Here is a 141,214-nt window from a genome sequence, read left to right as displayed (position 1 = left end):
CTGGATTGGAGACTGCGTCTCCTCACTGCTTCCTGAAAACATTTAAACTCCATTTTTTTTTTTTTTCAGGTCTGGGGATGGAACCCAGGGAATTCTACCTCTGAGCTATACCCCCCAGCCCTATTTTTTATTCTTTATTTTGAAACAGGGTCTCACTGAGTTGCAAAGGGTCTAAGTAGCTGAGGCTGTCCACAAACCATGATCCTCTTGTCTCAGCCTCCCGAATGCTGGGATTACAACCGTGTGCCATCACACCCAGCTTCAAACTCCACTTCTTTTCCTCCCTCCCTCCCTCCCTTCCTTCCTTCCTTCTCTCTCTCTCTTTCTTTTCTTTCCTTCTTTTCTTTTTTTGCAGTACTGGGGGTAGGAACCCAGGGGCATTCTACCTCTGAGCTCCACCTCCAACCCTATTTTATTCTTTATTTTGTTTGTTTGTTTGTTTTGTGGTACTGGGGATGGAACCCAGGAGTCTTCTACCTCCAAGCTATACCTCCAGATCTATTTTATATTCTATTTGGAAACAGGGTCTCACTAAGTTGCAGAAGGCCTCACCAAGTAGCTGAGGCTGCCTGCAAACCTGCGATCCCCTGTCTCGGCCTCCCAAGGACTGGGATTACAAACCTGCACCACCACGCCTGGCTCTTGAACCCAGTTTCGCATGACAGAAACATTGCTTTACTGCTTACCTTAAAAGCTTTAGGTGAGGATGGACTGAGATGGTGGTGCCCAGAGCATCCCCTCGCTGTTGCCCTGAGGTGAACTCAGACGCAAAGCCCCACATCATGTGATGCTAAGCGGGACCACTCAGGCACTCAGGAAAGCCAAGGCTGGGGTGTGACCTGGACCACTGTGCAGGAAGTCCAGGCCACACCCAGGCCCCTGGGAGATGCTTCCAGGAGGCATTCCTTTGCCTGTGAAGATAACCATGAAGCCCACAGGCCATTTGAAACCCACACTGTACAACCCACCATCCCTCTTTTTTTTTTTTTTTTGGTGGTACTGGGGTTCCTGGAAGCCCTTCTACCTCCGGGCTACACTCCCAGACCTATTTTATTTTTGGAAACAGGGTCTCATAAGCCAGCGTGGCTGGCTTCGAACCTGTTACTGTTTCCACCTCCCAAGCACGAGGATTATAAGCATGTGCCACCACGCCTGGCCCTCACCATCCCTCTTTTGAAGGCAGCCGCTGGAATTGAGAAGGCACTCACTGACAGGAAAAGGGATGGCAAGCCAGCTGGGCGTGGTGGCACACACCTGTAATCCCAGTACTTGGGAGGCTGAGACAGGTGGATCCTGGTTCAAGGACAGCGTCAGCTACTTAGTGAGGCCTTCTGTAATTTACTGAGAACTTGTTTCAAAATAAAAAATAAAAAATAAAAAATAGGGATGAGGATGTAGCTCAGAGGTAGAATGCTCCTGGGTTTCATTCCTAGTACCGAAAAAAAAAAAATCTATCTATTATCCATCCATCCATCCATCCCAGAGGAATCCTCCTCTTCTGCCTTAGTGCCTTGAGAGGAAAGGTAACTATTCTCCAGTAGAGGATAGATGGGTAGATAGATAGAGTGTAGCTTGAAGGTAAAATGTCCCTAGGTTCAATCCCCAGTATCACACACACACACACACACACACACACACACACACACACACACAGCAGGCCCGGTGGCCTTGAAGCACACAGCCAAAGATAAGGGAGACCCTTTCACCCCGCAGAATGTGCCCCGACCTCTGCTGCCTGCTCCCTGGGGACTGTGATCATTCTCTGGACATCCAGAGAAAAATGTGGTCAAGGATTTCAGTGCAGAACAGCTCGTGGCCTTCCAGAGACAGTGCGCCATGTTCCTGACTGCTCAGAAAGAGGCGTGTTTGACAGCCCAAGAAGACGCTTTCAAGAAGTGACCCATGCCCTGCACACTCTATGATTTTGAAGGAGAGGGCTCAGAAGGTTCCAGATGGACGGCCATGCTGTGGGAAATTATGAGAGGCCACACCAAGATGATTATCAATTTCCTGATTTTAAACTATGTTTTACATATATTGTTACGGATTGGGAGACTATGGTTTGGGGAAGCCATTCCCTGGGAACCCCTGCTAGGGTCCCGGACACACTTACCCCCAACCCATAACAAAACCCAAAACGACCCCAAACAGAAGAAAAACCACGAGTTCTTGTCCTAAGCTAAGAATAAATATGCATAGCTTGGACAGTTGCTGAAGATTTAAAGAAGTTTATTAGAAAGATAGAAATACAGAAAGTAGAAATACAGCCCCATACCAAAATGGCATGCGGGGGGGGGGTGACTCGAAATGAATACACCAAAGGGCTTACATGTGGACTCGGCCTTTTATACCCATGACCTCCATCTTGTTTGCGTGACTCTGACTAGTGAACGTCCCTGTAAGGTACCTCCCCCAGCAAGGTGTGGTGAGGTGTCTCCTTTCACGAAGGTCGACCCCTCCTACCATTTTAGCTAGCTTATCCAATCATGTAGATCTGTCTTTAGATAAAGGCCTAGTTCTCCTCTCCTATTGACTGGTTAATTGCTTTGAGCTAGGTTAATTTACATGGGAATAGCTGCCTGTTTTAGGCAGAAATCAAGTCATTTCTTTACCCATGTCTGCCGCCATTTTGACACAACTATTTTGAAATATATCAATTATTTTCTTTTTTGAAATATATTAATAATCAGAGCTTTCCCAAATCTTCCTGGGCCGTTCCCAATACTGGTACAGATATGGCTATATCAAGAGGTCAAGCCTGAATAAGTATCCTTTGTCAGGTATAATAAATTAATTCACAAGTAATTAAGACCTGTGAGTTCACTTGGCTCCCCAATAACCCTGGAAGCAGGGATGGGGGCCCATTTTGGAGACAGAAAATCAGCCCCAGGAGCCTCTGTTTCTTATAACATTAAGAACCAAGGAATGATCATCTTGCTGGGAGCAACAACAACAAAAAAACTGGGATTGAAAAATATCTTAAATGCATTCATTAAGCTGACAAGACCACGGAGGCCAGGAATGAGAGAAGACGGAGGCTGGGAAGGGTCTGTGGAAGACTGGAGCTGGCTTTTGCCTTGAACCAGTGAACCTGATCATTGCCTTTATGTATGAATGTACGTATTTATTTATTTTTAAATTTTTTGTGGTGCTGGGGATTGAACCCAGGGCATTCTACTTCCAAACCACACCTTCAGCCCGATTTTTTATTATTTATTTTGAAACAGGGTCTCACTGAGTTGCAAAGGGCCTCACTAAGTAGCTGAGGCTGTCCTTGAACCACCCTGCCACCACACCCAGTGATCATTGACTTTAAATGTTCTATGGCTAGGAGGAGTAAGAAGACAGGATTCAGGACCTGAGCTGCAGGTGGGAGTTCAGCTGGAAGAGAAAAGTAGACAGGCATACACCCTTACTGATAGAACTGGAACTCTACGCTCCTTCAGGAGGCCACAAGTAAAGCTACCCGTCTTGAGGCTCTGTGCAGGACGGCAAAGTAAAAACCTCTAGGAATCTGTAGCCAGTATGGACAGATTCACACCACCTGTGAGCCCAGGGACTTCAGGCCAAAGTGATTGCACACTCGCGATGATCTCAGTACCCTTAAAAGAGATCCCAAGAGATCCCAGATTCTCTACAGAGGAAGTCACTGCCATCCAGTCTTAACATACGCAGTCAAATTCCATAGAAAATAATTTCTATGCAAAAATCACTACATAAACAAGGAAAAGAGGAGCATGGGAGAGGGAGAAGTACAGGGGGAGAGAACAGAATGAGATACTAGATAATCAGATATTAGGATCATTATACCACTAATAAACAAAATTCTGTTGGACATACTTTAAAAATAAGAGATTTGAGCCGGGCGTGGTGGCGCACACTTGTAATCCCAGCATTGGGGAGGCTGAGACCAGAGGATTGCAGTTCGCGGATAGCCTCGGCTACTTAGTGAGGCCCTCTGCAACTTAGTGAGACCCTGTTTCAAAAATCAAGAATAAAAACTAGGGCAGGGGTGGAGCTCAGAGGTCAAATACCCCTGGGTTCTATCCCCAGACCTGCAAAAGAAAAAAAAGAGAGATTTTATTTATTCATTTATTTATTTATTTATTTGCAGTACTGGGGATAGAACCCAGAGGCATTCTACCTCTGAGCTGTACCTTCAGCCCTATTTTTTAATCTTTATTTATTTATTTGTTTGTTTGTTTATTGGTGGTACTGGGGATGGAGCCCTTCTACCGCTGGGCTACACCCCCAGACCTATTTTATATTTTATTTGGAAACAGAGTCTCTTAAGCCAGTGAGGCTGGCTTCTGATAAGTTGGGTCCCTCTCCCGCTTGATCTCGCAGCGAACCCCAGAAGCCAAAAGCGGAGATATCGCGAGACTCCAGGTGCCTCGAGAATCCAAACATCGCGATGCTACAGATGTCGCGAGAATCGGCATGCCTATAGGACAGCGGTGCCTCCATCCCCCATGTGACTCAGCCGGCCGATCAGGACTATGCGCAACTCTCCAGACGCGTGGCCCATCGGTCCCTTCTCCCCGGCCGGCTCACTCTCCAGAGAATACTAGGGTTTGGGCCTGATAAAACAGCGGTCTCTGATAACCTGGTTGGTGTTTTTACCTCCCTCCTAAACCCCCTAACTTATTTTCAACTATTCAGCTTCGAACCCGTGCAATCCTCCTGTCTCTGCCTCCTAAGCGCTGGGATTACAAGCGTGCGCCACCACGCCTAGCTTTATTCTTTATTTTTGAAACAGGGTCTCACTAAGTTGCAGAGGGCCTCACTAAGTAGCTGAGGCTGTCTGCGAACCATGTCTTCCGGTCTCAGCCTCTGGAATGCTGGGATTACAAGTGTGCGCCACCACGCCCGGCCTAAGAGGAGTTTTAAATGGGTAAAAAGCAAGTCTGCTAGAAAGTGAACTCCTAAAAATGAAAAAAATGCAGTTAAAAAATTCAGAATTAGTCAGGCGTGGTGGCGCACCCTTGTAATCCCAGCATTCGGGAGGCTGAGACCAGAGGATCATGGTTAGCAGACAGCCTCAGCTACCTAGTGAGGCCGTTTGCAACTCAGTGAGACCCTGTTTCAGGGGGGTGCAGTTCAGAGGTAGAATGCCCCTGGGTTCCATCCTCAGTATCACACACACACAAAAATTAATAGTCATTTAGCTGAAGCTGAGAAGAAATTAGTGAATTTGAAGAAATACTAAGATTTATTGAAAACCACTCCAGAGAAATGTATGTGGATAACATAGAGAAAAGGCTAAGAAGCCGGACGTGGTGGCACACGCTTGTAATCCCAGCATTCGCTTGTCATCCCAGCATTTGGGATGTTGAGACCGGAGGATCATCGCGGTTCAAGGTCAACCTCAGCTACTTAGTGAGGCCCTCTGCAACTCAGTGAGACCCTGTTTCAAAATAAAGACTAAAAAAATAGGGCTGGGGTATAGCTCTGACGTAGAATGCCCCTGGGTTCCATCCCCAGACTCGCAAAAAAGAAAAGAAAAGAAAAGAAAGAAAAGGCTGAGAGACCTAGAGTGAGAAGTTCAAATGTTTTAAGATCAGAGCACCAAAAGGAGAGGAGAGTTAGAGTAAGAATAAAAAGGGACGTGGAAGGAAGGGAGACAGATGGCGGAGGTAATATAATGGAGTAAAAACAACACTATAAAGAGCTAATGGAGAGAACTTTCCAGAACTGAGAAAAGAACACCTTCAGAATAACCTCCAATGAATTCCAAGCAAGCACAGTTTAAAGAAAAACTTAGCATCATGAAATTTCGGGACACCCAAAACAAAGAAATTCTATAAGTAGGAGAGAAAGGATAGGTAATAACACGAGAGCTAGACGGGCAGCCGACTTCTGCACAGAGACGGCAGGTGTCAGGAAGCAGTGGACGGCATCTTACTTGTGCTGAAGACGGCTGTCCACCCCATACCCAGAGAAAATATCTTTCAACAATGAGGATTAAATGGAGTCATTTTTAGATGGACCAAACCAGAAAAGTTGCCCTCAGTAGACCCTCACTAAAGGGTTTCTAAAGAATAGACGGTGTTAGCAGATGGAAAATCGTCCCAGATGAGAGCTGAGTATAAGAACAAACGAAGAACTAAAGAAGTGTCAAATATGTGAATAAAACTCAGGATGACTCTGTAAGACAGCGTGGGAGTCCTTGTCGTGCGCACACCCAGTAGCCTTAGGGTTGGTAGGGATGACGACAGACCAGGGCTCTCGCAACAATTTTCAGGATGGTTCTCTAGGAAGAGTGCAGGCTTACTATCAAAGTTAGGCGTGATCCTGACGCTTCTAGGTATTAACTGAACGGATCTGAGAAGGTCAATTCAACTCCCTGAGTGTAATTTTATAACATATTAAGTGGGGATAAAGATAGTAGTTTTTAGAGTTTTTTTGCAAAACTCATAATTAGATAATACACACGAGAGCGGGGTGTGGTGGCGCACGCTTTAATCCCAGCATTTGGGAGGCTGAGACAGAAGGATCACAGTTCGCGGACAGCCTCAGCTACTTAGTGAGGCCCTCTGCAACTCAGTGAGACCCTGTTTCAAAAAATAAAGAATTAAAAGCAGGGCTTGGGGTGTAGCTCGGAGGTAGAATGTCCCTGGGTTCAATTCCCAATACCATCCACACAAAAAAAGATAATATACATAAAAGACTAAGCATTAGGTGTGGCACATAGTTGGCGCTTGGGATCACCATGTGAATTCCAACTTGTCAGATCAAGTCTGAAAATAGAGAGACAAATGTTAAGAAGGTGGGAAGGGGAGCTTAGAAAGGTACTTATGAATGATACTCAGAACAAAGCTACCCTGTGTTGAGCACCTACTATACACGAGGCGGTGAACTTTATATAACTTTCTTTTTGTGTGTGTGGTATTGGGGATGAAACCCAGGGGCATTCTACATCAGAGCTACACCCCGGCCCTATTTTTTATTCCTTTTTAATTTTTGAAAGAGGGTCTCACTGAGTTGCAGAGGGCCTCACTAAGTAGTTGAGGCTGTCCATGAACCATGATCCTTCTGTCTCAGCCTCCCAAATGCTGGGATCACAAGCGTGCGCCACCGCGCCTGGGTTATAACTTTCTTTTTTTGTTGTTATTTTTGTAGGGCTGGGAATGGAACCCAGGGGCATTTGACCTCTGAGCTACACCCCCTACCCTTTTTTTTATTCTTTATTTGGAAACAGGGTCTCAGTGAGTTACAAAGGGCCTCACTAAGTAGCTGAGGCTGTCTGCGAACCACGATCCTCCAGTCTCAGCCTCCCCCCAAATGCTGGGATTACAACCGTGCGCCACCGCACCTGGGATAACTTTCTTATTTAATCTTCATAGTAACTGTGTGAGTTAGACAGTAGCCTGCTTAGCGTATGGAGCACCTAAAACAGATCCTTTTTAACACTTCTCCTCCTGAATATGACAGAATTATTTCCATAACAATCATGCAGTAATGATCATTTTCTTAATTATTTGGTTTTAAAACAATTAAGTACGTAAAATCTGAAGATATTTATGTTCAGTAAAATATCTTAACTTATGAACTAAAATTTGCACTGGTCAGAAATGGTGTACCTCTCAGTTTGCAAGCTCGAACAATTCCTAACCTGGGTGAACTTGTTTTCCAGATGAATACGTGCGACTGAGTTCCCGCGTGTTGGCAGCACTCCGCTTAACTGGAAGTTCTTCAAGTTATCTTTCACCTGTGACACACTGCTTGACAAAGGATGAGTAATAAAAATGTGCTAATGGGAACCGTACACACATATTATTAAAACTCAACCATAATGGCAGCAATTATTTCAAGTTAGACCAACAAACGGGAGGAGTATTTTATCACTGGTATTATTTAAAGTTGTCAGTACATCATGTTAATAAAAAGCAAGACAGCTTTTTGTTGCTTTTAAAATTATCCGCAGACAGTTGCCTGCATACTGGTCCTTTTTTGTGCGCGTGGTACTAGAGATGGAACCCAGGGGCATTCTACCTCCGAGCTCCACCCCCAGCCCTATGTTTTATTCTTTGTTTGGAAACCGGGTCTCACTGAGTTGCAGAGGGCCTCACTAAGTAGCTGAGGCTGTCCGCGAACCGCGATCCTCCTGTCTCGGCCTCCCGAGTGCTGGGATGACAAGCGTGCGCCACCGTGCCTGGCTCATACCGGTCCTTCTTACAAGCCCACCCTTGATGTGTCATGAAATGCTACTGGCTTAGATGCTTTCTTGAACATTTTCATCCTGGTCAAAACTCTTAGGTTTGAACATCGATTTTGTTTAATTTTGCTTCATTCAATGCTATCAACTTACCTGGGCACAGTGGTACTTGAGAGGCTGAGACAGGAAGATGGCAGGTTTGTGGCCGGCCTCAGCAGACTTGTGAGGCCTTCTGCAAGTTAGTGAGACTGTTTTCAAATAAAAACTAGTGGTGAGGGTGAGGTCAGAAGTAGAATACCAATGGAGGATCGCATCCCCATTCCCTCCCTCTCTCTCTCTCTCTCTCTCTCTCTCTCTCTCCTCTCTCTCTCTCTCTCTCTCTCTCTCTCTCTCTCTCTCTCTCTCTCTCTCTCACACACACACACACACACACAGCTATCAACTTAATATCTATTTGCAATGTATATGTATATTATATTCTTTCTTTTAATGTATAATAAAGTTGGGCATGGTGGCACACGCTTGTAACTCCAATATTTGGGAGGCTGAGATGGGAGGATTGTGATTTGCGGACAGCCTCAGCTACTACTTAGTGAGGCCCTTTGCAACTCGGGAGACCCTGTTTCAAAATAAAGAACAAAAAATAGGGCTGGGGGTGTCGCTCAGAGGTAGAATGTCCCTGGGTTCCATCGCAGTACCACAAAAAACAAAACCCAAACAAAACAAAACAGAAATAAATATATATAAATATGTAATTTTAAAACTTAATGTTAAGCCGGGCGTGGTGGCGCACGCTTGTAATCCCCGCGCTTGGGAGGCTGAGACAGGAGGATCACACAGGTTCGAAGCCAGCCTCAGCTACTTAGTGAGGCTCTCGGCAACTTAGTGAGACCCTGTTTCCAAATAAAATAGAAAATGGGTCTGGGAGTATAGCCCGGAGGTAGAAAGCCTCTGGGTTCCACCAAAAAAAGTACCAGTACCCAGTACCACACACAAAAAAAGACTTTAAAATTTAATATTATCCTAATCTTTTGCTGCTCTCCCTTAAAGTGACGAGAGAGAGAGAGAGAGAGAGAGAGGGAGAGAGTTATAGCATTAAAAAATAGTTACGTGGCATTTCATAAAATACAGGCACTATAATTTTAGAGGTACACTCATGCGTTGCTTAATGATGGGGGTTTGTTCTGAGAAATGCGCTCAGAGGCGACTTTACCCTTCCTTGTGCAATCACCCTGGATTGTACTTGCATAAACTAAGACAGCTGGAAGTCTCTGGGTGATAAAATCTAGAGGACCATTGTTCAACACGTGACCCATCGGGACCAAAATGTGATGCAATGCATGGCCGTAATTTTTCAAATTGAAGTGTAACATACATGTAAAGCCACACACAATCCATTCCACGTAACTTAATTTCTCATTAGCCAGTCCCCTTGTACGGATACCCTATATATCAATACATAGAAAATTGTCAGATTGGGCGTGGTGGCGCACGCTGGTGATCCCAGCATTTGGGAGGCTGAGACAGGAAGATGGCGGTTCGGGGACAGCCTCGGCTACTTAGTGAGGTCCTTTGCAACTCAGTGAGATCCTGTTTCAAAATGAAGACTAAAAAATAGGACTAGAGTGTAGCTAGGAGGTAGAATGCCCCTGGGTTCCATCCTCAGTACTGCAAAAAAAAAAAAAAAAAAAAAAAAGGAAAGAAAGAAAGAAAAAGAAAACAAAATTGCCAGCACCCCAAAAGCTCTCAGTGGCTCCACAGAAAAACACTATAAATCAGATTGTTCCCCCTTGCTCTAGACCCTGGGTTAGCAGCTCAGATCTGCTTGTTTGTGTACTCCTGTGTCACTGGGGATTGGGCTCAGGGACGTTCTACACCTAAGCTATGCTCCCAGGCTATTTTTTACACTTTGTGAAACAGGGTCTCCCTAAGTTATGGAGGGCCTCACTAAGCAGCAGAGGCTGGACACAAACTTGCGACCCTCCTGTCTCAGCCTCCCCAGTACTAGGATGGCAGGCCAGCACGCCCAGCTTTGGTCGGTCTTTTAGTGTCCGCAGTGTCCGTGCTGGGCTCCTCTTTCACCCTTGAAACTGTGATTCTTTTTCTTGATTACTCTAGCGAGAGGTTAATCGATTTTATTTATTTTTCAAAGAATCAGCTCTTAATTTCACTTTTTCCTCTTTGTGTGTAATTTCACTGAATTATATTCTTTATTATTTCTTTGCTTCTACGTGTGTGTGTGTGTGTGTGCGCGCGCGCGTGCGTGTGGTGCTGGGGGTGGAACCCAGGGGCTTTCTACCTCCGGGCTATGCTCCCAGACCTATTTTATACTTTATTTGGAAACAGGGTCTCACTAGGTTGCTGAGAGCCTCACTAAGTAGCTGAGGCTGGCTTTGAACCTGCACGATCCTCCTGTCTCAGCCTCCCAAGCGCGGGGATTACAAGTGTGCGCCACCACGCCCGGCTCTACTTACTTTAGATTTTTTTAGTTTATTAATATAGCAGCGTATTTAATACCTTTCTTCTTTTCTAACATATCAATATATATCTATAGTATTGAGAAATTAGGAATTCGTTTTTTTTTTTTTTTTTTTTTTTTTTTTTTGCGGTACTAGGGATGGAACCCAGGGGCATTCTACCTCCAAGCAACACTCCCAGCCCTATTCTTTATTCTTTATTTGGAAACAGGGTCTCACTAAGTTGCAAAGGGCTTCACTAAGTAGCTAAGGCTGTCCATGAACCGCGATCCTCTGGTCTCAGCCTCCCAAATGCTGGGATTATAAGAGTGCGCCACCACGCCCAGCTCTGAGAAACTAAGGTTTGGATACAGGGATGTTCTACCTTTGAGCTACACCTCCAGTCCTATTTTTTTTTTTTAAACAAAGTCTCACTAAATTGCAGAGGTCCTTGCTAAGTTGTTGAAGCTGGCCTTGAACTTGTGATCCTCCTGTCTCAGTCTCCCAGTACTAGAATTATAAATGTGTGCTGCCATGCCTGGCTTCTACTACGCCTTTTAAAACTACAACTTTTCCTCTTAACTTTTTACCTCACTAATTTTTATATGTTTTGTGTTTTTATCTCACTAATTTTTATATGTTTTGTGTTTCTGCTATCATTCAGTTAAGAATATTTTCTATTTTGATTGCAATTATTTGGGGTCTATGGGTTAGTTTGAAGTATATTGTTTAACTTCCAAATACTTGGGCTTTTCTAGGTATCATCTCGAGTGGCACCCCTCGGTAGAGTTGGGGTGACACCACAAATTAGCAACACCACTGCCTCTTTATTTTTCAGTACTGGGGATGGAACCCAGGGCCATTCTACCTCTGAGCTGCACCCGCAGCCCTGTTTTTTATTCTTTATTTTGAAACAGGGTCTCACTAAATTGCGAAGGGCCTCACTAAGTAGCTGAGGCTGCCTGCAAATCTGGCGTGGTGGCGCAGGCTTGTAATCCCCGCGCTTGGGAGGCTGAGACAGGAGGATCGCACGGGTTCGAAGCCAGCCTCAGCTACTTAGTGAGGCTCTCAGCAACTCAGCGAGACCCTGTTTCCAAATAAAACATAAAATAGGTCTGGGAGTGTAGCCCGGAGGTAGAAAAGCCCCTGGGTTCCACCCCCAGTACCACAAAAAATAACAAATAAATAAATAATTCTGTTGGCTTGGTAGCATTGTCTATCAGCATATTTTTAATAGTTGTTACGGAGATTATAGTAGACATCTTTAACTTACAGTCTACTTAGAATTTTTTTTTTTTTTTTTTTTTTGGTGGTACTGGGGTTCCTGGAAGCCCTCCTTCCTCCGGGCTACACTCCCAGACCTATTTTATATTTTTGAAACAGGGTCTCTTACGCCAGCGCGGCTGGCTTCGAACCTGCGCGATCCTCCTGTCTCCGCCTCCCAAGCGCGGGGATTACAAGCATGCGCCACCACGCCCGGCCTACTTAGAATTTATATTGAAATACTTCACAATAAACGTAGGAACCCTGCCACAGTTGTTTCATGCTGTATTTATTGTATTTATTATAAACTCACAGTACAGTGTTGTTTTTCTTTAAATAACAATATGCCTTTAAAAAACATTTAGAAAAGAAAAATATTTCTATGATATTTACCCAACCCAGAGTTTCCACTTCTTGTATACTTTCTTTTTTCTTTTTTTTGGTACTGAAAAATGAACCCAGGGGCATTCTATCCTTGAATCCTTTACCCATAACCCTTTTTATTTGTTATTTTAAAACAGGGTCTCACTAAGTTGCTGAGGCTGGCCTCAAACTTGTGATCCTCTTGTCTCAGCCTCCCAAGTACTGGGATTACAGGCACCTACCACCGTGGCCAGTTACAGGCCCTTTATTCTTTCTCTATAGACCCCGGTGTCATCTCCCTTCAGCCAGCCCTTTAGCATTTTTAGTAAAGCATAATTGAGTTTATCAGTTGGGTGTGGTGCTACATACCTATAATCCTGTACTGGGGAGACTGAGCCAGGAGGATCACAGGCTCAAGGACAGACTCCAAAAGTTGTGAGACTCTCAACAACCTAGAAAGACCTTGTTTTAAAAACAAAAACAAAAAATAAGCCGGACGTAGTGTCAGAAGCTTGTAATCCCAGCATTTGGGAGACTAAGACAGGAGGATCGTGATCCGTGGACATCCTCACCTACTCAGTGAGGTCCTCTGCAACTCAGTGAGACCCCGATTCAAAACAAAAGGGCTGTGGGTATAGCTTGGACCCTGGGTTCCATCCCCAGTACTGCAAAATAAATAAATAAATAAATAAATAAATAAATAAATAAATAAATAAATAAATGCCGGGCGTGGTGGCGCACGCTTGTAATCCCCGCGCTTGGGAGGCAGAGACAGGAGGATCGCGCAGGTTCGAAGCCAGCCACGCGCGCTGGCTTAGGAGACCCTGTTTCCAAATAAAAATGCAAAAATAGGTCTGGGAGTGTAGCCCGGAGGTAGAAGGGCTTCCAGGAACCCCAGTACCACCAAAAAAAAATAAATAAAAAAATAAATAAATAATAAATAAATAAATAAAAAGGGGGCAGGGAGCGGGGTAGGGTAGCTTGGAGGTAGAATGCTCCTGGGTTCAATTCCTAGCATGCTTATAATCCTAGTACTTGAGAGGCTGAGGCAGGAGAATTGTAGATTTGAGACCAGCCTCAGCAACTCAGTGAGGCCTTCTGCAACTTAGCAACAACCTGTTTCAAACTAAAAAATAAAATAGGGCTGGGGGTCTGTCTCTCTCTCTCTCACTCACACACACACACACACACACACACACACACACACAAGTATAGCTTTTTTGGGTCTGTTTAATTTTCATTTTTGAAAGACCATCTTTGCTGGGTATGAGACTCTCACTGGCAGCTTGTTCCTGGATACTTTGCCAGTGTAGTCCCAGTCCATGCTGGTCCTCACTCTTCCAACCAGAAGTGGCTGCTTCAATTTGTTCTGCATGCTTCCATTTTTCTTGGCTACTTTTAAAGACTTTTCTCTTGCTTGCTTTTCATCTTTTGACTATGTGGTACCTATGTATTATTTTCTTTGCCTTTTTAAAAAATCTTGCTTAAGGGGTTTCAGCTCCTTGGCCTGTAACTTGAAATTCATCATCAGAACGGGAGCAGTCCTTCCCATCGGCTGTGAGTTGGGCTCCAATTGCACCTATGTTGGATCCCTCAGCTTGTCGCCGTAGTTCTCTGAGCTTCATTTTCCTCCAGCCTTTTTGGTTCCTGCTTTGGATTAGGTTGTACCCATCCGCTGATCTTCAAGGCCGCTAAAGATTCACTTGCCTTCAGGTCTGTTCCTTCAGCCACCTCCAACTCATTTTTAGGTACATCGAGTACGTTTTCTACTTCCCATTTCAAATGAAAACAGAATCGGGTCTTCCTTTAGCTTTTTAAAAACTTTCATTTTCTCTGTTAGACATGCCTGTTTGCTTGTTCATTATGATTACATTTTTATTTAATATTTTTATTTTTTATTTTGCAGGTCTGGAGAGGGAACCCAGGGGCATTTGACCTCCAAGCTACACCCCCTGCCCTATTTTTTATTCTTTATTTTGAAACCGGGTCTCACCGAGTTGCAGAGGGCCTCACTAAGTAGCTGAGGCTGTCCGCGAACCGCGATCCTCCGGTCTCAGCCTCCCGAATGCTGGGATTACAAGCGTGCGCCACCGCGCCCGGCTTATTTAATATTTTTTAAATGCCACATTCCTATTGTATGTATGTATGTATGTATTTATTTGTTTTGCGGGTCTGGGAATGGGACCCAGGGGCACTCTACCTCCGAGCTTCATCCCCTGCCCTATTTTTTATTTTTATCTTTTGAACAGAGTCTCACTGAGTTGCAGAGGGCCTCACTAAGTAGCTGAGGCTGTCCGCGAACCACGATCCTCCAGTCTCAGCCTCCCGAGTGCTGGGATGACAAGCATGCGCCACCACGCCCGGCTTCCCCCTGTATTTATTTTAAATCTTTATAATAGCTGCTTCGGCGGCTTTGTTGGCTGAACTAACGTGTGCCAGTTGGAGCCGGTTTCTATGGACTGCCCTTTTTCTTGAGTACCCGTTACATTTTCCCATTCATTGAACTGTCTAGTATTTTATTGTTGTTGTTGTTGAAAACTAGACTCTGTGAACAAGATATCATAATGACTCTAGAATCCGTTACGTTTTTCTAAGGATTGTGTTTGTTCCTTTTTGTTCTAGCAGGCAGTTCATTTGCCAGGACTCAATCTTCACATACGTCTTTTATGAGCTCATTTTTTTTTTTTTTTTTTTTAATTTTGAGCTGCTGTATTTTCATCTTGACTTCCTGGGGTTCCCTGCAAAAGCAAAGCTGGTGGTTGGCCAAGGATTTGGACAGAATCAAGACCTTCATTTTGGTGTTCACCCTTCATGTGATTTCCCTGCACCCATGGTTTCTGTCTGAAGTTTCTAGCTGCTCTGCTGATCCTGAGCTCTGACCTCTTACATCTCAAGCCAGAGGATTCGACTTCCTGCTGCCCACAGTCTGCAGGTTAGGGAATGTCCTTAATAACAAATGCAGCAAACTCAATACATTTTTCCCGTGATGCTCTGTCCTTGCAGTGTAGGCTCTGATTTCTGCCTGACTTTCCCTGGGTTTCCTGGATTTTCTGCTATTTGGATGCACATCAGCTAAGTAGCTGAGGCTGGCTGCGAACCTGAGATCCTCCTGTCTCAGCCTCCCAAGTACCGGGATGACAAGCGTGTATCTTCAGGCCTGGAGCTTCCTTCTTTTGCCTGCTTCACCACATCTTCAAATAATTTCTCCTCTCATCAATTTTGTCCGTATTTCACAATTGTTACAGTTGAGAGTATTGACCTGACCAATCCTGCCAGTACAGCTATCCAGGCATCTAAATGGTATCACTTTTAAAATTTCATTTTCTGTTAGCTGCTGTTATATAAAAATAAGGATGACATTTCTGTATCGATTCCCTCTCTAGCAAGCCTGGTGACTTCACTTATTAATTCGAACAGTTTGTTGATTATTTTGGATTATTTTACATATGTTATTATGTTGTCTGAGAAAGATGACGGCTTCATTGAATCTTTTTCAATTCTTATGCTCTTTATTTTTTTATTTCTCTTTATTGCGCTGTCGAGGATCTTCAGAACGATGTTTAGATAAATGATAGTCGTGGGAACCGTTGTTTTTTATGTCACAGGCAAAGCAAAGGGCCGGCGATCAGTTCCCTGGTGATCAAGGTTTTTTTTCTCTTTTCAAATAGATGCTCTTTATAAGACGATGGAATTTCAGTTCTAGGCTTCAACTTGTTTTGCCTCCAGCTTTTTCATTGTAATTAGCAAGTGATGTCGAATCTCATCATATTTTTCTTCTGTATCTGTTCTGCTGCTCCTGTCTCCAGCGTGGATTTTCTGAGAACGTTGGGAGTTGAATCGGTTGGTTTTCAAATATGCAGAGAGACTTGCATTCATGAAATCAATCAATTGTGGCCATTGGTAGATCGCTCTGTTAATAATCAATATACTCAATTTGTGCATATTTTGCTTAGGATTTTAACATCTGTGGGACTGGCCTGGAATTGATATACTTTTACATTTTTGTAGTGCCTTTATGAAATTAATTAATTTGTTTGTACTGGGGACTGAACCCAGGAGTATTGTACCTCTGAGATACACCCCCAGCCCTACTTTAAAAAATTTTTAAATTTTGAAACAGAAGCCGGGCGTGGTGGCGCACGCTTGTAATCCCCGCGCTTGGGAGGCGGAGACAGGAAGATCGCGCTGGTTTGGAGCCAGCCGTGCTGGCTTAAGAGACCCTGTTTCCAAATAAAAAAGTATAAAAATGGGTCTGGGAGTGTAGCCCAGAGGTAGAAGGGTTTCCAGGAACCCCAGTACCACCAAAAAAAAAAAAAAAAAAAATATATATATATATATATATATATATATATATATATTTTTTTTTTTTTTTTTTTTAACAGGTCTTCATTAAGCTGTGAAGGGCCTCACTAGGTTGCTGAGGCTGGCTGTTAATCTGCGACTCTCCCCTTTCACCCTCCTAAATACTGGGATTATAGGCATGTGCTACCATGCCAGTTTTTTGTTTGTTTGTTTGTTTGTTTGTTTGTTTTGGTGGTACTGGGGTTCCTGGAAACCCTTCTATCTCCGGGCTACACTCCCAGACCTATTTTACATTTTTATTTGGAAACAGGGTCTCTTAAAGCCAGCGAGGCTGGCTCCAGACCAGCGCGATCCTCCTGTCTCCGCCTCCCAAGCGCGGGCATTACAGGCGTGCGCCACCACGCCCGGCTACCATGCCAGTTCTTTTCAGAATTTTATATCAGAGTTGGATTGATTTCCTAAAATTAGTAGAAAACAATGTCATCTTTTTGTAATCTCTGGAAGTTTGTTTAATATTGGTATTACTTCTTTCTTAAATGTTTGAACACTTGCACTAGGGATCCTGGGTAGCCTGGATATTTCTTTGGAGGAAGATGTTAAATCACAAAGGAATTCAAAAGTAATTGCATTTAGAGCGGGGGGGGGGGGGGTGGCGCACGCTTGCAATCCCCGCGCTTGGGAGGCTGAGACAGGAGGATCGCAGGTTCGAAGCCAGCCTCAGCTACTTAGCGAGGGTCTCAGCAACTCAGTGAGACCCTGTTTCCAAATAAAATATAAAATAGGTCTGGGAGTATAGCCCAGAGGTAGAAAGCCCCTGGGTTCCATCCCAGTAACACACACACACACACACAAGAATTTAAAAAAGTAATTGTATTTATATGCTAGCTAGGTGATCTTCTTCTTCTCCTCCTCCTCCCCCTCCCCCTCCCCCTCTTCTTCCTCCTCCTTCTTTTTCTTTCTTCGTGGTACTGGGGACTGAACCCAGGGACATTCTGCCTCCAACTTACAGCCCTTACACCCCCAGCCCTATGTTTTATTCTTTATTTTGAAACAGGGTCTCTCTAAGTTGCAGGGAGTCTCACTAAGTAGCCGAGGCTGGCCGCAAACCTCCAATCCTCCTGTCTCAGCCTCCCAAGTACTGGGATTTCAAGGATGCACCACCACCGCAGTTTATATACTAGTCAGGTTTTCTAGATCTTCTTTTGTCCATTCTGAAAGTGGTTTCTAGGACCTTGAACACATCGTCTAGATTTCTGAATGTTTTGGAAAACAATTGTTCATACTGTGTACAGTGTAGGGTCTGTAGTGATGTCAACCTCTTTTCTTTCTTTGGTGGATGAGGGATTGAACCCAGAGGAACTCAACCCCAGCCCTACTTTATTTTTTATTTTGAAACAGTGTCTCACGATGTTGCAGATGGTCTCACTAAGATGCTGAGGCTCGAGGTGAAACTGCAATCTTCCCAGGTACTGGGATTACAAATGTGCACCACCATGCCTGGCTCACCCTTCCTTCCTTCAAAGAAAGATTTCTTTCTTTCACTGGGAATTGAAAGCAGGGGCATTCTGCCTCTGAGTTACTACACTCCCAGCCCTTTCTTTACTTTTTAAAATTTTAAATAGGTTCTCACTAAGTTGCTGAGGCTGGCCTCAAACCTGCAACCCTCCTGTCTCAGCCTCCTACCTTCTGGGATTACAGGCATGTGCCACCATACCTGGCTCCCCATTTTACTTCTAATATTGACAATTCTTTCTCCTTTTTTGTCTTGATTAGTTTTTCTGAATGTTTATCAACTGAATCATCTTTTTCAAAAAATAATTTTTACCTCCCTAATTTTCTATATTATTTATTTGTTTTCTGCTTACTTCATGCATTTCTGTTCTCTTCTTTATTATTTCCTATTTCTGTCTTTGTGTCTAGTTCGCTTTTTTCCTCTAGCTTGGCATGGACACCTATCTTGTTAAATTTCACACTTTCTTTTGTAGCATCTGCTTTTAAAGCTGTATATTTACTTCTTATCATAGATATAGCTATACCATGTTGTCATGTTATTTATTTATTTTTGGTACTAGGGATTGAACCCAGGCCAGGGGCATTATACTGAGCTACACTTCTAGTCCTTTTCATTTTTTAAAAATTTATTTTGGAACAGGATCTTGCTAAACTGCTTAGAGTCTCATTAACCGACTGAAGCTGGCCTCAAACCTGTGATCCTCCTGTCTCGCCTCCCAGGGAGTGGGATCCAGTGTGCGCCACCACTCTCCACTGGGACAGAAGCTTTTTTAAGTTTACTGCAATCTCATTGGTCAGTTCTGGCTTTTACTTCCTGAGCGTCACAATCCCACTCAGGGAACTGCTTCCGGTGCCATGACCTACAGTGTTTCCCCTCCAGTGGTTTCAAAGGTTCATGTCTTGCATAAAGGCCTTTGATACATTCTGAGTTGATTTTTTTTTTACAAGGTGAGAGACAGCAATCTAGTTTCAATTTTCTTACTGGTTATCCAGTTTCCCCAGCACCACTTTCTCTAGTGTATGTTTTTGGCACCTTTGTTGAGAATCAGGTGCATGATTTTAATTCTGGGTCTTCAGCCCGGTTTACTGGAGCACATCTATAATCCCAGTACTTGGGAGGCTGAGACAGGAGGATCACAGGTTCAAGAACAGCTTCAGCAAGTGGTGAGACTGTCATCAACCTAGTGAGACCCTATGTCAAAATAAAAACAACAACAAAAAAAAGGGCTGGGAGTGTAGCTTGGAGGTAGGATGCCCCTGGGCTCAATCCCCAGTAACACACACACACACACACACACACACACACGAAAGGCTGGGATCTAGCTCAGTGGTAGAGTACCCAGGGTTTCAAACCCCAGTACCCCCCCAAATACCAAAACTTTACCTGGATCCCTGCCTCATTGAAGCTATTTCTTTGAAATTCAGCTCTGTGTGTGTGTGTGTGTGTGTGTGTGTGTGTGTAAATTGAACACAGAGATATCTACCTCCGAGCTACACCCCTAGCCCTACTTTACTTTTTATTTTGAAACAGGGTCTCACTAAGTTGCACGGGGCCTCACTAAATTGCCAAGGCCGGCCTCAAACCGCGATCCTCCTGTCTCAGCCTCCCGAGTACTGGGATTACAGGCGTGTGCCACCATACCCAGCTCATGTTTTTATGTTAACTTAGGGCCTCCCTTCTTGTTGATTTTCTTTGGTTCATTTTTGGCTATGTGACGTATGAGCATGGTCAGGATGACACAGACCACAGGTCAGATGACAACACCATTCTGCTTAAAACTCAAGAACTCAGAGTAAAACATGGAGATTGCCGGGCGTGGTGGCGCACGCTTGTAATCCCAACATTCAGGAGGCTGAGACAGGAGGATCATGGTTCACGGACAGCCTCAGCTACTTAGTGAGGCCCTTTGTAACTCAGGGAGACCCTGTTTCAAAATAAAGAATAAAAAATAGGGCTGGGGGTGTCGCTTGGTGGTAGAATGCCCCTGGGTTCCATCCCCAGTACTGCAAAAATAAATAAATAAATAAATAAATAAATAAATAAATAAATACAAAATAAAAAGCAGAGACCGAGCCAGTGTCTACATGGACCAGGGTGGTCTGGCCCGCTCTCCTTTGCAGAAAAGTCAACAGGCTGCAGAGAACAGAAAGCCAGTTAGGCGAGTCTTGGTCCAGAGGCATGCCAGTGGTGAAGGTCTACAGATGGGCCGTGCTCTGGGAAGACTTTAGAGGGAGGGCCCCAGGCTGCGGCGATGAGCTGGGTGTAGGGGGGAGAGAGAGAGAGCGAGTCAGGCAGGGCGCTCATCTACTCTACTGCTTCAGAGAATGTCGGGAAGGAGCCTGGGGCCCAGTCTCAGAGGAGAGGAGAGGAGAGGAGAGGAGAGGAGAGGAGAGGAGAGGAGAGGAGAGGAGAGGAGAGGAGAGGAGAGGAGAGAGGAATGCGTGCGGAAGTGGTCCCTGGGCTGAAGATACAGACATGGCGTTGGGCTGGGCTATAAACTGGGCATCCTTGGCATGCAGGCAGCATTAAAGTCTTGCCAGGAGCTGATGTGGCCAGGGGGGGTGAGGGTAATTAAATCAAAGAGGGCTGACTGACGGGCCCTGGGGCAGCCCCACCTTCAGACAGCTTTGCTCTGAGACAGCTCAAACCTACCCAAGTATGCCCCGAGGTCACCAGCGACCTCCGCATGGCTGAACCCATTGGTCCTGAACCCATTGGTCCGTGCCTGGTCCTCATTTTGCCAGCCCCATCAGCAGCTGTGGCACTGCCGAACCCCTCGCTACCACTGCGATTCAAGGCGGCCACGCGCCCCGGGTTACTTCTCCCATCTTGCTGGCAAGCAGCCTTTTACAATGGCCTGTGTCTCTAAGTCATGGAAGGGATGGGCCACCAGGAGTGTCCGCACAGTGAGCGATGCGCTGGCCACCTGGCCGGCTGACTGTGTTCATTCCCGTCTGTCACCTGGTGGGGAAATGTCCATCCTCCAGCTCTCAGTTGCACGGCAGGATGGCGCCTTCCTCACTGGCTTGGCCACGAGCACCCTCCGCCTCCTTCCCAAGACCCTGGCACTGTGGCGGGCAGCGCCTGGTTCCCACGCTCAGCACCCGGGGAACCTTCAGGAGCAGAGCAGAGCGGAGCAGCCGCAACTCCTCAGTTGTGTTTGTGAGGGCGGGCGCAGCGGAGAAGCCCCTCTCTTGCCCAGGGTCAACATGCATCGATGCGGTGTCCGTGTGTAGAATTGCACCTGCTTTTTATTGCCTGGCTGCTTTGTGAGTCTCTGGGCTCTTTACTTATTATTATTATTATTATTATTATTATTATTATTATTATTATATCTGCAGTACTGGGGATTGAACCAGGGGCATTCTACCTCTAAGTTACACCCCCAGCCCTATTTTCTTATTCTTTTTTTTGAAGATTTAAATGAGTTTATTAATACAAAGAGAAATAAAGAAGATAGTTCCAGCCCCATACCACTGCAGGATGGTATGGGGGGTGGCCCGAAACGAAGTCACCTTATTCTTTATTCTTTGTTTGTTTGTTTATTTATTTGCAGGTCTGGGGATGGAACCCAGAGGCATTTGACCTCCGAGCTATAACCCCTGCCCTATTTTTATTCTTTATTTTGAAAAAGGGTCTCACTAAGTTGTGGAGGGCCTCATTAAGTGGTTGAGGCTGTCTGTGAACCATGATCCTCCGATCTCAGCCTCCCAAATGCTGGGATTTAAAACAGGGTCTTAAAGTGTGCGCCACCACGCCCGGCTCTGTTGTCTCCCTGTCTGGGATGAGGGACCACCTCTCAGGCTTGACCCGTACCTTGGGAACTCTGTGGCTGTGATGAGGAGGACCAGCGGGGAGGGCTGGAAGATGTTATGAGTGAATGTGCCCCCCATTCATATGTTGACGCCCAGCCCCAATGTGATGGTGTCAAGTAAGAGCTGGGCCCAGGAGGCTGAGACAGGAAGGTCACATGTTAAAGGCCAGCCTCAGCAACTTAGGCCCTGAGCAACTTAGCAAGACCCTGTTTTAAAACAAAAGAAAAGCTGGGCGTGGTGCACGGTTGTCATCCCAGCATGTGGGAGGCTGAGACAGAAGGACCGCAGTTCAAGGACAGCCTCAGCTAGTTAGTGAGGCCCTTGGCAACTCAGTGAGACCTTGTTTCAAAATAAAAATAATAAAAAATAGAATAGAGCTGGGGATGTAGCTCAGAGGTAGAGTGCCCCTGGGCAATCCTAAGTACTACAAAATAAATAAATAAATAAATAAAAAGGACTGGGGTATAGCTCAGAGATAGAATTCCTCTGGGTACAATCTCTAGTACTATAATATGTACATACGCACAGACATATATGTATATTCAAGGGGGCAGGTGATGGCGTAGAGAAAAAAAGAGAAAAAGAAAAGGAAGCTGGGCTCCTGGGTCAATCCCCAGTATTAATAATAATAATAATAATAATAATAATAACAACAACAACAATAATAAATATCAATAAATAAAATATAAAGGGCGTGGTGACGCACGCTTGTAATCCCAGCATTCGGGAGGCTGAGACAGGAGGATCCTGTCTGTTCGTGGCCAGCCTCAGCTACTTAGGCCCTTTGCAACTCAGTGAGACCCTATTTCAAAATAAAGAATAAAAAAATTAGGGCTGGGGGTGTAGCTCAGAGCCCTATTTGTAGCTTGCCCCTGGGTTCCATCTCCAGTATCACAACAAACAAACAAACAAACAAACAAACAAACAAACAAACAAAATATAAAGAGTGCTGGGGTGTAGTTCAGAGGTACACTGCTCCTGGGTTCAATCCTCAGCACCAAGAAAAAGTAAGAGCTGGCCTTGGTAGGCGACTGGGTCACCGGGCGGGAGCCCTCTGGACGGATTAGTGCCCTTACAAGAGAGAGGGCCTTTCCCCACACGAGCACACAGCAAGCGGGTGTGCACCGGAGTCTGGATCCACTGGCACTGGCCAGAAACGAGGGATGAATGAATGTCTGTATAAATGTCTGTCATCTGAAGCACCCGGCTTGCAATATTCTGTTAGCAGCCTGAGCTAAGGCTGGGGGAAGGAGGCTGGGGAGGGAGGTTGAGGGAGGAGGCTGGGAGAGGGAGGCTGGAGGGGGAGGCCCCAGAGCGCTGCTTCCCTTCTCTGGTGACTGAATCCCCCCAAGCCGGCCATTCTCACCCAGTTTCTCCAGGGGTGGCTTGGATCCATCAGCCCTTTAGGGCCTTCGTGGGGCTGGTTGGAGACGAAGTTCTCTGGTTTCCCAAGCGCAGGCTTCTCTTCTGTTGCTTGGCAGAGTGAGGAGGTGTGGGGCGGTGGTCGTGGCCCAGAGGTCAGGGCACGAGGTCCCCTAGCCTCCGCGCTGCCCCTGGCGGGCGCCGCCTGCCTCCGCGCGGCCTCTGCCTCCCTCCCAGGTAGGTGGACTGCATTATCTCCGGTTCCTTCCAGCTTAGAATTTCTATGTTCTCAATCCGTCCATCAAACACTATTTTGAGGCCTCTGCAGAGAGCCCGGGGTGTTTTTACATTATCCCACACACCTGCCTCACATCTTCGGAAGTTCTCAAGTCTCCTGATTGGCGAGGCAAAGGGACACGGCTCTGGCCGGGAGTGGGCGCCTCCCTGAGCCTCCTTCCCCAGGGAGCCGTGTCACCCCTGACCCCACAGGCTCCTTGGCTCCTGCCGCTGGAGGAGAAGCGGAGCCTCTGGCTTAAGGTCCCTGCTGCCAGGTGGCAGCCTTTGCCTGGGATGGGAGCAAGACAGGAGCGATAGCAAGAATTTGTGTGGCTGGTCAAGAGCAGAGGGCGGAGAATGAAAAATAAATAAAAATAAATAAATACAAGATAAAGAGTTATGGGGTTGTTGCTCAGAGGTACCCTGCTCCCGGGTTCAATCCTCAGCACCTAAAAAGAAGTAAGGGCTGGGCGAGGCGACGCATGCCTGAATCCCAGGACTTGGGAGGCTGAGATGGGAAGGTCATGAGTTTGAGGCCAGATCCGGAGCTCAGCATCCTGTGCCAAAAGAAAGAAAAGAATCCTAAGTAGTTAGGTGACGAAGCTGGGCTGGCTCTGCTCCCAGGTGACCGGCGAAGGCTGGCTGGGCCCTTCAGTCACTACCAGGAAACTGAGCACCTGAGTCTCACATGGCGGCAGGTAGGCACCTCCCCCCGTGCTCAGGGACTGCCTACATTTCCCAGCTTGCCTTGCAGTTTGGCTGGGTCATGTGACTATCTCTGGCCAATAGGCTGTGAGTAGACGGCAAAATGTCACTTCTGGACTGAGCCAACGAGACTCCCCTCTCTCCTTCCACACCTGGAGGCCATCGGGAGTGGCTAGCAGGGCAGGAGTTTTGCCAATAAGCATAAAGTGGGAACAAAAATGTACACTCGCCTTGCGTAGATCTGCTAGATGAAGAGCTCACACTGTGATGGCCGCCGGCCCTGCCTCCGCCTGCGTCAGCCCGGTAAGTCGCGTGCCTTGGATTCCCTCCTGGACAGTAGGATGCCAATGTCTGGGTGACAGGGAGGGCGACTTGGGAGAGCCGATGGCAAGGCCCACCTGTGTCGAGGGGCACAGCCATGTCAGCTCTTCTCTGTGCCCCAGCCCTAGGACCCGGTCCCCCTGAGGGCTCAGGGCCTGACGGCCAGGCCGTGTTGAGTCAGAGGTGCAGAGGGCTGAGCCTGGGTGTGAGCCCAGAGCCTCTCAGGAGCCTGAGTCCTTCTTTTGCCTTCCCCGGGGCTGTTCACAGAAGCCAGTCCGGGCCCAGGTGCCAGCTCTCAGCAGAGGGTTCTGGGGTGGAAACACAGAGGGACTTCTTTCTGACCTTCCACGTGCCTGAGCAGGGTTGGGGGTCAGGTGTTCACCTGAATGACGTCAGAGGCGCGGGGGAGAGGGAAGAGGCTTCTCCCTTAGTACATCCAAAATGCTTCTCAGAGAAACCAGAGGCCCGGGTTCCATGCTCCTTGGTACTTTGAGGAACTTCACTCCTGCTGCGGAGAAGTAGTTGGGGCCTCCTTGCTGCCTGCCTGCTTCTTAGTCTGTGTTTCTGAGATTCAATGAGGAAACGAAGCTGGGCGTGCTGGCCCATGCTTATGATACCAGCAAGGCTGAGATGGGATGATCCTGGTTCAAGGACAGCCTCAGCTACTTAGTGAGGCCCTTTGCAACTCAGTGAGACCCTATTTCAAAATAAAAAGCATAGCGTGGGGCGTGGTGGCTCACTCTTGTAATTCCCGCCCTTGGGAGGTGGAGACAGGAGGATCACGCTGGTTCGATATAATAGGTCTGGGAGTGTAGCCCGGAGGTAGAATGGTTTCCAGGAACCCCAGTACCACCAAATAAATAAATAATTCATTTATTTATTTTTGGTGGTACTGGGGAAGGAACCCAGAGGCCTTCTACCTCCAGGCTATACTCCCAGACCTATTTTATATTTTATTTGGAAACAGGGTCTCACTAAGTTGCTGAGAGCCCCACTAAGTAGCTGAGGCTGGCTTCGAACCTGCATGATCCTCCAGTCTCAGTCTCCCAAGCGCGGGGATTACAAGCGTGAGCCACCACGCCCGGCCATAAATAAATAATTTGAAAAATAAAAATAATGCAAAAGAAACCTCGCCACACACCAAGCCCCGAGTGGCTACAGAGGTCCCGAGCAGTGCCGTCTTATCTTAGGGCCAGCCTTGTGCGGGTGCTGAGTATGTGGTTACTGACAGGGTGGGATTCGAGGCCACTACGAAGGTCCTGCAGTCCCCAGATTGTTTCCTCCGTGGAAGTTTTATCATAATTGAGTCCTGCAGTTATAACTGGAGCTGGAACTAGGTACAAAGTGCTGAACAGGACAAGAGGTGGTCATGGGATGTGGAGGGGCGTCGGGAGGTCCGTCTAGGGTCTAGCCTTCCTCCTCCTTTGCGGTTGACAGGAGGGCCAGCGGTTCTCATCAACATTCTCTCTGCAAATGCACAGTGTGTGCTCACAGGTGAGCGGTCCCTGAGCCCCCGAAGGTTGGGTCCTTGTCTCTGCTCTTCAGCTCAGCTTCCCTGGGCCTTGCTCACTGTCCTTCATGTGGCAGGCACGTCCATTTCCCAGGACCACCACGACAAAGTCCTGCAACCAGATGCCTTACGACAGACAGAGCTGGGCGTGGGGATGCACGCCTGTAATCCCAGTCCTTGGGAGGCTAAGGCAGGAGGATCATGGGGTTGAGTCCAGCCTCAGCAATTTAGCAAGGCCCTCTTTCACAATGTAAAATAAAATAGGGCTGGGGGTATAGCTCAGAGGTTGAACACTCCTGGGTCAATCCCCAGTATTAATAATAGTAATAATAATAATATCAATCAATAAAATAAAAAGGGCGTGGTGGCACACACTTGTAATCCCAGCATTTGGGAGGCTGAGACAGGAGGATCATGGTTCGCAGACAGCCTCAGCTACTTAGTGAGGCTCTTTGCAACTCAGTGAGACCCTGTTTCAAAATAAAGAATAAAAAAATAGGGCTGGGGGTGTGGCTCAGAGGTAGAATGCCCCTGGGTTCCATCCCTAGTATCGCAAAAATAAATAAATAAATAAATAAGAATGAAAAGGTTGGGGTTAGAGGCAGAATGGCCCTGAGTTCAATCCGCAGTCAGAAAACAAAACAAAGACCCAAACGGCACACATTTATCCCCTCACCGTCCTGGAGGGTCAGCCCGGCCTCACCTCTCCAAGGGCTGGAGGGGAGCTCCTGCGTCCTCTCCTCCTAATTCCCGGGGTGCTGGCCTTCCATGCCGCTCCTGGTGACTCTGTGGGTCTCGTCTCCATCCGCCTGCATCGTCCTGTGACGTCCTTCCCGCGTGTCTCTGTGTTCACGTGGCTGTCTTCTTACAAGGTCACCAGTCACTGATGGAACCCCCCCACTACCACCCATCATAACTAATTAAAGCCTCAGAGGCCTCATTTCCGTATAAAGTCACGTTCACAGGAATAGCCGTTTAGGACCTCAACATACCTTTTCTTTTTTGGGGGGGGCAATTCAACCTGTAATAGAGTACGATTTGTAGTTATCACGCAGACGATGAGGTGCCGGGGAAGCAGGGCAGGAAGAAATGAGGAGGCCGGCCGCAGGCAGGAGGGCGGTGCATTCGACATGTGTTTATTCAGCCAAACATGGGGTGCCCTGGGATATGTGGGGAAGCACGGGTGTACCCATTCACTGCTCGGCTGAAGCCCGAGGTCTTTTTCTTCCTAGGGCCGTTGTGCACCCTTGCTAGCCATTCATTAATTCCCTCCATGGCAGTTTATTCCTTCCTTCATTCATTATCTACACACACGTGCGCGCGCGCACACACACACACACACACACACACACACACACACATACACACACACACACACACAGGCTTGTTTTGGTTCTCAGGGGCATTCAACCTCTGAGCTACACCTCCATCCCTTTTTATTTATTTATTTATTTTGATGGTACTGAAGATAGAACCCAGGGGCCCTCTACCTCTGGGCTACACTCCCAGACCTATTTTATATTTTATTTGGAAACAGGGTCTCTTAAGCCAGCTGAGGCTGGCTTCGAACCTGCGCGATCCTCCCAAGCACAGGGATTACAAGCGTGCGCCACCACGCCCGGATTACCTCCATCCCTTTTTACTTTTTATTTTGAAACAGGGTCTTGCTAAATCGCTGAGGGCCTCCCTAAACTGCTGCCTCTGTCAGCATTCTTGCAGCCATCCAAATATCTGGCCACATAAACACATGAATCTCCTTCTTATGGTTTTGAGCTCCATCCATGTGAGGCCGGGGACCGCAGATCGTAGGGTATGGCGGCGGGAGGCCAGGGAGAACGCGTGTGAGGCGCTCTTTACATCATGGAGACCACAATCAAAGCGCAAGAGATCAGGGAGAGGAGGAAGCCTTTATATAATCCCTGAGGCTGCACCCTAGGGACCACCTCCAGTCACACTCTACCCGCCTACCAGGTACCACCAAGGTCAGTCCATAAACCGGGCGTGGTGGCGCACGCTTGTAATCCCTGCGCTTGGGAGGCTGAGACAGAATTGCACAGGTTCGAAGCCAGCCTCAGCTACTTAGTGAGGCTCTCAGCAACTTAGTGAGACCCTGTTTTCAAATATAAAATAGGTCTGGGAGTATAGTCCAGAGGTAGAAAGCCTCTGAGTTCCACCCCCAGTACCACCAAAAAAAAAAAAAAAAGTCTGTTTCAATGGATTTACCTATTTCTGGGATTACAACCCTCAGGACTCAATCACATCAGCTCCAAACATTAACTGACCTCCTTAGGGGACATTTTATATCTAATTCTAACAGTTGCTGAGGCTGTCCTCGAACCTGCAATGACTCAGCCTCCCAAGTCCTCAGACGACAGGCCTGCCCTACCAGGCCCAGCTTCAGCAACTATACTGAGGCCGGCTCCGTTGCCCACTTCTGATGAGACAGAGAAGTAAAAGACAGCTCCTGCCTCTCAGGAGCTCCCGGCCGAGCAGAGAACGCGTGCGGATGGGTTGCTTCCATGGTCTAGGCCGGCACGTGTAGCTCAGAATTCTAGGAGGGATTCGGGGAAAAAAAAAAGTCAGAGATTTAAAACCCTGTCTTACATTTCTGGCTTTTAACCAGGCCAGGACCCTGAGCCCAAGGACACTCAACCTCGCTGGGGTAGACGAGGGCTCCCCGAGCAGGGTCAGCCTTTGCTCCGCACCGGCTGCGAGTGCGGGGGTGCTGAAGACAGGCGCGCTCCCCAAGCCGGCTGGAGGCTGGAGGCAGGAGCGTCTCAGAGACGACTTGTGAAGGTTCCAGGAGATTCTAGGGGGAACATCCTCTGCAGGAAGGACGCAAGCCATCCTGTAGCCTTCCCTGCTCCTGAAGGCTCCGTGGTGAATGCATAATTAAGCCCTCTGTAATTACCAGTTTGAATCTGCCTAGGACACTAGGACTCCCACCCCCTAATTTACCTTATAAATTTATTCTGCTAAAAAAGTCGAAAATGTCAGTCTTCTGTGAGAGCTGCATACATGAATTATCTCCCCGGATGACAGAAGGTGGGAAGGAGGAGGCAGCTTCCAAGGGGACATTCTTCATTGTGTCTGCAAGTACCCCACACTTAGCAGCACCCAGCAGAGCCCAGGGGGCTGCTTCTGGGCCGGGGGAGAGCCCGGGAACCCCCAGGATCTGTCCCGTGTCCCCCCGCAGGGTGAGGAGGGGTGGCACTTAAGTCCAGCCTACCGGACTCTGTTAAGGAGCCTCAGAGACCCCCGCAGCTGCAGGCGATGAAGGCCCCCGAACAGGAGACAGCGCCTTAAAAAGGTCCTATCCCGTCTCATCGGCCTGTCCTCTCTGCAGCCAGGATGGCCTCACCCCAGGACGGTGACCTCCCCGATCCCCAGCAGAACTCTGCCTCATAGCCCAGCCGCCACGCCCCTGCTTCTTCTACAAAGAATAGTTCTGCAAAACTATTTATAAAAATGTGCGGCAAGTCCTTAATGACAGGTTAGGAGGTTTGGGAAATAAAGTCTTTTTAAAAGCCCCGCTAATCCCGTAATCCTAGCACAATAGCAGTCCACATTTCTGAATCTTCTTTCAGTGTCCCCCCCCCCCCCCCCCCGCCATAGGTAGTCTGCTCCCCCCCCCCATGAATAATTAACCAAATGGCTCATCTGCTGCACGTTTTCATGATTTTGGAGGGGGATGGCTGATTAGGAAAATCTTAAATGTGGACTTTAGGAAATTGGGGGGCCAATAGAAGAAAAGGAACGGGGAAGATCCCACCCACTCCCCATCTCAGAGAGAGGAGGAGTACCACAGGGCCTGTGCCGCGCGGACGGCGCTTCCAGTTTGCAGACGTGTTGCGTTTTTTTGTTTTTTTTTTTTTTTTTTTTGTACTGGGGATCGAATCCAGGGACATATTACCTCTGGACTATACCCTCAACCCCATTTTTTATTCTTTATTTGGAAACAGGGTCTCACTGAGTTGCAAAGGGCCTTACTAAGTAGCTGAGGCTGGCTGTGAACCTGGGATCCTCCTGTCTCAGCCTCCCAAGTGCCGGGATTACAACTGTGCGCCTCCACACCCGGCTCTACATCTTCTCATTAGCATCCAAACTGGGTGTAGGGCAGCATGCTTATAATCCCAGTGTATGGGAGGCAGAGACAGGAGGCTCCTAGGCTTGAGGCCAGCCTCGGCAACTTAGCAAGACCTGCAGCAGCAGTGAGACCCTGCTTCTAAGTAAGTGACGTGGGTATGTATACCTCTACCATCTTGTACCCCATTAAGATGTATGATTACTAGCCGGGCGCGGTGGCGCACGCTTGTAATCCCAGCATTTGGGAGGCTGAGATAGGAGGATTGTGGTTCGAGGACAGGCTCAGCTACTTAGTGAGGCCCTTGGCAACTTAGTGAGACCCTGTTTCAAAATAAAGAATAAAGCCGGGCGTGGTGGCGCACCCTTATAATCCCCGCGCTTGGGAGGCGGAGACAGGAAGATCACGCAGGTTCAAAGCCAGCCCTGGCTTAACAGACCCTGTTTCCAATTAAAAATATAAAATGGGTCTGGGAGTGTAGCCTGGAGATAGAAGGGTTTCCAGGAACCCCAGTACCACAAAATAATAAAATAAAAAGTAGGACAAGGGGTGTAGTAGCTTGGAGGTCGAATGCCCCTGGGTTCCATTCCCAGATCCGCAAATAAATAAATAAATTAATTAAATTAAATAAAAATAATGAGAAATAGGGCTGGGGGTGTATCTCAGAGGTAGAATGCCCCTGGGTTCTATCCCCAGTACCACACACAAAAAAATGATGTATGATTACAATGCACACAAAAATTTTTTTTTAATGGAATAAGTAAAATGGCTAGGGTGCTGCCCAGAGGTAGAATGCCCCTGGGTTCAATTTCTAGTACCAAAAAAAAAAAATCTAGCTGGCTCCAACAGCGAGTTCCCACGAAGTGCCTGTCATGGGCAGAGAAGACAAAGCAGGGCCCGAGATGTCTGCTTGGAGAAGCTCAAAGCCCAGGGCAGACACAGCCTTGCAGGTGAAACCTTAGAGGCTGCCCTCTGGGCCGCCCCAAAGGTCAGCCTGCTGGCTGACATGCTAGATTGCACGAGCTCCCTCCGAAATCCACGGAGTCACAGGGAAACCGGATCCTTATTACGGTGGTGGGAAGGGGTGGGGCCTTTGGGAAGTGATTGATCCGGGGAGTGCCAGTCTCTAATGGATTAGAGCCTTATAAAAGGGCCTTTTGGCCCCTCTGCCTTCTACCCTGTAAGGATGCAGTGTTCGTGTCTTCTGGAGGACTCAGCAACAAGGCGCTTTCTTGGAAGCCGAGCCAGAAGCTGACATAGCCGGCCATTTCTTCACAGTGGACTTCCTGCTCCCCAGAACTGGGAGAGTGAATTTCCTTCCTTCCTTCCTTCCTTCCTTCCTTCCTTCCTTCCTTCCTTCCTTCCTTCCTTCCTTCCTTTTTTTCCTTCCTTCCCTCCCTCTCTTTCTTTCTTTCTTTCTTTCGCAGTACTGGGGATGAAACCCAGGGGCATTCTACCTCCAAGCTACACACCCTGCCCAATTTTGAAACAGTCTGACTAAGTTGCAGAGTGCCTCACTAAATAGCTGAGGCTGTCCGCGAACTGGGATCATCCTGTCTCAGCCTCCTCCAGGCGTGCATCACCATGCCTGGCTGGAGAGTAAAATTTCTGTTTTTCATAAATTACCCAGGTCTGGTCAGGCTGGTGTACACGGATCACAGGTCAGCCTTAGCAATTTAATAAGACCCTCAGCAACTTAGTGAGACATCATTTCAAATAAAATAAAATAGGCTGGAGTGTATCTTGAGGTAAAATGCCCCTGAGTTCAATCTCCAGTACTACACACACACACACACACACACACACACACACACACACACGTACACCCATACACACTACCCAGTTTTAGGTATTTTCGTTAAAGCAGTACAAATGAGCCTGACAGGTGCTTCCTTAGTTGAATACGTTCACAAATAAAATCTGGGAGATCTCTCTTTCTGAAATAAAATGTTGACGTGTGTACTGTGGTTTGAGTCGAGTGTGAATCTCTTTCTGAGTCCAGTAATAACAACACCCGTAATGTATCAAATGCCCACTGGGAGCCAGGGCCTCGCGGGTAGATTTCCCGAGGCCTGGGTGGCAATGTAGAAGTCTAGGGATGCTTCGAAGGCGGGCAGCTTGCCTGAGGGCTTCCGGGGATGCAGAAACAGTCGGGACTGGAACCCAGTGCCTTTGGGAGGTGGACATCAAGCTGCTGGTTGCTGGCGTGACCCGCTCACAGAGTCACGGGAAAGACAAAGTCCAGATAGGAAGACAAAAGAGCTTTGTACTCTTACGACTCTCTACCAAGATCTGTTTCTGTTTCCAAACTTCTCCAGCAGAACCTTCGACCTCACTCTCCTCTCTGCGCTCAGAGCCCATTTCCTCCTCTCTGCGCTCAGAGCCCATTTCCTCGGCCTCACTTCTTTTTCTTGTTGTGGTGCTAGGGATTGAACCCAGGGACATTCTACCTCTGAGATCCATCCCAGCCCTATTTTTTTATTTTTTTTATTTTGAAACAGGGTCTCACTAAGTTGCGGATGGCCCCACTAAGTAGCTGAGGCTGGCTGTGAACCTGGATCCTCCTGTCTGAGCCTCCCAAAAGCTGGGATTACAAGTGCGTGCTACCACGCCCGGCTTCCTCTGCCTCACATTTTTAACCTTCTCTTCTGTGCACTATTTCTTTCTGCCTTGGTTATTTGGGCTCACGACTGTAGTTATGCCTTCTTGCATTTTACTGTCCCCCCCCCCCCACAAAGTCTCTTCTAAGCTGGTGTCTTCTGCTCGGTGTAGGGTCCTCTTTGCCATTTTCCTGCCTCCGGTCCCCATCTGGCATTGACTTTGGCTCTGGCGATCTAGCTCCCCCTTTGGGGATGTCTTGGGTGCCTGCTGCTGGCTTGAGGGGTGATTGGAAGAGGATCTGGCCTGAGTAGGCACAGAGGCCAGGGGAGCTGTGCTCTGCCTCTGAGTGGGAGCCCTGGGGCTTTCTGTACGAGGGGCATGGAAGCCTTCCTCTTCCCAAGACTGGGTGAGACAGACTGCCTAACGATGTCTCTAGACAGCCTCACTGTGAGCCAGCAGGCCTTGGGATCTTGGAAGAATTCTGCAACCTGTGCTCAGGACCCCGCCCTCACTCCCACACACTAGGGGCACACAGCCACACGCACCTTTGGGGGCCCCACTATGTTGCCATCTTTTTGCTTTAGCTCGCTGGAGCGGTGTGTCAAGTTTGAGCTGAACTAGAAACCTGGATACTAGAAACCTGGATACCAACTGCAGTACACAGTCGCCACCTCGGGCCCTCACACCCCGTGGTGCGCTCGGCATGCCCTAGGCCGCCCTCACGAGCGTTCAAGGAGCAGGTCACAGGTCACAGTGGTGCCTACAGTGTGGCTCCCATGGGACAGGGACCAGGCCAGGTGCTTTGGACGGGTTACTGCCCGGCCAGAGGGCGCCGCGGTCCCCACAGGTGCCTGCAATCTGTGTTCTAAGGAAATGAGGTGGGGGAGAGGGCACCAAACACAGATTAAATGTATAACATTTACTTTCAATAAAAAAAATAAAAAAATAAAGCACACAGGGACAGGTTTTGCAGGGCAGGGGAGCAGCTGCCCTCGGGGCAGGCGGGGACCGGTCTGGCAACTGTCTGGCCAGCAGTCCCGGCAGGCAGGCAGGTTTTGGTGGGTGGACACCTCATCCGGACGCAGCGCCCACTTTTCATTCAGTGCAAGCCCCTGATGGACGCCGTGGCGTGGCGGAGACTAATTGCCCGGAGCCGGAGCTAATGCAGCCGCGTTCATTCCCGTCACCTTCCCACTGCTCTGTAGGAGCTTCCGATGAATAAGACACAGCATCTGGGGCTGTGTACATCAATTGTAAGTGTCACCGGCAGAGGTCGGGCAGGGCACTGTGGCGGCGGGAACGCGGTGCCACCTCTCCAGGTCCTTAATTAAAGGAGGAAATATGTCAGGAGCTACATGACCACTGTCCGGTCTAACGGTGGCAGGCGTTTGCTGTGAGAGACTCTGATGGGAATTGAGAACTCGGCAGAGACCCCTGGGCTCCAGAAGAGACAGACGAAGACCACATTTCCTAATGATTCTGGGCCGGCTCGCCGCCTGGAGAGGTGTCCCAGCCTTGGGGGGCTCCCGGCAGCCCCCTCCAGCAGTCTGGGGGCTCCCCTGCCTGTGCCCCTTACTTGGAAACCGTAACCCACAGAGATCAGGAAGAACCCGAGAATCAGACAACTCAATAAAGCCACAATAAAACATCCAAAGCCTTTCATACTTTTTCACTTTCTTTAACTCAATTTATTTTTCATTTTGTGGACAGAGATTTAGTCCGGGTATTAGTTTATGATTTTTACTGAAGGAATTACTCAACACACACACACATATAAAAAGGAAATATTATTTTTATCATTTATTTTGTGCCATGTATACCATAGGAAGAGAAAACGGAGCGAAATCACTTCAGTACCGCTGTGTTTTTCATTACAAAGTTATTACATATAGAAATTACTCCAAATTATCTGAAATGAATGGAAATTATGAGGTTTAAATTCCCCAGGTTACTGCAGGCACAGCTCTGGAAATTTATTTTGTCATCTTGCTGAACATAATTGCTACAACAAAATTTCTTCCATTTTACAACTGCAGCATAACTTATTTATACCGGTGTAGCTGTAATTTTACATCAATAAGTTGCAGGGGAAGGAATACACAGGTGGTAATTGAAAACAATAATTTGTACCGAGGTCCAGGTGGAACGGTTGGCTCAGGAAAAGGCTCCAGTTACCGTCGGCAACAGCTTTGTGTCACCGTGGCCTCTTCTTATCTCTTTAGACGACACCGGTCAAACCATCCAAACGACCTCGTGGCGGTGGGCGGCTGCCTGGGCTCTGGCCGCACGTGGCCCCTTCGCACACGGCCCGCGCGCTCTGATCTGGAAACCGGGACCCCAGGACTCCGAGAGGCCTTTGGGGAGGCCCGTGCTGCTCCTGCACCAGCTCCTGCCTTCTCCTTGTCTTCCAACTTGCCTATGGGTTGGGTGCATTTAGGTACCCGGAGCTAATTAAGGTGTTTGATAGATTCCAATTGGAGTGTGAGTTCTTGCCAGAAACATCAACAAGTCGATTCCCCAAGCACAGCGCAGAGCGTTAAATCCACTAATGCTTTATACATTACTGTGTTCCTTCCCAGCCGGAATGTGTGGTCTGGGTACAATACCGAACCGGTCCCCAAACAGGCGTCCTCACTCTTCGGTTCTCTAATTGTTCCTGTTAAGCAGATACAAATAATGAAACTGCAGATGTCTGCGCTAAATCCCAGCAGCTGATGGCTCCATCCCTTGAATCCGGAGGTCCAAAATACAGATTTTTAGCAATCGACCATAAATCTGCCCTATTTAGAATCCCGATGATCGGGGTGGCCCGGACACAGCTCAGCGATGGGCTTCTTTGCTTCTGTTCAGTGTTCCATTTCATGATACTTGTGGGAAAGAGAAAGAGACAGGGAGAGAGAGAGGCAGGCGAGCTTTGTTGCAAGTTCAAATATGAGATGACATCGCCATATCCGTATTTTAGAAGCCATTGTTATTTCAGAGATCCCAGAGGCTTAAAATCACAGTGAAATCATTTTTTAAAAAAGACCCAGATTAAACTAATATCAGAACGCGCAGCAGCCCCGCGCCTTGGTTTTCCCTGGGTGGCCTTCATTATCTTTTGTTGTAGCAAATTGTCTGCGTTGTAAATTGAGCCGAGAGCATCGTCAAGCCGACGCGTGTTTTAATATGTACATAATGGACCAACTTTTTAAACTTCCACAAACTACAGAAATATGACTCCGTCTTCTACGACGTGTCTGCAGTCAAGCCTGAGCTGTGGAGCACCGTCGGTTTTCAGCCTTAACCTTCTCTATTAAACGGAGGGGAAGCCACGTATGTATTTTCTGGGATACAAGCTACTTTTGTTGAATTCACTCGAAAGCATACGTGGCTGTTTCTCAAACTACAAAACAACAGATGAGATCTCCCAGAGGCCTTTTGGTTTGCTAGCTCTGGAAGGCATATCTGAGACTAGGTGTTGGCTGGTTTGTATTTTTATTTTTTATTTTTTTTGGTAAGCGCCCCCTTGCAGTGTTCTCATTAGCCGCGCCTTGCCTTTCGGAGGGATGCTAGCCTGACTCATTCTTCTCTCTCCTCTGTTCTTCCAGAAGCCAGTACTTCCCCCTCACATCCTCTGGAGCATCACAGCAGAGAGGAGTTTTCTTGGAGCCGGGGCTTGGGGGTGGGGGTACAGTTCTCAACTGAGTCAGACTTGTCTACAACTCCAGCTTAGCATTTCCTGAAACTTCCTCTTTCTCCAACTGCTTAAGGATACAAGCTAATTAATCCTCACAGCCTCGTAAAGCCCTTGTTAGGAAGGTGATCCTGACTGCCTTGGTCCCCGGCCCCTCCCCATTTCCTATCACCAGACCCGGCGTTTGTGGTTGACGCTCCAGTTCTCAGGCACAAGGCTGACAGCCCGGAGCCGGGAATGAAAATTCCCTTCTGAATCCCAGCGCTTCCCCCAGATGAACCGTTTTAACTGTCTTCCTTGTCTGTGTTCTAAATAGGGCAGGTTGACGGCCACCGGACCACTGAATTCAAACTGGTCTGCGTGTGTGTGTGTGTGTGTGTGTGTGTGTGTGTGTGTGTGATGTGAGCTTGTATGTGCACATGTGTTTGAAACAGAGCTTTCCCCATCCGGGAAAATGGTCCCCTCTGCACCTCCAATGACACAGTTTGGAGCCCCTGAGTGCAGCAGAGACACCCTGTGCACACCGCTCCTGCACACGCCGCAGCCACTCCGGTCTCTGAACCCACGAGGGGCGGGGGAGTGGGGCCTGGTGGAGTTTGATCATCCTCCTGAACAATATTTCTCCCGAGTCGACTAACTGGGTGATGCCAGTCTCTACCAAATTTGAATTGATGACTCAACTCGAGAATTAAAATTAGCAAGGCAAGAAAATTCCAAATGAGGTGAGAACGCTGTAGAAATAGTTCCAGATCCCTCAGTACCCAGCCATTCAATATCATTGCTGATGACAGGGACAGGGCTAGGAACATTCGATGTGGGTGTGAATCTTTTACATATACAGGGAGCTGGCTAAGTTTTTTTTTTTTAAAGGAAAATAATACATGAATCAGGAACAGCAAATTTGCTTTAACCTCTTGCAGACTGCAGATACGACGACGACAGCAGGCATTCAGACCACTCCCTTTCCTAGACTATTCACCCTTCATGTAGATAAATGACAGTTAAAAATCTACTACCGCTTCAAGCCCAAGCATTACTTGCAGGAAAAAAAAAATGCAAATGACTCACCGTTTAACAAAAGCATTGTTCTTAAATTCAGAACATGGAGAGGATCAACCGAACAACTGTTAAAAGGCAAGTTTTGTGGCCCTGCCTCTGCCATCAAATACAGCACAGCCCTCATTGAGAGCTACGACACCTAGACATTTGCTGTGATTTTCAGAAATGACATGAAATAATTCTAGAAGATATGCCAGGCAGCTCGGAAGGCCTCTCCTGTCTCTTTATGCTTCTGGGTCTGATAGCTCCTAAAGATTTCCTAGGACCATCAGAAAAGAGATGAAGACCATCTTGGGAACTTTTTAATATGCAGATAAATGCGATTTCCTCAGGACCTTCCTGGCCAGAGTTAGAATGAGTCCATCCACAGATCCGCTCATCGGACTGTACTGACCCCCATCTGTATTGTCAGTGGCTCACAGATCTGGACAAACAAAAAGTTAGCGGATATGGTTTACTTCTAAATTTGCCCTACACCTGTGAAAACAAAAAGGCTTGCCTTCTTTTCGTATAGTTCCCCCCCTCCCCAAGCACCAGAAATGAAATCCAAAGTAATTTGGCAAGATGTGTGGTTTAGGTCTTTATATTGCTACATGATTATCTGACTACATTTCAGAGGCAGGATCCTTGTTAAAGAGAAAACAACAGAAACAAGTGAAATGTCACTTTTCTTTCTGCAGAGACAGGAGGAGTTCCCATTTCTACTGACTCCTTTTTATCTCCGTGCTTTCCAAATTTTGTAAAGACATAAGATAAAATATAACAGCTCAGAAGGCAAAGATAAACCACTGTAGAATCTCAAATGGGGCCGAACCTGCGGCTAAGTGCTGAGAATCGCTCAGAGAATCCTAAACAAAAAAGCCGATTTGGGGTCACCGGTCAGTTCAGCCGCTTCTGCTCCTTGCTGTTACAGGCCCTATGCCCGCTGCGTTAAACCTAATATGAGCTTAATAAAATCGCACCCCAAATTGGTGAAATCATTTTCAAACTATTCCTCTACCAAGAAACCATGACTCCATCCCGCTTAAATGGTTGGAGACGATGTAGGGGATTTTCTGCTGGAATGCACTAGAAAGCTAGGGGAAAAAATAGCAGGGAAATATTTGGGAGTTCAAAAAGCTTTTTGACATCTGCCCCTTCCGTGTGTGCATTTAAAGATAGTGTAGAAAATGTGGCATTTATTTTCATCTGGCTCCAGTCCAAGCAAAGCCTTCCCCCTCGCTTTGGGGAAGAGCACACAGTAGGCCTGCAGCAGGTGCCTGGAGGTTTGGGTTTAGGCCCAGTCTGTCCCTGCACTTACTTTTCTCTTTCGTTTTCATAGGCTAGTGACTTGCACCCCCTTTTTTGGGGGGTGGACAAAGACTCTTATTTCAACAAAGGCTTAGTAGCCACAGGAGCGAGGGTTCCAGGAACCTTCCGGCGGGTGCTGGCTGGCCTTCGGCGGCCCGGGGTCCGCGGAGGGGCTGGCCGGGCGGCGGGCCGAGCTGGACCGCCCCCTCCCACCGCACTGTCTGGGTTCGGGGAGCGGGAAACCTCAGTGGGCCAGCTGAGCCCCGCGGGGCGGAGGGGGAGGTCAAGGTCGGCCGAGAGGCGGCTATTGATCGGGCTCGGAACGCGAGTCAGGGAGCGCCGCAAGACTAAAGGGGGAGCTGTAGGACCAGACATAGCAGCCTCGGCGCTGAGGATGCCCGTGCCAGACGGGCAGCGCGAAAAGGAGGAGACTGGAGTGGCAGCGGGGATCGCCGGCTGCCGGCGCCCGCCGCCTCCGGGAGCGGAGGCCGAGGAGCGGGAGGAGGAGGAGGAGGAGGAGGAGGAGGGGAGGAGGAGGAGGAGGAGGAGGAGGAGGAGGAGGAGGAGGAGGAGGAGGAGGAGGAGGAGGAGGAGGAGGAGGAGGAGGAGGAGGAGGAGGAGGAGGAGGAGGAGGAGGAGAGGAGGAGGAGGAGAAGGGGAGGAGGAGGAGAGGCGGGGGGAGGCGGCGAGGCCGAGGGCCAGCCCGGGCCGCGAGGTGGAGCGCGCTGGCGGCCGGCGGCGTGTCCGGCCCTGCGCCCGCCCGCGCGTCCTTCTTCCCGCCGTCGGGGCAGCGCGGGGCCAATGAGGAAGTGCTCCCCGGGTCGGTGGGGCCCGCGCCGCCCTGCCCGCCACTTCCTGCCGGGGGTGGGGCAGGTGCGCCCCCTCCCCAGCCCGGGGCGGGCTGCTGCGGCCCGGGCTCCCAGCTCCTCCGCCCGCCCGCCCGCCGAGGGCCCCCTTTCCCCGGAGGGCCCCCCGCCCGCCGCCCAGGGCCGAGCCCCCTGCAGCCAGGCCCGGGAGGGGGCGGGCGTGGAGGTTCCGCGCCCCCGGCGGCGCGCCGCAGCGGATCAGCCCAGGCTTGTCCCCGAGGCGCGGTGTGCCTCGGGCAAAGTGCTAGACCTCGCCGGGCTTCACCTCGCCGCTTCTCAGAAAGGGGGCTAATTGATCTCCCAGATTTGAGTCCAGTTTATGGATTTCTTAAGTTTATTAAGGGTGGGTGTGGGCTTTTTTTTAATCTTGGTCACTTTACAGGAAAGATTTCCTGGGGCGGGGGCGGGATGGGAGGAGGGAGGCGCTTCCAGGCCCTGGACCGCGAGGAGGTGGGTGTGTGGAGGTGGTGGTGGGCTGCGGCCAGCCGGCCGCCCGGCCGGGGAGGGGAGGAGGCGCAAGCCCGCCCCCAGCCCTCCTGGGCACCGGCCCAGCCTCGTGTGCGCCGACCCTGCAGCCCACAGCCCGCAAAACCGCAAGCTATGGCACATTTTATTGTTATTATTTTGGGGGGAGGTGGGGCGGAAAGAGAGCGCCCTCGGTCCTTGCTCCGGGGTGCTGCGCGCTAAGTCGTTGGTGCCAGCGCCCCACCCAAGGTCTTTGGGAGGAACCCATAGCTCAGGTGCCCCGGGAGGAAAAGGCCCCAGGGAGGCGCGGGCCCGAAGGCGTCTGGGGCGCTGGGCCTGGCCTGGGTGGGGTGGCTGCTGCGGGTTCACCCGAAGCCCAGCCCCAGCCAGGCCCCGACCCGCCCCGGCGGCCCGCCAGGGGTCGGCACCTCCCAGCGCCCCCGCCCGGGAGCCAGGTCGTCCAAGAGACGGAGTTGGCCTCGGCCTGGGGCAGTGTCCAGGGCGCCGCGGCTGGGCCTGGGCCCCCGGCCACAGACAGGCCCCCACAACTCCTCCCGTCCTGGGCGCTGCAGATCAAACGGCTGACCGGCCGGGCGGCCGCGTCCTTCCCAGTCCGACCGGCAGTTTCAAGTCCTACCGGGCGAGGAGCAGGGGGAGGTGACTTGTCAAGGGGTGGGGAGGGAACTGGGGGGCCTCCTGGAGGCTCGCATCTGCAGATGGCTGGCCACACCTACTCCAGGGCGGGCGTTCCGGTCCTCTCCCACGTGGAGCCCCCTTCCCTGCAGCCCCAGGCTTCCCGCAGACCCTGGCCTTAGAGGGTGTGGGGGTGTTTGACCCCAGGGGTTAATGGGGTAAGGGAGGGCAAAGATTTGAGTGAAAAACCCCTTCTGGAGCGGAACTCCTAAAGGTCTCAGGTACCTGTCTCCCCGTACCCCACGTGCTTTTCCGTGGCACCCTCTGTCGTTTATTTTGCAGTACCTCGGTTTCCCCAGTCACAGCAGGTTTTATATGGAGACACTTTTTGAAAGTTCAGCCTCGACCCCTCCCCCAACAAAACAAAAGTAAAAGTGACCCTGCCACTTTCTCAGGGGAATTGACCATATCCCCCAGTGGCCCGGTCCATCCCAAGCCCTTTGCACAGGACCGCCTTCCCTCGCCCCCCCCCCCCGTCCAAGTCCAAGATTTTGGGTGGGTGGGTGCGGGGGACTCGCATGGATTCCATGTCCTCCGCACACACAGCACCAACCCCCCCACCCCCCTTCTCAGGGGGTCCTGCTCCCGGGAGGGAAGGAGGAGGGTTGAGGGGGTTTTCTTTTATTTAAAAATATCCTGCCCGCTCTCTCCCCCCCCTCCCCCAGCGTTTGAGCAGTCGGGGCTCGGGGATAAGAGGGGCGCACAAAACCGCGGTTTGCACGTGTGGCCGGCTGGGGCTGCGGGTGTGCGCACGGGCGAGTGTGTGTGTGTGTGTGTGTGCGCGCGCGCGTGTCTCTGCTTTCTTGTTCTCTTGCAGGGTACAATGTTAAAAAGCCACCGCTAGTCGCCCCCAGTGCTCCGACTCGCTGGGTCTTTTTGTCTCTAGTGCAGATTAAACGTCACGTCCGCACTTGAACTTGAATTTATCCCATTGTACAGAGGCAGCCCCAGCCATAGAGAGACCGAGAGCTCCCAGCGAACCCGGACTCCGCCATCTTCACGTGGCAATCCCTAGCTCCCCGCCGGCCCCGCACCGGCCCGCGCCGCGCAGCCCCGCTCCCCCGGGCCGCGGCGCCGGAGCTCGGGGCGCGCTCGCGGGACCCGCAGCCCCGGCCGGCGCCGCCTGCCAGGTGGACGGGGACGGAGCGGCTCCCGGAGTCCCCCAGAGCCTCGCCAGGGTCAGTCTCCGAGAAAAAAACCCAGGCGGCCCGCAGGAAACCCACCAACCAGCGAACCGCGGCAGTTTTACATTGCTTTGCTTTTTTTGAGGGGGCGGGGTGAGGGGGTACGAGACAAGTCCCCAAGTTTTCTTTGCTTTTTCTTCTTCTTCTTCTTTTTTTTTTTTAATATTTGTTTGCATTTTTTCCTCTTCCCCCCTCCTGGTGGCCGTGCGCTGCTTTCCACCTATTAGACCCTTAAAGAAAGTGTCAGGGGCCGGTGCAAAATCCGGTTTAAGTTCCAGAAGACATTTAGAAGTCCGAGAGGCCAAGCAGTTTGAAGAAGTGTAAGGGATTTTTTTTTTTTTCCTGCAAAAGAATATATTTTCTTAAAAGAAACCAGACAGCCCGCGGCAAGCAGAGCAGCCTTTTTTTTTTTTTTTTGGCCTTTCCCATTTTAGATCGAGAGGTCTCTCTCTCTCTCTTTTTTTCCTCTTTTCTTCTTTTTTGCAAACAAAACAAAAAACAGCGTAGAAGAAAGCGCAAACTAAAGAAGAGGAGGAGGAGGAAGGCAGGGCGAGAGAGGAAGGGGGAAGCCTCAGCAGCCGGGGCGGCGGCGGCCGGACCCCCTCCCGGCCCGCATCGGTGCAGCTCTCCGGGCGATGCCAGAATAGATGCCGGGGCAATGTCCCGCCGCAAACAGGGCAACCCGCAGCACTTGTCCCAGAGGGAGCTCGTCACCCGTAAGTGTGCGCGGGGCCGGGGCCGGGCGGGGGCCGGGGCGGGGGCGCCGCAAAGTTTCTCCGGGGCCGGGGCCGGGGCGGGGGCGCCGGCGGGGCGGGCGCGTGCGGCTCCCCGCGCCGGGCTGGACGCTCGCCCCTGCAGCGGCGTGTGTGGCGGCGGCGGCGCCGGTGGCGGGGTTTGGAGAGGAGGGGGAGGGGGCCGGGAGCGAGGGGGAGGGGAGCTGGAAGCGGGGAAAAGTTGGCGAGCGCGTGGGTCCGCGCCGACGGCGCGGGCGGAGGAGGCCGGGGTGCGCTCCGGCCCCCGGGATGGGGGGCGCGGGCTCCGGGCTCCGGCGCTGCGCCCGGCCGGCGGGGCGCGGGCCGCGCGGGTCCTGGGAGTCCTCCTCCTCCCCGGCTCTGGCTATTTGCAAAAGAATCCAGCTGCGCGGCGGCTTGCCGGGCACCGGCACCCCCTCCCCATTTCCCCACCTCCGTCTCCTGGGACCAGCTTGTCTGATTTCCCCCACTCCATAGGAAAAAAAAAAAAAAAAAAAAAAAAGGTGTGTGGGGGGGGGCGACGGAGCTGGTGAAAAACCCTTGCCACGTTAAAAAAACAAAACGTTAGGAGTGGGAAGGGAAGGATGCGCTTGTAAAATAGCAAAGATTTAAAAAAAATGTAAAAGGAAGGAGGAAAAACCTACCAGTCCCGCATCCATCTATCTCAGTATCCCTCCTCTCCCTTATCTAAACAAGACAGGCCAGTGGCGGGGCCGCAGAGCCGGCCGCCGCGCCCGGCGCCCCGGCTGGGTTTATTTAGAGGAGGCGAGCGGGCGGCCCAGGTGGGGCGGTCGGCGCCCGGCCCTCCGCCGGCCAGGTCGGCTCGCCGCTCCAGCCCCGGGCCGCCGCCTCGCCGGCCTTCCTGCCGCGGTGCCGGGGCGCCGTTGCTTTATTTTCATTTTTATTATTATTTTTAAAAATTTTTTTCTACTGCAATAGAAATAAAACATCCTCTGGGTGCCATCGAGACCGCGGGCAAGTTGTCTTCCTTGCAGTTCCCCGGCGCACCTCGCCGAGGCTGGGGCCGGTCTCCCCGCGCGGAGCTGGAGAGGGCTGCGCGCTCCGCCGCCGCCGAGGACTGGCTGCCCGGCGGCCGAGAGCCGAATATTTATGTTATATTTTAAAAAATTTAAATAAATAAATAAATATATAAAGGGGCTCTCCCCTCCTATGAAAACCCAGCACGGGAGCCGTCTGCCAGAGCGATTGCTGTTGCCATCATCTCTCCTTTGTTGCCACAGATACATTAGTAAGAATTTGTGGATTTTTATCGGCATCATCATCATTATTATTATTATTGTTTGGGGCGGGGGGTGGAATAGACATTATAGTGGGTTTCTTGGGAGAGGGATGCCCTTTTTGGAGGAGGGGAGAGAACCTCTCTTTTATTTTTTGCTATTGTAACATCAAAGGAGACTCGCGGGTTTGCATTTAAAACAAAATATTTTGCAAGCTGATTCCCGCCTGGTATGGTCAAGGTTCTTTTTTGCCAGTTGACATTTCGTTCTTTTCCCAAACCACTGCAGTCGCTTATTCTATACCCCCCCCCCCTTAGATGGGATAGTTGCTAAAACGTCTGTACTTTAGATACCTTATTTCTCTTGGAGGCAGTTTGCCCCATGGAGCCTCTGTCTAATTGCAAGGGTTGTTTTGGAAGAGGGGAGACATTGGGGGGGAGGGCTGGGGAAGGGGGAAATGTTGGGGGTGCATTACCGAACTGGCAGCCTAGACAGGAGCCAGGAGCCTTTGCAGTTGTGTGTAAGGGGACAGAAGCAGGTAGGTTCACCCTGCGTCCGCCATCCTCTCCTGACATTCCGGGACACCAGGAGAATGCCCTGGCCAGAGGGCTGGCGGCAGCTGGGCACAGGGGCGAGGGGTGCCTGCTGCAGATCGGTCCATCCTTCATTTCCTCGCCTCAGCCTTGCTCTGAGCCGCTGGGCAAAGCCAGCTGACGCTGAGCCTGTAGCTGAGAGGAAGGAGGCCAGGGGCCAGGCAGCACTGCCTGTCTTGCAGAGGCACCAGGAGCCCAGGTTCGAGCAGGGCTTTCAGCAGGAAGAGTGGTCCAACCAGTTCTCAAGCTACTTATCATCCCAAAGCAGCTGACTTCTTCTTCTGTCCTGTGTCACCCGGGAGGAGGAGATGGGAGCAGCAGCAGAAAGGCTGGATTTTCTGCAGGAGCAGAAAGGCCTGGGGACCGCTTCTCCAAGAGCCAAGCGGAGCAGGGTGCTCTGGGGCCCTGGCTAGCAGAACGGGTGCTGTCTCGGCCCCCACTCTGGGTTCCCATTAGAGCTTTCAAATGTGAAGGAAGCCGCCTGAAACGTGGCGCATCCAGAGGAGTTGGGTGCAGCCTGCAGGCCTGGGGGCAGCGGCCGTAGGTGCTTTAGGGACCATGATGTAACCTAGGATACCTGCTGGCCTGGGAGCAGCACAGCACACAGATAGCATGCGAGTTCTTGGTGGAGGGTAGGGCTAGCTGAATTTGCAGGCCGGGCCGATGGGAAGAGGAGAGGGTATAGAGAAGAGTGGGAGACTGCTGGAGATGCAACCTGGGGTTCTGGTTTCTTTCAAAATGTTTGACCCAGATGGATATGGCTTTTAAAACCGGAGGACAGACACCAGGATGAAGGGAAAGCAAACACAAACCAAGACAGTAGCAGTAGTGGACAGGGAGGTGAGGGCCAGGGGTGGCCAGGCAGAGGGGTTGGGTCAGAGCCTGCGGCCCGCACAGGGCCGGGGCGAAGGAGGGACTGGTCCTTGGAGGAGGCTGAGGCTTTCCAAAGAAACAGAATCAGATGTCTATGGTAAATCGCCCAACTCCAAATGAACTCAATGCATTCACAACAACCCACCAACAGGTTTTCTTGGCAGATGAGCGATTTTCAGTAGGAATTCAGGGTTTTGCAAAACAGCCCGAGACCCAAGATTTGATGGGGAGGTTATGCTAACGGTGTTAGCTAATTCCGCGGTTGCCTTTCAAATTAGGTTTTGTTCTGGTTGTGTGTTTTGAAGGTGGCTGTGCTCACAATTATCTTAACTCCCCAGGGTAAAGCGGATCTCCAATGGTCCTTTCAAAATTGGGCCTCTGATAAAGTTCATGACACAGGTCTTCTTTTTTTTCTCTCCCCCCACCCCCCCGTCTTCTTTTTGGGCAGTTGGTGGGGGCAGTGGAGTTTGTCTCCCTTTTGCACAGAGGGAGCCCCGTATCATTAGAAGTGTGATATATCAGCCCCTTTGATTCCACGGGAGAATAAAAATGTGTTCATCCAAGGTGTTATGCCAGGCGGATTTTATTCATTTGTAATTCACACCTGAGAGACAACAGCCGTGAGCATATTTTAACAACCCCTAATATTTTTAAAGGGTATTTTTTCCCTACCTGAAGATTTTTGTATATATGCATATTTTATTATTTATTTATTTATTTATTTATTGGAAGGAGGGAGAAGGGTGCTGCTATCTGCCTGCGCCTTGGTCTTGGCGATTTTTCTCTGGCCTTCAAAATATTTTGGGGGCAGAAAACGGATTATTTCTCCAGTCCTGGCTGGAATGCAGTCGCTTCTGTGAAGTGGGCTTTAGAAATGTCAGTGGGGGCTGGGGCCGGAGACTTGGGGGCAATGGATTGCTGCGTCCTGGGTAGGACTCAGCCGGTCCCCCTTCACCCCAGGGAGGCCCAGCTTCGGGTGCACCTGACGATCGATAATGAGGATGAGGTCTCAGGTGAAATGAAAGCCTGTCAGAGAGTCCTGTGGCGGATCCCGGCTTCCGGCTGCGGACTGCAGGGCTTCTAGCTCCTTATGAGAACTGAACTCTTGGCACTCCAGGGTTCTGCAGCTTCGAACACGGCTTGTACCCGCCTCCTCTCACCCCGCTGCATCTCCTGTCTCCACTGCCTTGCATTCTCTGTTGCTTGTTGTGATAAAATACTTTCCAAAATAAACTTTCAATGGAATTGGCTTTGGGTTGCTGGCAAGCCTGCGTCGCCGCGCCGCGCCTGGCGCCGCTCGGCAGCTAGGGGGCGCTCGGTGCCCGTGGCATGGCTGCGGCCGCCCGGCTCCCGGGGCTGGGCTCGGCTTTCAGCAGCCGCCGCAGCGGTTTACGTTGCTGCAAAATGTCTTAAGTGTGAAGTTGTAATATTGATTTTCCTGCAGAGGGTTCGTGCCGGACAAAATGAGAGTATAAGTTTGAGAAATCTATTTTCAAGCCATCACCGTTGATTCACAAGCCTTTGCTTGGCACGCGGGAGGCACTTTCTTTTTCTTTAATTTTTCTCTCTCTTTTTTTTTTTAAGAATTAAAATGATTAGTTTTGAATGGGTCTGTTTTCTCCGATTTGCCCTGTGGTCTTGATGCTCTGAAAATTCCGTCTGTTGTTAAGGTGTTTGCGAGGCGCCCAGGGGTCTGGGGAGCGTGTGCGTCAATCATTTGGGGTAAGACTTGTCCACCATTCCCTTCTGTGCTGCATGTCACAGTCCGGGGAACACCAAGAACTGCTGCTGGGGGGAGTCGTATCCCTAAAACAGCTGCAGGAATGGAGATCCTTTTAGCTCTGATTTTATAACACCTGGATTCCATTTATTAGTTACGTTCCTGTTGTACAAAGGAAGATAGCACTGTTCTCAAAAGATGTAAAATGCCAACTCAAATAACGTGTGAAACTTTGTTTGGAAGGAACGCGAGCTTGTCAGAGCCAGTGTTGGGAATACCTTTCCCCCCAGACAAGTCACCTTCGTGGCTGGCGTGTAAGGAGGCTCCGTCTCCCCGAAACATGCCATCGAGTGCTGGGGAATGTGTGTGTTTGGACCACAGGGTTTCTAGGTTTGGAAAGGCTTTCCCAAGTTCCAGGAATTCAGGGACGGCACCGTGAGCCCGCGTCTATTGCCCGAGTTCTGCATCTGAGCAGGAGAGGCTGCCCCGTGACAGGAAAAGAGTGCTTTCTTCTAACCTGAAAGAGAAATAAATTAGGTCAGACAAAAGCCTAGCGCTGTCATCAGCTGTAGAAAGAGGGCCAGCCATTTATCTGATGATTTCTCTGCTGCATTTAATGTCCGAATCCAGCCTGTAGTAAGCCCGGAGCGGCAGAGGGCTCCTCCGGCCGCCCCAGGGCTGGATAGGGATGGTCGCCTGGTAGGCAGGGGCCGGCATGGGCTCCTGGCCTGCCAGCAGAAGACCCTGGCCAAATTCAGCTGAGAAATCCCCGGTCCTTTGCCTCGGAACCCAGGGGAGCTTTGCAAGCTGTGACCACGGACATGGTTGTGCAAGGAAAAAGCCTATTGGGGGTAGGGGAAAATGGGGACCTAGGGCCTTGGCTTCTGGGGACCCCACTCCTTCAAAGGGAGGGCCCTCAGGCTGCTGCCCCTGGAGGCCTCACCTTTAGCTGAAACGCTCCAAGGACTTTGGCCATCAGAATAGCGCTGGTGTCAGATGGAGGGAAGGCGAGGGAGATAAATGCCTTTTGGGGACCGTGGCCCGTGCCACGTGGGGAAAGCGATTGACACTGTCTGAGGCCGCTTCTCTGAAGCCCATGATAGATGTTGTCACACTTAGATGTCTTAACGGGGAGAGGGCACAGAAGAGTGCCAGAGAGGATCGTCGTCCCAGGGAGGAACGACCCTGTCATCCAGCTGCTCGGAGTATGGCTTTGTTACGTTGCCAACCCCGTTTATTTACTCACATGATCCGACTTGGGGTCTTGGGTGTTCTGTCTTCTCCCTGAATTCGTTTCCTCAAATCTGCCTCCCAGCCCCAGGGAGCCAGATACAGGGCCCTTTCTGTTTCTATTTTGTACCCCGTTTTTCTACCCGCTCCCCCAAAACAGCCATCTGTGGAGTACCTCTCTTGAGCAGTAGGCTTTCCCAGGATGCGTGTAAAAAGCAGGCTATTTGGAGACGGGAAAGCAGAGGGACACACTTCCTGGTCCTCGCTCCGAGCCGCCCAGGGGGTGAGCACAGCAGCCTCGCTTTTACTGGTAAAAGTGACATTAGATGGCGTCTTGATGGATGACGCTACGTTCATGGGGACTCTTGTCCGGCATTTTGACACACGCAGTCTTTTTGTGCAGTTGCCGAAATTCAAGAAATTCACTTTTTTTCTTTTTTCTTTTTTTTTTTTTTTTTTTGCTTTCTCTGTGGCAGCTGATAATTTGCTTGGGTGTTGAATTAGCCAGCCAGCCTGAGCGATTTTACCGTAATGAAATCCCAGACCACACAAAATTAAGTAACTTCAAAGTAGAGAGAGAGAGAGAGAGAGAGAGAGAGAGAGAGAGAGAGAGAGAGAGAGAGAGAGAGAAAAAATACAAAATCCTGTGTTTTACATAACTTTTTTATGATCCCCTTCCACGGAACTGCTGAAATACAAATACATTTGTGGAACATTCTAATGAGCTCTCTAAACCAACACACAGCAATGAGTCAAAAAAGTTGAATGCCAATGGTGTTGTGATTAACATGTGCGTCCAGTGGGTGAGCTGCTGAGGATTTCTAAAAAACTGGGGCTGTGTTTAAATTTCTACCTTGGAAATGAGATGCTAGAAGCTACTTTCGCCCCTGCTGGGCTCCGAGAGACCGAGTTCTGCAGCCTGGTGGTCCAGCAGACCCTATAGGCGTCCTTTTTTTTTTTTTTTTTTAAATTTTCTGCTTGCACCTTTGAAAAAGCATGACGCTAAATAAAACAAATCTCTTCATTTGGCCGCAAAGAATGCTTTCATATCGTCATTATGAGCCCCATTGTGGCTCCGAAGATTTAAGACATTTGCAGTTGTATAGAAGAATGTGTTTAGAAGGTTTTTCTGTAGCGGTAAATCATCTTCTTTTTTTTCCTCCGCTCTTCCTTTAAGGCAGCTATTTTATTTATCAAAACAGCACTAGGACACTTCATTCTTCAGTATCATGGACTTAGCTTTTTATTTATAACTTCTTCGAGATGGCCAGGATCTGTGAATACACCTGAAGGCTGATTCCCACATTGACTTGTTTTTTCTGTCTTGGGTTGGTGAGACCCAGATTCCTGAGTTCTGGGTTTTTATTTTATTTTATTTTATTTTATTTTGGGGGGGGGTCCTGGAGAAATGTGTGCAGTGGGAGAGGAGAGGAGGTTGGACTAAGCTTGTGGAACGATTGAGAATTTTACAGGGAAGCTGTTCTTAACTGCCCAAGCTCACCCTGGTTCGTCCACACCAGGCTGGAGTTTTGCAAGACAGTCTGAGCCATTTAACCTAGCATCAACCAAACTAGGGCTGGCGAGGTTCTCCCTACGGCCAGAACCTCTTTACCAATCAGAAATCCCCACCTTCCTGGAACGCGGGCAAGAAACTGTCCCCCGCTGGCCGAGCAGGCTGGGACCTGGTCATTTTCCCCAGAAGAGGAGAAACCCACATTGGTCAGCATCTTTTGTGCTGGCCGACTCCTCTCCAGCTTTCTCCCAGGTGTCAGAAATGGTGAACATTTTATTTTGAACCTGGGCTGTTTGGCCCTGTGGGCCCATCTCTCCATGGATATGGCAGGACTGTTGCACCTGGGGCGGGCCAAACCCTCAACCTACCAGGAGGAGCGTGGTCAGGGCAGAGCAGGCGCATCTGCACAGGCTGCCCTGTGCCCTTCCCCGGCGGGCATCCCGACCCTTGGCGGCCTGTGGACTTTCTTCCCAACACCCACCTGGCTCTTCTCCCCTCCTCTGCCTGCTACTTCATTATTCTCTCAGTTGGGAGAACTTCACAGAATCTCTTGTGGTGCCTCTAAGTGTCATCTGGTCATAGATTATTTTCTCCATCAGGGATTGATTCCTGCTCTGCCCCCATCCTCCCCTCCGCCCCTTCCCCGTGGTGGTTATTTTCCCCTGGATCCGATAAATTAAAAATTGATGGCAGCTCAGAAAGTGTTGCGCTCTGTCGAGTGTGTGGCGTGCTGGTGTCGTTCCTGCGGCGCCCGGAGTCTCAGCGCCTCCCTGAACGTTCACGAGGAAGGGAAGGAACGATCCCTTTGCAGATTACGGGTGCAGCGGGCTTGCTCACAGGCGCCGGCTTCGCAGGAAGCAGGTGTGAAGCTTGCAGCGGCTGCAGTGCTCGGGCGGAGGGATGCTGAACATTTCTTGTAAACATGAGCGCACATCACGGTGGCGGCTGTGACGTTGGTGGCACACGATTTTAAGAGCCTGGCGTCCCTGCCCCCACATCCCCCCTGTACCTCCACTACCGAAATAATAATTCTACGTATGTTTCTCCTGGACTGTGGGTTAGCCCATAAACACAGAGATGTGGATTTGACGTGACAAATCGGAGTAGAGGGGAACTGGGGTCCATGTGTGATATATGGAGCAAGCGTGTGTGCGTGTGTGTGCGTGTGTGTGTGTGTGTGTGTGTGCGTGTGTGTGTGTTGCCATGCAGCAGTGTACACGCCCTGTGCTCTGGGGACAGCTGGCGACCGACCTGTTGGCTGGAATTCCCCATAGGGCAGGTGCAGGGGCAGTTGTTAGCCGTGGACCAGGGCGGGCGGGGCCCTGGGAGTCTTACATGTCAGAGACTAGTTACTGGCCAGGTAAGCCCTTGCTGAGGCCTTGGGGCTGCGGGGGGCTTGACGGGGGCTTGGCTGGGCCCTTGTTAACTAGTCTTGCCATTTCTGTCTTCTGCCCCAAGACCCTCCCCAGCAGAGCCGAGACATGGGGAAGTCTGTCTTAGGATCCAGTGCTCCCCATCCACTTAACGATGCCCATTATTATTTGTGGAGCCTGATTTCATTGCTTCTAAATGCGTTTACCAGCTGGGAGGAGGCCCAGCCTTGTAAATAAAATGTGGTTTTGTTGTAAAAGAAAATCTGACTCTGTGTGTGTGTGTGTGTGTGTGTGTGTGTGTGTGTGTGTGTATAAATATATATTTGTCGATGCGCTTTAGGACTTAACATTTCAGAACTCCTGAAGCCCTCCAATATCTGACATTTGAGCCGGTGCCTGATTCCATTCATTTTTTCTCTTAATGAGCCTGCACGTCGTAGACTGCTGTGCTTTACCCAGCCCTGGGTAGATTGTGATCCGTGGGGTTTTGCAGGGCTGCCTGCCACTTGGGGACCTTTCATGGAAGAACCTCTCCTTTCAGAAGAAGACCTTATTTTTATTTATTTACTTATTTATTTATTTTGGTGGTACTGGGGGTGGAACCCAGAGGCTCTCTACCTCCGGATTATACTCCCAGACCCATTTTATATTTTATTTGGAAACAGGGTTTCACTAAGTTGCCGAGAGCCTCGCTAAGTAGCTGAGGCTGGTTTTGAACCTGTGCGATCCTCCTGTCTCAGCCTCCCAAGCGCGGCCACCACACCTGTCTCAGCCTCCCAAGTGTGCCACCACGCCTGGCTCAGAAGACCTTATTTTTAAAGGCCAGACTCTGCTGGGGCTTGTGGGGTTGGGGATTTTAAGGGTGTTGCTTTTATCTGTCCCTTTCTTCCTTGGTGCTTTCTTTTCTGCCTGCTAGGGCAGAGCAGTGTGACTCGGATGTCCGCGGGACAGAGGAAGAGGACTCCCGGGGACCAGGCCTGTCCCTGGCTCTTCTCAGGGCTTGGCCTATGGCTCCCTCCCTCTTTTTATTTATTTCATTATAGATACAGTTCTAAAAGGAACACACGCACGCGCGTACACACACACACACACACACACACACACACACACACACACCTACACGCCCAGCCCGGTATCTGCCTACCAGCGGAAATAAAACCACAGTCTTTGGGGTGTCTAAAGGCCCGAGCCTGGGCTCCAGGCCTCTGGCTGCTTCAGCCACCGCTTTGACCCAGAAGTGGGGTGGCTTGGGGCTCGGGGGACCCTGCCTCCCAAGTGCTAGGGGCAGCCTTGCCAGGTTCCTCCGGAGGTTGTACAGAGTGGGCCAGGGCGCCCAGCCTGGGGGTGCGGAGAGGAAGCCGCAGGCTTTGGAGTTGACAGGGTGAACTTGCTGTCCTCTTAGGCAGTCGTTCTTTCCACGCAGAACGTGGGAGGGGACGGAGACTTCTGACCCCTCTTCCTTCTGACTTCCTTGGAGGCAGTGAGTTGGGTCCTGGTCGGGGAGGTGGAGATGGAGTTGAGAGCTGAGCCTGGAGCCCTGGATAGCGGCGGGGCTGTCTGTGGGATGCTGGCGGGGCTCAGGTCCCAAGGTTGGTTGGCTGCAGAGCGGACCTGCAGGAATCCAAGAGCTGTACAGTCAACGGCGAGACCTTCAAACTCAGTTACTGGGGCTCACAGGGCATTCTGCACGAAGAAAGTGAAAGCCAGAGACTGCCAGAGAAAGGGAAGAATACCAGATGTGACCAAAAGAGAGAGAGAGAAAGAGAGACAGAGGGGAAGTGCTGGCACACAGTCTTGACTAGAGAGGGCCAGGGAGGGTCGCTTACCAACAGGGCCTCCGTGACCTTTGCTAATTTTTAAACAAATCTGTGTGCCTTTTGAATGAGAAAATTAGTTGGAAATTGCATAGCTTAAGACTTCCTAGTAGAGAGGAGAGAGGTGCTCGTGCTTCCTAGGAATAAAGAAAAAAATTTAAGAAGTCAACGGAAGACTCAATTAAGAGACAAAAATGAACCTCCTGGCACCGAGGGAGGAGGACCGAGTCGGTAATGTGGATGTGTCGTTGCTGTTTTTATCAGATGTGCTGGGGAGGAGGCGGCAGCGTGCCAGGCCTGCTCAGGGGTGGTATTTAAAACGGCACCGCACCGGGCACTGCACCTCGGCCCGGGTTTGTTTGAATTCTCAATTTCATTTTGTCCCTTTTTTTTTTTTTTTTTTTTGCTTTTCAGCTCATTTCCTTTGTACCTTTTTTTTTTTTTTTTTTTTAGCAAACCAATATTTTGACATCCTCCTCCCATTTATTAGCACTCCTTTTCTAGAAATGGCGCACAATACATCCTTATATTTCTAAAGAACTGTTTTCACAGCCCTCTCCTTTGGCTCTGAAATTATGTATATGTAATTGGTAATTAAAGGTGCGAGCTTTTCAATATAAACAGTATTGCTCAATGTTAGATCATTAAAGGGAAAAGAGGCACCGAATAATTACCTTTTACGTTCTGACAAACCGTTCACGGGAACCCAGCCTCTCGGTGGAAGCACTGTTCAGCGGGAAGGTTGTGATTACATTTTAACCAGAGCAAAGCATCTTTTCATAAAATAAATTGGTAAATTAATTATGTAGCATTGTCTTCAAACTCCTTTTTAAGTAAACTCCGATTTCTTTTTCAAGTGTAATTAATGGTTTCCGGGACGGGCTTGGGGAAGGCTGTTCCTTTACCTTGTCGGCTTGTTTGTTGGAGATCTGCAGCCGGCAGATTTCGGATTTCCTTGTCTGCGGGGTGTTTTTGTACTGCCACATTGCAGAGGCCTTTTCGGCGTTTAACTCATCGAGGGCCCTGTCTCCTTTCCCGTAAGCACAGGCAGGATCTCAGAGTGGAATTTCCCTTCCCGGCGATACCTGCTTTCTCTACCTATCCACACACGGCTCCTGTGTGCACAGCCTACGTCACGAGCTGTGCGTTCCCGACTGGAGTTAGTTTTGCTCCCGGACTCGGCTAGGCCCCGAGTGAGCCTGTGTTCAGAAAACACAGAACGGGGATCTATAGGGAGGGGAAGATGCCACAGGATTTTTTCCTTAAATTATCTGTTCTTTGGCTCCGGCTCGCCAGTAACTTCTGCCACGGAATGTATTTTCTTCCTCTTCATTTCTTCTGCCTGTTCTTTGTGGTTTTCATTATCCTTTCCTAAATACCATGCAGCTTAAAATGTACCTGCCGCCCCGGGTTGCAGATCTCTGGTGGCCCCTGGCTTCTTGAAGACCCCGCTGCTTGTGCCTTCTGTTTGACGACTGACATCTGCTTTCCAAAAAATTCCGAGAGCCCGGTGTGCCCAGCCCCCCGGGGAACGTGAACCCCCCCCCCATGCTGTCCACTGGCCCTTTATTTATGACACTTTGGGCTTGGGAGTTTTCCTGTGCTCCCTTGAGGGAGGTGGCCGATGTTTGAGACACTTATTAGCTTCAGAAGGTTTGGGTCCCCTGTGCTCCCTCCGAAACAATACCACACTAAAGAAATAAGTAGAAAGGGCTAGGAAAAGTGGTGGGAGGCCGAAGAATTCTTGTTGTTTTTTTTTTTTTTCTTCTTCTGGGAATGAGAATAAATTGAGAATAAAACCAATCAACAAAGGGTAGTGGGGGGCAGTCATGAGTGTTGGGAAAGGTACAAAAAATACCCCCCAAAACTGGAAGTCTGACCAGGAGCTCGGGGTCGGCTGCAGGGCCAGGCCCGTCTCTCACGTGTCACTTCCTGAGCACGTGGAAGGACGGGGCCCTCCGACGCCCGTCTGGTTTCTGTTTTCTAGTTTGGTGCGAGGCCAGGGCTCAGGTGGAGGAATGTGAGTAGGATGTGCATGAATGGGGAGGACACAGGCATGAAGGAAGCGCCGGGGAAGGCAGGGTTGGCAGCTCCAGCCCGAGCAGGGTGACTTGGGGCGGGTACTGCTGGTTCTCAGCCCTGGCCACCCATCACGGTCACCTGGGGGCTCTCTTAAAAAAAAGTGCTGAGGTTTGGTTCCTGGTATAATGGATCTGGGCCGCTGCTGCCTGGGCAGCGGGATATTTCAAACTCCCCCAGGTGGTGCTTGGGTCCCTGGAGGTTGGCGAGGATCCCGTCCCAGCAGCTGGGGCACGTGTGATGGGCACATTGTACACACGTGTGTCCTGATGTTAGGCTGGGGAGAAATGGGCTGAAAATACACTAGGAAGCGTTAAGGCCAGCTCTCCCCAAGGGCTGAGCCCCGGGAGCTGTGGTGTGGCCCCAGAGTTCTAGTGCACCCTCTGCCAGGACGGGAGGGCGCACTGAGCCTGCAGCCCGCAGCAGATGGGCCTGCTTGGTGGGGAAGGGGTAGAGAGTGCGCCGGGTGCTTTTGACGGCCTAAGCCCATCTCTGTCTTCTCTGCCCCTCCCCTGTCTCCTTTCTGTCTCCAGCAGAGGCTGAGCATGTGGAGGCTGCCGTCCTCGAGGAAGATGAGGGTCTGGAGATAGAGGAGCCGAGCGGCCTGGGGCTGTTGGTGGGTGGCCCCGACCCTGACCTGCTCACCTGTGGCCAGTGTCAGATGAACTTCCCCCTGGGAGACATCCTGGTTTTTATAGAGCACAAGAAAAAACAGTGTGGCGGCAGCCTGGGCGTCTGCTACGACAAAGGCCCAGACAAGGGAAGCCCGCCGCCCTCGCGCTCCGAGCTCAGGAGAGTGTCGGAACCCGTAGAGATCGGCATCCAGGTGACCCCGGATGAAGATGACCACCTGCTCTCGCCCACAAAAGGCATCTGCCCCAAGCAGGAGAACATTGCAGGTACGGAACATTGCGCTCACCTGGTCGCTGCCGAAGCCACCTCCCGGGCCCCCGCCCTTGGTCTGAGAGTGCAGGAGCTTCCAGGATGGCCTCTGGGCCACTGCCTGGCTACCCTTTCTGAGGTCCCACATCCTGGTGACCCCTGGAGGAGGCCCTGCTGGCTTACGCGGCGTGCTTTGCTTTTGGTGAGGGACTCTGTCGGGGCCCGATGCAGAGGTGGCTGGGAGCACCGGCTGGAAGCTGGGGAGGTGGCGTGGCGTCTCCTTGCTGGTGATCTTGGCTCAGGCCCTGGCTTTGGCGCCGGGCAGTCTTGGGTGGGAGGCTGTTCGATGCTTGGACGTGTCCTTTCCCCATCTGTGGAGTGGAGCTCAGGAGACCTCTCTTGGTGAGGGCTGAGGAGGCGTTGTGGGTGGTGAGACCTGGTAGGCACCTCCCTCTGGACTCAGTTTCCCATCTGTGAAAAGAAGGCTGAGCCCGCCCTGCCCCGCCCAGCCCCTGACCCTAAGGTCTGGGAAAGGAGTGGGGACTTGCTGGCCATCGGCGTGGCCACTCTGCTGACCTGGACGGCTGGGCTAGCCGCCTGTGGAGCAGGTGTGGGGCCTCCACCTCCTCATCCCATAGGTGTGATCATCAGGGTGGCTGTCCCCCTAGGAGCTGCTGTCTGGTGTTGGCTTTTGGGTTATGCTTCTGAGCCCAGGGTTCTGGCCTGCCTGCATTCCCTAAAGGCGCAGCCTGTCCTGCAGCAAGAAAGACAGAGGTGTCCTCGTAGATGAGGGTTCGAGTCCTGCTGGCTGACATTGGGCTAATTACTTCCTGAGCCCGAGCCTCAGTTTCCCCGTCTGTCGACAAGGTGTGATAGTTCCTGCAGACCTGGTCTAACGACTGAATGGGCAGGGGCTCCATGAAGGCTTTGCCAGTGGAACTTTGCTCTTGGGTGGGGGTCCCCTGGCTCTGCAGTGTGTAAGCGTGTGGCACAGTCCCTGGGCGTGTTGTGCTCACGAGGCTCCCCAGGCTGCTGGAGGGCTGAGCTTCGGATGCTCCCAGCAGGCGAGGCAGATGGGGGTGGCAGGGCCCCCCATCACCCAGGAGGTGGCGGGGTGATTCAGAAAGCCATCCCACCATGTGGCAGCTCTGCCACCCAGGGCCCACCTGCAGAGTCTCGCAGGCACGAGCCGGGCAGCGGGGAGGCCCCTGCGCCCTGCCTGCCCAAGGGTCCCGGTCATGCAGTCTGGCCATGCCCTTCCTAGACACCAAGGGCAGCAGGTGCTTTCTTCGTCAGAACCGAGTGGCCCAAAGAGAAAGGTGCTGGGTACCCGGTCTGTGCTGTCCAGCGCTCGGGGGACAGCTTCCAGCAAGGAATCAACGTGCGGGGTCAGCGCACACAGGCCTTTCAAGAGGGGCCTCTGCCAAGCACACGCGGTCCCCGCTGTTTCAACGCAAACAGGGAGCCTTCCCCCACCCCGGCACACCTGAACCCTCACTTCACACCCAAGGTATTTCCCAGCGAGAGGCTGTAGCTCGCCATGGGGAGGTACCTGTAATCACTAAGTGTGATTTGCTGGAAGGCAGCCTCGCCCTCCCTCCACCTCTGGCTCCTTCCTGCCCCTCCATTTTTCTTTTCCTTTTAGTAGTAGTACTCTAACTGCCCCTGGTATTTTTATTTTATGTGTGACAAGATATTCTGGGCCATTCTGTTCAGTCGCAGGACGAATGGATTTCTCCATTCTAGGAGAAATGTGCAGAATAATCCCTTAGAAGTCTAAAGAGATATGTTTGTTCAAAGCATTTAAAATGTTATTTTAATCAAAGGCACAAAACAGTCTACATGCTGCGTCAGCTGCGACGGCCATTCCGTCTTAGCCGCCGTCCGCTTCCTTTTTAGTCCCCGGTTCCCCGTTTCCCTCCCTACTTTGGAACCAACTTTTCTTCCCTTTCCTTCCCCCCCCCTTTATTTAATAAAAAGGAAAGATTAAAGAATAAAACTTCAGTGGCTCAAATGTATAAAGTAATTTAATATGGTGGGAGCATTAATTATTTTAGCTTAATTGAATTCTGAGGACTGCCGTCTTTGCACTTCTGTAGACAAGCCCTGTTTATTATTTCTCTGTGTAGATTAACAGTAAAGGAAACACAGATAACTTTCAGTTATTTATTGTAAAATAAATGTGTCAATTCATGTGTAAAGCAAGCTGCTCATAGATAATTGAGTCTTTATATTTTAAGAGGGGAACTAGGAATCATGGGTACTTCTCCACCCAGGCGACCGGAAATCCACACAGCTGCCACCCGGGTCCTGGCTCGGATGGACTCGCTGGGTGCCCCGAGCTCCTGCCACCCGCCCGTGGCTCCGACGGGATCCCCTGGCCCCATGCCCTCCCTGGCCTGGCCGCTGGCTGCCCAGCGGTGGCTGTTATTGCAGGGACTGAGCCTCTGGCCGTGGCTGCGCAGCATGGTCCAGTCCGAGGTGAGGTGGCTGTGAGGGCGCCGCCTGTCCCTGTCCCGAAGCCCGCAGCCATCACCAGGCGGGTCCCAGTCTTTCCTTTCTCCCAGGTGCTGCTGGGAGCGAGGGCTCCAGAGATGGATGGGAGGGCTGGCCTGTAATTTTGTGGGATCCCCACCCTTAATTCCCCGGAGTGAGAACCACATTGGAATTTGGCCAGTTATGGCGCCATAGTGTAGAGCTTGTGTGGACCTTGAGCCTGGGAGGGTCATTCTGGAGGCATGAGAGTGGTCACTGCTCTCGTCTCCTCTCCCTCCCTCCTCTTCTCTTTTCTTCTTTTCTTTTCTTTTCTTTTCTTTTTTCTTTTCTTTTTTCTCCTTGCCTGCCTGTCTGCCTGCCTGCCATCTTCCTTCCTTCCTTCCTTCCTTCCTTCCTTCCTTCCTTCCTGGTTTGAGCCCAGGGACTTTCTAACCCTGAGCTACACCCCAGCCCTTTTTACATTTTGTTTCAAAACCCTCACTATGTTGCTGAAGCTGGCCTCCAACCTGCAAACCTCCTCTTAGCCTCCCAAGTGTGTACCACACACCTGCCTCCTGTCTTTTTTTTTTTTTTTTTTTGGTGTGTGTGTGTGTGGTAATGGGGATGAAACCCAGGGGCATTCTACCTCTGAGCTACACCTCCAGCCCTGTTTATTATTATTAATTATTATTATTATTTATTTATTTATTTATTTTGAAACAGTCTCACTGAGTTGAAGAGGGTCTCCCTAAGTAGTTGAGGCTAGTGTGATGAAACATGATCCTTCTGTCTCAGCCTCCAAATGCTGAGATTACAAGTGTGCGCCACCACGCCCTGTTAACTGTCTTGATGATAGAGAAATAGGAAGGTGGAGGGAGGAAGTTGTGTTTTCTGGAGGTCCTTCCTTCCTTCCTTCCTTCCTTCCTTCCTTCCTTCCTTCCTTCGTTGATCAGTTCATTGAACACCTGTGACCCTTCCCCTGCCCTGGGCATCCAGGCTTCTGAGCAGAAGGGCCCTCAGGGAGGGAAGAGGTGTCTCTTGCAGGAACATGGCCCAGGCTGGGCAGCGCAGCCCTGTCCTTGACTCCTTGACAGTTGGTCTGGGGCCCCGCTTGCCAGGATGTGCCTGGGGCAGTGGAGGGCCTGGGCGGCTAGCTTCCAGGCCCAACTGGGAGTGGGGTGAGGGATCCCTGGAGGTCTGACTTTGGTGCGCGTGGCAGCCCTGTAGGTTTTTAGATCCCCTCCTGTGGCTTCTTCCTACCTCTGCTGGGGGCCAGGGGCCAGGGCGGACGGGAGCCCCCTCACCCTGGGAGGGGCAGCGAGGGCAGTTCCTAGACCTGTGAAGGTCTCTGAGGGGTTGAGGGAGGGAGAGGAGGGAGGGAGGTGGGCGTTTGGGCTTTGAAGGCAGAATCGGGGTCCCCAGCGTGTGACGTGGCCTTCTGAGCCTCGGCTTCCTCACCTGCAAGTGGACCTTGTGGTCACTGGGGTACCTGGCATGCGTGGGGTGGACGCGCCGCACACCCGGGTTCTGCTTCCTAGCGTTTGCTGTCCCCAGCTCCGATGTACTTTCTGGTATTGGAGTACCCAGGGTAGGTCTCCCAGGAATTGGGCTCCCTTGCTAGCTTCCGGGAGAAACTTCCAGCAGGTTCTGAGAATTCCACTATCAGAAACGTCAGAACCAGACAGACTCTGGTGGAGGGTCTGCCCACCTCTCCGATCCTTCTCAAGTTACTGTTATGTTATTGTCACCTGGCGACAGCTCTTGCCGGTGGCTCAGCCGGGGACTGGGGGTTGAGGCAGCAGGCCCTCCGTCTCCAGTCTCAGGGTTATTCCTAGAACTCCTGCTTCCCCCACCCCAGGGTGAGGCGCTCTGCTTCTATGGCCTTGAGTTCCTCATCTGCACCCACTTTTCAGTACGCAGAGGGTTAAATGAGACCGGCCGTGGGAAACACCCCCTTGCACAGGGAGGCAACCAACCCAGTTATGGAGACTTCTAGAAAAGACTTCTAGAGACATCCCCCCCACTAGGTTTCCAAGCACCCCGGAAGCTCCAGGCGAGGAGCTTCCGGGGTGCTTGGAAACCTAGCGGGGGGATGTCTCTACGCCATTTCTTCCAGATACCTCCTTGGGATGGCCGTGGGTCGCCCCTGCCCAGTCACTGCTGTGTCTAATTTGCATGCTATCCCCCTTTGATAACCAAAAAGATCAGATAGATAGCATGTTTGCTGTCTGTCTGTCTGTCTATCTATCTATCTGTCTGTCTACCTATCATCTCTGTCATTGTATCTAGTGGTACTGGGGATGGAGCCCAGAGGCATTCTACCTCCAACCTAACACCCCCAGCCTGATGATTTTTTTTTTTTTTTTTTTTTTTGCAGTACCTGGGTTGGAACCCAGGTGCATTCCACCTCTGAGCTACACCCCGGCCCTATTTTTTTTATTTACTGAGTTGCAAAGGGTCCTCACTAAGTAGCTAAGGCTGTCCGTGAACCATGATCCTCCAGTCTCAGCCTCTCTGGAATGCTGGGATTATAAGCATGTGCCACCATGCCCAGCTCTGATGTTATTTCTTATTAGGAAACAAGGTCTCACTAGGTTGCCGAGAGCCTCACTAAGTTGCCAAGGCTGGCTTCGAACCCATGATCCTCCTGAATGTCAGTTTTCTGGAGCAGTACAGAGACAGGCGGCTAGTGACAGGAGGTAACAGATGCCCTGGGCGGGGAGGTGGCAGGCAGCCCCTGCTGGGATGTCCCTGCCTGCTTTGTCTCTGGAACCTGGGTGGAGTCTGGATCTCAGGGCAGGTGGGCAGGTGCCAGGCAGCCTGGAGCTTGTGGGGCCCTGGTGACCCATCGCTGAGCAGGCTTGTGGGAGGAAAGGGCTTCTGATCAGTCCCAGGATTTACACATGCCGCTCTGAAAATGTTTGCTTCAGACTTTTAAAAATAAATAAGTGTGAAAGAAATTATTAGCTTGGCCAGTGGGAGAAACCCAATAAGTTGCTTGTGCTGGAAACGGGAGATAAACCCCACTCACAGGTTGTCTTCAGAAGCGCCTCTGTGATCTGTTTGGAGCTATTTTCCCTCCACATTAAGATTAGTTAAATCCATGTGTGTCGTGGCGTGGATGATCTCTTTTTTATTATTAAATCATGACAGCTAATTATTACTTGTCTGCGCTGAGGAGTACCATGGGCGTCTGTCTGCGGGACCTGGGCCTGGCACGGGCTAGGGTGGGTGTTGGCAGGCTGGCCTCGGGGCTCAGGCAGGGTGGCAGGTGGCGTGGAAGAGGGGTGCTGCCCGCAAAGAGGGGTGCTACCCGGTAGCGCACCCTCTGCTAGGCAAGTTTCTTGGGTTATCTCATTTTCTTTTTCAACTTGGAAATAGATATTTCTAATCCCACTGTGAGTTTGGGTTCAGAAAGCTTAAGGCTCTTGCCCAGCAAAGGGATGCTGGAGGTGGTCAATGTGGCTTCATCGGTTTGGGGCCAGGAATTCTAACTACCTCTCTGGAAGAGCCAGGGGCGGCTGGCACTACCTCCAGACCCCACCTGGAGTGGCGTGAAGCCCAAAGCACGGCCTGTGTGGACACAGCCAGGAGCCCCCGGCCCCCACACCTTCCCACAGGTCGAGGTGTCCTCACAGATGTCCTTGTATTGGGTGAAGGTTTTTTTTTTTTTTTTTGGTGGTGGTACTGGGGTGGAACCCAGAGGCTTTCTACTTCCGGGCTATACTCCCAGACCCATTTTATATTTTATTTGGAAACAGGGTCTCACTAAGTTGCTGAGAGCCTCACTAAGTAGCTGAGGCTGGCTTCGAACCTGTGCGATCCTCCTGTTTCAGCCTCCTAAGCGCAGGGATTATAAGCGTGCGCCACCACGCCTGGCTGGGTGAAGGTTTTGGAGAGGCAGGTGTCAGCAAAGAAAGCGATAAAAACTGAATTCATATAAGGAAGGCCTTGGATGGAATTTTTTTTTTGCATGCATGCATTCAAATTATTAGTTTTATTTTGTGGAATCTGGGGATTGACAGCCAGTAGCTGTTCTTCTCCAGTCTTATCCAGTCTTAGTTTCCTATAAAGCAAAGGTTGTCTTTATCTCCAGGCTTGCTCTAAGGTCTGATTTAGCCAATGTATAAGGATAATTGGTCTGTGTGAGCTGTGAGCTGTTGTTAATGATAGAGAAACCGGGTGCGGTGCCACACTTCTGTAATCCCAGTACCTGGGAGGCTGAGACAGGAGGATCATGGGTTTGAGGCCAGCCTCAGCAACGTAATGAGACCCTCAGCAACCTAGTGAGACCCTGTTTCAAAATAAGAAAATAAAAAAGGGCTGGGGGTGTAGCTTGGCAGTAAAATGCCTCTGGGTTCAATCTCTAGCACCAAAATAGTAATAACAACAACAGCAATAATAATTGATTGCCACTGAACCAGGTGTGGTGACGCACTCTTGTAATCCCCGCGCTTGGGAGGCTGAGACAGGAGGATCGCACGGGTTCGAAGCCAGCCTCAGCTACTTAGTGAGGCTCTCAGCAACTTAGTGACACCCTGTTTCCAAATAAAATATAAAATAGGTCTGGGAGTATAGCCCCCGGAGATAGAAAGCCCCTGGGTTCCACCCCTAGAACCACCAAAAAATAAAAAATCAAATCAAATAATTGAGAGCCACTGGTAGAATCCAAAGCAGGTTCTGGATCTAAGCTGCAAGGATCTGCCCACCAGCCCTCCCATCCTTAGCTGTCTGACTTGCCGAGCTCTTTGCCAGAGAGGCTGCCTCGCCATGGGGCGCAGGCGGGTGTCTGTCTACCTGGGGGTGCCCCAGGGTCCTCCTTGCAGTGGGGCTGAGCAGCGCCTGCTTTGCTGGCCACCACGAGGCCAGGGGGAGCCAGGCTGCCATGCGCGTCCCCAGTGACGCCGCGTGCCTTCAGCACCGAGCCGTAGTAAGAAATTTTGTTGGAGTTAAACAAAAGAAATACTGATCTGCTGGAAGGGCTCTCATTTGTTCTTCCCTCTTGGGCGCGGGGCGTGGCGCACTGACGTACACAGGTGGTTCTGAGTTCCAGCGGCCATCCAGGGGACATGAAGGGGCCGGGCGCCGGGGTGGGAGCGGAAGCAAGGTTCAGCCTCAGTTAGGATTACTGTTAGGTCTTTCGTTTGACAGTAAACAGTTAGCAGTTGACTTCAGTCTTTTATTAGGCATTGACAGTCTTGTGTTTTGTTCTTGATAACCTTCCTGCCCGACTAATGCACAGCCCCCAGCACTAGAGTCTGAGGCGAGTGGGCTCCATGTTGCTAACCTAAAAGGCAGGCCGGCCGGCTGTCAGCCCTGCGTCCTTCCCGGGAGGGGGGGTCACCTTTGCAAAGGTTAACTGATCGAACCTTCCCTTTGCCCTGAAGGGGCAGCTGCTCATACGAACCCCACTTTACAGAAAAAGAAACAGAAATTCAGAGGCGTTAAGTCACAGAGTGGGGGCCCCAGGTGTCAGCTCCTGGCAGCCACACACCTCGCTGTGGCCACCTGGGGCTGCCCGCGGTCACGTTTCATCCGGTGCCCCCATCCATCCTACATAGATGCTAAATCAGAAGTTACTTTCATTTTGCAGAGGTAGCAATGGAGCCACCCGCCAGCCGGCAGCTCTGTGGTGCCCAGGACCTGGCTTCTGACCTCCCAGGGAGGCGCTGGGTCTTCCTTGGGTCCTCGACACCTCCCCGCAGCCCGGGCCCCGGGATCGTGCAGTCCTGTAACCCGCTCCTTCTGTCTTAGCTCAGCAGCGAGTGGTGTCCACTCCGAGGGTGGTCTCATGCTGGGACGGGGGGATCTAGAGGCGTCTGGCCCGTGTCTGGCTGCACCTGGCGAGGACCGGCCTGTCTGGTCGGAAGTGACTGGGCTGGGGGCAGGCATGGTGGGCTCCTTCTGAGGCCGGCTGGCCTGCCGGGTGCATTGCCAGGCCCTCTCCCTTTCTGGGCCTGTGTTCCTGAGTTGCAGCGTGTCAGGAGCCACCAGTGGCTTCCGAGAGCTGCAGGATTCAGGTGTGTATGTTGTGTGTGTGTGGGGCACAGCTTTCCACCCAGACAGCCCCCACTTAGCTTAACTCAGTGTTTACATGTGGGATTTAGCACGTAAGTTTCCTTGGAAGAATCGTGGCTGACTGTGGAAACCATCGTGAGACAGGACCAGCAGGGTGTTTCTGTCCATGTGGTGAGCTGATCAGCTACACTGGCCAGGGGGGCAGGTATGAATTTTAGCTAAGAGCTCTCTTGGACCCCGACCTGCCCTTAATGTTGCAGCCCCGGGGTTTGGTATTGGTTATTTTTATTTTTATTTTTGTGTGGTACTGGGGATGGAACCCAGGGGCCTTCTACCTCTGGGCTACACTCCTAGACCTATTTTTTATATTTTATTTGGAAACAGGGTCTCACTGTATTGCTGAGAGCCTCACTAAGTAGCTGAGGCTGGCTTCGAACCTGCACCATCCTGTCTCAGCCTCCCAAGTATTGGGATTACAAGCATGCGCCATCAGGCCTGGCTTTTATTTTTATTTTTTATTTTTGGTGGAAAGGATCCTCTGAATTGTTTTATTTTTGCGGCACTGGGGATGGAATTCAGGGGCATTCACAGGCGTGCACCACCATGCCCGGCTCTCTCTGAACGGTTTAAACATCAGGAATAACAAAATCTGGGTGTGATCCTGGTCAGATGCTGCCTGGCGGTGGCTGATGACCTATGGGAGAACCTGGTGGGCAGCGGGCAGCTGGGCCCGCTGAAGAGGGCCGGCTGGAGGAGACAGGCTTTTTTTTTTTTTTAAGTGGATTTTATTTTTAAGTGGGGTTTTCTGGAGCTCTGCTGCTGGTGGGCCAGTTCTGGTCTGGAGGTCTTGGGGGCTGGGAAAGGAGGGGACTGTGCTGAGGGTGGGGGTGGGGTGGGGGCTGAGGAGGAGCCAGGCGGGTCTGGGAAAGGCTCTGCCTGTCGTGCTCAGGCATCGTGGACACTAGGGCCTGGGCTCCTTTGGGTGGAAAAAAAGCCAAAAAAGGTCTTCTGTTGGAGGTGAAGTCATCCCCTTCCCTGCCACTCTGGGTATCCCCTTCCCTGCCACTCTGGGTATGGAGAGAAAGCAGCCCCTCAGATGCAGGGGCCCAGGGCAGGACAAACGCACAGCCCAGGACAGGCTTCTCTGCTAAGCCAAGAATGTTTGATCAGGGCTGGGAGCTTCCGGGTTGTGGTGTGGACACAGACTCAGAGGTGCAGGCCTCCGGGTGTGTGTCCACCCAAGATGCCCGTGTGCACGGAGCCCTGCAGGCTGGGAGTCACAGTGTCCAGATGCGGACCAATGGTGAAGCCCTCAGAGGCCAGGGCAGACCCCCTGCTGCTGGGAGGAGTCACCTCACTCTGAAGTCTTGGGGTGCCTATTTCAGTCTTCAGACCAGGCCTTCTGAGAGTGTGGCCTCCGGGCCAAGGGCTCAGGGTCCTGTCCGGGCTGGGGGCAAAGGGGCTGCCTGTCCTGGACCAAGGGTGGAAGAAGGAGGTCGAACCTTCCAGGATAACGTCCCATCTCCTGCGGATAAAACGGGATAAAACACCTTTGGGTTTGGGGTTGAATACCCGGGAACTAGGAGAACTAAGTTCTCCCTAGAGGCCCCAGCGGGCTCCTTCCCCTCCCACCGTGAGTTCAAAGCTCACCAATTAAGAAACCCAAACACTGCGGTCTTCTCCCTGCATCTCTGGCTTGTAAAACTTTCCTTGCAAACGAGGCGACTTTATTCTTCGGGAACAAGAAGTATGTAATTTTCCTGACCTGGCCTTTGCTTTGGGGAGACAGGGAGAGAGAGAAGGGTGGGAGAGAAGTCGTTTTCATAAACAGACCGGTTGCGAGGCCACAATCGGTCCGCAGTGCCGGCGGCACTGGGGTCTGCAGATGGCCCTGCGGCCAGAGTGCTCATCTAAGGGCAGGAATGGACGTCAATATTCTCAGGACCTTGAGACTCAAACTCTTCTCCCGCTCTGGAGAAATCTGGCATTTTCCCGCTTGCAGCGACATCTGCATCTTTGAAATTGCGCCCCCCCCCCTCCTGTGACCTCTCCCGCCCTCCCCACTACCGAGCCCACCGGGCCTCCTGGAGGGCCAGGCCAGAACTCCCGCCCTGTGCACTGGGGACCTTAGTCCCGGCCTGGGGGGGGGGGCGCACAGTGGGGGTCCGCCAGCGCCCCTCCATCCCGGCCGAGCACACATGGGCATCCCCATCCCGAGGCGGGGGCGCGACCCTGGCCCTTGCCTGGCGGTCCCCGGCGGTCAGCGAGTGTGCCCGGCCTCCCCTGGGCCGACCCCCCCTCCCGCTCTGGACCTGGGGGTCCCGGCCTCGCGCTCGGCCTCTGCCCAGCCCAGGACCCAGTCTCCGCCCTTGGGCCGCCTCCTCCCTGGCCCGCTCCCCCTCCTCCAAAGGCGGGGAAGGCGAGGTGGGGGCGGTGGGGTCCGGCGGGCATCCGCAGCTCTTGTTTTGGGGGCTGGGCGCGCAGCGAATCTGAGCCGCGGGGCACCGGCTCCCGAGGGGGCTGGAATCCAGGTTTCCTCGAGCACTCGGCCCCCCGCCTCGCCAAAGCCCGGCGAGCACGCCCCTGGCCCGGGCTAGTCCCTGCCCCGGCTGGAGCGAGAAGAGGTGGATGGAGGCGGAGACCCAAGGTCAAGGGCTGGAGCCCTGGCCGGGCCCTTTTGTGTGCGGAGGGGCGGAGGGCTGCCCTCCTCCAAGGTCGCCCTCTTCCTTTCTCCCCCCGGGCGCGTGCCCACGAGGGTGACCTTGCCCGGAATGGGAGAAATGCATTTGGAGACCTCTGGGAATTGCCCTTGGCCCCTTCCCCGAGACTGCCCGATTCTGGGGCGCGGGAGCCGGTTGCCTGTTTCCCACCTTGGCCTGACCTTGAAGGAAGGAGCCTCAGAGAGTTCCTTAGGACACTTGGACCATGCCGGGGACACAGGCCTGTCCCCAGTGGATTTCTCTGGAAGCTTATTTCCCGCAGAGGAAGAGAGGCTGCCGCGGCCTTTAGAACTCCTGGGGCAGAGGCTTTGAAAATATGAGAAGTGTTTTTCCCAGTGTGTGGGAATGGAACCCTGCTTTGGAGTAGGACCCAAGGCCGCCTGGAATTCCGGGGAATTAACTCAGTCTTACCGCCAGGCCTCTCCAACCATAAACCCCCAGAGAGAATTGGTATGCAGAGGACGGCCACCTTGTGCTAGGAGCCTCTCTTTAGTTTTTGCTTCTTAAAAATGGATCCTCGGCCAAGCTTGGTGGTGCACGCTGGTAATCCCAGCATTTGGGAGGCCGAGACAGGACGATCGCGATTCGCAGGCAGACTCAGCCACTTAGTGAGGCCCTTTGCAACTCAGTGAGACCCGGTTTCAATATATAAAAAAAAAAAAAAAGATAGGGCTGGGGTGTAGCTCAGAGGTAGAATGCCCCTGAGTTCCATCCCCAGTACTGGGGAAAAAAAAAAAAAAGCCTCCCATGATGGTTTGAAACACACGACCAGGGCAAGGAGCAGGTAGACCTCCCGTGGATCCACTGCAAAGCTCTTAAAAAAAAGCTCTTAAAATACTCCAACGTTTTCCCAAACCTGTTACTCGGGAAATAAAGTGTATGCTGTTTGCCTGTGGCAGGCTGAAAGTTTGCCTCCGTTGTTACAGCAGACCCGTGACTCCTCCATTATCCAGAAATAAATCTGGACTGGGCAGAGAGATTGGCTGTAACAACCGCAAGGCAGTTTTAAACATATGCTATACATACATATTGTGATTTGGGTCTGAAACAGTATATTACACTTTATGAGTTCTCCAGGTACCGCGTAAACCGTGCCCTTCTGCCATTTGGAGTAAGAGCTGATCTTAAAAAAAAGAAAAAATTCCAGATTTAGCTAATTCGGATTTTGAGCAACCAGCCTTTCTAGTGGAGGAGTCTGAAGGTATTTGTCAATCCATTTGTTGAAAGGCCTGTCTGAGAAGATAACCAGTTCAGTCCTGGGGAACTCAGAGCTACTGCCAGCCTTGGACAGGAAGTTTTTCATACCTGCCCGAACTTGCTGGTCGATCTCAGACGTCCATTTATAACAGTTCCAACAAGATAGAATCTGCCTTTGAGTATCTGTAAATATGGATAAAGACCACAATCCGGAGCTCATAATGGGCCAAGGCGACGAGGCAGATCCTCGTGTTTGATGCATATTTATGTGAGTGGATTCCTTTACAGAAAGAAAGATGAAACACTAATTGTGTGTGTGTGTGTGTGTGTGTGTGTGTGTGTGTGTGTGTGTGTAGGGGCTCATCTTAGGTTTCTGCAGGTGTTTAGAGAGATGCACATTTTGGAATTTTCGAGACCAGGCACGTGTGGGGGTAATTGTTCATGTTTTGCTTGGAAGACAGGTAGCCTGCAGTTGACTTCATGGCTATCATACCAAGGAAGGAGGATGATTGATTTATCATGTTGGCTTATCTTTTTTTTTTTTTTTTTTGTGGTACTGGGGTTGGGACCCAGGGGCTTTCTAACTCGGCTACACTCCCAGACCTATTTTATACTTTATTTGGAAACAGGGTTTCACTATCGCTGAGAGCCTCACTAAGTAGCTGAGGCTGGCTTCGAACCCATGCGATCCTCCTGTCTCAGCCTCCCAAGTGCCGGGATTACAAGCGTGCACCACCACGCCCGGCTGTTTCCTTGATGACTGAACAGTGACAAAAATTATGTGTGCTTCTCTTTCTAGGCTTTGGGCAGAGCAGTGGAAAGTTCCTGGGTGGGGGCTGATGCCCCAGGGTGCTGTCCTTGGTGGTCGTGGGGGGTGGCAGCTCTTTTGGTATCTGAGTGGGCAGGATGGGCTGCCTGAGCCCAGTTTTGCCGGGAGCCATGTGTGTCCACAGGCCCAGGTAGATTTACCTTTCTTTGTCCAGGAGCAAGTGGAAAATTTGCTGGGCAGTGGGGACTTTTGTCACCTGATCTTGTTGAAATGGAGCTAGTGGAACTGGTAGCCAAAAGCTTGGGAGGGAACCTCCCCTGGGTATGTTAAGAAATCTAGATCCCCCCCCCCCCCCGTAGAATTTTTTTTTTTTACAAGGGTGGCTTCTGAATCCTACGTAGATGTTTGATAAATATTTGTTGTTGCTGGAACATGGGTCCGGGTCATCTTGGGCCTAAAGCATGAGATTGGAGACGTTGGCCTGCGCCCTGCAATGTTTTTACTTCCTGAACAGTCCAGGGAGAGCCAGTCCCTCTGTTGGCATCGCCATCTGTAAAATGGGAATGTGATATTGTTTACTCTCCTGTCACCGTCCAGATATGAACGCGAACGGGTCACTGGTCGCCATAAGGGAAGCAGTTGATTTCAAAGACATCTTGCAAGTGGAGACTCACTGTTCAGGCTGTGAGGGCGGGGCGACTGATTTGCAAAGGGGAAGCAAAGGGACCCAGTAGCTGCTTGTAGAGAGTGTCATTTTTTTTTTTTTTTTTTGGTAATACTGGGGATGGAACCCAGGGGCATTCTACCTCAGAGCTACACCCCAGCCCTATTTTTTATTTTTATTTTTTATTTTGAAATAGGGCCTCACTTAGTTGCAAAGGGCCTCGCTAAGTAGCTGAGGCTGGCCACGAACTGCAATCCTCCTGTCTCAGCCTCCCAAGTGCTGGGATTACAAGTGTGTCACCACGCCCGGCTAGAGAGCATTTTTAATGCGAGGAGAGGAGGAAGAATTAGGGTCTTAGGGGGAAGGTCTTGGGAGGGAGGACCGGGATTTTAAATTTAGTAACCTAACACCAATAGGTAGCTCCCTCCACGCTCCCCATTCGTTTTGTAGGACTCTTACTGTTGGGCACTGTCATTTGATCCAAAATCCTAAAACCAGTAGTATTGCTGTTGCCTTTGACCTGAACATCCCAGAGTAGGTATTCTGATGTGTGGTTTCTGGCCCCAGAAAGGTGGGAGAGGAGGAGTGGGAGCAATGCCTACCGCAGGCAGCCTTTAAGTGCACAGTCTTGCTTGGTGCTGGGGAGCCGGAGCTCAGTGCCGACTGGTGAGGAAATCCTTGTTTTTCCTTTGCGGCTGCCTCTCCAAGCTAACAAAAATTGGCATTTATACCCACGGAGTACACAGCTGGTTGTTCCGAAGTGGTACCTCCGCTGGGGAAATGGAGGCCCCCAGTGGCCTGTTGGGGCGCCATTTTACTTTTGTGCTGTTGTTTTTCTTTCAGAGAGGTGTGGTTTCTTTTTCCGGCAACTGCTGGATACCCCGAGTTAACATTTCTTATAAGAACAACCTCTGGCGGGGGCCCCCAACCTCTGGGCTTAGATGCATCCTTTAGGAATACAGAGACTGTCTGTCCATATCTGGCTTGTTTGCCCTGGCAGGGCTCAGACCTGGGGCTCGAGTTTCGGGGTGGGGGTGCCTGTCTGTGCACCCTCCCTTCTCCTGGGGGTCTTGACAGAACCCTTGTTCCCAGCATCTGAGCTGGAGTGGAGGGAGCAGATACCCCGAGTCTGCATCGGTGCGGGCTCCCAGCCAGGAGGTGTCTGGTGCTTCTTAATTGAATACAGATCCGAGTAAATTCCACGTGGGCACGCAAGTATGGCCAAAGTAGGCAGGGATGTTCTTTTCTCCCCCTGTGGCTGAACCTGGAGGTTTGAAACCTCCCATCCCCGTGAACTTTACTGTCTCTATCTGGTCCACATGGGTTTGCAAAAAAAAAAAAAAAAAAAGTAATAGAGAATCAGAACCAGATCCCGTGACGCCGTGTAAATGTTTGCATGAAATGGCTCTCCCATTTTTTTGTCAGTGGCAGCTCGTTAATTAACCAGCAGATTAGCTTTCCTCTGACACATGCAGATTTTGGGAGAGAAGATGGTTGGCCTGCCCCGATGCCCACCCCAACCGTCTCAGGAAGCCTCCCTCACAGGGTGGCCGCCTCTTCCCTCTCCTTCCCGCGCCCCCCTTCCTGCACCCGCCCACCCACCCACCCTTCCCTTAAACCCAAGTGGGCTTGTGGCGGAGCCGGGGACAGGCGCCTTAAACACGGCTAAATAATCGTGTTTACGCTTGGCGTTCTCGGTAGTGAAAAATCTGTTCGCTGTTTCTCCTTCCTCATTTCTCAGCCTTTGCTTCCTACCTGTTTTTGAGCACATGCCCAGAAATAGTAGTTTTGTCAGATGAGGGGGGGATAATGCCAGCCAGCCTCTCTTGCTGCCAAGGAAGCTGCTGGATTTTGCACAACAGAGTGACTTTTTTTTTTTTTTTTGGTGACACTGATGGTTTTTTTTTTCCCCCAAAGAAATTAGGACGTAGAATAAAGGTATTAAAATGTACTTAAGGAAGGAGGGGGGAGCTACCGAGTCACCCCTCTGGCTCAGGTTTAGAGAAGATCTCTAAAAGGGTTTTTGAGTGTGACTGTGTGTGTGTGAGTGTGTGTGTGTGTGTGTGTGTGTGTGTGTGTGTGTGTGCACGCGAGCGCCTTGGCCGCCCTGGACCCGCAGAGCTGACTCAGGTCCCCTCATTTCAGCACCAAGACTTTTCTCTGCCATTTTGCTGGTGTTGTAAAAGGATTCTCCCCTCCCCCCCCTTTCATTTTTCTTTTTCTGTTGGTTTTGTGCCTGTGGAGTTCCGAGGCCTCCTGAGCCAGTGCTCTTCCTGCATTCTTCCTCTGAGGTTGCAGTTGAGAATGTCTCGCCCTGATTTGCGATTGGAGCTCTTTGGAACCCTCACGCTTCTGTTCACGTTTCTGTTGTTGTATACATAAGATCAGCCGGGAGGAGCCCCCCCCCCCTCTGTGTTATTTCCATGATGTTGTTTTAGGGGTGCCTGGAAAGTAATTTTTAAGATGGGGTGCTGTTTGCTAGGCAGAGAACACCCTGTGCAATTACAGTCAAATACAGCCTTGTAGATTAAAACAATTTTTAAAAAAAAATAAAACAATTTCAAAACCAAGTAAGTACAGATAAACTCTGGGCCCTTCTGTGGAGAGGTGAGACAGGTTTTCTCTGAGAACCTTCCCAGGGTTTCTGAGCTGCTTCTTCTGTCCAGCACATGCCTGGATTTCAAAGACAGCCCAGGGGGGGGGAAATTACAACAAAATCAAAGTCGGCAAGCCACGATTTCCCCCAGTTTCTAGTGGGAATACTCTGTGATAGAAAGAATACTTCCACGGAGGGCCGCATTGCCGGTTTGTTTAATGACATTAAATAGCCGTATAAATCTCAGCAGAACGTAAACCTCTGTTACAGTGGCGTTGCGAGCGAGGCTGGATTGAATCGTAAGGAGCAATGTTACTAGTGTTAATGTGCTAACAGTCTTTATTAAATTAATCCCGCAAAGTGTTAATTTTTACAAATTTTGTTGTGCACACACCGCACGTCACCTCTGGTGTGTTAGGAGATGAAAATGGATTTCATGTCAAAAAAGAAGAAGGGGGTGGCTGTCAGACTGTTCCCTTAGAAGGAAATCTGTGATTTTTTTTTTTTTTTTTTTTGCCGTCAAATGCTACCGGGCTGAAAAGAAGGCTCATAATATGTATATTAAATGCCATCTACATACAGAAAAACTCAGTTAAAGGAGCTACTTGGTTGAAAGTAATTACAGGCCTGTTCAGTTCTGTTAGTCAGTGACATTTCAGACTTGGCTTAGGAACATAGAGAGGCCATAGAAAGATTTTGTTCTTACGTGATGCAAAACGCCGAGCCTCTGTATTCTCTTGTGTCCATTAGAAAAAGGTAAAAAGAAATGAAAGGGGAGAGAGAAGGATCGAGCATCACCCAAATCCAGGGAGAGCTAGGTTTTTTTTTTTCCAATTACAGTAGTGGAGATCAATTGCTTCTGACTCTAATACATGCGAGTAAAAACAAAATACGCATTTAAACCATAGCGCCATCCCTATTTTTACAATTTTTTTCTTCTTTTTTTTCCCCCTCAACTTTCTATTAACCAAGTTTATTTCTATTCCATCTAAAATGAGAAACCCTGCCGGCTCTGTGGTTGTGGGTCCCTTTCCTGCCCAGGTAGAATTTTATGGCACCGTCTTAAAAAGGTCGATGTACTTACATTCCTCAAACCCACAACCCCGAGGGCACCTGGAATTCCAGTCCCCTCTCGGGCTGTGTGGGCTCCAATCAGAGCTCCACGCTGGGCACTCTTATTTTCTTTATGTTCTTTTTATTGGCTGGGCTGTGTTATTTTCATCCTTAATTCCCTGGGATTCTCACAGTTCATACTCCCCTTCTATTTATTCTCTCGCCTTCTCTGTGCTTGGTTCTTGAGAGAAATCCTGTGCTGGAGTTTGTGGGACCTTCGGATCACAGCAACTTCCTGAGCGCACCCGTTTTTAAGCCAGAGTTTTAAGCAGAGTCGGCCTCAGAATTGCCAGGTTCTTCACGTCAGGCACAGTGGATTTGTTAAGGGAGAGGGAAGAGGTGTCCCTCGCTTAAAACCCACGGTCGGTCGGTGTCACATCTGAAGATCAGTTCCTGGTTTTATTCTGTCGTGTGACATGTGACTTCTGTCTTCGCTGTGGATTTTTTCTCCGGCTCTAAATGAATGGAAACAGGGTGCAGCTGCGGGATGCCTAGTGAGCTTGTCCTTGGCTGGGACTCTGGTTCTGATTCCATCTGGGAAAAGGCTGCAGGGTCCAGATCCTTCATGCCCAGAATGCCAAAGATGTAGCCAGCTTTTTTTTTTTTTTTTTTTTTTTTTTTTTTGGTGGTACCGGGGTTCCTGGAAACCTTTCTACCTCCGGGCTACACTCTCAGAACTATTTTATATTTTTATTTGGAAACAGGGTCTCTTAAGCCAGTGAGGCTGGCTTCGAACCTGCGCGCGCTCCTCCTGTCTCCGCCTCCCAAGCGCGGGGATGACAAGCGTGCGCCACCACGCCCGGCGATGTGTCCAGCTCTTCCCTTCCTTTCCTGGGTTGTACTTTTCTTTCGGGTGTGTTAGCAGCACACTGTTTGTGTCTCTGGATACAATCAAAGATGAAATTCCTGAAGGACCTTGCATGAGTTGTGCTTGAGGACAGAAGTGGCTGCCCAGCTTCTGATCAGAAGGCCTAAAGTCAGGGAGAATTCTCTTTCAGGTATCAGCCGTTTCTGCTGGTGAGATTCAGACTCCATCGACCTTAGTTTTGTCCTTGACCCCTATAGATGCCAGGCGATACATGCAGACATTTTAACATGTCGGGTTGCTGATATAGATGTGTTTGTGCGTGCATATCCACACACACATACATACATGTGTGTGTATGTATATACATTATACACCAACATACATTTTGTGTGTAGAGCTATAGATGTCCATTATATTAGATGTATAGTGCACATTTTTCTACCTCGTCGAACACATGGCCTCACCTTCTGCTGTCCGCAGGCCTGGCCAGTCCAGGGTCCTGGGCCCAGTTCGGTGGACTCTGCCTGCCAAGGCCGCCCCCTGTGCATTCTGGGGCCGAGATACCCTGGCCTTAGTGCAGAGTGGCTGTGGTTTGTTTGCGTCCTAGCACAAGGGCAACGTCCAAGCTGGGAGTTTTCTTGGGGGTTGGGAGGTGAGCCCCAAACCGTTGGTCAGCCCCCTCCTCCACCTTACTCTGAATGGAGAAAGAGGCTCAAGGATATTCTTCCTCTCCCAGCAACACCAGAACTCGGCTGTCCCTGGGGGGGTGGGCTTTTGGACGGGCCAGGGTGATGTAATCTCACCAGTTCTTGGCTCAGGGTGCAAAAGGGGGATCTGCTGCCCCAGAGGACTTCGGCCACTTGCATCTTGAGGAAGTTGGGGTTGGCAGCTATTGAGACAGGTGCTTCTGGACCGAGGAAGGGCTGTGGCTCCACCCTGCTTCTAATGGCAAGACGCAGCTGCTAGGGAGGAAAACAGGTTTTGGTAGTGGTGTGTGTGTGTGTGTGTGTGTGTGTGTGTGTGTGTGTGTGTCGGGGCAGGATCCCTCTTTTGCCTGCCCGTTTTCTGGGATGCATTAAATGGGCAACATATTGGGGAGGGAACATAGTTTGAGTGGTGATTCACCCTGACAGATTCAGGCATGGTGGCGGAAGGAGGAGCTTGAGGAAGGCGGCCTGGCTCCAGGGCCCAGAGGCCAGACCTTCTCATGGTGGCTGCAAGAAGATGCCCAGGTGTCCACCCAGGGCTGTGGGCAGCAAGCGGGGGTCTCCAGATGGTCATTTGGGGAAGTGGCTTCCAGCCCAGAGATGAGCTGCTGGCTCCAGACACCTGTACCGCTGCTGTCTTGCAGCAGCGGACCTCGACTGTGTTTCTGTCTCCCAGGTAATGACCCTGAAGGAGCTCTGTAGACACAGCTGCGCAAACCCTGTGGGACCTCCCTTCCCTTTGTGCTGTTCTTCATCCAAAGGGCACTTACACCTTCACCCCCAAACCCAGGGCAGCATGGGGCTGGAGACCCGGGGGGGTCCTCGATGGATGCTCAGACAAGACAGTAGTGCTGGACTTAGGATGAGAACCCAGAGGCGGGGGTGGGACTTTTGCCGCCCCCCCCCCCCCCCGCGCTGGCTGGGAGACCTCTCCTGACTTGCCCTGTCTCCTGGCGCCCGATGGGGTTCAGCTAAATGCCTCTTCTCCGTCATCGTCACCTTATTGATTTATTTTTAACACTGCCATGAGAAGCAAGTTTCAGTTACTGCTGGTCCCCAAACCTGGGTAATTAAAAACCAAGAAAAAGAAATGAAATTATATCTACGGAGCCGAGGAATTTATTTATTTATTCATTTTTTTGACCTGGGTGGCTCTGATAGTGAACAACAAAGAGAGTTCCTTAGAATTGTTTTGTGCCCGCTGTCTCAGGCACTTCTCACCCCCCCCACACCTCCCCCAAAAAAAGGAGAGGGAAGAAGAGACGTCTGGGAGGTCGGGGTCTCATTTAAGGTGGCACTCCTCTTCTTCCATATAGAAAATTGCCAAAATGAAGGCCACCGGCTGCTAATTAGATGTATTTTAACTGCAGGATCATTTTACCAGCTAATACTCTTGTGAGCGTCCAGCTAATACTGTTATGAGCGTCCACGCGGGCCAGTGGAGGAGATGTTCCCGTGTGAGCCCGGCTGTAGCAGACAGCTTGCCCAGGCATCAAAGGCACTTTCCCTTGGTGGCAGCTGCTTGCCTGGTGCTTTGCACGCTAAAGTTGCTCGGGCCAGGCCCTGTGCTGTCCTCTCAAGATGAGCCCCTGCGTTTCCCCGTTCGGGGCCTGTGTCCGAGGAGGTCCATAGAGCTCCAGCTGGTGGATTCCAGTGCCTGCACTCTAGACGCACGGTCTCCCAGCAGTCTTTGGTCTCTCGGACCAGGCTAGGAGCTGACCACGAGTCACGTCCTGGCTGTGAGGATCCACTCGGAACCGCCGTGACGTGGTACGCAGGCACCTGCCTCGCAGCCGTCGGGGTTCTAAGTATGAGCCGGTTTCTCCTCCATCTTCTCTCTCTAGCAAACCGGAAAAAGAATCCTAATTTCCCATCGGGGTGGGAGGAGGCGGGCTGGGAGCAGGATGCTGGTTCTTAAATATGAGCAATGCATTTGACTCCGTGTTATTTCTCTCTCCCCCCCTTAATACACAGCATTTTTATCATCCTTAAGACAAAGTAGCTGGCAAAATATTTAAGTGATCAGAAAGAAATGTTTTTATTTGCCCGCGTGTGAATTGGGTTATCTGCCTATCTTGTTTATGAAATTTGGGGCTGCCTTTCCCGCACAGTATGTTCGCCTCTCAAATCTTTCCCGGCGCCCATTTCCATATTTCTGCGTTCTTTGTTAATCAGTTGGCAAGCGCTTATTTGAATATTAAAAATTTCTTTAATCATCAAAGGCAGGAGCACAGTCTCATGAATATTCATATTTCCCCCCCCCCTCAGACTGGATTCTAGTTCATTACCCTGCAGTAAAAGCCAAACAGCCATCAATCGCCCTCATTACAGGCTCTGGCGTTTTGATTGGCTGCCTGCTGCCCAGAGCTTTTTTATTTTTTTATTTTTTATTTTTCCTCTTCTCCTATGAGCTGTCTTGTACCTGCCAACAACCAAAAAAAAAAAAAAAATCAACAAACAATGCAGGAATACATTTCTCTGGTTGAACAACAACTTTGCAAACTTGCCCAGTGGTCCGGTGGCTTGCCGGCCCCCACCCCACCCAGCGCCGGGATCGCCGCAGGCTCCCCACATCCTCCCCGCCCCTACTGTACCCCTCCCCCAAAGAAACTCAGGGGGGAAGAAGGGGGGAGGGAAGAGAGAAAATTAAATAAATAAAAAAGGAGAAACTTGAGCCTCAGAGATGAATATTTGTCAAGAGAGTTGACGTAAGTTTCATTTGCATAATGACTTTGTACTTCTGCATTAATAAAATTTGCATATGAAGCCATGTTAATTACTCCTGATCATGCTTTTTGCATTCATGCATAGTAATTTTCTCCGACTTGTGAGAATTAATGTCTTGGCGTGGGGGAGGGGCGCGGGGACTGTCAGGCCCCCTTGCCAGTGGCCCTCGCCCACAGCCCGGCGCCCTGTCTCCTCCCGTGATCTATGACTCATATCTGCACTATCAGTAGGAGTTCTCGCCTCGAGAAAAAAAAAAATGGATCCGCTGAAAGGCACCAGTGGAGAGAAAAATAGAGCTCTCCGGAGTGGCGAGCTGCAGGCCCAGGCCTCCGCTCCAGCTGGGGACCCAACCTGCAGCCCGCGCCCCTGAGCGGCCGCCGGGAGCTCGGCGTCTGCACCCGGTGGGCGTGTCGCCGCGAGTGCGCATGCGCGGGCGGGCGAGCATCCGCGGGGGGGGCTGGGGGGGGCTGGGAGGGCGGAGGGCTGCGGCCCCCCGCGCTGCGCACCCGGGAAGGGTGCACAGTGGGCCATCCCGAGACTTTTGGGGTGCCTCTGCACGTGATCCAAAGAGCAGGAAGGCAGATTCCGACCCTCATGAGCCCAGTGGGCCTGGCGCCTACTTAAGCCTTTTTTTTTTTTTTTTGCGGTAGTGGGAATGGAACCCAGGGGCATTCTCTCTCCGAGCTATACCTCCAGCCCCATTTTGTATTCTTTATTTGGAAACAGGGTCCCACTGAGTTGCAAAGGGCCTCACTACTTAGCTGAGGCCGGCTGCGAACCACGATCCTCCTGTTTCAGCCTCCCGAATGCTGGGATTACAAAGCGTGCTCCACCACCCCCGGCTTTTATTTTCCATATTTTCGAGGGGCAAATTCTGTACCCCCTAGGGAGGGTCCGGGTTTCCTCTGGGTGATGCAAGTAGGCCTTAATTATTTCTTTCTCCCTAATTCAAATGAACTTCCACGATAAGAAACCTCGCCAGCCAGGGCTTTCTTTTTAAGCCACCTCAATCCTACATAAGGCTGAGATATGGTGTCCCTGCGTGCAGGGGGGCCATTAGGATATCTGCACAGGCCTCAGTAGAAAGGGGTTTTATGGTTCCGGGCGGAACCACTCTACGGCTGAGCCACACCCCCTACCCCAGAAAGCTTAAAAACACTGTTTTTTTAAGAGTAGGTCGTAGGACTTGGGAGGGCACCATCTAGGCAGCCACGGTGCTGTGAGAAGACCCCACAGGGAGCAGAGAAAGTTCTAGAAGTGAAGACAGGAAGGTCAAGATCGCAGAGCGGCCACTAAGGGTAGTGGCCATGTTTCCTAGGTGTCTAGCTCCGGCTGGCGTTGTCCTCACCTTCTCTGTGAAAAAGAGCCGCTGAGAAAGTTTAGGTCTCACCTTAGGACTCGTGGCCAGAAAAGGAAGAGGAAGGACTTGAACCCGGGCTCCTCTGTCTCCCTCTTCTCTTCCTGTGTCCTCTCGGCTTAGCTGCCTGCGGTGTCTGGGCACACAGTCTCAAGTTCTCCTTATGACATGCTCAATTTTCTGGTCTCTCTCTCTCTCTCTCTCTCTCTCTCTCTCTCTCTCTCTTTTAGGGGAGTGAGGGGTTTGAGGGTACTGGGGCTTGAACTCAGGGACATTCTTCCTCTGAGCTACACCTCTAGCCCGTTCTTATTTTAAAACAACAGGGTTTCACTCAGTTACTAAAGGTTTCGCTTAAGTTGCTGAAGTTGGGCCTCCAACCTGTAATCCTCCTGTCTTGGCCTCCCAAGTACTGAAATTATAGGTTTGCACCATCAGGCCTGGTTTTGGCTGTACTTTTTTTTTTTTTTTTTTTTTGGCAGTACTAGGGATGGAACTCAGGGACTTTCTACCCCCAAGCTACAACCCCAGCCCTGTTTTTTATTCTTTATTTTGAAACAAGGTCCCACGGAGTTGTAAAGGGCCTCCCTAAGTAGCTGAGGCTGTCCACAAACCACTCTCCTCCTGTCTCCTGTCTCAGTCTCCCAAATGCTGGGATTACAAGCATGTGTCACCACGCCCAGCTTGGCTATACTTTTAATAGCAAATAACCCCCTCCCTGTGAAAGGGCAGGGCTAGACCGTAACCTGGGACAGGTTTGAGGCCCGGAGACCTTGTGTTCATCTTTGAGTTTTTTTTTTTTTTTTTTTTTTTTTTAGTTAAGGTTCACATAATGTTAAGTTTGCCATTTTAAGTTTGCTGCCGGTGGTTTAAGACTGCATTCACGCTGTCCTGAAGCCATCACCACTGTCTGATTCCAGATAATCTATTAGCCCTCAAAGAAAGCCCCCACCTATGAGCCCCCAACCCCTGGCATCCTCTGCCTTCTGTCTGCGTGGACTGGCCCGCCCCATAGGTTTCCACCCAGGGACTCATACATGGGTGGCTTCTCTCATGCTTGACCTTTGCAGTAGCTGCAGGTGGGGACTTACTGAAAGCCCTCACCTGCAGCCCCTCCCTGACCTATTGAGCCAGCCCCTGGAGTGGGGGGACTGCAGGGAGGTCCACATGCCCTATGCAGTGCCCACCCCGTGCAGAATGTCACCTCCCGAGGGGTGGCCACCTGCACAGCCGCTGGTCTGCCCCATGGTGAGCCGCCTGGCAGTCCACCATGTTTCTTGATCCTACACCCATCAGAGTGTTAGGGTCACCTTTGTACTTGGGATGGCTGACACCAGGAGGCTTCTGCTGGCTCCTTGGCTTGGTGGCGGTGCCGGCTGTGTTTTGGCCTCACCAAGAACCCAGAGTTTGGTCTTTGCAGCCCCTGATGCTGGGTGAAGGCCACAGGTGCCCCACATGACCCTTGCCCCCAGGATCCTGGGTGTCCTGGTCTTCAGCGCCAGTTGCAGCTATAGAGGGATTGAGAGCGTGGCCAGGCTTTGGGGACAGCTGAGATCATGGTCCAGAGCTCCAGTGCCCCTCCTCTTCCTACCCCAGGTCTCTGCCGAGCGAGGGGACTGTGGTCTATCCAGCACATAGCCACGTCAGGGGTGCTGGTGATCCAGAGCCCTGGTCTGAAGGGAGGGCCCCAGCTCTGACCTGTTTGGGGGCCCGGTGCCTATACTAAACGTGGGTGGGCGTGGCCTTCCTCAGCCTCTGGCGTTCCTTGGCCACACCTTTCCGGGGCTGTGGCTGTCTCTGAAACTTCCGGGTCCTTTAGAAGTCTTAAGGTCGGAGCTGTGTGTTAGCCTTGGGTCTCTTGGCAGGGCATCCACTGCCCCAGACTCCAAGCTGGGGCTCTTCTTTAGTGCCCCAGGGACCCTGGATTTCAGAGAAGCAGGAGATAGAGCCCCGGTTTTGGAGCCAGGCAGCGGGGTTGGTCGGGGCCAGCCGCTGGGCTGTTTTAGCCTTGGTTTTCTGGTCTGTGCAGTGGGTATCCTAACTCCACGGCCCTGCGTACATGGGGTTGACACAGAGGCAGACAGGCTCCTGGCCGGCAGTGGGCTAGGGACGCTTCTCAGGATGGGGGATCCAGTGGTCAGGGCGGCCGCCAGAGGCCTGTGCCTAGGTGAGGCGCTGCCGCCCCGGCCAAGCGGCTGGGCTCAGCTGCCCGTCATCGTGTCGATGTTTTCTTTCCGTCTCTCTGATGCTTCTCTGCTCCACTCTTTACCCAGGGAATTTGGGCTTCTCTGCTTGTGGTTTTGGCAAAGGCTTCGCACAAATGTTTTGCCCCGGTGGTCTCTTAGCCATGCAAGATAAACGGCCAAATCAAACTCAGGCCTGCCGGCAGCCACGCCGGGCGAGCTGGGTGGAGGTGAGGCGGCCCTGCCCGACCCTCTCCTTGCGTGGCTGTCAGAAGGGTGGGGGTGGGGGAGCAGGGGCTCCCAAGCTGGGCCTGGGCCATTAAGTGGGGTCTGGGCCTCGCTGGGTTTTCTCTGGGGTGCTGAAGGGATGAGGGAGGTCACGGCTTTCTGAAAGGGACTGGGGCTTGGGCACCGCTTGCGGGGGTGGCTGGAGCAAGGCGCCAGCTGGTGGCGAGCTAGACATGAGGCTGACCAGTGCCCAGACCCCTGGAAGGGAACCCTCGGAGGCCCAAAGAACCCGTTCTGGTAGAGCAAGCAGCGATGACTCTAGGTTTTCTAGGAGGGGTGGCCCAGATTTGGGGGAACAGATCCTCCATTGGAGCCTGCTCCAGCTTCCCCAGAAAACCCTTCCTGGAGGGGTCTTTCCTGGGAGTGGGGCCCTGATTGTCCTAATGTGTGCCAGCCCCTACGCAAAGCCCCCAGACCTGGCAGCTGTGGACGTAGGACCCTCTGCGGTGCCCCCTGCCCACTTCCTTAGCCCCTTCTCCCCTGCCCTCGCCCCGCTTGCCCTTCCCAGCAGGGCCAGGCACCCTGGGGCCCTCCCACCCTTGCAGGCTGGGCTGAGGCCCTGCGCCCCGGGGGCCCCTCCCACGCCTCGAGCCCCTTGCGCAGCCCAGAGCCCGACTGACCAGTCTTTTCTATTGTTTTTTCTCCAGGGCCGTGCAGGCCTGCCCAGCTGCCAGTGACGGCCCCCATAGCTGCCTCCTCCCACCCTCACACATCCGTGATCACGGCACCTCTGCGTACCCTGGGCGCCCCCCCGCCCTGCTTCCCGCTGCCCTGCTGCAGCGCGCGCCCGGTCCCGGGCGATGGGACCCAGGGTGAGGGGCCCACGGAGGCTCCCTTTGGATGCCAGTGTCAGTTGTCAGGTAACAGACGCCGCCGCGGTGGGGGGCGGGCGCCCGGGATGGCGGGATGCAACTCCCCGGGCCGAGCCGAGAGCCCAGGTGGGACCCAGGGAGGATGTGCAAACCCACCCACCCAGAAGGCGTTTTTGGGGGGTTCCCCGGGGAAGTGGTAAAAGGATATCCACAGAACCGGAAACCGGTGGTGCCAGGTCCCCAGGGGTCAGGAGGCGCCCCAGCCCCCATTCTGAGAGCCTCACTCCCAGAATGCACCGCCCAGCCTGCAGACTTCATCTCTTTGGGCTGTTTAGCTAACGCTTAATTGGATAACGCTTACCATCTGAGGTTTTCTTCTGCCCTGGCCTCCGCCCCCACCCCCTAGATGAGGCCAGGAGAGGATTCCTCGGTTGTCTGTGTACATTGCCGGAGCCATCCAGAATGCGGAGTTTCTCTTTGGGACAATATGTTGCCCATTAACTTAGAGGGGGAAAAAGTCCCTCAAAAGGAGCCTTTTAAAAAGCGGCGGCCATGGGTAAGAGTGAATCATTGCTGGAGGGGGCAGGGTCAGGGGCCGAGCGCCTGCCCTGGGTCCCGTTCTGGGCAGACCCCAGCCCTGCACATCTGCAGGTGGGCGGACACCTCCCCACCCTCTCCTGGAACAAGACCCCAACCCCTGTGGCCTGGGGTCCCCGGGAGTCCGCGGGCAGAGACGCTCGCTGCAGCCTGGGCCGCCCGAGCAAGGAGGCTGACGCAGGCTCACGTGGCCAGCGGCGGTGGCCTGGGTTCCCGTGGCAGGAACCAGGAAAGGAGAGGGCGGCTTGTGGAGCTGGGGTAGATTCCTTTCTCTGCCTGGTCACCTGACTTTCTCTGACTCCAGTTGCGAAATACCATTTTTTGAAGCAGGTTTTGCTTTTCATCGACCCTGTCCCCATTTAGAGCTACAGGTCTGCAAGTGGCCACAGGTAGCCCCTGCCCCCAAGCGGAGTTCCCTGGGCCTTCCGGCTGGCGGGTGGCCCACAGCCCCACCCCCGGCTATGACAGGTGGTGATGTCATAGGACGGGCTTCCAAGGGAGAGTTCTGGGTTCTTGTGGGGCTTGTGCCGCACATGTGCAAAGCAAAGGCTTTTAGAACACCCCGGAAGGAGTTGGAACTTCTCTCAAAGAAGCCGGCTCCCTGTCCTGGGCTGCCCAGCCCCGGATGACTGGGTGTCCTGGCTTGGTGGATGGGTTCTGTAAGTCTGTGGAAGACCCCATTGCCGAGCGAGGGATGCCCGCTCCACCTGGGCGGCTGCCCACTCTCTTGGCTTCTTGTAATTAGTGCGGCAGCCCTGCAGCCGGCTGGGGGGCCACACTATCAAAGACCAGCCTGAGTGTTTACGACTGGACTTGGTCAAGTTCTCCATGTCAAAACAGGATCCCCTTGCCAGAGGCGCACCATGGAGTTTGCTTAACCCACTGCTGGCTCTGGTTCTCTTTAGAAGTCACCCGGGTTGCTGGCTAGGGGACTGAGCACCTCCCTAACGGGGCTGGCGTGGCAGCTCCATGTCAGCCCAGGGGGGCGCGGGTCACCCACCTAGCCATATTTCCCCTGTCTGTGTCCAGCTGAGGGTGAGCGAGGTTTGGCCAGCCTCGGTACCCGTGAACTCTGCCTGCAGTCTGTCCTCTCCATTCTACCTGGTCCTTGCCAGGGCCTGTCGCCCGCCGCCGCACCCCAGAACGTGTCGTGGCACACGGGCGGCCTGAGGCTCTGCCCGCTACACCGTGCGGACGGATGAGCCGCTGGGCCTCGGATCACACTCCTTCCTCAGCTCAAAGCCATTTCTTGAGTACCTAGTTTGTGGGCCCCATGTGAACAGAGGCAGCCCTGAGGCCCCTGCTCACCTGCAGCTGGCACTCTCGGGGCCATGGAGGGCATGCGGACTGCAGTGAGGAAGGGCGGAGCAGGCAGACAGGAAGCGGCTCTCAGCACCTGTTCCCTCCTGCAGCAGCTCCTCTCTGGCTTGGGGTCTTTTCTTTCTCTCCTTCCCTCTCCTTGATATTGAAACCAGGGGCGTCTACCTCTGAGCTACATCCCCAACCCTTTTCAATTTTTATTTTTTTAAATTTTGAAACAGGGTCTAAGTTGCTGAGGGGCTTGCTAAGTTGCTGAGGCTGGCCTCGAACCTGCCATCCTTCTGTTCTCAACCTCCCAAGTTCTGGCTTAGAAGCCTTCTTAGATGTTGGGACTCCAGAGCTCTGGGGAGACTCTGGCCGAGGAGCACCCCCAGGCTTGGTTGCAGTGCTCCCGGGGAGGGTCAGGGGTGGGAGGGGACACTCACCCTCGGCCCCAGTGCTCGGCACCCTTTGATCTTCCTCTGGTTCCTGTTAATCTGCCCTTACTCCGTTGCACCACCATATTTTCTGATCAGCTTCAAATACCTGAAGATATCCTGTTCTGGCCGTCCTGGCCTTTCCATGCTTTCTGTCCCTGGCGCTGGGCTGTTTGCTTATGTGCTTTTAGTGCCTGTTTAATTAGTAGCTGGAAGGAGTCATTAAATTCCCAGTAACCCGTTAGGAGGAAGCGGCAGCCGCTGTAAAGATGGAGTGGGGCTGCCGCCTGTCCGTACTTTATTTTGTCTCCTTTCAGATCAGGTTGCACTGAACCTATCTCTTCAAATTAATACGGAAAGCCCCAGTGTAACCGCGCTTCTCACAGGTTAATTGCATGCCGTGAACGCACTCACAGCTATTTATGGAAGGGTGTGATTCTGTGGAGGAGAAACCACATGGGTATGTGTGCTGATGTACATTCTGAGCGGGTAGCGTCCCAAACAGTCCTGCTTCCGGGGACCCCTGCTCCAGGCCCCTGCCACGGCCCCTGCCTCCTCTCTTCCTCCTCTTCCTGGGATTGCACCTAGGGGCGCTTGACCTCTGAGATGCACCCTTAGTCCTTTTGTGTGTGTGTGTGTGTGGTACTGGGGATGGAGCCCAAGGGCCTTCTACCTCCGCCTTCTACCTCCGGGCTATACTCCCAGACCTATGTTATATTTTTAAATTGAAAACAGGGGTCTCTTAAGCCAGCGCGGCTGGCTTCGAACCTGCGTGATCCTCCTGTCTCTGCCTCTCAAGCGCGGGGATTACAAGTGTGCACCACCACGCCCGGCACCCCCAGTCCTTTTTTATTTTGCAACAGGCTCTCGCCAAGCTGCTGAGGGCCTCACTAAATTGCTGAGGCTGGCCTCAAACCTCCTGTCTTAGCTTCCTAAGCACTGGGATTACAGGAGGAGGCCTGGTGGTCACAGTGGGGTGAGGGAGCTTTGCTGAAATCATATAGGGTGCTCCTGGGAACTGAAGGGTGTTCCCTGAGAAACCCCTCCTGGAGGCTTGCCCAAGTGACCCTGGGCCTGGCTCTTAGCCCATCTGAATGGCACTGTCCCACTTTGAGTCTCAGTTCCCGTGTGTGTGTGTGTGTGTGTGTGTGTGTGTGTGTGTGTGTGTGTGTAACATTCCAAAAAGCGACTCCTCCTGTAGACCTCTGAAGCTTATCAGTGCGGGCTGCTAGGATAGACTGGGCGTGGGGTTTGGTGAGGATCACGCTCAGGGCTGGGGGGACCCAGACAGCTGCAAACCACTGGGCTCCCCCAACCCTTGCCGGCTCTGAGCCTCCATAGCTGGAAGGCAGCCATCGGAAGGTAGCCAACCGCTGGGGTGAAGTGTGTAGCTACCTGGCCTGAGATGTCTTGTTTTTCCTTTCTGGTCCTCAATTTCCCCATCTGTGAGCTGGGGCGATGGCGGTCCATTCCCCAAAGGGTGGGTCTGAGAAGCGCCTGTGGTCACCAGGCCGGGCGCTGATGTGTGGCGTAAACCTCGTAGAAGTCACACATCACCGCAGAGCCCCGGGCGCTTCCCGCCTGGCAGCCTTCGTGTCTGGCGCTTTGTAGACTCTCCCTCCGAGCTGCGGACCTGGTTGCCATGTTTAAGGGCTCCGGGCCCCTGGGCGCTGAGGTGGGAAAGGAACAGGGTGACTTGGTTGCATATTTAAAGGCAGCAAATGGTGATCAGCCGCAGTTCACACAGGACCCCAGCTTGGGTGTGGAAGTGTTTGGATTTAATAGAGGAGCGAGTTGCAGTCATTAGTATATGCTGAAATCACAGGGCAATCTTGTAGAGTTAAATCCAATTGACTTTTCTACTGGAATTGTGCTTGCTGTGTTATTTAACTAGTCTGGGGTTTCTTGGCATGGGTTAAAGGGACAATAAAGATAAAAGAATACCTGTAAGTAAATAGTAGGGTTTAACAGTAGAATCTGTCGTTTTCTCCTCCTTCAGTTATATCCCAGTGTTCATTTTGTGTTGGTTTTATAGCCGGAGCCGTCCAATGGGGCACCGGGAGTCGGACCACCCTGGCTGAGGAGGCTTGACAATTAATGCAGTCTGTCTGGAAAGTGGCCTTATTTCTGGAAGTTTTATGTTAATGATATGGTCTGTGCTCTGCACATTTCATACCCGAAGAAGCAAACCCTAGTCTCTTTCTGGGCTGGGTTTGATTAGCCGTGGAGGATGAACGGGCAGCCCAGGGGCGATGGGGACAGAGATGTCGGCTGGCCCCGGGCCCTGGTCCGCTCTCGGGGTCCTGCGGGACTCTGGAGGGAGGTGTGGCATGGCGGGTCTGGAGGGAGTGGTGTGGCCAGGAATCTGCCTGGGGACAGCAGGAGAACAAGCCGCGGGACCCTCACTGCAAAGTAACGCGTGTTGCTCCAGTCTTTTCTGGGTTCCCTGGGTCCCGGTGTCAGTGGGGCTGGCTCAGGGTAGAAAGAGGGCTTTCAGGAAAATTATTACGAATCTAGAGCCGGCTGTGTGCCTCGTGACGTCTAGACTGGGGAAGGAGCAGGTGCATCTAGCACGTGGTTCCAAGCGCTGCCGCCCCGTGACAACGTTCTTAGTCATTTCTTTGTTTATTTATTTTGCAGTACTGGGGATGGAACCAGGGGCATTCTACCTCCGAGCCACACCCCCAACCCTAGTTTTTATTCTTTTGTTTTGAAATAAGGTCTCACTGAGTTGCAAAGGGCATCACCAAGTAGCTGAGGCTGTCCATGAACCGCCATCCTCCTGTCTCAACCTCCCACATGCTGGGGTTACAAGTGTGCGCCACCACGCCCGGCGACCATGGCGACTTTCTTGTGCCAGCTCCTAGACTGGACACTGGCATCTGTGGGTCACTTCTTGGGGTCCCGCCACTGCAGAGACCTACCATGCCTGCTTGTCACCCAGACGCCGTGGAGAGCCATGAGACCCGCGGTGCGCAGGGGGCCAGTGCTCTGGGGGATGTAGGTGGCCAGGGGCAGCAGGGCTTTGGCAGACTCCAGAAAAGTCCCCGGTCCCAAGATCCCATCTTCTGCCCCAACTGGGCTGAAGGCGCGTGGGAGCTGGACCGGCCCAAAGACCGCCGTGCTGCCGTCGGGGTGGGACGCCGACCGGCATGGCCGCCCTTAGATAGAGTGGTCCAGCCACATCCCAGAGCGGTCAGGGCCGCCGCAGCTCACCAGATACCATTTCATCTCCGAGCCGGCCCTTCAGACATGCAGGCTAAATCAAAGAATTCTGTTCAAATCTGTACAAGATGTTGCTGTTCTTCCGCCCTGACAGGAGGGGCATTTGGAAGTGCACTTTCTTTCTTTCTTTCCTTTTTTTTTTAATGGCTGTCTTAAAAAGGAGTTTGGCTGTTTAGCACAGCTGGCGCTCATTACATTCTGCACTGGCAATAAAATAGCATGTGTAATTAATTTTTAATGCAGCGCTGGATGCAGCGCTCTCAAGCAGCTAGCGATGTGAAGAACTGGCACTGCCCGGACACGAGAGACCTGGGAGCCGGGCCCCGCCGCTCCTCAACCGGGAGCCCCGAAGTGCTGGAGGGCGCGGGCTGGGTGGGCGCCACCCTCCGCGTGGAGCCCGGCGGCCTGGAGTCGGTTCGCCTTGGTGACCAAGGCTCGGAGCAGTCTCTGACCATCCCGAGTGAGGGTCGGAGGGGTCATCTTATCTGACCTCTGCATTGTACCGATGGGGAAACTGAGGCAGCCGAGGTGGGGGGGAGACACCAAAAGATGTAGATGGCAGCGCTAGACTTAGACACACAGCCCCTCTGGGGTTCACCTGGGAAACTGTAAAAGGAAGTATGTCGTCTAACACAAGCTGTTAGAAATTGATTTCTGAGCTGGGCGGGGGGGAACGCACATTTGTAATCCCAGCATTTGGGAGGCCGAGATGGAAGGATGGCAGGTTCAAGGACGGCTTCAAGCGATTTAGCAATACTCTATTTCAGAATAAATAAAATAGGTCTGGAGGTATATAATTTGGAGGTGGAATGCCTGTGGGTTCTCAATCCCCAATACCAAAAAAAAAAAAAAAAAAAAAAAGGCTGGGCTGTAGCTCAGGGTAGAATGCCCGTGGGTTCATGCCTTAGTAACACCCATGATTACACTTCTACTCGGTTGGGAAGCCGACAGGAAGATCGTAAGTTTAAGGCCAGCCTCAGCAATTTATTGAGACCCTCAGCAACCTAGTGAGACCCCCCTGTTTCAATATAAAGAAATTTAGAAAGTGCTGGGAATGCAGCTCAGAGGTAGTTAGAACCCAGGGCCATTCTACCTCCCAACCACATCCTCAGTCCTATTTTCTTACTCTTTATTTTGAAACAGTTTCTCACTGAGTTGCAGAGGCCTCACTGAGTAGGTGAGGCTGTCTGCAAACCACAGTCCTCCTGTCTCAGCCTCCCAAAAGCTGGGATTACAAGCGTGCGCCACCACACCTGGCTAAAAAACACCACATTTCTGTCTTAACGCACAGGAAACCTGAAACCTGCCCTGTGGTTGGGCAGCACTTGGAGTTTGCATGGTGAGGAGCCCGTGGTGCCGCTTGGACCCTTGGGCTTGCCGTCTGCAGTGGACTTTCCTCCGAGTGTCCAGGTTTGAGATCTGGCTTGTGCCTGGATCGCCGGCAGCCCCATCTCCTCAGGGCTCCGTGTGAGAATCAGATCCTCACGCGTGTGTACCCAGCAAAGGCTTACTGGGAAGTTCCAGAGGTGGCACTATGCCTGGCTTTGGCTTTCAGAGTGCGGGTATGAGTATGTGGCCCCGGGTAACGACTTGTTCTTCCTGAGCCTCGGTCCTCACCTGAGAAATAGAGTACTAGAAGTACCTGCTCCTAGCCAGGTGTGGTGGTGCACACGCCTACCTGGAAGGCTGCGACAGGAGGATCGCAGGTTTGAGGCCAGCCTCACCAGCTTAGCGCGACGGTCAACAACCTGGGGCAAGCCTGCTTCAAAACCAAAATATAAAAAAGGTCGGGGATATGGCTCAGAGGCAGAATGCCCCAGGATTCAGTCCCTGGTACACACACACACAAAAGTACCTGCCTCATCCCTCCATCTGGAGGTCCCCTGAACAGCCGCCATCGGGTGGTCACCCCAGCCATTCACCATATTTGGGGAAAGCAGAGGAAGAGGCAGGTGTGGGCTTTTGCAAAGCACCTCCATGGCGTGGCCTTGGGCACCCCCTCCCGGGTCCTCGTCTGTTGTTGCTGGCCAGAGGCTTTCTTAGCATCGGGAGGGACATTATCAGTGTTCCCAGGACTTGCGGCTATTTTCTAAAGAACCTACTATGTGCCGGCACTACCCAGGGCCTTCCTGCTTCATCTCACCCCTAAGTAGAGGCAGTCTAGCCAGGCGGAGGCTGAGACAGGAGGATCGGGGTTCACAGCCAGCCTCAGCTATGTAACAAGGCCCTCTGCAACTCAGTGAGACTCTGCTTTCAAAATAAAGAATAAAAAACAGGGCTGGGGGTGTAGCTCGGAGGTAGAATGCTGCTGGGTTCCATCTCCAGGTCTGCAAAAAAAAAAAAAAAAGGCAGGCCCCCCTTCTGCCCACGAGGATACTGGGTTCAGAGAGTCCCAGCAGCCACAGAACACGTGACTGGTGACCTGGGAGGCGGCCGCTCCCTCCCGCTTCCTGGCGCGACAGTGGCCTTGTGGATGTGGACGGCCGAGATGGAGCTCCCGGGGTGGGGGGCCAGGTCATACAGGGACATCGTCCCTGGGGCGATCTCCAGGCTTGTCGTTTATTTCACCGTGACGCTTGGGCCTGGCCCTGGGCTGTAGACACGAGAGGAATACCTTAGCGAGATGGGTCCTTCCTCGCGCTGTGGATGTGAATTGCACACTCCTGGTGCCTCTCTCTCCTTTAAGAAAATAAATGGACGGAGGGTCCTGGAGAGGATGGGTTTTACCGCGGGGAAGGTGGCGTGGGTGGGGAGGGGCTTCTAAAAGTCCAGTGTGGGCCGGGCATGGTCCCGGCCTAACCTCTACTGTGGGTGCCCGGGGTGCCGGCGGTGGCGGTGGAGACCAGCCCAGGGTGGGTCCACGTCTTTGGAGGGGGAGAGGACCCCGAAGGCCCCCAGCCGCCTTCTCTACCCGAAGTTCTGCAGAATCAGGCTCTCTGCTCCCTGGAGGAGCCCTGTCGCCGTCTTCCCGAAAGCTTGAAGTGGTCTGTGTTTTCTCTTGGAGGAGGTGCGGAAGCAACGGGTTTGACTTTTCAAAACCCAGGGTGGGGTGGAGGTGGGGGGCTGTGAACTCTACATTCGTCAAAAGCAAATCCGAATAGTTGGAACCATGAAACAAGAGTTTATCCCAACGCAATGGCGGCTTGCCGCTTTAATCCGCAGGGCAGTGGGAAGAAGCGGTGGCGGGCGGGATCCCTGTGCGGGGTTCCCCAGCCCCCGTGAGACCTTGCAGGACCTGTGGTTGAGAGCCAGGGCCACGTGTGACCTCTGCGGGTGGCCGGAGGCAGTGTGGCCGCCGGCTTTCTTGCCTCTCCCACTGGGGTCCTGGCAGGAGACCACGGGCCACCACATCATGATCAGCCATTGCTACAACCCTTGGCGGGCGCCTTCTCAGCTCCAAATTGCAGCTTCCCCGTGGCTCCTCTTTGGGGCAGGGGTAACCCCTTTCCTGCTTCTTAGGTGAGGAGACCGAGGTCCCAGAGGTCACGTGACTGGCACGAAATTGCGCATCTGGTAGCTGCAGAGCCGGGTCTGGACCCAGGCGTCACTGTCCTCCTCGCTCGACTTCCCCCGGCAGCTGGGGGCCAGTGCAGTAAAGCGGAGGAGGCCAGAGCTGATGAGTCGCGGCGCAGGCCGAGTTTAGACTTGAGGACCAGTCACCTGTATCTTGTGATTTCAGCCCAAGGGGTCAGAGGCCTCGGGACTTCTCCAAGGAGGTCAATGCAAAAACCGAGTCGCTGTGTGCAGGAACGGGGGTGGTTGGAATCCTTTCATAAAACTGGACATTTTATTTTATTTATTTATTTATTTTGGTGGTACTGGGGGTGGAACCCAGAGGCTCTCTACCTCCAGGCTATACTCCCAGACCTTTTTAATATTTTATTTGGAAACAGGGTCTCACTAAGTTGCTGAGAGCCTCACTAAGTAGCCGAGGCTGGCTTTGAACCCGTGCGATCCTCCCGTCTCCGGCCTCCCAAGCGCGGGGATTACAAGCGTGCGCCACCACGCCCGGCTAAAACTGGACATTTTAAGTTACCACCTTAGTGAAGGAGAGCGAGGCCGGCTCTGCTGGGCCGGTCTGCTTTTGGTGCTGTTATTTTAACGGACATGGGCTCTTGTGCTTTGGATTTTCTTATGCTTGACGAATCAGCTCCTTTATTCTTGATTGGTCGCAAAAGGAACCATGGATTGAGGGCCTGCTGTGTGTCATGGGTCTGATATGCAGCCTCTTCATTGAGACTCAAGACACAAAGATATGATCCTGGGACTTATCATTATGGCAAAATGGAAAAAGGATCTACCCTCTTCACCATTTCTAAGCGTAGGGTCCGTGGCGTTGAACACATTTAGTACTGCTATCACCATCCGTCTCTGGGACTTTTTTGTCATCCCAAGCTCCACTCCGTCCTCACTGAACAATCGCCCCCATTCCTCTGCTTCCCAGCCCTGAAAACCGCCCTTCTGCTATGAATTTGACTTCTCTAGGGACCGTATCTAAGGGCAATCATATAGCACCCGTCTTTGTATGTCTGCCCATCTCCCGAAGCATAACGTCTTTAGAGTTCATCCGCATTGTAGCAGGTGTCAGGATTCCCTTTTTAAGACTGAATAATATTCCATGGTATGGATGGACCATATTTTGTCTCCTCATCTATCCACCAATGGGCACCTGGGTGGTTTTTGCTTTTGACCATCACGGTGTACACATACTCTTGAGACCCAGCTTTTGGGGCCATGCTCCTTAAATGTGATTGATTGCTGGATCGTATGGAATCCTATGTTGTAGTGTTTGAGGAATAGCCCAGTTGTGTTCTGCAATGGCCGCCCCATTTTACTTTCAAACTCACATCTCAAGGATGTGGGGGGCCAACTGGCCCGGGGTGTGTGCTCAATAAACCTGAAGTAGTGGCTTGAACCCAGCTGGCCCAGCTTAGGTTTGGTGCTGTTGCTACTGTCCTGGGTGACCTTTTTCAGCGTATTTTGAGCAGGTCACACCCCACTTTCATGTAAGTGCTTTCCCATGACAGCCCTGGCTCCCAAGACGGCTTGCAGCAGCCAGGCGAACGTTTAGCTCACTGGAGAATTTGGGGAAGAAAATTCACAAATAGTCTACTGTCCTTTGCACGGTGTCCTCAGGGCATTGACTTGAGAGCCCCTGGTTTAGAATCTGAGTCCCCGGGAGCCCGGGCCTCCCTGGGTGTCCTGGGCCAGCCTGGGCCCTCTCTAGCCCCCTGGGTCTCCAAGCCTCAAGGGACTCAACATGCCTGGCTTGCTTTTCTGACTAGCCTGGGCGTATTGGAGAGGAGGGATCCTGAGGGAGTGACCTCGGGTCCTTTGTAGATTAGAGGTGGAAATTTCGAGGCTATCATGAGGATTACTGCTTTGGGCTGTGATTTCTGTGCCTCACCTCAGTGTCCCAGGCCCGCCTGTAGCCAGTGACCACACACTGCGTGACCTGGAGCAACAGAAAGGTATCCTCTCACAGTTAAGGAGGCTGCCGGTTCAAAATCCAACGTGGCTGCCATCGGGGGGCTCTGGCCAAGGAAGCTTCTTGCTTCGTTCAGCTTCTGCCGGTGGCAGGCGGTCCTTGGCCTGCTCCTCGCGGGGCCTGTCTCCTCCTCCTCCTCTGCACAGTGAGAAGAACTGTGGATTTAGGACCTGCTAGATAATCCAGGCTGAGCACACCCTAAGGTCCTTAGCCAGTTATAGTTGCAGAGGCCCTTTTTTCCAAATAAGGCCACATTCCCAGGTGCCACTGGCTCAGTTGTGGACATGTCATTCAGGGGCCACCCAGCAGCACCACACATGTTCCTAGTGGATTATAGGCCTCTCCAGGGCAGGAACCCCAGTTTGTCCTGGGGACTCCAGGTCTGGGGCAGCTTCAGGCCCTCATGGGGTGTTCCCATGAGTTGGCCTCGATGAGAAGGCGGTGTGTCCACGTTCCTGGGACCCCGGTCATCCTCAGGTGCCGGCACCTCTGGCCAGCCCTCAACTCCAGGGGTCACAGAGGGCTGCATGGTCACTTCCGGCCCCCCAGACCCAACCCCATGTAAGTCTGAATGCAATTATCGACCAGAGAGGGGGGATGGTTTCAAAAGCAGTCTGCAGGAATTATTATGAGAAAAGATGGACAGAGTTGAATAGAAGCTAAAAATAGCTGGACACATGCTTGCCTATAATCTTTTTTTTTTTTTAAAGAAAACACAATTATTTTTGTAAACTGGCTCTGAGAAGTCGGAATATTTTTAGCATGCATCTTGTAAGACGCAGTGCATCATCTTGGGAAGAGCAGCCCGGAGTCCGCTGGAGTGTAGCCATGCGGCCACCTTGGGCCTGAGTCCGTAGGGGCCTGCAGAGGCCCAGAGACAGGGGCGGCCGGGCCTGCGTCGGGAAGCCCGCCCTGCCCCCGGCTCGTTTTGTTGAGCATTTGTGTAGTAAGAGGTCCGTGCGCGGCCTGACTGTGGTCTCTGCTGTCATACCTGGGCAGGTGGCATGGGGGAGTGGCAGCTGGCTCAGCTCTGGGCCGGGGTGGAGGGCTCCCTGTGGACATGGCCGACCTGCCCAGCCACCCAGGATGATCCGGGTCTGAGCAGACCTGCAAGAAATCACTGAGTCTTGAGGGGAAGCATTTCATGGCTTCCCATGCGACGCCAAACATCGCCTCATGCCGTTTTCTCCCTGGCTTTTCCCATGGCCTCTGCCGGGGTCCTTGGGCCTGGCGCAGGCTGTGTAGCTAAAGGCCCTGTGTGAGTACGCGGCTGTGGTCATGTGTTATATGAGTGCGTGTATTTGTGGGGTCAGGTGTATGTGTATATGGGTGTGTATTATATGAGTGCGCATGTGTGTTTGTATATGCATGTGTATTTATGTGAGTGTGCATGTCTATTTATGCTGGTGTTTGTATGTGTGCAGGTACACATGTGCATGTGTGTAGGTGAGCATGTATATGTGTGCAGGGATGTGCCTGTGTATTTGTGTCACGTGACTGCAATCTGTATATTTATGCTGGTGTTTGTATGTATGTGTGTATGCATGCGTGTATACACATGCACACGTGTGCGCGCGCATGTGTGTGTGGTGTGTGGAACCAGCAGCACCTGACAGGTCGCCCGTCTCTGCTTGGTGCTGGGTGTTTCGGGAGGAGGCGCTTTTTTGTGCTTTATTAGTGCCCCGCAGTCATACATCACAGGGAGGTGCCGTGTAATGGAGACACACACACTCGGTCCTCGTCCCTCCGCACCCCACCCCGGCCTGCTGGGGGGCGGCAGTAATACCTCTGCGTCGCTGGAGCTGCATTTGATCTGTATTCTCCCTTTGATTCTGTTCCTCTCTGAACTCGGCAATTCTCTGGGACCGTGGTATCCGCCAACACAGTTCAGCACCAAGGCCACTGGGGGAGGGTCTCTCTGTGGACATAGATTCCCTTCTCAGAGCCTTCTGGGGAAGACTGAGCACCCCCTGCGCCCCAATCTCGGGGAGCCCACGGTTCCCAGCCCTGGACCTTGCAGCCAGTGCTGTGTGTGAGCGGCCCCGGGTGTGTGTGCGGGGAGATGGGGCTTTGGGGGGTGGTGGATTCTCACTCCAGCTGTTCTTTTTTTTTTTTTTTTTTTTTTGCGGGTCTAGGGATGGAACCCAGGGGCATTCCACCTCTGAGCTACACCCCCAGCCCTATTTTATTTATATGTTTATTTATTTTGTGGTACTGGGGATGAAGCCCAGGGGCAGTCTACCTTTGAGCTACACCCTCAGCCCTGTTTTATTTCATTTATTTATTTATTTATTTATTTTTTTCGGTACTGGGGATTGAGTCCAGGGGCAGGGGCATTCTACCTCTGAGCTATACCCCTAGCCCTCTTTTATTTCATTTATTTATTTATTTATTTATTTATTTATTTATTTATTTATTTTTGGTACTGGGGATGGAGCCCAGGTGCATTCTACCTCCCAGCAACACCCCCAGCCCTCTTTTATTCTTTATTTTGAAGCAGGGTCTCACTGAGTTGCAGAGGGCCTAAGTAGCTGAGGCTGGCCGTGAAGCACAATCCTCCTGTCTCAGCCTGAGCCCTGGTTTACAATCCTGCACCACCATACCCAGCTCCCAGCTGCTCTCTTTAGGAGTTCTTTGACCTTGGACAAGGACTTAGCCTTGAGCCTCAGTTTCCTCAACTGTGGAAAGAAAATGGTGCTAACTGGGTGAGATGGTCAGCACGTAGGGGGACGCTTGTCTAAGGGTGTCGTGGACCTCATCTTCGTGGCCCTGGGTCTGTGGGAAGGCAGCATAATCATCCCCCTTTGACGGAGGGGGAGGCTGAGGTGCGGGCTGCTTTCCTGAGGCCCGCCCCGCCCCCTCCACTGCCCTTAGTGACCGCGGGTCTGCGAGAGGAGCGGGTAGGACCGTTGTGTTTTGAGTCTTGTGTAACTGCGGTTGCCGCCGTCACATTCATGGCCGACGCCTGCCCGGGTGGAGGTGTCCAGCACCTCCCGTCGGCCCTGGTTTCTGGGGGCTCGCCTCTCCTTGTACCCGACACCCTTACCCGCCATCCCTCGGCCGCCGCTCCCTGGACTCCTCTCTTCCGGGCCTGGGTTGTGTATCTTTGAGGTCTCAGAGGGTCTTTCTCAGCTAATTGAGATAATGAACGCAGGTTTCCCCCAGCACCGCCGCACACTAAAAGTCAAGCGTAAAGTGATGGTTTTCATTTCTCGTTTCCTTTCTTTCTCTCATGTACATCTCTTTAAGAAGCGATCGGCTGAAGGCAAGCAGCTAATAATCTGGATTTATGGAGCCAGCGCGAGCCGGCTTAATCAGCTCCGATACCTGGAGTGAGCGCTGTGTCCCTTTAAGCCGGGGCTAGGGCTCGAGCGCCTTGGTATTTTACAGTGCCTGGTTCCATTTACGCTGGAGCCAGACTTACTATGTGAGAGCCGTCCGCATGCTGGAATTAGTCTTAAGCTTGCTTCTGTGGCGTTGCCAAATCCCATGTTTGTGTTTTATTTAGAATTCTTTTCACGGCCAGCCGATTCTGTGCCGGCACACACACAGGCGCTGTTGCGCCCCGTGGAGAAAATAAGCAAGCTTGCGTTTTCTTTGGCAGAGGCCGCGGCCACAATAGACTGCGGTCCCTGAAACATTTTTTAAAAGCTATTTTAACCCATAACAGATGCATAAAGTCGGCTCAGGCATGCCAGTTTTCTTAGTTTTAATTAAAAAATAATTATAGTCTAATGGGATGTTAGTGACACATTTGAATGAATGGTGGGTGACATTATCTGTAACTTATAAACGCGTCCGTCTCCCTTGGCCGGGCAGGGGTGGGGAGAGCTTGGGAAGGGTATTTGGAGATGTGCTCTTAAGTGCAGGGTGAGGCTTGGGGGTGGGAGGGGCGGTGTTGCGGACCAGGAGCCCGATGGAGGGCTTGGTGAAGTGTGAGTGGTCCTCAGGAAGGACTCCCGCTGCGGCTGCTGGGACACAGGTGCCTCAGAGCATCCTCTATCAGGGAACCCTCACTTGCAGAATCCTTCAGCCGCATGATGGACACCTGGGTCCTGCAGCCTCTAGCCAGGACTTCTTTCTCTCTCTCCTTCCTTCCTTCCTCCCTCCCTCCCTCCCTCCTTTCCTTCCTTCCTGTACTGGAGATTGAACCCAGGAGCATTGCATTTCTGAGCTAACCTCCCCTTCCCCAGCCAGCTGTTTTTTGTTTTTGTTTTTGTTTTTGTTTTTTAAACAAGGTCTTACTAATTTACTCAAGGTCTCACTAAGTTGCTGAGACTGGCCTCAAAACTGTGATCTTCCTGTCTCAGCCTCCCAAGTTCTGGATTTTTAGGCGTGGGCCACTGGCTCTGACCAATGCTTACTTCTTGCTTCTTGGTTTGCTTACTGGATAGAAACCACATTAGCACCCGGGAGCCTGTGTAAATAGAGGGCAAAGAGGCCGAGAGTGTCTTGCCGGTGCCCAGGCGGCACCCCAGATTCTTGTCCTGGGGTCAGTTTTTTTTTTTTTTTTTGTGGTACTGGGGTTCCTGGAAGCCCTTCTACCTCCAGGCTACACTCCCAGACCTATTTTTTATACTTTTTTATTTGGAAACAGGGTCTCATAAGCCAGCGCGCACGGCTGGCTTTGAACCTGCGCGATCCTCCTGTCTCTGCCTCCCAAGCGCGGGGATTACAAGCGTGTGCCACCACGCCCGGCCTCTGGGGTCAGTTTTTATGTCACAGTCACTTGAGGGACTCCTGAGTGGCAGGAAGTCCCTTCCACAGGGACCGCGCTAGGGAGAAGCAGGGCGGGGCAGCTCTGGTGACATTTTGTCTCCCACGTCGGCAACCCAGGCCACCTAATTGGCAACCTCTGCCAATTAGGTGGCTGAGAGGTGGCGACTCCTGAGCCCTAGTCCCACCTGCTGTGGCAGGGTCTGAGGTCCAGGCCTTTGGGAAAAGGAGGAGTTGAGGTTCTGGATTCAGTGTGTGGGTCCTGATCACTGCAGCTGCCCCATCACGGGGAGGAGCGCTGGAGGGCCGGGATGCTGGGATGCTGAGCACGCCCCTCTCCTCCGGGCGCCAAGAGCGGCGTCATCCCAAGCCTTCAGGGATCAAGGGAAAGTGCCCGCCAAGACAGGGGCTATGACTTTCCGCAGTCCACCATGCCGAGCCAGGCCCTGCCCGGCTGGCTTCACACCCCTCCCTTTTCCTTTAAACCCATTTCTGTCCCTGCCGGCAGTGGACACCCCCCGTGGCTCGTGGCGCTGTCTGTGGATGAGGTGTGCTTTCTGTCCACGGAGTAAGATAAGCATTTCTTTTTTGTGTGTGTGTGGTACTGGGGTTCCTGGAACCCTCCTTCCTCCGGGCTACACTCCCAGACCTATTTTTACATTTTTATTTGGAAACAGGGTCTCTTACGCCAGCACGGCTGGCTTTGAACCTGCGTGATCCTCCTGTCTCCGCCTCCCAAGCGCGGGGATTACAAGCGTGCGCCACCACACCCGGCTAAGATAAGCATTTCTTAGACAATGTTTCCCTGGGTCCAAATTCCTCACCAGCGAAAATTAAGTTCTTCTATTAAAAACACGAGTCATAGCAGCCCAGACGAGAGTCGTTTGGCGTTCCTCGAATTTTTTGGAAGGGAAACATTGCATTCATGTTAAGTCTTTTCAATTATACCTCCTTGCGGAGTCATCCACCAGGCGCTGGGTATCGCGGCCCTCCGCCGGCCGGGGCAGCGGGGCTTGGCAGGTGGCAGCTGCGCAGAAGCGGGTTCGGGGCCTTTAATCCTCCGCCGTCACGCACAGGGCCGGCCTTGCTGCTCAGCGCTGCGGCGTAGTTCTTGGGACTCGTCTGAGCCCCTCTGTCCAGTCTCCAGGATCTAATTGCCGCGGATGATTAATGTCCGGTTGAAAAGGTTGGGTGTCTGGCTGCTGATGTGAATTCTAAGCAGAAGCGAGTTGATGCCCCCCTCTGAACTAGCCCCGTCGTGGAATCTGGTGTCCTCTCTGGCTCAGTGGGCTTCCTGCTCCAGTTTGGGGTGGAGACGGGCTCTGCTGTGTCCCCTCGATTGATTGGTCTGTAGGTTTGGTGGGGTCATTTCCTCTTGGAAGCTTCCAATGACCAAGACAGGGACCAACGCACAGAAGTACCCCTTGGACCAAGGGGCAGACCCAGCGACTTCCTGCGGTCAGCCAGTTGGGGGAGGCTGGGGAGCCCATCGGGCCTGAAATCAGCTTCCTTTGGCTGTGTGCCCTGTGCTGGACCAGGACAGGTAACAGTCACTCCGGATTCATCTTCTGGGGGCGGGGGTGTTTTCTGGGAAGTCTCCCCTGACCCCGGGGCTGAGGTTGATATCACCTCTGCCCTTCCTCAGTTTTTGCCCACGGCGACATCTGCCCTGGGCACCGGGCTGAGGGTCTTGTGTGTCTGCGCAGACCCAGGCCAGCTCTGGCTCCAGGAGTCCCTGAGTGTTTGTTGAGCCCAGGGTGGAGCCCGTTGGCTGAGTGCTCCAGCCCAGGGAACACTGCAGGTTTGTACATTTGGGAAAGACGGGACTTGAGTTCTGGGAGCAAAGCTGTCAGACAGACCCTGATCGTGTCTCTCTGGCTCTGGGCGCACCATTTGATTTCTAGAGGTTGGGGGACATTAGCTTCTCCTTCAGCAAGTTGCTGCAGGTGAACCGTGGGTGGGGGAACTGCTCCCTGGCCTGTGGCATCTCTCAGGGAGACCGTCCACGCGTGGGAAGGATGAGAGTGAGCAGAAGCCGGCGTCCACGATGGGAGGAGCGTTGAGTTTGGAATGGGATTCGAAGTGTGGTTTCTGAGTTTGGAGCCAACACGTCTCTTTGGGGATGTGTGGGGGAGTGGGGCCGGGCAAGAGTTCAAGTCCATTTACTTGTATTAAGTTGAAGTTTCCTCTTTTTATGGGTAAGGAAAAGCCCGTGAAGATGATGAGAAGCACAGGCTGGAAAAGCAGTTTGTTTACTTATGAAATTTCCCATAAAATGAGTAAAGGTTTAGAACCAGAGGGCCCGGCGCTGGGGGGACTGTGGAGAGACGGGGAGAGTCTGATGCGAACCTCCGGGTGGGAAATGGGCCAGCAGGTGTGGCCCGCGTGTTTATGCTAACGAGGCCAGGTGCAGCCTGGGAAGTAGGGACGATGGGCCAGAGTGGCCAGAAGGAGCTGTGTGTGTGTGTGTGTGCGTGTGTGTGTGTGTGTGTGCGCACACAAACCGCGTATATGTAGTTGAGGTGTACATGAGTGTACACGCACGCATGTATACTTGTATACATAGAAGTGTGCCTGGTGTGTGTGCACAGGGGTGTTCTCATGCATGCATGTGCACGTATGTGTGTGTGTGAAGGGCATTTCTTTCCTCCACCTAGAGGACCATGTCTCTAGCTGTGTGATGCTTTCAGGAGGGGATGGAGTAGAGCCAGGAACAGGTTTCCCTGTGGGGTGGGGGACAACCTCTGGGCGTGACCGTCCTGCTGTGGAGTCCCACAGGTGGCGGGCCTCAGCTGGGCTGAGGGGCGATGGTGAGGGCCGGGTCCCACCTGGGCCTCCGTGGCAGGGCTCAGGTGCAAGACTTTAGATCCGTGTGGGCCCCGTGAGCTGTGCGGCGCTCACCTGGCCCCGGAGGCATCCTTGCCCCGCGGTGGGCAGCCCCTGCCCTGTGTTGGCTTCCGGTTTTTGCAGGACTGTGTCTCTTGGCGAGAGCGGCTGTCCAGGCGTGGGCAGGGAGACTCCCCCGGCGGCCAGGCCTCAGGCTCCCTGACTCTTGGGTATGAGTTGCTGGCGCTGGCTCTTCGGGGAGCCTGTTCAGACCCACGCGAAGGGGCCGGAGCCCCAAGGTGGCTAGCTGAGAAGAGAGACCTGTGCTCGGAGCCTCTCCCTGGGGAAGATCTGCTCAGTAAACACTTCTGCAGGCGGGCACGAGGGAGGGGACCCTGCGGCCTCTTGTTTACTGTGGGCCGAGAGAGCCCAGGGACTTGGCGCCACGCGCGCTCCCTTTTCCTACCCTTCCCTGGTTTTGGCTGTTCTCTTGGGACATCTCTCCAGCCTTTCTGTTTTCTACCATCCTTGTTCGGACTCTCTGCTTCTCTTGAAGTAGGGTGCTGCTGTCCAGAGTCTCCCCGAGGTCAGGCTTTGGTGTAGCGTGTACCTCCACCGCCCCTTCCCGCACCACGGCAGACATTGCTTGCTGATCACCGCACCGCTTCCTCCTGGGCCCTGGTCGGGATGCTTCGAGGTGGTGGGCAGGCAGTACTAATGGATCACGCTGGCTCAGGCGTCGAAACTTCTTTCTGCCCCAGCAGCACTTGGCTTTCTTCTGAGGGTGTGATGGGAAGGGTCACTGCCTCTTTAAATTTCTTCAGCCCTAAAGGAGACCCTCTGGGGTCTGGGGCAACTGGGCCATGGAGGGGCCAGACAGAGGCCTTGTTTATGTTTTGCAGTTGTACAGTGAAGTTTCCTGCTGAGGGCTAGTGTGTGCCGGGTGGGCCTGGCTGTGGTGTCTGCTGATTTTGCAGCCGATGTGCAGAGAACGGAAGGCGTTGGTCTCATCTGTCAGCCTCCCTGTGTCCTCTGGGGTTCTGCCCATGGCTCTGCACACGCTTCCCCTCTGGGGGCCCCAGGTGTCCCTGGCAGCTCTGTCTGTCCCCAGCTGGGTCGCCTCTCCCTGACCGCATCCCGGCCTTGGGCAGGCTTGCCGGCTCTCCGCTCCCCAACAATTGCCCGCTGAGGTCAGCAGAGGCTGTGTGTTTTGACCAACAAGGAGCAGAGCTTTGGGGTCCAGGAGGGTTGCGATGTAGCTGAGATCGGGGGCCCCATGCCCCCACCAAGGGGCCAGTCACTCCATTTCCCCTCCTGAAGCCTTCTTGGTGGTAACAGGGTTGGCCGTGCCCGTCTTGCAGCTGCTGAAGTCAGGCTCCGAAGATCAAGACTGGCCAGGTAGCCGGCTCTGGCCCAAGCTGTCTGCGGCCTTGTGGCCTGCCTCCTGGTGGGGGGTGGGGGCGCTCAAGAGAGCCGAGAGCTGCTCCTAGCCTCATCGGGGGGCGCCATGCTCCCCATTCACAACGGCCATGCCCAGCTGCCGTGACCGAGGCTGTCCTGTGCCCCCTTCCACACCTGACCCAGGTTGTTGACCTCTGTGTCCCTGACACCAGCGCCATGCCTGGCCCACTGAGGCCTGAGAGCTTGCTGATGGCTGTATGGGCTGGACTGGGGTCCTGGCCAGGAATGCTTCAAACGAGGGGCCTGCCGCGGCCTCCCTGCACAGGATGGGGCAGCTGGGATGTCCCAGGCCAGCCTTCTGAAGCAGCTTGTTATCTCCCAGACCACGTGTACTCCCGAACGCCCCTTCCTCTTGCTAAGCACAGTCCATGCCTGGTCTGGCTGGGGCCAGCATCTTTGACAAGAAGGACTGGCCTTTGATGGCCTTGGTGTACATCCACATGTGTATGTAGTTGGCACACACACCTGTGTGCATGTACGCGCAGGAATGTGTTCACACGTACATGCGTGTGTGCCTTGAGGAAGCGAGGTATAGATATGGAGACCACCAGTGGCCGGGGTGGCAGCTGCCCGGTGAGCGCCCGCCACTAGCAAGGTGGCAGTAGAGGGGCCTCCCGGAGGAGGGGCCCATGTTCTCTCTTGGAATTCAGGGCCCAGTGAAGTCTGGGGCCTCCTGGCCAAGGCCCAGCTGACCCCCGGCCTGTCCCTGGGGAAAGGGGCCAGTCTCCGTCCAGCAATCTCAGTCGCCTTCTCTCGCTCCGAGAGGCCTGGACTCTCAGGTCCCCAGGGGGTCAGCTCCTCATCGGGGTGGTCCTGGCCTCTGGGACCTTCCGGAGGCCACTGTGCTGCGCTGCCCTGGTATGCTCTCCCCCAGCCCGTCCGCGGGCCACAGTTTCCAGGTTGCGGCCCCTGCTCCGTGCCGGACGTGGAGCCCTGGCTGCCGCGAGTCCTGCATGTAGGGCCGAGATGGCGACGTGGGGAAGGGGACTCGGGCAGCCCTGGGCTGGGCCGGTCCCTCGTGCCCTGTGGGTCACGGGGGCCGCCAGGGCTCAGTCACACCCCGTCACATCCACATGACCCTGTGGATCCCGGCGCCCAGGGCAGGCCCTGGTGTCCAGGTGTGGTCAGCGAGAGTCTGGGTACATGAGCGCGTCTTTAGGGCCCTCTGGACCACCCGAGGCAGGGGGCCCAAATGAGTGCCCTTAGTCTAGATGACTGACAGTTAAAGGGGGGTGGCTGAGGGGCCCTCGGCCAGGCAGGTGCCGAGAGCCAGTCTGCAAAGGTTTGTCCTGGAGCTGGGCAGCTACTCTGACCCCTCATGCTCTCTGTCTCTTTATTATTGGCACTGTAGTTGCCGTCATAGTAAAAGGGACTTGGAGTATCTTGCTTTAAGTAAACCAGTAACAGAAGCATTAAAATGGTAGAGAATGGGAGTTAAACAATCTCACTTATCCCAGTAACCTGTACAGGAGATAGCATTGAGCTTTGAGCTTCCTGGCAGCCTTGGCAAAAAGGGAAACATCGTGGGTACTGATTAGCTTATCAAAGGATAATAATAGTTCAGGAGAGAACTCTCCTACCTCAAGCTAGCGGGACTTCATTCTGTTTTTTTTCTGTTTGTATATTATTTATTTATTGGCAGCACTGGGGATGGAACCCAGGGACTTTCTACCTCTGAGCTATACCCCCCAGCCCTGTTTTTTATTCTTTATTTTGAAACAGGGTCTCACTGAGTTGCGAAGGGCCTCCCTAAGTAGCTGAGGCTGTCAGCAAACCAGATCCTCCTGTCTCAGCCTCCCAAGTACTGGGATTACAAGTGTGTGCCACCACGCCGGGCTTTGTTTGATTACTTTATAAAGAGAAGGCAGGGTCTTTATCTAAAATAAACGACCAAGCCGGGCGTGGTGCCACACGTTTATAATCCAGGTTCACAGCTAACTTCAGCTACTTAGTGAGGTCCTCTGCAACTTAGGGAGACCCTGTTTCAAAATAAAGAATAAAGAGTAAGGCTGGAAGGTTAGCTCAGAGGTAGAATGCCCGTGGGTTCCATCCCCAGTACCACAAAAAATTTAAAAAACGAATAAAATAAAGGACCAGGTAGTGACCACTTAGGCTCTGGGGGACCGCCTGGCCTCTGTTGGGATTGCTCTCTCTATAACTGAGAACATCACACACAGTTCAAGAGTAGCCACAGCCCTTGCTCTGGTCCACGGCCCCAGGTTGGTGAACCCGCGGATAGTAAGCAATGGCTGCCACCCTGGCGGGGCTACAGCATCGTCCAGCAAGTAGCCGGCCATCTTCTCTGTTGACCTGATGGAAGTTAAGACAGTTGATGGCTCTTCTGGTCCCTAGACCTCCTCTGTCTCCGTCCCCAGAGAGCCAATCTGGTGGCCAAGGGCTGCTGGCCCTGGGTGGACCGGGTGACCCTCCGCAAGGCTTCAGGGGTCAGGGGTCCCGGCGCCCTTCCTGCAGGACCTGTGGTACAGCACGCCGCCCCGCGGCCAAGGTCCCTTCACCAATTGTGTGCATGGAGGAAAAACCCTCAGGGAGGCCCGGGCTGGCTGGCGCTGGCTCCGTCTGAGCCCGCTGAGCTGCGGTGGGGAACCGCAGAGCTGGGGACAGATACGTGGCACGGAGACGTCTGTGAAGTCTTCCTCGCCAGTCTCTGTTTATGCAATCCTTTTTTTATTTTTATTTTTGTGGTACTGGGAATGGAACCCAGGGGCATTCTACCTCCAAGCAATACTCCAAGCCCTATTTTTTATTCTTTATTTTGAAACAGGGTCTCACTGAGTTGCAGAGGGCCTCACTAAGTAGCCAAGGCTGTCCGTGAACTGCGAACCTCCTGTCTCAGCCTCCCGAATGCTGGGATTACAAATCTGTGCCCCCACGCCTGCCACAGCCCAGGAGGGCCAAGGGCGGCACCCAGCCTCCCATCCATGTCCAGCTGCTGGTCCCTGCGCAGGAAAACGGGGCCCGGCTCAGGTGTCCGGGGGTTCCTGGGAAGTGGCCGGACATGCAGAAGGGCTCAGAGACCATTGTCCCTGCTCCTGGACGCGGGCTTCGCCGAGCCCTCCCGTTGGCTGCATTTAACGTTTGGTCAGGAGTGGGAGGTGCCGCTGGGGGGACCCCAGAATTCCCCCACCCTCGAGAACGTAGGCGGGGCCCCCAGAGTAGAGATAAGCGATCCACGGACCCCGCCAGCCTAGGTGACCCGAGTGAAGGGACCATTTTAGGGTCTGAGACCCTCCCCCCAACCAGTGAAGAAATGGCCAAGGACGGAAGTTTCGCCTCTCCACTCTAGAATTTTCTCTCGCCTACCTGGGAGGGTCTTAGGGATCCTCCGGGGACCTGTTTAATTTTAACAACCCTCCCTGCTCTGTGAAAGGTCGTGTTGCCCTCCCGGCACCACGGTGTGTCCCCTTCACAAGGGACTTAATGGACGACCGGCTCTGGACAGGCATCCGCAGGTGACCGGGACCTGGCCCACCTGTTTTTATACGCTGGGTGACGAGTGACCCTGGGGGCGAGGGCACGGGCTGTCATCACACCAAGCCGACTTCGCCTAGGCCCCAGGCCAGGAGACTGTTTTACTCTGTCCACGTGGCCTTATTGTGAGTACACTCCCAAGTTTCTCCAGGGTTGTGACTTTTTTTTTTTTTTTCTGCAGTACTGGGGATGGAACCCAGGGCATTCTACCTCCGAGCTACACTCCCAGCCCTATTTTTTATTCTTTATTTTGAAACAGGGTCTCACTGAGTTGCAAAGGGTCTCACTTAAGTAGCTGAGGCTGTCCACGAACCTAGATCCTCCTGTCTCAGCCTCCCAAATGCTGGGATTACAAGTGTGCACCACCACGCCCGGCTCTGACATTTTTGAATGAGGAATGCGAGCCACGCTTCCAGCAGCCCTCAGGGACCCAGGGCTGGACTGAGAGCAAGGGCTTCACTGTCTAAACTGTTCATGCCAGAGTCATGCATGTCATCCCAGTACCTGAGAGGCTGACACAGAAGGATCGCTGGTTCGAGGCCAGCCTCAGCAACTTAATGAGACCCTGTTTCGAAATAAAATATGGCTGGGGGTGTAGCTCAGAGGTGGAATGTCCATGGGTTCAATCCTTGCTATCAAAAAAGAAAAAAAAAAAAGAAAGAAAAGAAAAGAAAAAAGAAAAAAAGAAAAGAAAAATGGAAATTCCTGGGGCTCCCGTTCTGCCTGGGTGTGGGGGAACAGAGAAGGTTCCAGACCCATGTTGGTTTTCCATCTGCTCAGCACTGGGCTGGGCTCCAGAGTGGTATTGAGCTGCCTGTGGGGTGAGCAGCTGGGGGCCTCGGGCACAGGTGACATCCTTGGAAGCAGGGCCAGGGCGTCTGAGTCCCTGGCCGGCCCCCACTCCCTGCAGAGCCAGGGTGACTTTCCTTTGTCTCAGGCCAGCTGTGGGGGGGGGGCATGTCATTCGGCCTCTGCCCGGCAGGGAGGCTGCACAGGCCACCGGGTGTACCCCGAGCCTGGGGCCGTGTGACAGCGCCACACCTCGCCACCGTGGCCCTTTGGCCGGCACATCCCGGTCCTCACGGGAGGCAGCCTTGTTCGAGAATGATACCGCAGCCGGGCGTGGCGGCGCACGCTTGTATTCCCAGCATTTGGACAGGAGGAATGCGGTTTGCGGACAGCCTCAGCTACTACTTAGTGAGGCCCTTTGCAACTCAGCGAGATCCTGTTTGAAAATAAAGAATCAAAAAATAGGGCGTGTGGGGGGGTGTGGCTCGGAGGTAGAATGCCCCTGGTTCCATCCCCAGTACTGCAAAATAAATAAATAAATAAATAAACCCTGTAAAGAACCGTTTCCCTCACTGATGGCACCTGCACACTTTTCTGCCATCTTCTTTGAGCCCACCTTGAAGTAATCCACGCCCTGGGCCGGGCCTCCTGTGCGTTGCTCATCCCGGTCACGCATGCCAGCACCTGCTACTTGAGGGTTTGGGCGGCGTGAGATCACTGCGCACTGGAGCCCTGTGGGACAGCGGGCCCAGAGGCTCACGTAGCCGGCCTCAGGGGAGTGGACAGGGCCAGGTGGAGTGGCCGACGGGTCACCACCTTCCTGCTTCGTGGCAGGAAGGTCCTTCAGTCTCCAGCCTCAGTTTCCTCTTCCAGGAAGTGGAGGTCCATTGAGTTGGGCCCAGCCTCGTGCCTAGGCGTGGATGGTGGTAGTTGGAAAAGAAACAGCTGCCATCCCTCCTGCCGCAGTGGATGCCGGGGGCCCTGAGAGGTGGAGGGTGGGCGGAGCAGACCCTGTGTGCTCCTGCACGGAGGTAGCTCTTCCCTAAAACCCTTGGGTCCCGAGGCCCTGGCTTCTCTGCGGAAGGTTTGCATCTGAGGTGCCTGGCCTGCCTCCCTCCCTAACCAGAGCCCCACGCCCAGGTCACTCAGCACAGGGAGCACGGGTGCTGGCCAGGGCTGGACCAGGCAGGTCCAGCTGTCCTGTAACCCCTAGGGCTGGTGGACTTGGGCTTTGGTGGCCAGTGTGTGGGGTTCATGCCGTCCATTCTTTTCTGCCTGGCTCAGGCTTGTGGGGCTGGTCTTGAACACACCCGGATAGAGCCTGGAGCATGTGCCGGGGCCACGGGAGGCCACACATCCCTCAGAGGTATGGGGAAAGCTCTGCAAGAGGGGGGGCACCAGCGCCCCAGGGTGTGAGGGAAAAGGCCGGGGTGCACATAGGGTCAGGACTGCTGGGGTTCGGGGAGCTGCCTGGGGGCCTCCAGCTGTGTGATCTAGTATGAGTAGCTGCTTTGCCTCTCTGGCCTTGGGTTACTCATCTGTCACTGGGGACCGTGGCGATGATGGTGATGGTGACGCCTGTGTCAGGTTGTCACAGGCCTAAATCTAGGCCCGGGTGTGCCTTCTGTGTGGGAGGGCGTGCCCCTCGGTTCTCAAGCCCTATTGGAAGTGCTCGTTGTGTGTGACAGCTTCTCAGCTAATGACCAGTTGTAAGCCCTGGAAGGCCAGGTGTTGCTGGCCTTGGGTTTGTTTTAGGTGTGAGAGTTCCTAGCTAGACTTTGCACAGGTAGAGATGTTTGTGGGGAGCCGGGCGTGGTGGCGCACGCTCGTGACTCCAGCATTCGGGAGGCCGAGACCAGAGAATTGCGATTCGCCGACAGCCTAAGCTACTTAGTGAGGCCCTCTGCAACTCAGTGAGACTCAGTTTAAAAATAAAGAATAAAAAATAGGGCAGGAGATGTAGCCCAGAGGTCGAATGCCCCTGGGTTCTATCCCCAGACTTGCAAGAAAGAAAGAAAGAAGGGAAAGAAAGAAAGAAAGAAATCTTTGCACGGACCAATGGCCTCTTCCCAGGCAACTGTGCATTCCCTGGCTCCGCCCTGCTCTTGGGTAAATGCTGGGGGCCTGGAACTCACACCACCTCAACTTGCTCCAGTGCTGGCTGCCGGGCCCACTTTCCTGAGCAACAGAGCCTGGTCCAGCGATGGAGACAGGGGAGGCCGGGCTCACCTGGCGGTCCACAGCCCTAGGGGAGGCCAGCAAATACCGGCTGAGAGCTGCTCTGCACCAGTCCTGTGGGGAGCCATGAGCTCCTGTTTGGGACTTGCAGGTTCTGATCCGTTCTGGGCCAGCCCATGGAGGGGGGCTATGGTACAGGTCTTGCAGCAGGGCAGTGCAGGGAATCAGGGTCCTGCTGCAACGCCAGTCCAAGGGTGGGCCACGTGCTGTGAGTACAGGAATCCCTCTCCTGGTTTTGGCTTCCCTGGGCTGAGGCTTCACACCCTTTGGGGGCCTGTTGCATAGGTCCCTGGTTTGGACCATTCCTTCGGGACAGCTCCGACCTTCCTGCTTCCTGGGTCCATGATGCACGCTTGTCATCCCAGCATTAGGGAGGCCGAGACAGGAGGATCGCGGTTTGCGGTCAGCCTCAGCTACTTAGGCCCTTTGCAACTCAGTGAGACCCTGTTTCAAAATAAAAAATAAAAAATAGGGCTGTGGGTGTAACTCTTAGGTAGAATGCCCCTGGTTTCCATCCCCAGCACTGCAACGAGAGAGAGAGGGAGGGAGGGAGGGAGGGAGGGAGAGAGAGAGAGAGGGAGAAAGAGAGAGAGAGAGAGAGAGAGAGAGAGAGAGAGAGAGAGAGAGAGAGCACACTTATCTAGAACCAGGTTCAGTAGAACACTAACTTAATTCCAGTTCTTGGGAGGCTGAGACAGGAAGATTGCAGGTTTGAGGTTGGCGTGTGAAAACTTAGTGAGACCCTGTTTCGAAAATTAAAAAGGGCTGGGAGTATAGCTCGGTGGTGGGATACCCCTGGGTTTAATATCTGGGACCACCCAAACAAACACACTCAACACACACACAAAAAACCACCCCAAAACCAAGAAGGCTTGTCCTGGTTGGGGTCTTCCAGGAGTTACTCCGGGCAGGCAGGGTGACCCTCGCCTGAGTGCCCGCCTGCCTGCGTCTGGCCGTTGGCACCGCCCACGTCCCTGGCTCTGGCTGTGAGTTTTGGTCTTCCAGTGCTTGGAAGCGGCCTGGCCACAGGCTGTGGGGGTGGTGAAGCTCACGGCCTGGCCATAGCTGCTGTCCCCACCCCGCTGTCCCACAGAGCCCCCTCCGGAGTCCCGCCCTGACCCTCGGGGCTGGCCGGGCTTGCCCTCCTGTTCCAGGGCCCGGCGCTCGCTCCTGCCCTGGGCCCTGCACACCCTGGATTTCCAAACCCTCGGGGTGGTGGGCCTGGTGGGGTTTTTGCCACTCACCCATGCTGTGTGCTAATAAGATTAAAAAAAAAAAGAGAGAGAGAGAGAGACAAGAAAGGAATTTGGTGCCTTTCTAAGGCGCAGGATGAAGTCAGGGGGAGCCCTTTCACAAGAAATAGACTCTCATAGCTTGGGATTTGGAAGCAGTACCGTTTCTCCCCCCTTCCCAGGCACTTCGTATTATTAAGACGCTCTGTCTTATAAGGGATGTTGGATAATTAATCCTGTGGCGAGCCAGTAGCAACAAGCGTTAGAATATATTTAAATAATGAGGAAGTTCTTTAATGTGGACCCGGAAAATAATTGTGGGCTGGTGGCTTGAGAGGGGGAGAGGATCTGTATTTATTGAAATGTATTTCTCCCCTTCCGAAGACGGGGGTTTTCTTTTGTGTAGTCACACGTGCGCGCACACACACAGGCGCGCACAGCGTTTAGCCAGAACCCCGTTAAGTCTTCTCCCTTTCTGGTGGAAAAGAATCAATTATGCCTTGTGGTCGATTTCCAAAAACCACTTTTGATTGTGTGATTTTGTTTCACTGGAGAGTGCTCCACTCAGCCCCTCAGAAAAAATAAGGGGGGGAGGCCTCACCAAAAATCTGGGCGAGACTCCGAGTCATTGACAGTATTGACAGCAGTCTCGATTCCACGGCTGTTGAAACTTCGCCTCTAATTGAACTGGGAAAGGTAAGCCCAGATTCAGGGCTCTGCATGCTATAATTGCAATAATTTAATTTAGCTATTTAACCTGTAATTCAGTGGTATTTATTAAGGAGCATGAGAGAAAATGAGACCATTAGGAGCCGGAGATGAATACATTGGAGGGAAAATGAACACTTCTAACTGCCAGTTGACCTTCGGTTTGTAGCAGTTCTTATTAGGCTGGTCACGGTAATTACCAGGCCGTGCATCAGGGAGGAAAAGTGAATAATTCGGTAATGAACATTTTTATTCATTATCTCACGTTTTCAGGATGCGGACGAGGATCGACGCCAGAGTGTCAGTGACGATCTCTTTCTGTTTGTTTTTTTAAAACGTGATTGTTTGTGGACCGTGCCCCCCACCCCCCGCACCCCGACCCCCGCCTGTCCCCGGGCAGAGGTCAGTTGTGTGGCTCGGGAGCCTGAGGGAGGCACGCTGCACATCGCAGGGTGGGCGTGTTTCTGGGGTACACTGTGGGAGAGATGGCGTCAGAGTTTGCCCGGGAAGAACGGGAGCGGTGACATCCTGCTGGGCCCAGATTGGTGAGGTTTGTCCAAAGGAATCGGTGTGGGGAGAATTTGCTTCTGCCGACCAAGGATGGAGTGAAGCGGTGTTCTGCTGTCCGGGCCCCCCCAATAGGTCATTAGGGTGTGAGGGAAATAGCGTGGTGTTGAGATGGCTGGGTATGGCCAGGCATGTATGGCCGGAGCTTTCGTACCCTCAGACCTAGGGTGGCGCAAAGATTAACAACATAAAAATACACACACCCCTGCTGTGTTCTTACAACACAGGAAAACTGGAAGCCAGGAGAGTCCGACAGGGGTTAACACGGGTTACATGCAGTCACAGGGGGAACATTACACAGCAATAAAAAATAACGGTGTCCTAGCATTTCTGGCAGTGGGGGAAATGTCAAGAGAAAAGCCCAAACCAAAACCGTATACAGCAGGAGCTCAGCTGGTAGATGCTCTGGGTGTGCCCGTCTAAGTTCAGGAAATAGCATTTAACAGAAATTAGGCTGGTGGCTGACATTTCCCTCAGCATCCTTGTCTGTGTCAAGTTTTCTACAAGAAGGGACTGATCTTTGAATATCAGAAAGTGCGGTGACATTGACCTCCAGAGTGCCTTTTGCCAGCTGGGGAGAAGTCTGTAGCCCACACCCCGCGCCGGCAGCTTCCGCCTCTCAGTGCCTCCTCCGTCTTCTCAGAAAACCCTTCGGCCTCAGATGCAACGGGGACGCACACTAAAGACACTCGCGTCAGCCTGCGGCGATGGACGGCTGCGCGGGGCCGCTGAGCACCCCTGGGTTGGGCGGTGTCTTCTGTTTATTAGTATGTGTGCCTTACCCTGCTCGGGCTCCAGATGGGGAGTCAGGGGCCCGGAAGGGACCGAGACCCTCCTCCTGGGGCCAGGTGCATGGTCCAGGCCCAGGGACACTCTCTGGACTGAGCCTGCCGGGCCCCAGCCGCCCGCCCATTTCTGGCAGTTGGTCAATTCCATTCAGATAGAGATGTTTGGAATAATCATATTCCACTCATGCAGCTCGGAGGAGCCAGAGCGGGGCGTGGATCTTGGTGGTGTTGGAAGGACCTCATTAGATACGCAGATAATGCTCCCCTTGCCCCCAGCGAGGTCTTCATTTCCTCCCCAGAGGGTCCCTGGCTGCCCTCTGTCACCCTGGGAGCTGCCGGCTGGCCTCGTGCAGACATTATTCTCTTGGCAATTTTCAATCTTCCGACTTCACTCATTTTCTTTATTAAGTGAACGACGGGTCCTGGAGAGGGAGAAATAAAATCACAGCTCTGCCCTGGATTCAGAGTGCGGGGCCGGCTTTGCACGCCGACTTCAGCGGACTGGCATGCGGCTGGGGCTTCTTGTGGCCCTAGGTGGTAGCTGGTGCACACTGGGGGTGCCCTCGCGCCCCCCCCATGCCTCTGCTCGCCCACCTGGCCCCGCCTTCCGACTCACCAACAACAACTGTGTCTCCAGACAGTACCCTCAAATTAGGTGACCGCAGGCTGGGCGTGGTGGCGCACGCTTGTAATCCCCGCTCTTGGGAGGCGGAGGATCCCGCATGTTCGAAGCCAGCCTTGCTGGCTTTTAAGAGACCCTGTTTCCAAATAAATAAATATATATATATATATAAATATATATGTATATATATTTATATATGTATGTATGTATGTATGTATGTCTGGGAGTGTAGCCTGGAGATGGAAGGGTTTCCAGGAACCCCAGTACCACCAAAAAAAAAAAAATAAAATGGTGACAGCAAAAGGCACTGTTGTGCCCCAAGACAGGCAAGAGGACTGGCCTTTGGCCTCTTTCTAGTTGCAGACCTTAGTTCTTTTGTCTGTTAAAAAAAATAGACTCCAGGTGTGTGAATAAATTTCTGAGATGGTGCATCTAAAACCTCAGGGCAAGCAGGGTGCAGTGGTGCATGCCTGCAATCCCAGTACTTGGGAGGCTGAGACAGGAGGATCTCAGGTTCAAGGCTAGCCTCAGCAACTTTTAGCGAGCCCCTCAGCAACTTAGTGAGACCCGGTTTCAGAATAAAAAATAACAAGGATGGGGCGTGTAGCTTGAAAGTAGAGTACCCCTGGGTTCAATCCGATTCTTAATTAAAAAAAAAAAAAATCCACAGACCTCTGGGCCGAGTTCCCAGCACGGAGTAGGCTCTCGCTCACCTTTGCACACGGGATCCTCGGGAGGGAGCATGAGAATCGCCCTGCCCGTGAGGCCTTGGCTGGCAGTGTGACTTTTCAGAGCCCATGGGTGCAAATGCCCACTTCACACGGGGCTCCTGTTTCATTTGCCCGCCGCTTGAGAGCCCTGTGCCATCTGCCCTCTCCCAGCAACACCAGGCATTGCCCTGTCCAGTCCACACTCTCCCCGGAGCGTCGTCGCTGGTCCCTTGGGGGCTGGAGGGATGGGTTTGTCCCTGCAGCTGGGGACCAGGAATGGCCAGTAGGGCCACCGTGGGAAGGCCCGGGCTGGGACCTCGCCTTGGGAGCCCGTTGGGAGCCAGCTTTGAGCATAACCATGTTGGAGGGGATGTGGCCTTGTCTCCCTGCAAAACGAGGGGCCCCTCTTGGCATGGGTGCGGGAGGCGGGGCCGGGATGGACATTTAGGAGTTGGTGTTGGGGTGCACCCATATTTTAAGGTCTAGAAGCCACCATGAGCAGAATGCGGCCGCGCTCGCTGGCTGGTGTGGAGGAACTTTGGAAGCTTCCCTCCCCGGGTTGCCTGGTTACGAGCTCATCCGTCACGTGCTCTGGAGGAAGGGGCTCGGCTGGGGAGATGCGTGGGGGGCTGGGGGGGCAAGAGATCGTACCTGCTGTCGGGGGTGCACGGAGTGCCTTCCATCCTATCAAGCCCCCTTTTATATGGCGCCGGACAGCTCGCTGCCCAGCTGCCCCCAGGCCTCGGACCGCCGGGCCTTTTTTGATGCGTGAATGAAGACTGGGAAGTGGGCCAGGACTGGGCTCCTGGGCTTCTTCATCATTTATTAGCTTCTAGTTTTAATTGTTTCCCGACTTCTTTCCAGATATTTATCTAGGAAGAATTGTCAGCTCTTGCTGCGCCGTGCAGACGCGCGGGGCGGGCACCGACTGCAAAATTGTAACGGCTCTTGTGGGTGGCGGCAGGAGGCCGTCTCAGCTGCCTGCAGCAGGGCGTTGTTGAGCACCTACTACGTGTGGGGCAGGGGTGAGCTGGACCAGGCCCCCGCCCTGGAGAGGCCTTTCATCCCACAATAGGGCGCAGTCCCAAGAAACCTTATTTCTGGGGTCTGTTGAGTACCAGTGTGTGCTTCAGGCGCAGGGGTGGGGCCGAGCTGTGTGGTTTCGGGCAGGTTGCTTTACTTCTCTGACTCTCAGGTCCTCCCCCCTGGATTCCAAGGCAGAGGAACTTCCTAGGGGTAACTGAAGACACACCAAGTCACTCGAGAATGATCGGCGAGGACAGGTCATTGTTTCTGGGGTTTCGAGCACTGGGAACTGTTGTGGTCATGGGGGTTATCTCGGGGAAGGACAGGGTGTTGGGGTGCCATCTGGCTTCTGCGCCCTGGTCCTCTGTGACACGGGCATGCTGGGGGAGCCCCACCGAAGAACCCTAGAATGTTGGGGAGCTGCTGATGGCTGCCTTCTTTTTCTCCGGAGGAGCCCGCGGTCAGGGTGGCCGAGCGCTGTGCCGGTGGTCAGCTGAGGAGCAGGACTCAGAGGCGCAGGTGGAAACGGCTTGACTTTTGCTCCAGGAGGGGGGTTTTCAGTCCTGTCACCTGGGCAGACCAGAGTCCAAAGACCTGAGTGACCTTGGGAAGTCCTTTCTCCTGTTGGGCAGCCTCAGTTTCCCCTTCTGCGCACTCGGGGGCGAGGGCTCTAGGCCAGGCTTGCTCGTGAGGAGGGCACCTTGGCGGCTGTCCTTCATTTTCTTATTGGGGTGACCGTGGCAGACAAGCTTCACCCCTGAGCCTGGGGAAATGGGATTGGCGGGAGGACGTGGCGAGTGCTGCACACAAGGCTTCAGCTTCGAGGAGCTTGGGTGGAGCTTGGGTCTAATCTCCCAGGCCTGGACCAGCCTCAGAAACTTCCTGCTCCACCTTCTTGTATGACAGGGGCCTCTTGACAGAGAACTGCACATCAAGGCACTGATTCAGAGAAGTTGAAGGCCGTGCCCAGGGCCACCCAGCTAATAACTGCTGAAGTCTATGGGGCCGAGGCACGAGGGCCAGCACTGGACAGGGCTCTGGGTGGCCCCGAGGGCGATGTCCGCCAGGCCCTCTGCACCGCCGCCACCCTGGATGCTTGTCTGAGAACCAGGGCTCCTGGGCAGCCTGTCCCCCCATCCATATGGGGGCAGCCCTGGGCAGAGAGGCTCTGTACTCCTCAGCAGGGCCTGGCAGTAGCCCGGCCACCCCAGAGCTTCTGGACTTTTCTCCTCCATTGCATGTGGGAGAACTGTGAGGATTGGGTGCTTCACGGACGGACAGTGCACGTTTCTCACCGAATTCCCGCTTCCTTGGCAAGCTGTTGAATTGCAGGTTGCTTTGGGGCCATATTGATTGGCAGAGACCATTCCAAGCTCCCGAGCCGGGATTCCCATCGACTAACCTTGGGGCCAGTAAAACAGCTGGTTCCCATGGGCACAGAGAAATATCTGGGGTGACTCTAGAAAACGGTAGAAAAGAACCAAGTCCTGATTTGCCAGCTGGCTTCTTAGGAGGCTGGAATCCCATTGGGGATTGGCAAGTGTGTTTTATGTGTGGTCTTGGGGATTGAGCCCAGGGGCATCGTCCCTTGGAGTTACACCCCCAGCCCAATCTTATTTTTAGTTTGACACAGGCTCTTGCTAGGTTGGTGAGAGTCTCACTACTTGCTGAGGCTGCCCTCCGACCTGTGACCCTCCTGTCTCAGCCTCCCAAGTACTAGGATTACAGACGTGCCCGGTTGGATTGGGGGTTTTTAAAGACAGATATGCCTTCAGAAATTGGGCCCCAGATGGTTTAAAACAATCAGCAACCGTCGAAAGGTGGTGATATCGAACCTCTGCTCAGCCTGGACTTGCGTACCAGGGGCTTTCTCAGCGGGCATGTTTGACGGTACTTTCTCCACCTAGTTACACTTACTGTTTTAGGTTTGGGTGTGATCACTTATTTAATGTGTTTAGAAGGGAAACCTTCTTCCAGAAAAGAGTGGTAAGAGGACTGGGGGAGGTCACCGCTCTGCAGCCGGAATCTGAATTCTCCAGCGCGCTATGCCAAGGGAGGCCTGTTATTCCCCCAGAAAGACCGTCCTTTTTTTTTTTCTTGCTTTTAACACTCTGCCCTTGGCATCTGTTCCAGGCATTGTGGACGATTGGAGACTGTGTTCTGACAATGGGTTAAAGCAAGCACTTATTGAAAAGCATTCTCTACTTAATTACATTTCCTTCTTCTGGAAGCTATTTTAATTTTTTTTTATAATCACATGTTAATTGTGTATTAGCGGGGCCTTTCTGATTAGTTGAAAACATAATGAAACCTTTGTAAACAACACAGAGAGAAAGAAAGGGGAATGTGTGAAGCCGAGACAGTGGTGACGGGCCAGCTCTAAGAGGCCCAAATAACTGCGTTTCTTGATGCCAGGGAGGGGCAGCAGTTGAACCTGGAAGGCCCTCGTTGGGGTAACGGCTGCCCAGTGGCAAGGCCTGATCAGTGAAGAGGGGTTTGCTCCCAGATGGCCCCACCCTGCTGGCATTCACTCACGCAACCATTCTTTCATTCTTTCATTGATAGCCCTACCATTAAATAGCTTTCTCTAGGCAGGTTCTGGAGTAGTCTTAGCCCTACTAGTAGATAAGGACCCTGGAGCTCATAAGCTTAGCCCTGGCTAGGAGCAGCAGAAACAGATCTTCAGGCCTCAGCCCAGCGTGGTTCCAAAGCCACCCTGTCCCTTCCCAACCTATCGGAGACATCTGGTACCTCTTAGGGCCGCAGGAGTCGGTAAAGAGGCAGAGGGCGAGGAACAAGGTAACAGGTACCGTGTTTCTGTCCCCAGAACGTGCAGGCATTGTTTGATATTTTGCTTTTAACGAGAGCCACGTTTCTGGATTGAAAGGCCCAGCCCGGTTTACAGTCCCCATCGTGGCGAGCCGCCCGAAAGCCCAGCTCCTGTTCCCCATTTAAAGGGCTGGGCGCATCGGGGTTTTGCAGTTCCCAGGCTGTTATTAGGGAAGTGTGGCTGGGGCGCTTCAAATGAAAGTGCTACTGTATGCAAGAGCCAGGTTCACCGTGCGCGCTCCAAGGAAACGCTGCCAAGACAGTATTATGAACAGCCGCCAAGCAAAACACGCGCGCTCCGTCCAGAGGAGCCAGCTCACTTCTGCAAATAGAGGGAAAATTGACTTTCTGATTTGGAGTGTTTCTACAACTAAGAAGAATCACTCCAGCGATTGTTCTAAAAATATTCCAGAGGCGGCACGTTTGCGAGGGCCGGGGATGCTCAGCGTCCCTCAATTGTACTTTTTATGTAATCTCTCTGCATCCTGGGTTTTTTTTTTTTTTCCTTCTTTTTTAATCACTTAAGCTAGCGTGGTCATTCCCCTACCTCCACCCACTGCGTGCATGCGCGCGTGTGCACGTGCGCACACACACACGTTGATGCACCGAGGAAGAGAGGCACACGCAGCAGAAATTGTATTTTTATCTCTTTGACTTCAGGAAGTATATTTGGTTCTCATCTCCTGCAGTCTCATTGCGAGGCCCACAGCTGAGCTGCAGAATCTAGGGCGGCCCCCGACATCCGTCCCTGCCCAAGTGGCCCTCACACGGAGCGTTTCCTGGTGGCTGCCAGCCGCCGGAGCTGGGCGTGCTGACCGATGGAATGTCTGGGCCCCCTCCTCCGGTCCAGTCTGCCTTCCCCTCTTAAAAGGCATGGAGCTCTATGGGAGCCCCCCGGTTCACGCTCCAGGCAACTCTGGAATTCAAATGGCTTCTGTGATGATGAAATCGACTGGGATTCCACCCTTGATTGCCAAAAGCAGGCGGCGCTGGCCTCTGTGTCTTCTTGGTGTCTTGGTTGCTCTCTCTCTGCTCCACCCCACTCTCACCCCCCACTCTCGCTTTCTCTTCCAGTCTGTTTTGCTAGGTCAGGGGCGGTTGCCCCAGGAAGCCAGGATTTGAGTTGAAGGGTCCAGCCTCATAGGGCTGCTCATCCCGGGACTGTGTGTGCGTGGAGCCCATCCTTCTTTGTGGGGGGCTGGCCTGTGCGTTGTAGGGTACTGGGCTGCCACCTGTCTAGATGCCAGGAGCCCCCGTAGTCATGACAGTCAAAAACGACTCCAAGCTGGGTGTGGTGGCTCGTGAGCCTGGAATCCTTATACAGGGAGGCTAAAACAGGCAGGTTGCAGAGTTAAGGCCTCAGCAGCTTGGTGAGGCCCTGCTTCAAAACAAAAATAAAAATAAGCCTGGCATGGTTGGCGCTTGTAATCTCAGTGTTTGGGAGGCTGAGACAGGAGAATCGTGGTTCGTGGACAGCCTCAGCTACTTAGTGAGGCCCTTGGCAACTCAGTGAGACCCTGTTTCAAAAGAAAGAATAAAAAAATAGGTCGGAGGGAGAATATCCCTGGGTTTCATCTCCAGCACTGCAAAAAAAACCAACCCCAATAATTAATAATAATAATAATAATAATAATAATAATAATAATGAGGTTGGGGGTATAACTCAGAGGTAGAACCCTGGGTTCGGTACCTAGTACCCCGCCACACACACACACACACACACACACACACACACACACACACGACTCCAGACATCACCCAAAGTTCCCTAGCAGGGTTCCACCAAGAACCACTGGTCTAGACTCTTTTCCAAATTGGCAGCCCCAGAAAAAGGCGTGGGGAATATTAGTGCCCATTTTTACGTTTAAGAACAACCGATAATAACAGGGTGGAATCTGAGACCTTGGAAATAGTGAATCAAGTCGTGTTGAATTTTACCTCCAAAGTATATTTTAAGAAGATGTTACAGGATGACCCTAGTTTGATGATCCTTGTTGTGACCAGACTGGCAGGAAGGGTCCCAGATGGCGAGCTATGATGGGTGTACCTGCAGGGCTTGGCATGGCCAGGCAGCTTAGGTGTCTGCATTTTCAAATAACCAAGTGTTTTTTTCTCTAAATATCCCCCATGTTGATCCTTGAAGACAGCTCTGCTAGAATTGGCTACACAGCATCTTATTGGTGGATAGGCACTTTTGAGGAATGTGCCAGTTTCTTAAGAGAATTTTTCTGCAAAATGCTAGGACCTGGACCCAGCCCGCTCCCAGGCAAGCACCTTCATTTAATGACATGCACTAGTGCCATTTACAAGAATCATGTTCTGTGGCTTCAAATGTGGACTCACTCCTGGGGCACCCAGGAGGGTCAAGGACCAGGTGTCACAGCGTCCATCGGCAGACCCGTCTTGGAGAAACTGAGAACTGGGTGCTCAGCGGGTTTTGTGCTGGGCCACGTGACTGCATAAAAGCGATTTCTTGGGCTCAGCCAAAACCCCTGCTTCCGCTGGCCGCTCCTCGCCAGCTGGCTGGCCGAGCTGGCCTCGAGGCGCTGCAGACATTTGGAACTCGCAGGACTCCACCTCCCGTGGGCCTGGACTTCTGGACGGCAGGTCTCTGGGCAATGCTGTTATCCAGGGAGCCCCTGGCCGCAGAGAGAACAGTGTGGGCCGCAGTTCCCCAGCCCCGTCCTGCCTCTTTGTCACCAGCCCAGCCTCTGTTCCTGTGTACATTTCCTCCTGCCCCCTGGCACCCACCCATGATGCTTTTATACTGCCCTGATGGGTGGTGTCGGGAGGACCAGCTGGCACAGCTGCTGTGGGTCATGGGCCAGCGCCAGCGTGGCATTAGGAGCTAGCCACTGGACCGCCCAGCCACTGTGCCAGGGAGTGTGGCTGTAGTTGCTGGCTGGGCTAGTGCCTCCCGCCCCCCGTGCGTGCACACGCGCACCGTGACACGAGTGCTCTGTCTTTTTGCACCACCTTACCCGTCACCTCTGTGGCTCGGGTGGAATATCTCTGAATCTTCTGGTTTTCCCGTGGCTCATCCAGGCACCGGGAAGCTTGGGCAGCGGCAGGCAGTGCCCGGTGAGGATGACCATGTCCCGGCGGCGGGCCGGAGGAAGCCCGGCGCTGCGGCAGAGGCAGAGGCGAGTGCGCACGAGTGCCGCAGGTTTTTTCATATGGAAATGTGAAATAATGGGGTGATTAAATAGAGCTGTGTATTAAAGTACATCTGACATTAGAATTACCATAATGTGCTGTAGCCTTAGGCTGAGTACTTTATTTGCCATCTGCGTTGGCCCAAAATCCCCTGGGGAAGCGCTAAAATATTCTGAATAAACTCAGCTCGAGTTCTTATTGAGAGTAAAATACCATTTGTGGCACGTCGTATTGATTCGTCTTAATTGTGGTGCAGAAAAGAACATTCACTAGCGGATGACTTTTGTGCTCGGTGACAAGCTGCTGGAGTTACGCTAACGCTGCAATTGGTTAACCTGGGCAGACGGGCAGGCACCCGGGCCGCAGCGCCACCTCCACCCCGCCCAGCAGGGTGCACGTCTGGGGGCCCCCTGCCAGCCCCCTGCTCCCCTGGGGGTGGGGCAGAGGAAATTCATACTGCCCTGCAGGCCCCTCCCCGGGCCTGGCTGTGGCATCTCCCCAGCAACACAGGGGCGCCGATCGGTTCTGAAAAGAAGAGCCATTGCCCCAGCCCTGGGCTGGAGAAGTATTCTATGTGTACTTAAGGAAACAAAATAAGAGACAGACGGAGAGACAGGCACAGGAGGAGGAGGAGTAGCCGCCCCATGCAGGCAAACCTAGCTTGGCTGCCGGTCACTGCCTGGTGGTCGCCCACCTGGGGGCAGACACCCCCTGGGCCCCCTCCGGAGGAAGGTGCTTGCAGAAAACATGTAAGATAAAAGAGCCACGGTGAGGGGGGTAAACACTTGGTGATCCGAACGGCTCTCGCCGCACTTTCATGAGGTCCAGTTTTTACCCTCTAATTGCCTATCATTATACACAATTTAAATATTCAAACATGCACCACAAACCCTGGGCTAGCATGTTTTTATTACAAATTCAGAACAAGGGAATAACCTTTAACTTCAGAGACAAATGAGAGAGATTTACAAGTACATATCTGGTGTTTCTTTGCGCTTTATCAATCCCCGCGGACCGGAGCACTTTTGCTATAACACCACTCAGAACAATATACATATATTACTACTTGTTTGCAGTGTGTCGGTAATGAGTCCCCTCTGCATTCGCTAACCTATATAACTCGGCGGCGAGGCGCTCTATAACGTCAATTATCTCCCCACAGCTAAACGCACACTCCATTAAAACGAGATTTACTGCCCCGCCATACTTCTTGGGGTGGAAAGTGGAGATTTTTGTGGATTTAAGGGAAGGAAGGGTGGAGACGTCCCCTGGAGGAGGTCATAGCATGGAGGAGGGTGGCTGCCCGGGCTGCGGGGAGGAGGCCCAGATCCACGTGGGAGACCCGTGCGCCCGCGCCGTGCGTGCACACGCCTGCGGCCCGCTCCCCGCAGCTCTGCCTGCCGATTGCTTAATCCATTCCTCCCTTTCCATGAAACGTTAAGCCCGGTTGGCTTCATCTGCCTTGGTCTCATTCTCCGGGCATGTCCTGTCCCCAGAGTCCTAGGCTCCTTTCCGAAAGCTTCACGTTGGTGGGCAGGGTGGGGGGCCACAGAGCCCACTGGGAAAGTGCGGGCCTTTTCCGGGGAAGCGGATTGCGAGGGAATCCGCGTGCACGCTCTTCTCTTTTGCAGCAGGCTGGTACCATTTCTGGTGAGTCCGAGCGTCTCAGGCAGGAGAGGAAGGGCCCCCTAAGGACCTCAAGGAGCATGCCGGAGGGTTTGGGTTTTTTTTTGTGTGTGTGTGACTGGTACAAATGAGCTGCCCCTCCTGAGATCACTTGAGCCTCCCACTCCTCATTCTTGCTGACAAACACGGCTGTTTTCACCCAGTGGGGCGATGCCCCGTGGGCAACAGGTTCGCTTTGGCTTGGGGCTGGGTGTCTGTTTCCTGAGCCTGAGACAGTACAGCTGGTCCAACCACAGAACCGAGCCCTTGAGATAAAGGCCGTCGGGGGGCAAGCTGGGGGCGCGTGGTGCCTGAAGTTTGAATGTTTTGAACGTTTTGTTCTGAGAGGGGCCTGGGCAACTCTTCCTCGAGGAGGATTCACACTCCCAGGCTACTCTGATCAGAGGTGTGCTAGAATAACCCTTCTGCTCGAAAGGGTGATAGAAAAGCCGCCATCCGTGATCTTCATAGGTCGGACTTTAAGTGTCATGGGATTATGGCTCATGGCTTCACTGTTTGGGAAGCGTGAGTCTGGGGCGAAGTTCTGAGGGGTTCACCTGCGTTCTTTGGTTGTGCTGAGATTTCGCTATACTGAGAAGTTCTGGACTTAAGTGTGGGCTTGAAAAATCTTCATTTTTCTTTTTTTATTGTTATTTTCTTGGCAGTACTGGGGACGGAACCCAGGGGCCTTCTATCTCCAGGCTATACTCTCAGACCTATTTTATATTTTATTTGGAAACAGGGTCTCCTAAGACAGCGCAGCTGGCTTCGAACCTGCGCGATCCTCCTGTCTCTGCCTCCCAAGCGCGGGGATTACAAGCGTGCGCCACCGCGCCTGGCTTGATTTTTCTTTTTTAATGGGAAAGTTTTCACTGTGGTGGGATTTACAGCAATTGGAATTTGCTTCGTGTCCTGCTAGGTCTCTTCACATGGCTTCAGTGCCTCTCAAGACAGGTCCCAAACTCCCTTTTCAGTTTGTCCTACCGCTAATTCTTCCCCACTTAATTAATTAATTAATTTATTTATTTTTGCAGTACTGGGCATAGAACCCAGGGGCACTCTACCTCTGCGCTACACCCCTAGCGCTATTTTTTTTTTATGCTTTATTTTGAAACAGGGTCTCACTGAGTTGCAAAGGGCCTCCCTAAGTAGCTGAGGCTGTCCGCAAACTGGATCCTCCTGTCCCAGCCTCCCAGATGCTGGGATGACAAGGGTGTACCGCCACGCCCGGCTTGGGCTGTCTTCCACACTTTCAATCTCGTGTCCCGCCTGCATGCCTTTGTACACACAGTTGCCTCTGCCAGGCACAGCCGTTTCCTTCCTACTGTACACAACAGACTCAGTCTTCCTCCGGAACCTGGCTCCAGGTCTCATGCTCACAGTGGCTGGTCCCCCCAGACCTGCAGTCTCTCCTTCCACGGGGTCCCCCATGGCACACCCCTCTTAGGGCACCAAGTGGCTTGACCCCTTCCTAGCCATGTCTCAGATCTGAGCCTCTTGTACTGGACTCTGGCCTCCCTGAGTTCAGCCCCTCTCTGGGTCCTGCGGCTCGTAGGATCTTGTACGCAGCGGATGCTCGGTGCCCTGGAAGAGTGAGAGGAGGAAGAAGGGACACAGGAGCAAGAAGTCGGGAAGCTGTTGTCACCAGTTTTTGCCACAAGGTGCCAGATGTTGCGAGGCCTTGGGCTGTCCTGGTGGGTTTGCCTTTCTTCCCCAGGGGAGCCCCTGGAGCGGGCACATCTTGACCTGTGCTGAGGTCACCTCGCCTGTGCTCCTCCCGCCCTGTGGCGGGCTGAGCCATTTCTCTTTCCTGCAGCCAGGTGTCCCCGCCCCCAGGGGTGCTCACACACAGTCTCTGCCGCACGTCGGTTCTGGGGTCCAGCTTGAACAGCAGCTCGGCGCCCGGCGCCCGCCGCTTCCCCTGCATGTGCTCCGCAGAGCTTGGGCTCTGCCGCCGGGTGCTGTGTCCCCCGTGGCTTCCTGTAGAGAAGCACGACTCCTGGTGTCTTGGTGCGCGTGGCTGGCAGCAGCATTGCCGGGCTCTTTGAGAGTTAAGTGAAGGGCTCTTCTCCTGGCCTGCTACCCAGGCAGGTGGAGCGCCCAGCTTAACTCTGCTGCCGGATCCCACCCAGGTAAATGGATGTCACGGAGCACTCTGGGACTGAGCAAGACTTTTCTTAGCATCTCAGCCATTCCTACCCTGGGAGCCCTGTAGCCGGCCTCCCTGCCCAGCTCTCCACTGTTGGGGGGCACAGGTAGAAACGCTGGGCGCTGTGGGTTCAGTCCTAGTGCCGGGAGCAGCCAGCTGTATATCCAGGCATGGCACTGACTCTGGGTCCGATGGACTCGGGTGCGATTCCTGGTCCTGCCACTTAAGCCCTGAGACCTCAGCCCTCACTTACCTTTTCCTAAGAAGTTCAGACTCAAATTCCATTTCTGGGATGGCCTGGAGCATTCCCCTGGGGCTCGGATCATTGCAGAATCCCCCATGCAGACCAGAGCATTGCAAAGCCCCCATGCAGGCCAGAGGCAAGCCGAACGCACCAAGGTCAAGTACCAAGAGGTACCATGCAGCGCGGTGACCGCAGGCAGCGGGTGGGCCAAACACTATGGGACAGAGGGGCTTGTATCGGGCTCAGGTCTGCAGAGGGGTTTTGCAGACAGAGAATAAAGGACAGGTATCCCAGGCAGCAAGGGCAAGGGCCTGCGGCAGGTGTGAGTGTGGACAGCCCCGAGGGTGAGCGGTCTGAGCAAGTATGCACAAGCAGGCCCCAGAGCGGGATGGGACTGCTCGGGGGAGATCGTCTGCTTGTTTTGTAGTGGGTGGCAGCAGAGGTGACTCTTCCATGTGTCCCGCGGTCCCTGCTCGCCCCGGTGTTGGAAAGCCCAGCGGGTGCGGGGCTCCCCACCCAGCCTGCCGGGGAGAGAGGCAGTTTGCTTAGGGTGCTGAGCTGAGTCATTCTGGGGCAGGGGTCAGCCTGGAGTTGGGGGTTCACGAGCCTGGGCAAGTGCTTTTGTCTTGCTCGTGACCACAGGAAACTCGGGACACGGCGATGGGTGTACATTCGCTACCTCTTCCGTGTTGCCTCCTGTGTACCTGGTGCTGACTGTGCGGGGGTCCCCCTTTAGCCATTTCACCAGGATCATCCTTCACCCACACCTCACAACCCTGCAGGCGAGTGTTGCCTTCATGCCGACTAGATGGGGACCCTGGAGCTCCTTGAAGCCCAGAGGCTTGGCCAAAGTGTCCTGGCCCCAGAGCGGGTCTGGAAGGGACACAGGCCCCTGCCGGCAAAGGCTGGAAGTTCCTTAGATTGTGGGGGGCACCTGGTCACCCAGGCCACTGACATTCATGAGGACATCTGTGTTAGTCGCCATGCTGGGGCCCGGAGTCCCAACAGTTGACCCAGTCCTGTCTTTGGGGATCTTGGAATCTAGCCAGAAAATGAGTTAAGTAAATAACCCAAAGTCAATAATAGGTTTTTTGGTGTTTTGTTTTTGTGGAGCTGGGGATCGAACCCAGGGGAATTCTACCTCTTAGCTATACACTCCCAGCCCTATTTTATTTATTTTTTCAAATTTAGAAACGGTTTCACTAAGTTGCTGAGAGCTTTGCTGAGGTGCCGAGGCTGGCTTCGAACCTGTGGTCCTCCTCTCTCAGCTCCCAAGTACTGGGATTACAGGTGTGTACCACCATGTCCAGCTAAGAAATGTGTTCCTGGGTTTCACTTACAGCCTTGCAGTGTAGAGCTCTTGGGAGGATAAATTGAGGTGTAAGCAGGTAAGGAGCAGGTGTGAAGCAGGTTCTGAACCCCTGAGTCCAGCGGAGACCCTCAATGTGCCCTCTTAGCAGTCTCCTCTTCCCCTGTATCACCCTAAGTTTTCATTAAGTAACCGAGCGAGTTATGGGTGCCGCCGGGTTCCCTGGACTGTGAGTTGCCCCCAGCCGCCAGCCAGGTACCTAGCTCATGCAGAGTGACCCCTTCCCGTCTGCCAAAAAGATTTATGAGGGCCGGTCATTGTTCTCAACAGGACGTCAGTGCCACAAGGCTTTTCAGCCTCCTGGTGCCAACCCCTCACCCTGGGCTTCGGGCTGCCGGGATCCATGGGCGGGAGGTGCAGGCACACTTCGCCAGTGGCTGGCTGGGGTGTGGGGCTAGAGAGGATTGGAAGACCAGGAGGGGGAGTTCGGGGATGGACTAGCAATGTCTGCTGTGGGCACTGACATAGGGGAATGGGTCTGTTAGATTGAGGCTGGCTCAGCACGTCCTGTCGCAGGAGGTCAAGCATTAGCTGTCATGGTACCGCCGCCACCACAGCACCAACACCTGTGGACACCTAACTGTGAAAGGTTCTTCTCTGCCAAACAGACGGCATCTATTATTTCGCACAAGATAATCAGTGTGGACGCGTCTTGACATTTTCGTTAGTACGTGGGCTGGAAAGAAAAGCAAACTATCGAGGTGTGCGCAGCTTCCTCCGCCGCACCCCAGGTCCCTCCGCTCCGGGGACCCCAAGTGTGCATGCCTTTCTCTCTTGACCCTGCTTTTATCTTGACATTGTGACACACAGAACCCAGGAGCAGCCACTTGCCAGATGTGTGGCTCGGGCACGTCCCCTCTGCTCTTCTGGTCCTCAGTTTTCTCATCTGTAAAATGGCAGACACTTGGTTCTTCCAGGGCTGCGGGGAGCATCGTGTGAGGTCTTCTCTGAACTTAGCTCAGGGCCTGGCCCGTGGTGTGGATTTCCTAACGGTTTATTGTTACCACTGTTTTTTTTTTATTTTTTTTATTTCCTCAGCTCCAACTTCTGCCTTGGAGAGGGCTGAGGTTTGATGGAATGCATTTGGAGCGAGCGGGGATGCTTACTGATTTTTCAGATGACCGATTGCGCAGGAATAACAGAAACATAAAACTTCTATCGGCCCCCAAGGTGCCCGGCTGACATTTCCTTTCTGACATCATGAAAGTGGAGATGGTTTCCGTTTTTATTTTTCATGGTGCTGGGGATTGAACCCTGGTTCCTCGCACAAGCTAGGAAATTGCCCTACCACGGAGCTATACCTCATCCTGGGGACAGTTGTTAAGTGAATAAAACGTAATGGTGACAACCGCCGCCATCATTTTGGAGGATTAAGTGTCGGCGGCGCTACTAATCCTCTCCTGTGTATGAGCACCCCAAATCCAGAGAGAAGGGACGAGCCGTGGGGCCCCTGGGGTCTGGCTTTCTGCCCCTGAGTCCCGCCTCCTCAGCATCTCGTGACCCCTTGGCTCCAGCCTGAGTGGCACTGGCGCCCAGTAAGCTTGCCAGCTCGGGGAAATGCCCCTTCCTCTCCAGGCCCAGGCCCTGCTGCTTTCTGGCTGCGTGCCCTGGCTTCTCCAAGATTCCGGGCAGAGGTGCAGGCCCTGCCTGGCCTCCCTAGGGAGCAAAGATGAGGCGTGGATGCAGGTGAAAACCGCAGGCCAGCTGCAGAACGCCATGCACCCTGCAGAGGGGCCTGCAGAGCCACGAGCCGGCTCCTTCTCAAAGAGCAGGGGACCCCGGACTCCCGGGCAGGCCACCGCGCCCTCCAGTCGGTACCCCTGACCTTAGGCGGGCCAGGGCTCTTAATGAATCATAAGAGCCTCTCCATTGAATAATAATTCAGTTAAAGGTGCGCTTTTTATTGAACACCCCGGATACATTTATTGGCATTATTAGCGCAGCCAGCGTATAACAGGAGGAATGGTTATTTAAATGCCCATAAAAAGAGAGCCTGGGAGCGGAGGAGGAGCAGCGTTTTGCTGCGGGAGTCCAGTTGCCTCTTGCTTCCCAAGCGTCACAATAAAAAATCACGTTTCCTACATGTTTGCAAGTTTCTCCTTCCCTGAAACCCCTAATGCACCAGGCAGGCTGCATAAAAAGCCCTCCAGGGTTTTATTACTGTCAGAGCCAGACCAAAAGATGTCCCCAAACATCCGCCCGGGGGTGCAGGAATGGAGCGCGCCAACTAAAATGTACAAAAACCACCGCGACGTCAGCAGGGCGATGTGCGCTTTATAGGGACCGGGTCCTCCACCCAGTCCCCGCAGGAGGCAGGCCTCGGGTCAGAGCCTCCGTGGATTGACTGGCTTCTTCTCCCTTTTGGAACTAGGCAGAGACATAAACCCACACTGCAGTCCCGGGTACTTGTAACTCAGAGGTCACGAGGAAGGCTTTGCCTTTAAGAAAGATGCGGGATGTTGGGGGGGGGGTCTCTTTAGAGCCCCGAGGGAGGAGATCCAGTGGGGGTTTCTGCCAGGGGACGCCAGTGAAGGTGAAGGAGGAAGAAAGCCGAGGAGGGGAGGGGTGGGCTCTGTGCTTTCTCATCATTAGGGCAGTTTAGAACGCCTCTGACGTTTCCAGGCCTGTAGGATCAGTTTGATGTTTCTGAGTAAGTTGCTTTTAAACAGTCTTGGCTGCCGGGCGTGGTGGCACACACGTGTAATCCCAGCATTTGGGAGGCTGACACAGGAGGGTTGCGGTTCGCAGACAGCCTCAGTTAGTGAGGTCCTTTGCAACTCAGTGAGACTTTTATTTGCAAAATAAAGAATAAAAAATAGGGCCGGGGGTGTAGAATGCCCCTGGGTTCCATCCCCAGTACCGAATAAACAAAAATCCTAGGCTCCGGCATCTTAGCAGTGTGGTGGAGGTAGGTCCCGTCTGGACCACTAGCAAGGTGGCCACCATGTGCTGCCCTGCAGCCTCTCGCTCCCTGGAGGCGAGGCAGGTGGCCCCGAGGCCCAGGCAGGGGTGAGGATGAGGAGGAAGCATCTGGCCCCCGCGGGGATGGGCTAGCCCCTCGTCAGCAGCCCCCTTCCAAGGGTCTTCGGCTGCATTTCAAAATGAGTGGTTATTTTGTGCCCTGTTTCAAAAATATCTATCCAAGTTTTGGAATCAAAAAATGCTCTGAGTGGCTCTTCTAAGACATACTGAAATTAATCATTTGTTCCTTTTTTTGTTTGTTGGTGTGGGGGTGCACTGGGGATTGAACTCAAAAACATTCTTTCTACCACCAAGCCACACCCCCCCCCATTCCTATTTTATTTTTTTATTTGGAAACAGGGGCTTGCTAAGTGGCCGAGGCTGGTCTCGAACCTGTCATCCTCCTGTCTCAGCCTCCCAGGGACACAGACGTGTGCCACCACACCCAGTTATGATTGTTCAGTGTTTTTTTTTTTTTTTTTTTTTTTTTTTTTTGCGGGTCTGGGGATAGAACCCAGGGGCATTCGACCTCTGGGCTACACCCCCTGCCCTATTTTTTATTCTTTATTTTGAAACTGGGTCTCACCGAGTTGCAGAGGGCCTCACTAAGTAGCTGAGGCTGGCCTTGAACAGCAGTCCTCCTGTCTCAGCCTCCCAAATGCTGGGATTACAAGCCTGTGCCACCACGCCCGGCTTGATTGCTCAGTTCTTAAGAATGAGTAGCCCATGCTGTAGGCTTCTTCCAGACCAGAGGTAACCAGGAAGTCATAATATGGAAATGGACATTCCATAGAAAAAAAGAAAGGGGTGCAAAGAACGTTTCCTAGGGTGGTTCTTTGAGGGCTGGGAGTCCTTAAACAATCAGAAGCAGTCAGATCCTAGGGGGGCAGTTGGCGGTGACGCATCTTGGCTTCTGTCCGACCAAAGTGGTTTGGGAATAGGCAAAGAGCAAGCCTCCCCTGCATGACTGGCGGCCCCCAAATCTGACGCCATGAACAGACATGGCCCCTTGTGCCTCGTGGCCAATGTGGGTAACTCAGGACCCACATTGACAGGTAACATCCTCTCCACGCGCCTCCAGAGTAGAGCTTTACACGTGTCCTTTTATTGTTGTTGTTAGTAAGAGAAGTGGAGACATCTGAACTCTTTAGAACAGGTAGCTACATGCGTCCTGGTAACTACCATTTTGAATAAAAAAAAGACCAAAATAATGTGCCATTTCAGCTCTCAGGGAGTGCTCCCCACCTGTGTGCATGCTCCTCCCTACCCACACTCCTCACTAGAACATTCCAGAAAACGTGGGGCCATCAGGAAGCAAGGAAACGGAGATGCGGAAAAAGAGATGAGGAAGGAGGAGGTCCAGGCTAAAGCCGCAGAGAACAGAGCAGCTGGGGGTTGAGTCCATTAATTAGAGTGGGTGACTCTGGGTGGAGGGAGGGCACAGAAATGCTCTTTAATTCGGAGATCTACGGCCTCATGCAACGTGGCGCTTCATTTGTGTTATTAGCTCCTGTGTCTGAAAGGGACTTTTATTTATCTCCTTCTTATTTATTACTTATTTATTCCATCTTCCTCCTGAACGAGGGTGTGAGAAGTCTAGCAACGGCTTCTGGCCAGCTCTCCTGCAAGCCATCTGAGGGACAGCGTCCTGTTCCCAAGGACATTAACTAATAAGCTGGGGACAGATGTGCCTCCAAGAAGCCAGGCCCCTTGCCGGTTAGCTGAGCGCTTGCAGAAAGGGGCGGGGCTGGCCTCAGGCCTGGCAGCGTCATGGCCGTCCAGGGTCTCCCTGCGCTTTCCCAGGGTCCTGAGTCACCCACATTCCAGGACATGGAAAAGGTCCCAAGACCCTGGACAAAGAAAATCACCTTAGAAGTTCTTGTTGAAGTGTGTGTGTGTGTGTGTGTCCACGCACGTACACTTGGGCACATGTGTATGGTACTATAGGCTGAACCCGTTGGCATTTCTACCTCTGAGCTATACCCCGCAGCCCTATTTTATTTTCTTCTTTGAAACAGGGTCTGGCCAAGTTGCTGAGAGCCTAAGTTTCTAAGGCTGGCTGTGAACTTACACAGCTGTTGTAGAGCTTTTTTTTTTTTTTTTTTTTTTTTTTTTTGGTGGTACTGGGATTCCTGGAAGCCCTTCTACCTCCGGGCTACACTCCCAGACTTATTTTTTTTTATATCTTTATTTGGAAACAGGGTCTCTTAAACCAGCACGGCTGGCTTAGAACCTGCATGATCCTCCTGTCTCTGCCTCCCAAACAAGTGTGCGCCACCACGCCCGGCTGTAGAGCTATTTTAAAAGCCAGGCTAGGGTGCTGTAGCACACATGCCTGTAATCCCTGTACTTGGGTGGCTGAGACAGGAGGATCACAGGTTTAAGGCCAGCCTCAACAACTTAATGAGACCCATTTGTAAAATAAAAGAATTAGAAGGAGTGGGAGTATAGCTTGGAAGTAGAATGCCTCTAGTTTTAAAAACAAACCAGACAAGGCTGAATTCTTTTTTTTTAATTTCTGTGCTTCTCCCTGCCAACACGTGCACACACATACGCACACACACACACACACACTCATGCACACTGATAGTGGAGTAACACTTGTGCAACACAGGCATGTAAAAGCACGTCTTAGTTCCCAGTCTGGTGGGTTCTGTCGTCCTGGGGACCTCTGCCCTGGCCGCCCCTGGACAGCCTCTGGACTTAGTTGTACACACGTGTCTCAGGAGCCTAGGCCCCTCAGAAGCTGTGAGCCTGCTGAGAAGGCACACGCACAAGAGGACAGAAGCCCTCTGGCAGCTCGGGCTGCTTGTCCCTGTGTGCTGGACGAGTTCCCAAGGACAGTTAATGTGGCTACAAGCACCACCTCGGGTGCAGCCCTCCAGAAAGGATCCATGGGTGGAAACTGAAACAGCCCTGCAGGGACTTCAGAAGCCCCCGTGTCAGCTAAGATGGGATTGTTTTACCCATACCCCCGCCTCACGGATTTGGGGTACAGTAACTAACAGGCCCCTCTGGCTTCACTGTGCACTGGCGGCTGCTAACTTTAATACCGGTGTTAAAAATCTCCGAGGTATAGCAAAGTTTGAACAAATAGAAGGGGCATTTCAGTGGCGGTCGTGATGCCTTGTGCTGGGCAGAGGCAGGACTCCTGCTCTCCTGCCCTCCGCAGCCTGTGCATCTGACGATATCGAAGACAGAGCCTGTCTGCGCCTGTCTCTTATGGAAAGTGAAAGTGGGAGCTGGGGCCCCGCTGGCCTTGGGCAGAGGCCGAGGAGGGTGAAAGGCTCCGCCTCTGTGTTATAACCGCCCCAGTGATGGACAGAGACTGACATTTCATCTCGGGGCTGCCATGTCCACTACAATTTGCTCCCACCGTTCATCAGACTTGGCGACAGCTTTTCTTCCCTTAGTAGCCCTGAAAAGGGCCGCCAAGTACTCCGTTAGACCGGTGACCCTGCCTTTTGCTGGTGGGCGCTGGCTGTGGCGTGAGGACGCCGGGAGGGGACAGCGGTCACACAGAGGGTCTTTTGCAACCTGTTAGATTTCTCGTTTCTTTGTATCCGAGTTTCGGCTGGACAGGACTCTGCGTGGATGGATGCTGGTGTCTGAAACAAATTTCCTGTAGCTAAACCCCCAAACATCACAGAGGTATCCTGGCCATCTCTTTTATTTAAAAAAAAAAAAAAAAAAAAAAAAAAGGTTCGCAAGACATTAGTTTGGATTACGTTTTCATAGAACTTCTTTGAATCAAATATTATCTGAATCAGTGGTTTCCGAAGGGAGGGACTGCTTTGCCCTCCAGAGGACACCTGGCAGTGTCTGGCTGGTGACAGCTTTGGTCGTCATCCCTGAAGTGTAGTGGCCTTTAGAAGGAGGGCCCCACAATGCCCAGGACAGCCCTGCCCCACCCCAACACAAGAGTTACTGGGCTCTCGATATGAATGGTGCCTTTCGTGCATTGCACACGTGTGTGTGGTGGGGGGGGGTGTGATGTTGGAGATTAACCCTGGGGCGTCCTATCTCAGAGCTATACTCCCAGCCCTTTTAAAATTTGAAACAGGGTCTCAAGGTGCTGAGGCTGGCCTCTCGCCCAAGATCTTCCTGTGTCAGCCTCCCAAGTGCAGGGATTACAGATGTCTACCACCGCCCCAGGCAATAAAAGTTTGGGTTGAGAACCCCCAGTCTAATGGTTTGGGGTGTGAAAAGAGCTCCGTGTGGTTGAGGTTCGCCCCGGTTATCTTATCCGACCCATGCCCTACATCATTAGCGTTATGGGAATCACCCACCCCGGTTCCTCCCCGGTGCCTGAGACCTTGAGAGCGGCGCAAAGCCGGGCCTGTTCTGGAAGTCGCAGGCCGGGAGGGGGGTTTCTGCAGGGGCCCCAGCTCGCGGTTCCCCCCCGGGCCTCCGGGTCAGGGGCCCCTCGGTGCCCGCGCCCCCCCCCCCACGGCCGCTTCTGACGCTGTCTCCGCCTTTCTGTCCGTGTGTGTCCCCAGGTAAAGACGAGCCTTCCAGCTACATTTGCACAACATGCAAGCAGCCGTTCAACAGCGCGTGGTTCCTGCTGCAGCACGCGCAGAACACGCACGGCTTCCGCATCTACCTGGAGCCGGGCCCGGCCAGCAGCTCGCTCACGCCGCGGCTCACCATCCCGCCGCCGCTGGGGCCCGAGGCCGTGGCGCAGTCGCCGCTCATGAATTTCCTGGGCGACAGCAACCCCTTCAACCTGCTGCGCATGACGGGCCCCCTCCTGCGGGACCACCCGGGCTTCGGCGAGGGCCGCCTGCCCGGCACGCCGCCCCTCTTCAGCCCGCCGCCGCGCCACCACCTGGACCCGCACCGCCTCAGCGCCGAGGAGATGGGGCTGGTGGCGCAGCACCCCAGTGCCTTCGACCGAGTCATGCGCCTGAACCCCCTGGCCATCGACTCGCCCGCCATGGACTTCTCGCGGCGGCTCCGCGAGCTGGCGGGCAACAGCTCCACGCCGCCGCCCGTGTCCCCGGGCCGCGGCAACCCTATGCACCGGCTCCTGAACCCCTTCCAGCCCAGCCCCAAGTCGCCGTTCCTGAGCACGCCGCCGCTGCCGCCCATGCCCCCCGGCGGCACGCCGCCGCCGCCGCCGCCCGCCAAGAGCAAGTCGTGCGAGTTCTGCGGCAAGACCTTCAAGTTCCAGAGCAACCTGATCGTGCACCGGCGCAGCCACACGGGCGAGAAGCCCTACAAGTGCCAGCTGTGCGACCACGCGTGCTCGCAGGCCAGCAAGCTCAAGCGCCACATGAAGACGCACATGCACAAGGCGGGCTCGCTGGCCGGCCGCTCGGACGACGGGCTGTCGGCCGCCAGCTCGCCCGAGCCGGGCACCAGCGAGCTGGCCGGCGAGGGGCTCAAGGCGGCCGACGGCGACTTCCGCCACCACGAGAGCGACCCGTCGCTGGGCCCCGAGCCCGAGGAGGAGGACGAGGAGGAGGAGGAGGACGAGGAGGAGCTGCTGCTGGAGAACGAGAGCCGGCCCGAGTCCAGCTTCAGCCTGGACTCGGAGCTCGGCCGCGGCCGCGAGAACGGCGGCGGCGGCGGCGGCGGCGGCGGCGGGGGGGGCGGCGGGGGGGGCGCGCCGGCCGACGAGAAGGCGCTGGTGCTGGGCCAGGTGATGGAGGGCGCGGGGCTGGGCGCGCTGCCGCCCTACGGCGAGCTGCTGGCCGACAAGCCCCAGCGCGGCGCCGCCTTCCTGAAGCGCGCGGCGGGCGGCGCGGACGGCGCGGACGAGGACGGCCCGGGCGGCCGCGCCGAGGGGGCGGCCGTCAACGGGCGGGGGGGCGGCTTCGCGCCGGCCGCCGCCGACCCCTTCCCCGGCCTCTTCCCGCGCAAGCCCGCGCCGCTGCCCGGCCCCGGGCTGCACGGCGCCGCCGCCAAGCGCATCAAGGTGGAGAAGGACCTGGAGCTGCCGCCCGCCGCGCTCATCCCGTCCGAGAACGTGTACTCGCAGTGGCTGGTGGGCTACGCCGCGTCGCGCCACTTCATGAAGGACCCCTTCCTGGGCTTCACGGACGCGCGCCAGTCGCCCTTCGCCACCTCGTCCGAGCACTCGTCCGAGAACGGCAGCCTGCGCTTCTCCACGCCGCCCGGCGACCTGCTGGACGGCGGGCTGTCGGGGCGCAGCGGCACGGCCAGCGGCGGCAGCACGCCGCACCTGGGCGGCCCCGGGCCCGGCCGGCCCAGCTCCAAGGAGGGCCGGCGCAGCGACACGTGCGAGTACTGCGGCAAGGTGTTCAAGAACTGCAGCAACCTGACGGTGCACCGGCGGAGCCACACCGGCGAGCGGCCTTACAAGTGCGAGCTGTGCAACTACGCGTGCGCGCAGAGCAGCAAGCTCACGCGCCACATGAAGACGCACGGGCAGATCGGCAAGGAGGTGTACCGCTGCGACATCTGCCAGATGCCCTTCAGCGTCTACAGCACCCTGGAGAAACACATGAAGAAGTGGCACGGCGAGCACCTGCTCAGCAGCGACGTCAAGATCGAGCAGGCGGAGCGGAGCTGAGCGGCCGGGCCGCGGGCGCCGACGCGGAGCCTTTTAACTGTGCAATAATAATTTCTGTATTTATTGGGTTTTTGTAATTTTGGTTTTTTTTTTTTTTTTTTTTTGGCATGTGCAGGTACTTTTTATTATTATTATTATTGTTGTTGTTGTTGTTGTTGTTCTTGTTGTTGTTATCCTTTCTGTTTAGATTTCCTTTTAAGAGATTTTTGTCGGGTATCCATCCCTTCTTCATTTTCTTTTCTTTAAAAAAAGAGAAAAACAAAAACAAAAAACCACAACCCGGTAGTACTCCGAGTCATGACTCGCAAAGCAACTGTAAAGGGAAGCGTATCTTTTAAATTATAATTTTGTCGGGGTGGGGGGGGGCGCTGCTTTTTTGAAATTTAAGCTAAGCATGTGTAATTTCTTGTGAAGAAGCCAACACTTAAAAGACTTTTAAAGTTGTTTACTTTTTTAGTCCTTCCTTTTTTTTTTTTTTTTTTTTTTGGTCCTGAAATAAAAAGTGGCATGCGTTTTTTTTTTAAGGCCTTTTTTGGGGTTTTGTTTTTATTGGGGGTTTTGTGTTTTTTTTTGGGGGGGGGAGTTGATGTACAGCGGATAACAATCTTTGAAATTGTAGCACTTTGTTTCATAATTGGAATGGAGCACTGATGTCCCGAGTCCCAGAGGCCATATTTGTGTTGATTTCACTTTTCACCTTACTTAAGGAAAACTTTTAGTGGGGGGAACGGAGAGGGGCACCCGACAAACCGAGCACTGCTAGAAAAACCGATTTTGAGGGCTATGCTGGGAAGAGGCCCGAGAGGTTCTGAAGTTACACGTTTCCGATCGGTAGCCTCCCTCTCTTGGAGCGTTTGACGTGCCCCGGAACGCCACCTCTGCCCTTTGCTGTAGATTAAATGGGCCGAGGGTACTTGGCTGGGTAGAGGGTGGGGGCTCGCAGGGGCCCAGAATGGAAGAGACCAGCGGTACGCTCTCCGCCCCCTCCTCACCTGACGGGTCAGCGCGCTCTCATCCTCATCCCGTGATGCCCGAGCGCTTGTTGCTACGAGTGGTCCTCTATCATTTCCCAAGCAGTCACACACGCTGATGGCGAGCTGAGGAGGTCAGTGGCGATTCCACGCACACTGATGACCTGGTGGGGACGGTGGGGGGGGGTTGGGGGGCAGGGAATCTTGCAAAGTTCTGTTCCCTTTTCCTGGGAGAGCAGGGGGAGGAGTTCCATCCGAAGGTACCCAGCGCCACTGCCCAATTTTTCTTTTCTCCGATTAGGTTGGAAGGTACTAACCGTTGGACTGTTGATCTTAGACATTTGAATTCTGTTGACCCGCACTTTAAAGCTTTTGTTTGCATTTAAATTAAATGGCTTCTAAACAAGAAATTGCAGCATCTTCTTTCTTCTCTTTGGCCCAGAGGTGGGTAAAACTGTAAGGGGCAACTGAGATTGAGTGTCAGTGTTGCTAAGCGTGGCATTCACAATACTGGCACTATAAAGAACGAAATAAAATAATAATTTATTGGACAGTTTTTCTACTGCCGTTCAATTTGACGTGAGTGCCTTGAAAACTGATCTTCCTATTTGAGTCTCTTGAGACAAAATGCAAAACTTTTTTTTTTTTTGACATGAAAAGACTTTTTAGAAAAGTAAAACAAGAGAAATACATTCTTTTAGAAAAAAACAAAGCCACATTTACTTTAAATTAAAAATAAAAAAAAAAATCCTGGTTTTGAAGATAGAGGACATGGAAATGTCATAAGACCCATGCAATCAGATGAAGACATAAACCCTGCACAACCTTGGACACACATTTGCTGATTATCCTCAGCCCCTTTTGTTGTGGGACAACGCTGCTTAGATAAGGAGTGGAGGTGACTTACTGCTGAATTAAACTCGTGACACAAGTTGATATCGTTGAATGGAAAAAAAAAACAATTCAGGAACAACGGCTCATTTTTTTCTAAAGTTAAATTTAGTGCACTCTGTCTTAAAAATACGTTTACAGTATTGGATACATACAAGGGTAAAAAAAATTGTGTGTATGTGTGTTGGAGCGATCATTTTTTTTTCAAAGTTTGCTTAATAGGTTATACAAAAAAAAAATGCCACAATGGCTGCGTGTATATTGTTTTCTTTTGGTGACGGGGTTTTAGTATATATTATATATATTAAAATTTCTTGATTACTGTAAAAGTGGACCAGTATTTGTAATAATCGAGAATGCCTGGGCATTTTACAAAACAAGAAAAAAAAAAACTTTTTTTTTCTTTTCCTTGAAAATGTTGCAGTAAAATTTAAATGGTGGGTCTATAAATTTGTTCTTGTCACGGTAACTGTAAAGTCGGAGTTTTAGGAAATTTTTTTCTGCCTTGGGTGTTGAATTTTTATTTCGAAAAAAATGTATAGAAACTTGTATTTGGGGATTAAAAGGGGATTGCTACACCATGTAGAAAAAGTATGTAGAAAAAAAGTGCTTAACATTGTTATTGCTTTGCAGAAAAAAAAAAATCACATTTCTGACCTGTACTTATTTTTCTCTCCCCCGCCTCCCTCTGGAATGGATATATTGGTTGGTTCATATGATGTAGGCACTTGCTGTATTTTTACTGGAGCTTGTAATTTTTTAACTGTAAGCTTGTCCTTTTAAAGGGATTTAATGTACCTTTTTGTTAGTGAATTTGGAAATAAAAAGAAAAAAAAAAACAAAAACAAACAGGCTGCCATAATATATTTTTTTAATTTGGCAGGATAAAATATTGCAAAAAAAATTTGTATGTTAAGTCCAATTGTACAGGCAAAGAAGGGTTGTTTGACAACCTTGGAGGAAAAGAAAAAGGCAAAGGGAAGGAGTTTAGTACTTTGGTTCATGAACCCTTTCAGTTGTATATATTTTTGTCGGAATAGGCCTACACAGAGAACTGTTCGAGGTGGGTTCCCTCTGAGCGTCCTGTGACTTACATTTGGGGCTTCATGGTCTGGCCACAGCTGACTGGATGGGAAATGCTTTATTTGTATTGAGTGGGAAAATCTGCTTTTGTGAAGATGTCAGTGAGTCTGCAGGTCCTCCCTTCCTCTTAGAGGCCATCTGTAAGATGGCAGATGTGGAGGAGACAGCGCGGGTCCCCTTCCTTCTCCAGCTGTCGCGTTATCTCCGCCACCTCCCCGGCCCTGGAGAACACCCTGGGCTGCGTTAGGGCTGGAGGAGCCTGGACGGCGGTGGACAGTGGAGCCTCGGGTGTGCCCGGGACCCGCCAGCGGGTGTGGACCTGCTTTTTCTTCCTCGCTTTTCTACTTTCTCTGAAACCTACATTCTGTCAGTGTCTGAAAGCCGCGGGCCTGGGATGAACAGATTTGGTGCCTTCCATATCCCTCCTCCCTCTGCTTCTCCCCCTCCGTCCGTCTGTCCTTAAGCCTCTGTTGGTCCTTCCCATCCATCCCATTATTTAATTTCTTTCTCCCTCTTTCTGCCTCCCCTTTTTTTTGTAAAGCTAAGTAGCTTTAAGATAATAAGGTGATTTTTTTTTAAAATGGGGGAATAATACATTTTTAACAAATACCTATATCAGGAAGCCATTTTTTTTTATTTCAGGAAATGTAAGAAACCATTATTGCAGGTTAAAAAAGTATAACCAAGCATCCTTCTGGGCAATTCTTTACCAAATGTAGAATATTTTTTCTGGCAGCTTTCAGTTCTGGCCCTGGACTTCTTTCCCTCTACCTTGCCCCTTAACCTTTGCAAGGTTAAAAGGGTGGGGAGTGTGGGGGTCGAGAAAGCCGAGGTTTAGTTTCTTATCTGCTCAACCCCAGACCCAGGGCTGCTCTTCTTCCCCCACTAGCCTCCACGGTGGTCCCTGGGGCCGTGAAAGCTTGCCAGCTCACACAGAGTGACCAGAACACCAGGACTAAGCCATCCCAAAGCACAAGGATTGTGTGTCTCTGTCGACTGCCCACCCAGCCCCGAAGCAGGTGGCCCAGGGAGAAGCGGCTCGCTGGGCCACCCAGCCGACCTCGGCCTCGGGGTCAGCACTGCCACAACTTGCCCAAAGTTGCCCCCAGCCGGAACCTGCCTCTTGCCACTGGGGAGAGGAGACTGAATCACCCTAAACAAAACGTGAAAAGCAAGGAAATCAGCCCTTCATCCCGGTCGTCCGTCCGTCAGTGAGTCGAAGGTTTTGTTGAACACAGGCAAAATCCGTGATTTTTGGTGCTTTTTGTATCTCGGCCCTGCAAAGCAAAGTAACATTGATTTAAGTTGTTTGCATTTGTACTGGCAAGGCGAAAATATTTTTATTACCTTTTCTATTATTGTATGAGCTTTTGTTGTTTACCTGGAGGTTTTGTCTTTTACTACAAGTTTGGAACTATTTATTATTGCTTAGTACTTGTGCCCAGTTTAAAAAACGGGCACTCTTTTTTTTTTTTAATTATGGATAAAATGTTGAGATGACAGGAGGTCATTTCAATATGACTTAGTAAAGATATTTATTGTTCCTTTTATTCTCTGTACAAGATTTTGGACCTCTTTTTTCCCCTTAACGTCACAATGTTGAGTTCAGCATGTGTCTGCCATTTTATTTGTACGCTTGTTCAAAACCAAGTTGGTTTCAAGTTATAAAAATAAATTGGACATTTAACTTGATCTCCAAACCTTGTCCTTTTCTTTGTCTTTAAAGGTGGGGAGTGGTGGACGGCTCATTGCCAAGGGTAAACTGAAGGTGTTTCTCCATTTGGCCGCTGACCGAGATCCTTAAGCCAATGCCCCGAAGGAGAAAACAGGCATGTGAGACGACCGTTCTCTGCCCTGGGGAGGCAGTGTGCTGGAGGACAGAGGTGCTTAGCCCTGTCCGCAGGCTGAATTCTCCTCGGAGTCTTAGAAAAGTCTCCCTAGGTGGGCCCCCACCACCAGCATTCAAAAAGCGATTCGGATGGTTCTCCCAGACCATCTCTGAGACAGTCAAGTCTCAGAATGAGTGGCTGTTTTAGCTCAGATCTTTGTTGCTGTAATGAAAATACCTGACAAGAGGCACTTAGAGGAGGAAAGGTTTATTTGGGCTCATGGTTTCTGAGAGTCAGTCCATGGTTGGCGGGCCCCAAGGTGCAGACATCGAGGCGACAGGGAGCTGCAAGGGAAAGCTGCTCAGGGAGGGGGAAGGGACCGGATACAGATCCAGTCCTCAAAGCCACCCTCTCAATGACCTACCCGCCTACATTTACCACCCAGTGAAGCCGTTCAAATCACTAACCCATCCACCGCTGAAGCTAGGGCCCCGATTCAATTATTTCCCTTCTGAACATAATACAGTGCCAGCACATGAGCTTTTCTGGGGGACAGTCTGTATCCGAAATCACCATTACTACTAACATGAGCTTTCCCGGGGGGACACCCCAGGGTCCAAACCATAACTCATAAAAGCCGAAGCACCTGTCTGGGTATTACGAGACTCGATCTAGCTTAATTCGGCTAATTTTTCTTCAACATCTAGTGAGCCATCCAGAAACCAAACGCCCGTGAGGAGGAGGCCCGGCCCCCAAGGGTCTCAGCGGCTGTGCACACTTGGCCGGGGCTCTTTGGTTTCCCACGTGTTAAGCAGGGCTGTTGAAGAAGACAGTCTCTGATCATACGT

General features: G+C 52.6%; 1 protein-coding gene across 5 annotated transcripts; it reads left to right on the top strand.

The window, feature by feature from the left end:
* Positions 1-42,620: 42,620 nt before the first annotated feature.
* Positions 42,621-135,780, top strand: BCL11B (BCL11 transcription factor B; the record flags this gene model as incomplete). 5 transcript variants are annotated; one of them, XM_080707370.1, is made up of 4 exons in its annotated part: positions 42,621-42,678; positions 55,684-56,046; positions 82,296-82,508; positions 133,551-135,780. In XM_080707370.1, 4 exons carry the CDS (start codon positions 42,621-42,623, stop codon positions 135,590-135,592), a joined length of 2,676 nt encoding a protein of 891 aa, XP_080563496.1. In that variant the 3' UTR covers positions 135,593-135,780. The 5 variants fall into 5 exon arrangements, with proteins under 5 accessions (XP_080563496.1, XP_080563495.1, XP_080563498.1 ...); XM_080707369.1 differs by having other exon boundaries at positions 55,681-56,046; XM_080707372.1 differs by lacking the exon at positions 82,296-82,508.
* Between the last annotated feature and the right edge of the window lie 5,434 nt (positions 135,781-141,214).

The sequence above is a fragment of the Muscardinus avellanarius genome (assembly GCF_963383645.1).
Source record: "Muscardinus avellanarius genome assembly, chromosome: 12".
Taxonomy (NCBI): Eukaryota; Metazoa; Chordata; class Mammalia; order Rodentia; family Gliridae; genus Muscardinus; species Muscardinus avellanarius.
This window is presented reverse-complemented; position numbering and strand designations above follow the sequence as displayed.